The sequence below is a fragment of the Ursus americanus genome, chromosome 12 (genome assembly GCF_024610735.1).
Source record: "Ursus americanus isolate L20-20 chromosome 12, mUrsAme1.1.p, whole genome shotgun sequence".
Taxonomy (NCBI): domain Eukaryota; kingdom Metazoa; phylum Chordata; class Mammalia; order Carnivora; family Ursidae; genus Ursus; species Ursus americanus.
Window position 1 is genome coordinate 66005029 of NC_142138.1, and position 144179 is coordinate 66149207.

The following is a 144179-nucleotide window of genomic DNA, read 5'->3' on the forward strand; positions in this document are numbered from 1 at the left end:
CATAAGCAGATCACAATGATGTAATTCTTGTAACATGAATCCTTGCTGGGGTGCAATGCTGGGGTGTGCTGGAGCCTCACAGAGGGGTCCCTCTCTAGCCTGCCCACACAGTTCAATTTGCTCCCAATAAAAATGCAATAAAAAGCTCACTTGCCTCCAGACTGTTGAATACTTTTGATTCCAAATTATTTGGAGTAGAAATCCTGACTGACAGTATTTTGGGGAAGAAGATGGATGAAATATCCTTAAAGAGAAAAGGAGGGAAAGAAGGAAATAAATTGGTTGTATCTTATCAAACTGGATGGTAGTTTCAAGACACTGCATGATTTTAAAAACATATAAGCCAGGGCTGAAGTGATTTCTAGCAGCAAATGACTTTGTTCCTAACAGTGGGTGAGGAAATTAACCCCTTTCTTCTAAAGATGCACAGGGCTTCGAGTAACACTAACTGCTACCTCTTATCACAGAGTCCAGCATTCCTAAGTTTGGCAGTTTGGGGATGTACTAACACTTACTTAAAAATTTTTTAAAAGATCATATTTATTAATTTGAGATAGAGAGCGAGTGAGGGAGCAAGAGGCAGAGGGAGAGGGAGAAGAGACTCCAAGCTGAGCAGGGAGCCCAATGTGGGATTCATTCCCAGGACTCCGGGATCATGACCTGAGCCGAATGCAGACACTTAACCTATTGAACCATCCAGGCTCCCTAACACTTATTTTATATGTTAGCACTATCTAAAGTGTTTAGCTCCAATGCCAAAAGCATAAGAACAGTTTGCTGTGCTTAGTAATAATATTTTATGTAGCTTTTGGATTATCTACAGATTTCAATGATCTGAATCATCTCTTGTTAAGAAGAACAATGGCAAACTGATTTTAATCTGAAATCACAAATTCTTTTACAAATTGCATCCATTGTCCCCTTTATTTCCTCTACCTTTATCGCCCATTAAAACTGAAGGGTGTACAGGTTTTATACAAAACACACTAAGTTCAAGAGTCTTTATTCTCGGGCATTCTCCTTTCTAGCGCATCACTGATACAACATTGGCTTTAGTCCAGTCTAGCTTAGAATTCTGAACACTGAAGAGTATGATGATAAGGGTGGTGACAGCAAAGATGGCACTTAACTTTAATAATATCGATGTCGGATACTTTCAGAATAATTTGCATGTTCCTAACTTGTGCTTAATGTAATTTTATGACTTTCTCACCTATGACTTTAATCCATGCTCAACTGTTTTTATTTCTAGACCATATAATTCTTTATAGGGTAATAAGTACTGTACTTTTACTACCCACGGCATAAAATAACTCCCTCTTCTTTTCTTTCCTGGCTTCAGGAGATCCTCATCAATCCTAATATTGATGATCAAATCTTTATTTATGCTATTACAAATATAGCTTTAGTTACTTCCCCCTTTAGGATTTGCATAGACCTGCATGACGTAAATTTTTAGGCTGTCTATCAACAATCACATGTGTAAACAAAAAACAATCTAAGCTAAATTATTTTGAGTTAATCTGATGAAAAAAGAGAAGGAGACAGGAAAATAGCAGACAGTCAAGGCAATATTTTGCTTTTATGACTGATTATTTATTTGCACCTTTTTCCCTCAAATATAAATTCTTTGAAAGAGGCCTTTTTTTATTCTTTTTTTTTTTTAAGATTTTATTTATTTATTTGACAGAGAGAGAGACAGCCAGTGAGAGAGGGAACACAAGCAGGGGAAGTGGGAGAAGAAGAAGCAGGCTTCCAACGGAGCATGGAGCCCGATGCGGGGCTCAATCCCAGGGACCCGGGATCACGCCCTGAGCCGAAGACAGACGCCCAATGACTGAGCCACCCAGGCACTCCCCCTTTTTTCCCCCATTTTTTATTCTTTTTTTATCCCCCAGTACAGTGGCTCTTACACATTAATGTGCATCCAGGTCACCTGAAGGGCTTGTTAAAACCAACTGCTGAGCCCCACCCCAGACTTTCTCATTCAGTAAGTCTGGGGTAGAGTTTGTGGGTTTGCATATCTAACAAGTTCCCAGGTGAGATGATGCCCCTGGTCTGGGAACCATACTTTGGAAAACACTGCCTCACCACATAGAAGACTCTCACAAAATGCTGGTTGGATTGAACTGAAATAACCCAACTGGAAGGAAGACATTAGACAAAGAGTCTAATAAGATTAGCGTATTGGTTGGGATAATAGCTAAGATACTGTTACAAAGAGATCTCAAGATAAAGTGGCTTAAATATAATAAAAGTTTATTTTTCACATAACAGTCCAGAGTTAGGTAGGGCAATCCAGGGACTCAGGCTGAGGGGTTGACTCCCCCATCTTTCTCTTGTGGTTTCCATCAATGGGCTCAACAGGCTGTTCCAGTAAGTGTATATGTGTGTGTGTGTGTGTGTGTGTGTGTGTGTGTGTGTGTGTGTGTGAAAGGAACTTCCTTTAAGAGAGATGTGTCTTGGAAATTGCACATAGCATTTTGCCCATATCCCATTGGCTAGAACAAATTCACAGAACCATCGCTTGCTGAAGGGTAGGCTGGCAAATGTGGTCCCTACTCGGCACTACGTTCTCTGCTAAAACTAAGGGAGAGGATTCCATCACTAAAAAGGAAGGAGAGATGAGATACTGGAGCATGGTTAGGAGCCTCTGCCACAACAACGTGATGGCAAGTCCACATCTCAAGTGATGAAAATTGGAACCACAAGTACGGTAAGGGTTCTTTGTGTATCTGTACATATTATTTTCTGGGGGTGGGCGATGGGAGGCGGGGAAGCATTTATGCTTAATGCAGAGGTTGTTACTTTGGGATTTAGATGGATCAAAAGGCAAAACCTCTCCAGTTTACCTTGACATGTCCATATGCCAGGACATCAAAGGGGCATCAGAATGTGCTTTCCTCAAAAGAATATGAAGCTATAGAAGGTGTGAGAACAGCATGGAAGCCGTACAGTGGCCGATGCAGGAAGGACAGTGCAGGAACCAGCAACTGCAGAAAGTCCACTATTTGTTCATTCCCAGGAGGGGACTCCATCATAAAACAACTCTGTGGCTTTGAATTCCCATGAGGCCTCATCTTCCCTTCTAGTATAGGAACTTTCTTCTGGAATCCTGCTAAGGAATAACACCTTGATCACTGGTTGTCTGGCTCTAGGTGGGAACACCTCTCCCCAGGTCTGGTTCCTGTGGTCATGTCTGGATTAGCCACACAATGTTTGGTTTTTAAAAAAATTATTGTAGGAGGGTCGCCTGGGTGGCTCTGTCGGTTAAGCATCTGCCTTCAGCTCAGGTCATGATCCCAGGGTCCTGGGATCGAGCCCCACACTGGGCTCCCTCTCATCTGGGAGTCTGCTTCTCCCCCTGCTTCTCCCCACCCCACCCTGGGTTGTGCTTTCTCTCTCTCACTCTCTCTCAAATGAATACATAAAATCTTTTAAAAAGTTCCTCTTTTGGGGGGCAGAGAAGGCTGCTACGAACTGAGGGAACTCTGGATAATCTATTTATGTGAACTGACAGTTGCTCCCAGTGGGGTTCTCTGTGAACAGGCTAGTGTTGGGTAATCTGGTGGTAAGTGCGAGGCACACATACTTCTTTATCCTGCATTCACAGATAAAAGATGGGATATGGCTAGGAAGCCTGTATTGTAAAATCTTACTTGAAAAAGGGATTAAGGTGGCTATGATAAGACAGTGACTATGTAAAATCAAATCAGGTTATTCTAAATAGAGTCATTTAAAGTCATATCATGTGCTTTTCAGAAACTTTAGGAAATGATGACTGTCAGCCTGGTTTACCATATGTGTATGTGGGTAGAGATGGGGGGGGTAAAAAAAAAAAAGTTTGCATTCTATAGAGCCAAAATGGTTATATCAAATACTAAATATTCTGTTCCTTTCAGAGCCACTAAATGAGTGTGACATTCAGAAGCCATATATCAAATAATTAAGAGTTAATGCCAGAGTCAATGGCATGTACCCAGGAGAGGTACAAGACCCAGAAGACTTCGGTTCTAGTTCCCATTCTACCTCTCACTAGCTCTCCATGTTCATCTCCAAGAGACCTCTCGTGAGACCGTGTCTCATTTCTAATTCTTGGTGCTTTGATGGTACCCGTAAGACAGCTGCTTGACAAAGTGCTTGTTCATTGGATAGATCAGGTTGATCCACCCTGAACCACCAGGTTTTTGGCAAAAAATAAAAAATAAAAATAAAAAAAATCAAATATTGACAATTTCCTATGGCTCAACCTAGTGTTTCCATTCTCCTTTTGCCACGAGCTGTGTAGATTCACTTTTCCCTGAATGCTTTCCTGTCCCTGTGTCCTAGTTTCTGACAGGAAAGCCCTTTCTCCTATCATGTAACTATTTTATTCCTTCCCTAAACATCTTGGCTGATCTTTCGTTCTCATGCTCACTCAGAGCTAGTACCTCTGTGTGTCCTCCACTAACCAATTGGCATATCGTCTTTCCCCTGTGCCTTTCACAAAGGAGGCCCTACATAAACATTTGTCACAATGCTGAATTACATATCTGAGGATAAGTCACCAGCCCTCTGAACCTTTTCCTTCCTGGAAAAAAAATCAGAATCCCTGCCTAGCCGATAGAAGAAAATTATTGGAAGTGAACATCTGAGAACTTAAAATGATTAACAGTAAAGCCTCCAGGTCATTCTGCCTATGGGGGTACTTGGAAAAATGACAAGAGAGTGATGGACGTTCTGTTTTCAGCTCTATTTCAGGGAGGAATGGTCTCTTCCCAGCCAAAGAAATTTCAAAAGCCCCCCCTCTGGTTGACAGACTGAAAGGGGAATGTTGATCACACAGGGAGAACACAGTCAATGAGAACAGACAGAGTTGTCATGTTAAAGAGAAAGAGACCAACAGCCACCACATGGCACAGTCACCCCCTTTCACTAGTAACACAGGCACACAGCACTTGACCGCGTGAACTGGAGGAAAATAAAGGCTGCAGGAGAAAACAAACTAGACTGTGCTGTGTGCACAAACGAAACTTGTGGGAAATAATTAGAGGAGCATTGAAGCAAGAAGCACAGGTAGGATGAAGGGAGACAGGGAGGGAGAAGTGAGGGCTAAGGTCATGGGACACACAGGAGAGGCTCGTAAGTGCTCAGAGAAGAATCTAGACTGGTCAGGAAGGGGCAGACCATTCCTTTGGGCACACTAGGTAAGGGGTATCAATGGGTTCCTAACTAGGAGATACTAGAGAGTAATAATCAATGGGTGACTTTATGTAAGTGGCTGAATCTTTGTTTACTTACTTGAAAGAGCAGCGCTAATCGTTCCTATCTTATAGCCTGATAGAAATATGAAATGAGATATTGCATATAAACACACAAAGTGCCCTGCATCGAGCAAGTGCAGAGAGTAGTACATGTGAGCTCTTATTACTGAAGGATTGTTTGGGGAACTATATGGTCTGTCTTTCTCAAATAATCCTTTCACGATCTTCACGAACTCTCCAGTTGAAGAACTCTCCAGGGAGAGTTCTTACCTGTATGTGTTTGACCTACTACAAGCAAAATCAGTAAGCTGAATGCGTTCACACGGCAGTGTCCAACGGACATTTCTGTGTTGATGGAAATAGTCTCTGGCCGCACTGTCCAACATGCTAGCCATTAGTCACGGAGGCTCGTGAGCACGTACTGAGCACTCCCGTCCCCCGGTCTCATTCTTAGTAATATGAGACTGATACTAGGATTGGGTTTTGAGAATTAAATGAGAGAATATATATAAAGCAGTGGCTCTCGAAGTTTATTATGATCAGAATCACCTAGAAGGTTGTTAAAACACGGATTGCTGGGTTCATCCCCCACATTTCTGATTCAGTAGGTCTGGGGTAGAGCCAGAGAATTTGCCCGGTCGTGCTCATGCTGCAAGGCAATGAACCACAGGTGGGAAAACACGGTTCTAAGACATCTGGAAGGGTGCCTGATACATGTGACAACTCAATAGTGTTATTTAATGTTTGAGGATCAGTATCTTTAAGGTTTCTGGAAAAACAAGCAACCCACACTTTAATAGAAACCTCTAGCCCATTTTCGGACATTATTTTTATAAATGTTTATGAGGTACCTACACAGGACAAGACACCCCCAAATGTTTATGAGGTACCTACACAGGACAAGACACCCCCATGTGTTCCAAGTGACAGTCTGTCAGAGTGGGTTTGAAATGGGGTTTGTCGGCCTGTGGAGCTACGGAACACCGACTTACCTGGCATCATTACTGCCATGTGAAATACCTTTCATCATTTCAACTCTCTACAACACATATGGAAATGACAATTAAAATCACCTTTTGAGGTGGGCCACCAGTTAGATGTCTGATTCTTCATCTCAACAAAAAGATTGTGTGGAGGCCTGTAAACGGTAGGTGGAAAGGAGGGAAAAGACACCTAGGTTCTCATCTTGGCTCATTTATCAACTTCCTGAGATCACTGGCACATCTCTCAATCATGGGTATGGGTTTCGGACTTGATGAGCCCTCAGGTCACTTGCAACGATAACCAGAGCAGGATGGTCACAAGCCCATCCTCACCTGTGAGGGCTTTGTTCCTTGGAAGTTACCACAAGTCCTGTAGTTTTTCTCCTCCGAGATTCTTTCCATGGCACCTTTAGTTCTGTGGATGAAAGGTGTGGCAAGCAGATTTTTTAGAAAATACACAGACACAAAAATTGGTTTGATAGATCCATCTTTAATTTTGTCATTTTCCAGTATCCATACTTTGGTTCGTTTCAAAGGAAAAAAAAAAAAGGAGCCTTGGAGAAAATACACCCAAAGAGGCTCTCGGACTATAGATACTACATTCCAAGAAAAGATTCCAAAAAGGATTTGAACCTGGGGTGGATTCTGGGATGCAGTGTTTTGTGTCCTTATATCTGTTCTGATAGAAGGACTACTTTCTTCCCTTAAGAAACATGAACAGAAATTCTTTTCAGGGCACCTGGGTGGCTCAGTCAGTTAAGCTCAAGACTCTTGATTTCAGCTCAGGTCATGATCTCAGGGTCATGGGATCAAGCCCTTGGTCTGGCTCTGCGCTTAGAAGGGAGCCTGCTTGAGATTCTCTTTCTCCCTCTCCCTCTGCCCCTCCCCCTGCTCTATCTCTCTTTCTTTAAAATCAATCAATCAATCTTTAAAAAAATTATTTGCCCAACATATGTATTATTTGCCCAACATATGTCCCTTATGTATAAAAGGTGATCATGGTACCCACTGACAAAAAACCTTATATTCTCTTACAAAATCAAGCTTACTAACAGGTCCTGGTGCTGTCAGTCAGGACTGTCATTTTCATATACAAAGTGCAGAAAAGCTAGGTTTTAGAGTGACTCGTTATTACTCAGAGAGGCTGAAGTAGAGGAGAGGTGAGAAGCTTTCACTCATCGGGAATGTCTGATTGGTCCGGCCTCCCTCCTATGGTAGTATGGCAGAATAGACTTTGAAGTGTCTCTGCCTTAAGCATAGAAGACAGAACTTAGGACCTGCCTTGGGGATTCTGAGAAGCAAATACAACCAAGTTGGCTGAATCCGGATTTTCTGGTTGAGTTACTGATATAAACAGGGTCCACAGTTCAGGTGTTACATTTTGAGTATTCACCTTCAAAATAATGTTTGGAGTCCTATAGCTACTGCCTCTTATGGTTCTATGCTGATGGAAAAAATACTACTCTTCAAGGAGGGAAGGTTTGAATCTTGGACTTGCTTCTCACTGAGTGATACCACACAAACTAATGCAGTCTCTGAGCCTCACTTTGGGGTAAAATGGCAACACCCCCCCCCCCCCCCCCCGTATATTTCCCAGTGTGCTGGTGATGTTGAACTAGAAGTGAAGGCAAAGAAGTACTGAACTACAAACAGAATCCAGGAACCTGGGTTTTTGTACATCCACCAAGTTGAAATAATGCAACCTTCTCAGAAGATTGTATCACGTATTGCTGAATTAAAAAAACAAAACAGTATTTATTGGGACAGTCAGTGTGATTTCATCGGGAAGAGTTAAGTAGCTTAAATACATTTAGGCAGGTACTATCTTAGTGACAAATGAACTCTAATAATCAGCTTATTATTATAAGATCTCAATACAAATTGGTCCAAATGGCATCCCAAGGATTATTAAGTCTAAGAATCTACATACTACTTTTTAAAAGGGTTGGGACAGAGGGGCACCTGGCTGGCTCAGTCAGTGAAGCATGTGACTCTTGATCTCTGGGTGGTGAGTTTAAGCCCCACGTTGGGCATAGAGATTACTTCAAAACAAAACAGAAACATTTAAAAGGGCTGGGACGCATCAAGTGAGCACCCCTGACAGTATGTACTCCACAGAGAGAGACAAATGATACCCTCATTTGCCAAATTACTGCTCACCTCAATCACATTCATGGACCTAAATTCAGGGTAAGGTGTGTGCCTCAAATAACTGAGGATTCAGAGAGTTATGCCTTCTTTCTTTCTTGGCCACATCATTTTGCTGATGGGATTTAGAACACTGCTCTATTTGAAAGTTACAAATTCTTTTTTTTTTTTAAGATTTTATTTATTTATTTGAGAGGGAGGGAGAGTGAGAGAGGCAGAGGGAGAGGGAGAGGCAAACTCCCCACTGAGCAGAGAGCCCGACGTGTGACTCTGATCCCAGGACCCTGAGATCATGACCTGGGCGGAAGGCAGACGCTCAAGGACTGAGCCACCCAGGCGCCCCTGAAAGTTACAAATTCTTACTGATCAAATGAAGCCAATAATCATGTGTACCAAAATTAAATGTCCCCAAGCCATCATTTTTCATTTCTGAGGAAAGCTGCCTTTATTAATAGGAGTGCACAGGACACAACACATATAAGCCTTCCTGCCAGGCTTGGAAGCTTCCTATAGAAACCCCACCAATTTCTTCACCTCCTGGCACACGGGATGGGCTAATTCTTTGGCTTTGGCTGACCCAACCTGTAAAACCTTCTCTAAGTGACTCCTGTCCATCTTCAGTTTTTCAATTTCCCTCTTAATCGGAGCAAATCTCTGAATCACGGCGTCGGCCACCAGCAGCTTGTAGCGAGCGGTGTCCATGCCCGCGCCAAGCCGGAGCGCCTCCTCCACGGGAAGGCCGGCCACCGCCGCGTGGATGGCCACGAGGTTGGAGACCCCGGGTCGGCGGGCTGGCTCGTAGGTCACCTCCGACGTGAAGTCCGTCACAGCCTTGCGGAATTTCTGCACGATCTCCTCTGGGCTGTCTGTTATCCTCACCGTGGCCAGTTTATCAGGGTCTGATTTGGACATTTTGGCAGAAGGATCACGGAGGGATTTTACCTTCTTCATGGATGCTAGGGAAAAACGCCAACATACACGCACCAAAACCAAAACCGTAAGACAATAACAAGGTAAGAAAACATCACGCCAGGAATCTAAGTGTCTAGATCTTAAAAAGTGCCAAGAGTAGCAAATGACTTTATTATTACTACAAATGAGTACGGCTGACACACCATGTTACACCAGCGTCAGTGCACGACACAGTGATTTGACAAATTTATACATTATGCTGTGTTCACCACAAGTGTAACTACCATCTGTCACCTACAACACTATTACCCTATCTGGCTATATTCCTTATGCTGTGCCTTATTCATTCCCTAACTAGAAGCCTGTACTTTCCTCTCCCTTTACCCGTTCTGTCTATCCCCCCTCTTCCCCTCTGGCAACCAACAGTTTGTTGATTCTTCTTTTTGTTTGTTTATTCTTTTTTTTTTTTAAGATTCCACTTATGATTGAGATATGGTATATGCCTTTCTCAGTCTGACTCACCTCACTTAGCGTGATAGCCTCTAGATCCACCCATGTTGTCTCAAATTGCACAATCTCATCCTTTCTTATGGTTGAGCACCATTCACTGTGTATAAACCACATCTCCCTTATCCATCACCTAATGATGAACACTTAGGTTGCTTCCGTATCTTGGCTGCAATAAACACAGGAGTGCATATATCTTTCTGAATTAGTGTTTTCACTTTCTTTGGGTAAATAACCAATAGTGGAATTACTGGATCACATGGTAGTTCTATTTTTAATTTTTTGAGGACCCTCCACACTGTTTTCCACAGGCGCTGTACCAGTTTGCATTCCCACCAACAGTGCACGAGGGTTCCTTTTGCTCCACATCCTATGACCTTATTATTTTTATCTGATTATAAAAATAGTGAATACCCATTGTGAAAAATTCAAGCCATTTATGTAAGTATGAAAATAAAGATCACCTGAAACATGTAATAAAACTGTTAACATTTGGTTGATCATATTTTCATACAACTTTTAATGCATTTATACACATCAAATGTGTAATTTTACACATATGAAGTTGTATCAATCATACTGTGCATACCTTTTAGAAAAGTCTGGTCTATTTCTTTGCTCTCCCTCTCTTTTCCTCTCTGCTCGTCCCTGTTAGCTAATCACTCTCTGGCCACAACCACTGCCCTTCCTGCCTCCAACAAATTTTAACAATCTGTGGCAATCCTTTCGTTTCTTTATCCACAGTTATAAAAGTATATACCAACACACACACACACCAGAAGTGACTCTGATAGAATCAAGATGTTAAGCTGTGCTTTATCAACCAATATTATTAATAATTGCTTATTTTATGGCTCTTGCAGAAACATATCAAGTTGGAATAGGTAAAATAATAATAGGAAAAAACATTAAAATATTACCTATTGCTAAAAGAAGCTTGATTTCAATGCACGGTATGCCCGTCTTTTCTTGTGTGAACCACTGGAACAGCTTAGAAATGTATACCAGCCTTATTCTTCTGAACTGATACTAGGTCCATGTTATACTCCTATAAAATGCCATCAGCTTAATAAAGATGGACAGAGCTTAGGCTCAGTGACCTCTGCCCCTGCCACAAATCTACATCACTACCAAAATGTTGATAGAGAGGCACAGCTTCTCTCCTCCAGAAGATTCCAAACTAGTACTGCCTCACAGCTGCTGGTGAAGTTTCAGATCCAGGGGGAGATTATCCATTCCATCAATGTTGTGCACTTATTTTTTTTTTATATTTTATTTATTTATTTGGCAGAGAGAGAGAGCACAAGCAGGGGGAGAGGGAGAGGGAGAAGCAGGCTCTCCACTAAGCAAGGAGCCCGATGGGGGGCTCAATCCCAGGACCCTGAGATCATGACCTGAGCTGAAGGCAGACGCTTAACCTACTGAGCCACCCAGGCGCCCCAATGTTGTGCATTTAAGAAAGGAGAGTGTGAGAATGATCAATTCCCTCTTGTTCTATCTAGCTGATGATTCAGCAGTTCTTCTTCTTATGACTTTGTTTTCTTATGAATAGGGAAGGCAAGGTCCAATGGCTTTGGAATCTGAAGAGCTTTGCCGCTAACTTGATATATGACTTGGGTGCAAAATTAGCCTTGCCAAGCCTTAGTTTCCCCATCCATGAAATAGGGAAGGAGATATATATATATATGTTTATGTTATATATAATTCATGATAAAGTATTAAATGTTACTACATTAACTTATAATATTAATACATTGATTTATTAATACATATTCATATAAAGTATAATATAATTTACTAAATAAATATAACTGGTAAATTATATAATGCTTTATAATGAAAATGATTATTTTTCATTTTTAGTCTTTCCCATGTATACTTTTCAATAGAAACATTATATGATTTACCAAATATATATATATTATATAACTTAATGAATTTGAATATTTTTCATTTTTAGTCTTTCCCATACTTTTCAAACTTTTTTGGCTATTTTACTGAATAATCTAATGAAGTCTGCGCGCCCCACATTACAGAGAAAGATGGGGATTCTTGTTCCAAATCCTGAAGCCTGTCCACAAGAAAGCCAAGTTTAGTCCGAAGGAAATTCCAAGCCTCAGTCCGTTATCCAATCCTGTCTTGCAACCCTGGCCTGATTTAACAGTCATATGTTTGTTACTTACTTAGAATGGACCTGGGCACCGGGAAGAACTCCCCATACTTCTTGTTAAACTCTCGTGCTAGATCCTGAACGAGCTCCATGTGCTGGACTTGATCCTCCCCGACAGGAACGTGTGTGGACCTTTAATAAAAGACAGACAGGAAAACTCAGCAAGGCTCCTGCTTATACTGAAACGATATTGCAAGCAGCTGCATTTCCTGTGCCTATTTCACTGTTGGTGTTCAACAAATGTTCACCAACTACAGAGGGAATGTTGAGACCCAAGTCTTTATCTATGTATCAGACAAATGCCAAAGAGACATTTGTCTACTCGAGTTCTGTTTCTTCCATAGCAGAAGAATACAGCCATCAACACCAGTGTGACAGGATCTTGCTGGGAGGGAGGAATGGTATCTTAAATAGCATATGCTCTAAGCATAATTGTATTTTAAAACCACTCCTTGTTCCCTAACCCAGTCAGCACACATTATCCTAGCCTTGACCAGATGCTTTTTACTTCAGAGCTGTGCTCACACTTGAAAGCCACTCCACCCCACCCTTCAAATCAAAGATGGCAGAAAGCTCTTCAGGCAAGAGTTTTTCCTCCCTGTCACACGGGGAGTAACAAGATCTTTCTGGAATATGCGCCTTCATTTTCCAGTAAATTGCAATCACAGCACAATTAATATGCCGTGGGGAACTTGAAATAAATGAACAAATCTATCAGTACAATGTAGACAGATCTCAAAAACAATGTTGAATGAAAAAAAATCAAGTTGTAGGAGACATGTAGAGTACACTGACACATAAATCTTAAAAGTACGTATCAAAATATATTGTTTACAGCTGCATACATAAGTATAATAACATACTGGCAGCCCCTCCACAAATCCATGATTGTAGCCACCTCCAGAGAAGGAGAGAGGAGGATGGGTCTGGGGAAAAAGAACAAAGGAGATCTGAAATTTATCCTGTAATATTTTATTAGAAAATAAGGATGCGAGACAAAATATCAGAATACAGGAGCTTTATTTATAGTTATTTTAACTCCATATATACAATTTTCAGTGTTGGATCACGATGAAGTCCATCAAACAAGGGAAGAATTAACCATTACAGAGAAGTCTTGGTGGGGAAAACTTTCTCCTGAAGTATTACTGGGAAAAGAGACAGGAGAGCTTAAGTCTTTAATGCTTGGCTGGGGAGTTTACATTTGATGATATAGATAATAAACTGCTGTCGTTTCTTGATCAAAAGAGTTTAATGTCCCTCCTGTGAAAGCAGCTGCCTGAAAGTGAACTTGATTATTTATATGATAATTGTACATTTTGAGTGGAAAAATAACAGCTTTTCAAAACAGCTTCAGAAAAGGAAAATTATTCTCCTTTGTTATGGAGAGGAAAACCTCTTACCCCGTGGTTAAGGAGTGGTTCTCAAAAAACTGGCAGAGATCTTCTTATTTCCCTTGTGAATTACTGTCCACAGGCTACTGGTCCACTTAATAAAGTTGTCTAGCATACAGACTAGCTACTTTAATATAGTAAAACATTGGAGAACATTTTGAAAAACTTTGAAAGAGCCCTCATTATTTTGCAATTATTTTTATTTTTGCAAATTACTTCCCAGTGTTTGCTCTTGTCTATGTGGGTGCATATTTTTACATAACTGCAGCATAATATGCATACCATCTTTTATGTTAACATAATAGATATTTCCCATGTTTCTATGTGGTCTTCATTAATAGAATTTTTTTAATAGCTGCATAAGAACATTCCTGTGCTATAGTTACAGAACCATAAGGAATTTATATGATTTTGTAGCAGATTCTTTTGAATATTCACACAGGGGGAAATTTTGATTCAAGTGAAAAAAAAACTGTCTTTTACAATAACCCAAAAGTCCTATGGAGACAAATCTGGTGAATGCATGTTCAGTACTTTCTGGTCAAAAGCAAGTTATGATTGTTAGTTAATGAAACTAGTATTTGTTTGTGTCATAAAATAATTCTGTGTATATTTCCTAAGAAATGCTGATAAATGTTTTGAAGTTTAGAATAAGCAATAGGTTTGAAAGCAACTCTTTGACACTTCTTTTGCATGGAAATAACACATTTTATTTATTAAAAAGACCCCTCTGAACATGAGTAATGTTTTCATATAGCCCCTCAAATACTCATGTAGTTGGGCGGTGTGTGTGTGTGTGAGAGAGAGATTCAGTATAGCACTCATTTAAGAGCACAAGCTTTGGGGATAGGCCAGCTTCAAATCCTGATTCTGCCACTCTCATTTTGTGTGACTTCGGATAAATCATAGAATGCTATCATTGGCAACTTTCTTACCGTAAAATGGGAATAATATTCACCCCATCCTGTTGTTGTGGAGATGAACTGAGAAAATGTATGTATAGTGCTTGGCACAGTGTCTAAAATCCGGTAAGCCTTCAAATCATGGTAGCTATGTAGGGAGTAGAATTCCAAAATGGTATACTGTATTTCTGAAAGGTGTTCAAGGGGCACCTGGGTGGCTCAGTCAGTTAAGCATCCAAACCTTTTTTTTCTTTTTTTTTTTTTTTTAAGATTTGTTTATTTGAGAGAGAGAGAGAGCATGAGCATGGGAAGCGGGCAGAAGGAGAGAATCTTCAAGCAGACTCCCTACTGAGCACAGAGCCCAAGGCAGGGTTCGATCTCAGGACCCGACCACTGAGATCACAACCTGAGCCGAAACCAAGAGTGGAGGTCTAACTGACAGCCACCCAGGCGCCCCAAGTGTCCAACTGTTGATCTCAGCTCAGGTCTCGATCTCAGGGTCGTGAGTTCAGGCCCCTCACTGGACTCCATGCTGGGCATGGAGCTGACTAAAAAGAAAAAAAAAGAAAGAAAGAAAGAAAGAAAGAAAGAAAGAAAGAAAGAAAGAAAGAAAGAAAGAAAGAAAGAAAGAAAAAGAAAGGTGCCCACGATGCACTGTCTATGCAACTAGAGGTTCACTCATAACCTGACACCGATTGCAACTTCTCTGTAGCTTGGCCCCAAAGAGGAACAGTTTATGAGGGGAAAAAAATTCCAGGCTCATCTATTTGGCAAAGTGGAAAATCAAGACCTGATGAATATTTATTTATTTATATGTAAATTGACTCTCACAGGAGAGTAAAAAAGAAACAGAATCAACAGAGAGAATTGTTGGCTTATTTTTTCTCCCTTTGTCCCCTAAATGTTGATATTTCTAAAAACATCAGCTCTCCAGTTCTCACCCATCACTGGAGAGCTCACCAAGTTTCACGTGGGGATCTGCATATCCCTTCGCCTCTGATGATTCAGGGCTCAGTCTCTAGCTCTGCTGTCTCTTGGAAGGGTTAGGACTGTCTCTCTGCTTTCCTGCTAGATATTGGGACTACAGATCCCACATTTACTCCCCAACTCAACATTGAAGAATCAACATTCCAGGTTGGCACTGTAATCCGAAATAGCCTATCTCAATTTCTTACTAAAATACCCACAAAGACAAAGAAAATATAAAAAACTGAAAACTAGCAGCAAGAGTTAAAACTAAAGAGAGAATTTGAGAAGACCTTTCATGAACCGTGAAGATGAGCAGAACTCAACTGAAAAGAGCTGCTGGTTGAGCTTCTTGTGGTGTGGAATGAGAGCAAATGCCACCATTGCTGGAAAGCCACCCCAGCCGGAGCCGAGGGCAGACATCCCTCTCCTGCAGCTGGGGTGACGCTGGCCCTCATCAGCTCCGACTCTATAGACACTGAGTCCTGACAACAGAAAGTAGCCCCAGAAGCAGTGGAGGCCGCAGGGGCTGGTCAGGGTGAACTGCGCCCTCACAAGAACAGGGACGTGAGCTCCGGGAGGGCAGGGACTTGGCTCGCCCACCGCGGTATCCATGACGCAGAACATATTCTGGCTCAGGATGGACAGCAGTCCAGGAATATGTATTGAATGAAAAAGGAAAGTGCAGAAGGTGAGGGACTGAAGCAGGATGCGATGTGGGAGCAACATAACCTGCTGACTGCTCTTTGTCATGTATCACCTCTGTTCACAGAGTGAGAGAGCCAGTGCCTCTGTCCCTCCCCCCTGCTTGTGCGTGCTCGCGTTCTCTCTCTCAAATAAATAAATAAAATCTTAAAAAAAAAAAAAAGAAAATTGCTTGGTTACCTCAATAGGATTCAAAAAGGCATGGCTGTCACAAAATAAAAACAAGAAGCCACAAAACAGAGAAAACCCTAGGTGGCGGGAGAAAACTGATAAAATGAAAAGAAAATGAATTGAGGAGATAAAGAAAACCAAACACAAAATAGAAGAATCAGGAGCAGTAAGGAGTGAAATCCTAAGGACAGGTCCTATCGGTGATCTGGGTGAGAAACTTGAAGCTCTTCAAGAACTGTGGCAAGAGGAAAAAGAGAGAGACACTCAACAGGCAAATGGTTGGTTGGAGAACTGTTTTCCTCTGATGGAAGACAGCAGGCCTGTGTGAACAGAAGCAACAACGGAAACATGAAGGAAACTTGATGGAATTGAAAACAAACAAGTAGGCAAACAAAACAGAGTATGCATACTGAAGGGGCACAACATAGTTCAGGGAAGACCACTAGAGACTCACAACAAAGCACCACCCAGGAAAATCTCTGAATTACAAAGGTAAAGAAAAAATCCTGTATGTCACAGTCAGGAAATAAAATAAAAAATAAGAAAAATCAGGTTAATGAATACAACACTGGAACAATGTTTATAAGGGTTGAGAGAAAAACGTACTGAAAACCTAAGCAAGCTGTCTTTTATGTGTGAAATATAAAAATGAGGAGGAGGACAATTCAGTGGCTAATAGCCATTGAACACTTCCTACATGCCGTACGCTTTGCTAAGCATATTTTATGCATTATTATTGTACTTAATCCCTTTTTACAGATGAGGCAGGTTGAACACAAAGAAATTCTCAGGCATGTAAAGGACTAGAAAAAATTCTGAATCAAATCTAAGGACACAGGAACTCAAAAACAGAGATGCTGAAGTATAAAGACTTGCTATGAACACTAAAAACATAAAGTCTAAATTTAGGTTACAGTTTGCAATAGAAAAAAAAATCTGATCTAAAATCGATCCATTTATAACAACAGTCTTTGTTGAAAATCCCCGATCAGTTAACAAAATCAAAAGGGAGTGTGAGTACAGACCAAGGCTCTAAAAGTGTGATTGATAACCCACCGTACCACATGATAATCATTTTTTACTTGGAATGATTAACAAAAGACTTGAATATTTCTGTTAAGTGAGAGATAAACAGACAGCGGCTAGATAAGAGATGACCGCAAACCTTGATCCAAACCTCTTGAGCCATCAGCCCAAGAAGCCAGTTACAGCCTCTGCAGCAACTGGCCCAGAATGGTCTAGACTCCGTTAATGATGCCGACGCCCCGACTGTGCTCGCTTCCTCCAACGCGGGACGAGCCAGGGAAAGTCAAATATACTCCCCAAACTAATCAGGGAAGAGGCCCCTTCTAGTCGGCCAGCCTCCAGCCTCCCTGTGGCAACAACCTCAAATCACAGCATTCCTGCCTCTTCCTTTTTGCCACTACAAAGCCTCTCGGCCCCCCTGCCTGCCTTCAAGTCTCTGCGAAACATGAAATCCAAGCGATGGTAGGTCTCCCTTACAGTAGCAAGCTCTGAATAAATAGCCTCCACTTGTTCTCAATGGCTGGTCTTTGTTTAAAGATGATCACTACTGGAATTAAACACAGCACGTTTTCTGAATCATTGGAATAGGTCAAAGGAAAGAACACTCAATATATATAGCATGAGGCAGAAAACAAGGAATCAAGAAAAACAGTCAATACTTAATGATGTGGAAAAATAGAAGACAAAAACACCAGGATATAAATTTGGGGGGAAAGACATATAACCTGCACTCATGCCAAGGAGAAGCCACAGTGGCTGGAGGGCGGGGGGGACTTGTGTCAGGCAGTTCTGGGCTCAGATTCCTGCTCTGCCACTGACCAGCTGCATGTGCCTGGACAAGTTAACCTCCTCATGCTTGTTTTTTCTTTCTTTCTTTCTTTTTTTTTTTTTTATTATGTTCAGTCAGACACTGTATAGCACATCATTAGTTTTCAATGTAGTGTTCAGTGATTCATTAGTTACGTATAACACTCAGTGCTCATCACATCACATGCCCTCCTTAATATCCATTACCAGGTTACCCCTTCCCCCCAGCCCCCTCCCCTATGACACCCTCAGTTTGTTTCCCAGGGTCCATAGTCTCATGGTTTGCCTCCCTCTCTGATTTCTCCCCCTTCAGATTTCCCTCCCTTCCCCTGTGGTCCTCCGTGCTATTGCTTATGTTCCACATATGAGTGAACCCATATGATAATTGTCTTTCTCTGCTTGACTTATTTCACTTAGCATAATCCTTTCTGGTTCCATCCATGTCGATGCAAATGGTGGGTATTCATCCTTTCTGATGGCTGAGTAATATTCCATTGTATATATGGACCACATCTTCTTTATCCGTTCATCTGTTGAAGGGCATCTCGGCTCCGTCCACAGTTTAGCTATTGTGGACATTGCTGCTACGAACATTGGGGTGCATATGGCCCTTCTCTTCACTACATCTGTATCTTGGGGGTAAATACAAAGTAGTACAATTGCTGGGTCATAGGGTAGCTCTATTTTTAACATCTTAAGGAACCTCCATAATGTTTTCCAGAGTGGCTGTACCAGCTTGCATTCCCACCAACAGTGTAAGAGGGTTCCCCTTTCTCCACATCTTCACCAACATTTGTTGTCTCCCGTTTTGTTAATTTTTGCCATTCTAAGTGGTGTAAGGTGGTATCTCATTGTGGTTTTGATTTATATTTCCCTGATGGCTAGTGATGTTGAGCATTTTTTCATGTGTCTGTTAGCCATTTTAAAACAACTGCCTACTCCTGGAGTTGTCTGAAGGAGAATATAATAATGCATGCAAAACTTGTAGCCTAACGTATTGCATGGTGCACTGGGTGTTATACGCAACTAATGAATCATCGAACTTTACATCAAAAACCAGGGATGTACTGTATGGTGACTAACATAATATAATAAAAAATATTATTATAATAAAAAAAACTTGTAGCCTAGAGGCTTGTACATAGAATGCAAATAAGGATATTAGCTTTAAAAATTGATTTAAAGGAAATGCACTAAGATGTTAATAAGATCAGAAGTAGCAGCAGCGATTTTTAATTTTTTTCCTGTTGAATATAAGAAAGAACGTTTAAACTACATTAGAACATTGAAATGAACCAGTGAGAGACTGTTGACTCTCCCACTGCTAGACTATAAAGACAGTGAAATCATGTATCCTGGATGGCTTACAGATCAAACATCAAAGGCAGGGAGTTGGATCTGTTGAAGACACCATTCCTCTACTCTACTAGAATGTTCTTCCCATAGCTCTTGTACCCCGGCTCCTTTATTTCCAGTTTAAGCTTAAATATCACCCCCTCAGAGAAGACTTCCCCAAGCATACTCTCCAAAGTTGGTTTCTCCCTCTTATTCTTTCCTTTTTTTTTTTTTCGAACTTTTTCCCCCCTAAGTAATCTCTACCCCCAATGTGGGGCTTGAACTCACAACCCTAAGATCAACAGTTGCACGCTCTTCTGACTGAGCCAGCCAGGCGCCCCTCCCTTTTATTCTTTTCCACATATCCTATTTCTTTTCTTTCTAGTATTAATCCTATCTAATTACTTTATTTCATTTGTTTATTTAATTGTATGTTGTTTTCTCTCCTGCCAAAAAATAAGTGTTTTGAGAGCTTGTCTGTTTTGTTTTTCAATCTATTTCTAATCCCTACGACAGTTGCCTGGCATGTGTGAGGAGCTCAAGAAATATTTATTGAATAAGTAATCGTTTCTTGACCTTTTGGCTAAGATCAAGCATAAATATTTACTGAATAAGTGAATGATCTCATGAAGAGGGCACTATGACCTAGAAAGTTTTATAGCAAGAGAAAAACCATAACGAAATCAGTTCGTCATCACTATAGAGGATCAGAGCACAGACTCAGGAGTCAGACTACCTGAATTTATATCACAGCTCCACCGGCTCCAAGGTGAGTCATCATAGCCCAGCTTCATACTTTTCTGAGCCTCTGTCTGGAATTGGGGTTCACAATGGTGCTTACCTCATAGGATTGTTTCAAGGATTCAATGAGATAACCAAGCATAGTACTTGAGAGTACAGCTCAAAAAACACCAGCTATTGATATACACTCATTAATATCTGACCCGATGAAGGACAAAGTGGTGCCTTGGTGTGAGGTCCATTGTGACTTTTTTTCAAACCAGGATCATTTTATTTTTTTGATAGGTGATTTATATTGCAAACAAAAATACTAACACATAATCTCAGGGATACTCACAGATCTGGGCAGCGATGCTGATATGGATAGAAAACGTCTTTGACGGTTCACCTATCTGACTCGGCAATCCCCAAATATAAATAGCATGTTATAGGGATTCTGAGAACCCCATAATTTAAGGAAAACAGAGACAGAATAATGAATGGAAAGGCAAAGCATAGGGACCATGACAATAGATCAGGAAGTGCTTTCTCTTTTTCTAAGGTCATACATGAATTTAGGAAATTCAACATAATGATCGTTAGGGCTTTGTCCATTGCTGTCTTCCACACAGCCTGGATCAGAAGAAAGTCACTGGCTTCATAAATGGTAAAACCGAAACCAAAACTGTTCCTTTTATGTTTCCCTCAGTGCCCACAAGGCCGCATGCGCTCCTCTCTGAAGTACAGGAGCGCAACCCCACCTTTCGAAGTCTGCCTTCTTTACTGGACTCTGCTACTCCTGCCTTGTGATTCTAGTGAGGCTGACGTGCAGAGGTCACTTTGACTCGCCCAAACCAAATTAGCCAATAGGGCAGGTTAAAAAGCAATTACAGTAGCCCATAGGAAATCACAATGGACTGCAGCTAACACAGAAAAAACAATTACCATAATCAATACACTTTAGGCACATCAAAATGAATCTTTCCACATGTCAAAATGGTTCCAGATCCACAAAGCAACCAAACTAAACAGAAAACACATTTAGTTTTCATAATGACTCTGCATGCGTCTTTGCTTTCTGTGAGATCCTTGCCTCTTTTCTTACAATTCTGTGAGGTTTTGCTTTTTTTTTTTTTAAAAAAAAGGGATTAAAAAATTTTAATTTTTTTCACCTGGTCCTATTGCTCCACTTGGCTTTTTCATCTGATTTTAGTTTGTTTGTTTCTAGTCTTTCCTCCCTCTGCTCCTGCTGCTCTTTTCACCTCCTACAATTTATCTTGGCCCTTATTTCTCATCCGTTGAGTTTACACTTTACATGAATTCAGCCTGTCTTTGATTCTGCTCACTTATGGGGCTTATTCTCTTCACATTTTCAACCTCTCTCCTCATCGTCTTCCTTTCACTTCAAATAATTTAGAGCTGCTCTTTTAAAATTTATACCCTACATAATGATATCCATATTAATGCCTTCTCTTTTTCCCCATTTTTCTTTTCTTTTCCCTTTTTCTTTCTTTCTACCTTTCTTTCTTTCTTCTTTCCTTTTTCTTTCCTCTTTTTTTTTTTAAAGATTTTATTTATTCAACAGAGAGAGAGAGACAGCCAGCGAGAGAGGGAACACAAGCAGGGGGAGTGGGAGAGGAAGAAGCAGGCTCATAGCGGAGGAGCCTGATGTGGGTCTCGATCCCATAACGCCGGGATCACGCCCTGAGCCGAAGGCAGACGCTTAACCGCTGTGCCACCCAGGCGCCCCTTCTTTCCTCTTTCTTTCTTTTTCTTTTTTCCTTTTATCTTTTTTCTTTTCTTTTCTTTCATTTTTTTCTTATCCTGACTGTGCTTCTTCCTTAGATACAACATAAAACAAAAGCCTTTCATAACTTTGATTGTTATAACTTCTGTCACATAATAATGCGTCTGATCTTCTTCTTTGGTGATGAACTCATTTTTTTCTTCTGCTCGGTTCCTTGTTGTATTAGCATTTACTTGGGATTCACCCCACCCTCTGGCAGAATTAGTGTCCAGATGAATAATCATTGCCTACATGTATCTGCTCACGGAGACTGGATCTCTTATTGTTATTTTTTTCCTACTTCGGCTGTGTTTGTGAGTTTTCAGTGCTGCTGGGCGGGGTGGAGTTTGGTGCTGTTTTTCCTTTCGTGAAGGATGAACTCACCATCACCAGCTAGCTTGTTGGATATGCCGTAATGACTCTCTAATTTAGGAATTATTTCCTGAACACCTATGATGTGCATGGCCTGTGCTGGGTCCTGTGAGAGATACAGAGAAGGTTTTTACCCTCTAGGGAGTTACAGCCTCTAGGAGGAGAGGGCACCACACGAAGCTATAAATTCTTCTGGCCAGTCCTCTTTCACTGTTTCCGGTCTTCATCAATGGCAACAGCATCAGTCCAACTAAGAAGTCAGAAATGAGGGGTCACTGAGACCTCCTTCTCATACCCATCCAATCCATTATGAAACTCAATCCACTTTACCTCCTAAAGTCTCCTACATGCAAATGCCTACTGCCTCTATCTTCACTGACACCGTCATGGTCCAAACAGACTAGGGAAAGAGCCTCTGAATAGACTGCCCAAAGGGCTCTTGTCCCCCTGCAAGTCATTCTCTATATTTTAATCAGTTCACTTCTAAACATATAAATGAGATCATCTCACTCTGTCCTGAAAATCACAAAGAGCTTCCCATTGCTTTCAGGACTGACATCTCAACACCACCCTCTCCCTTCTACACTATTTGTCGATTTCCAGGGGCTTCACCCCGGAAAGTACAGTTCTGTGTGCTTCCGATTTACCGTAGGCATTTGCCCCAGAGCTGGAAAGTGAAAGAGAAGACGCTACTGCTTGGCAGTTGTGGGCGAGTATGTGGAAGGCAGCAGACGGCTGGAATGAGGTTTGGCCAGCAGCTTTCAGGATCTCATAAAAATTTGGGACAGACTGGTTTCATAGAGGAAGGATGTAATTCAAGAACCAGAAGTCTCCCAAGCAGTGTTAGGAATGGATTATTTTGATTGTCCTCAATGGCGATGATCTGATCCTCGGACATTACAGTCGACTCACCTCTTCTCTGGAATTACAAAGTGTGAAGCTTCCGACCAGTTGTCATACTCTCTACTGTTTTTGGCTGGCTTTGCTTCTGCTTACTCTAAGTTCCTGAGGCCTCTGTTTGCTCATTTTCCTAGGTCATGTCAGCTTTTGCTTTCACTATCTTCTTATCCCCTTCCCATAGTTCTCCATTTGTGTTCTCAAAAAAGAGAAACTGGTTAGCCCAGGTAATCACTCTCATCTCTGTTTGAGCAGACTTAGTAGTACCTCTCTAAAACTTCATTTCCTTATCTGTAAAATGGGGATAATATCACTTACCTATCTTGCAGAGCTGTTCTGAGAATCTGAATAGATAACGTGTGTGTAGCAGCTAGTGTGGGGCCTGACAACTAATGCCCACCTCACGTCAGTTCCTTCCTTCCCTTTGCTCAAGTCCATGCAGAGCACCTTTCTCTGGATTAGCAGCACTGTAGGTACTTAACATGTGTTTGCTGTATGTTAATAAAAACTGTGTGTGTGGAGAGAGAGAAAGAGAGAGAAACATTTACTTAATATATAGCCAGTTATTTGAAACTGGATACTCAGAAAAAGAATGCAGATGCAAAATAAAAACTTGGAGCAAATGCTATTGTTGAGTATTCTGTCTCTCTTCAAATATCTGCTATTTTATGATACTCTCAAGCTTAAGATGGTCTCAGCTTTCCATTCCTGGGTTTCATACCAAGTTCCACCAAAACAATGAAATAAATCTTTCATATGCTTATCTGGAAGACTCCCCTTTTATCTCCTCCCCTCATGTTTATTCTCTGGCCCACCATGTCCCACTTATTCCAATGCTGATTTTGACAAAAGCAAATGTGAAAACTACACACACTCTGTATCAACTTTTCATGAAGATGCCACATAGAGATTTGCTGGAGGGAGAAAATACAAATGTTTTTTGAATCCATATAACTTGCTTGTTTGTATCTATCTATATTTATGATGTAAATATTCATACACATTCAGGCTATGACCTGTTTCAAAATCCAGAACTGTCTGAAACAAAACCAAACAAAAAATACCCCAAGTGCTTGAGCTGTATTATAGGGAAAACAACAGTACAAGCGAAAAATCAGACCTGGGTTTGAGTCCTGCCTCTGCTACTTATTATGAAGCAGTTAGGCATTTCTAAGCTTGGGGAAAAGCATAATGAAAGAGATGAGAAATGTACGTTAGCAGGATAAATGCTGCAGTAAACCAGAGCTGATTTTATTGTACTTGTCTGCACACTTTGGAGGGGTCCAAATGACACACATGCCCAGGAAATGTGGGAGATGTGTGTGGGCACAATCTGAAGAAGGAGGGCAGAAGAAAAGAGCCCAAAGGACCAGAGCCTAAAAGCTGGAGCTTGTGCGGCCAACGGCAGGAAGTCCGGCCCAAGAGCAGAGAGGAGGCAAATGTAGGGCTGTTTCTCTTAAGAAAAGGAGCACGCAGTTGTCTGTTCCATGCCCAGGATCTAATTATGGCATTGCAGGTAGACCAGTTGCTAGGCTAAGGTGGGAGGGCAGTCGTCTTGAATGTAGAGAATTACCTGGTCTTAATACTTTAAATACTTTTCTCTGTTTAACAAATTATATGTAAAATAAAACCTGATGGGGACACTTAGCAATCTGTCACCATAGTCCTCCTTTCAGAAAATAGGAAAAAGAAAGGTATATCATGGCATTCTTAGTATATATGCTAACCTCCAAATGGATCAGTAAGAGTTAAAGAAGGAATATTTATAGTTTGGGAATTTCTTTGCTTTCTGGGAGTTGGCTGGGGGGCGGGGAGGTAACTGAGGCTGGAAGTTACCTGGGGGTAACTCATCCTTGGAAGCATTAACTAACTGTGAGAACCTGCTGATGTTAGGGCAGAGTGAGGCAGGAAGCTACTGAAAGCTTGAGTTTACCAGCCACATCTGAAATAATTACTGCTTTCTGTAAAAGAGGACATTCACAACCTCAGGCCTGGCTTGAAAACAGGGAGAGTATGTGTCAGATTTGGGGATCTGGAGCTACTTTTGCCAATGTCAGCCTTTTAAAATGTTGCTTGTACTCTTGAAATGTTTGTACTGACCACATGCTAGGTGATACCAATTCATACATCATTTGTTTAATAACCTCTTGAGCTATGCCCCGTTAGCCCCTACTCCATAGACGAAAGCAACTGTAGGATTTTATCATTAGCTAATTGTATTTTGGGCAATGGGTAAAAAATAAATGCATCATCACTTTAGTATATATGATCTTGTATTGTCCGGTTGTTTATGTGATGATTTTGCCCCTGAACATTACCGGCTCCTTAAGGAAGGTCAGCACGGGCCTTAGGAGACCATAACCAAGCTTGGATGCTCCACTGACCACTGACTGGCTGTGCAGCTTTGGGTAAATTGCTCTCCCTCCCTGGGCTGTGTTTGTAAAGCCAGGGAATCGAAGGAGAGCCCTGGCAAAGTTCCTCCCCGCTCTGCTCCATGGTATCACAAAGGGGGCACTCTTCGAGTTTACTTTTTCATAGACCTGAGCTTAGAGGACTCTCGAGACCACTCTTGAATGCTTAAGGAACTCAACTATGCTCACGTGCTTCCGTCTCCTGGTGCTGACAAACCTCACCCTTTGCTTCGGTAAAGAAGTCCCCCTTGAAAGTGAAATCTGACATTGGACAAAATCATCACTGGGCACGACCAAGGGACAGCTCCCAGTCACAGCACTGCCTGGCCCATATTTCATTTTAACCTTTTACTAATCCTGTGCAGGATAATTAGTATTCCCATTTCACAGGTGAGAAAACACGCTACTTTGCTGGGAAATGTATTAGACCTTTATTAGACTTTTCATTTGCTACTCCTGGAGAAAAGTGTTGTAGATCTCCCAGGATAAGTCAAAAGTTACTTACTATAAGTAATAAATGCTGTTAGGAATCCAGCATTCAAATTAATACAACAAATAACACACAATCCTTATGTATATGTTTTCATCAGAGTTAAAGATAGCCTGCATGTATTAAAGGACATTCCTGATTTGTGAAGCCAAGCAGCTGTTTTTCTGGCTGTTTCCATCATAATGGCATGGGGCTCAGGGGTCATACTTCGAGGTACACATACTGTATCTCCATGCTATTATCATATTTACATGCAAAGAATTCTAGTTTTCCCAGGAAAGAATCACTTTCGCAGGGTCAGGGCTTTAGGGGAAAATCAGATTGACAGCGTTTCTCTTTTTCCTCAGAAGCCTTCATAGTAGCAAGGCTTGGCTATGCGTGCCTGCTGATTGGGAAGCTTTATCGCTAGAAGGCCAAATGGGGAGCCAGGGAGGTGATGTGGGGATGGCAGGGAAGGACTGGGAGAGGGATGGGGTCAGAAGTACAGAGAGGGCAGGCCTTGGCATCCTCTGGTTGTAGGGTTTGAGACCTGTAAAGGACAGCATTGGCTGAGTTGAGGGATTATGGGTCCAGGAAAAGTAGGGCACCCTATAGCATGTTGAAAAACTTGCTCTCAACTGCTGATCCAATACAGTAGCCACCAGGCACAGGTGCCTATTTCCATTTAAATTATTAAAATTAAATAAAGTTTAAAATTCAGTTCTTCTGTCAACACGTCCTGTGGCTAGCAGCTAAGGTCTTGGAGAACACGGATTCATTTCCATAATTGTAGGCAAGTTCTATTAAAAAGCATTGCTTTAGAATCCAGATTGTATGCAAAATCAACACTGAAAGCTCTCGAAGCTTAATTATTACCAGGTAAGTATATATCGCATAGTGGTTAAGAGCGCAGCAACTCTGTACCCAAACTTTCTACGCTCAAATCCGAGGTCCAAGCTGTGCTAGCTACATGACTTTGGGCAAGGGACTAACCTCTGTGCCTTAATTTCCTCATCTGTAAATTGGGGATGATAGTCATGCAACTTTCCCAAGGTGGTTGTGAAGATTAACTGGGTGAATGTCTGCCAGGCACTTATAACAGTTTCCAACACGTGGTAAGTGCTGTGTAAGTGTTAGCCCTTCATATTACTAGTGTCACAGTAAAACATACTTCTATAATTTTGTACCTATTACTGGGTAATAGACGCAAACCGATTCACACAATCCTTTCTATAGCCTCGCTTCCCCGTGAGTCAAATCTTTTTGGGGTAGGTTCAAACACTCTCTTGTCAGTATGCATAAGACTGGGGGTATGCTCTGCTCCTTACCTGTACAGCAGGATGTCTGCTGCCTGGAGCACCGGGTATGTGAGCAGGCCCACGGTCCCGCCGTGCTTCTGCGTGGCAATCTTCGCCTGGGCAGTGAAAAGAGAAGAAGGAAAGAAATCCGACATGAATCTAATTACACCCCCAAATTAAGCAATCTTTAAAGCAAGTGAAGGGTAGTCTAAAGCTACTGTATTACCATATATCTTAGTTCATTTTAGCAACACTGGAAGCCATGTGGCTTCCTTGGTTCCCTGTGCAGGCTCAGGCAGGACTAAGAGAAATCCACTTCACCACTAGTGGCCCCGGTAATGGATCCCGCACTGCCACTGTTTCTTGTGCATTTAATTAAAGCCAGGGGAGAAGAGTCTCTAGGTTCCAAATCAGATAAACTCCATTATTAATTAATCTGACAAGTTAACATCGAAAGCCATATTGTTACGTCTGTGGAAACCTCCCAGAAAGTCTCCCACTGTGCTATTGACAAAAATGTAATGGAACCCTAAAATCACACTTAAAAAACCAAAACACCAAAAGTCACAGCATTTAAAAAAATGAAACGAAGGGAAATTTTAATCAAACCAATTATGCATCTGTCTTGACCTGTAGGTGCTGACAACAGAGGGGATAAAATGATTCCAGTGAACAGGACAAGTCATAAAGACTAAAATATTTCCTTAATGGGGAAGCTGATAGTAACACCAGAGATGATACTATGAGGATTTAATTAATGGATGCCAACTGTAAGCTATGAGTATGTACCCACTGACCAGAAGCCCTCGTGATGCCAATTCCCTGCTACAGCAAGTGTTGCTAACAGGTACTTTGGCTCTCTGGGTAGAACTGTGTATTGGGGAAGATTGTGTGACGTTTACTCATCATTGCTTCCAAGGCCCAAGCATATCATCTCTTGTAAAATGATAAATGGTGATTTTGGTGTGCAGATATTATTCATTTAGTTAATATGAATCACTTCCCTGAGGTCTGATTATTTCTGAATGAACTGAATAACTAAATATATAAACTTCCATGATTCTGCGGACCAAGTTCATGGGCTCCCAACTCGGGCTTCCCCAAACAACACACCCTTTGAGTCTGGCTCTGAAAAGCAACAGCTTCTCTCTTTACCCATCTTAATGTCGATGTTTCATCATTTAGGTACAAACTTAACTCTTCTGGTTACTTCAAGTAGTTTCTTGCTTATAGCAATGAATGTTATAGGGTCACTTAAAGGAAGTTTGAACATATAATTCCTTTAATACATCTCTTTATTGCAATGTCCATGATAAAGCCCAGTTAGCAACAATCACTGGTAAAGATAATAAAAGTTTAATTTGGCAATGAGCAAATGGGAAAAGAACCCCATTTTAAAAAACTGCTACTGCATTAGATGTATAGTCTTTTTATATTAGAATACTGGGTCTTGAAATTACAAAGGAAGGGGGAAGATGTGGAGAGCATTAATATTTATTGAGTGCCTATTATGTGCCCCAGATGCCTTCCATCTGTGTTACCTTCTGTGGAATCCTCCAAATAACTGTGACCTCAGCAGCCTGGACCCCACCTTTCTACCCTACTATTCTCCCCTAATCAAAACCAAGCTAGGTGCTCTTAGATCCTCCTACAGTACCAGAATCCCTCCCTCTGATCACTTTTCACACTTCCTGATTGCTTGTGCAATTGTCTCTGCCCAAACAGACTACAAGCCTCATGAAAGTGGCTGCGTCTGTCTGTCCTGTTGACTGCTGTACCTCCAGCCCCTAGCGTGGTATGAGACTTGCAGAAGGCTCCGCCACTATTTGCTAATGAAGGAATGACCAGAGAAGGCAGTAGCATGCTCTAGGATAAGGCTGGCATTTGAAATCCAGGTTTTTTCCCGCAAATAAAATATCACAGTGGGCACCTGGGTGGCTCAGTCGGTTGACTGACCCACTCGTGGTTTCTGCTCAGGTCATGATCTCAGGATGTGAGATGGAGCCCTGCTTCATCTCTGTGCTCAGGGGGGGAGCCTGCTTCTCTCTCTCTCTTCCTCTCCCCTCCCCCTGCTCACACACACACACACACACTCTCTCTCTCTAAAAAATAAATAAATAATTCTTAAAAAAAAAAATCACAGGCTGGTGGGAAGGCTTCCCCAGAATATAGGTTTCCCCTACTACCTAAAACTTATTATGCCACTTTGCTTTTCCGGAAGACCTGTATTAGTGCCTGCTTTCGGTAACTGAAAGAAACCGGAAGATTTTTGCCTTTATGAAATGATACTTGCTTCTTGGCTCTGCTCCATTTTGGCTTATGAAAGGTTTCATAGGGATGCTCTAGTTTTAGATAGTGGGGGAAACCTGAGTTAGTGCATTCTCTAGTCAAGTGTTATCAGGAGGTCCTCAGTCGCGATCTTAAAGTGGGAGCATTTCCCATTAAATTGGTAGTCAGTTCCTCTGAAAAGGATTTCAGTATTCAACATAGAGTATTTCAATAAAAGGAGAAAGTCTTGGCTAAAAGTAAAATACGGTAGAGAACATTTCAAAATTTTGTTTCTAATGCCTGGCAGGTAATGATTCTGCAGCATTACCGCTTAACCTCTTATTTCGGCACAGTCACTTTAAAAGCTCTGTTTCTCTCTGCGACGGGTCTGGAGGTTTCTGAACCAGCTTTTGAAGAAACCAACGGCCCTGAAAATATGCTGGAAAGCAGCTTGAAACTGAAATTCAGTGTTGACGCACTTGGGGGCTACCTACCCTCAGGTTATCCAACTGCAAAAATAAATGGAAATGAAGGACTATGAATTATCCAATTTATCTTTCTCAGTTGAATTTCCTAGAAAAAGTACAGCCTCAATTTTTCTGTGGGTTTGAACTGTTGCCTGGACTCAACTTGTTTAAATGTTAAATAAAATATGTTGTTCCTTCTCCCCACGGTGAAAATATCGGAGCCTTACTGCTGACTAATTACATGGCAATGGCAGGCAACTCTGGGGTCCAGTAATCCAGAAACTTCGAGTGTTTGTTAATCATAACATGGTAGGTCCAAAGTCATTACCAAATCTATCCAAAGGTCACTCTGATTCGACCTACACAGATAAAATCAGACAGTTAATAATGTGGATATTTTTATCCTGTTTTTAAGTTGGAATCCTGGAGAACCCTCTTATTTTCCATCTAATACCCTGAGGCAGAGAAGTTAAGATACTGTTCAGGCCACTAGTGACTAACAGACCACGGAGGCCAGTAAACTCAGGATTCCCAGAGCAGAATGCAAAATAAACAGGAGGAAAAAAAAAAGTCATAATGGGGACTTTGAACTCCTTTTTGTTTATTAATCAGATCACTGGCATTTACCTTCCACTGGTGTAAATGCTGTAACCGGGGTAGTCGGACCATGCAGGTGAGGATCCAACTTAACTGTGTGTGTTCAGGCACCTAAAGAAATAAAACAGGACATTAGCAAAGGCGGTCAATGGTTTCTTGCATATGAGGCAAAACTAAACAGACAACAGGTATTACCTCAAGTGGCTGGAAATACCCGAAATCAAGGTCATTTAAGAAATGACAGGCAAAGGGGACTGATTCATAACGCATGGGATTTTAGATGAAGAAGAAATGTTTAAAACTAACCAATACATGCTGTGGTGAGCCCTGGGTGTTATACGCAACCAATGAATCATTGAACGCTGCATCAAAAACTAATGATGTTCTATATGCTGGCTAACTGAACATTAAAAACAAACAAACAAACAAACAACTAACCAATATAATTACTACTCCAGCACTTAAATCTTCTTCACAACATCCCTAGCAAGTGGCTGACCAGACTCTGCTTCAACATAGGGAAAGGATCTCATCGTGTCCTGAGGCGCCTATTCCAGCTTTAAAAAGCCAAGGTAATTAACACAGACACATATGCATTCAAATCCTCTCTAAATAACTTCTACATATATGGAAGCCACTCTAATACCTTACGTGTAAATAATAGAGAAAGGTACTGGCCTTAAAATTAATGATTGAATCTGTTAGACCTGCAGTAATTTCAAATTTAGGAATCACTTTATCATCCCACAGGGTGGTTTTTTTTTCTTTTTTTAGTTTCTATTTCTTCTCTTCCTTTTTCTTTTTTTCTTTCTTCCTCATCTCCCCCTCCTCTTCCTCCCCCTTCTTCTTCCTCTTCTTTTTAAAAAGAGATCTAATCAACAAGAAAATATAACCTTTTCTCAATTTGTTTTAACCAAATTTAATCAAGTAACCAAACCTGGCAGCAGATGGGATGATTCTTGGGTCCAGGCCAGGTTCGAACCAATGACCTAGAATTTAAGGCCTATGTATCTCGTTTCTGGACTCTGGGGATCCCAAGCCCTTCATACATTGTGGCTTTTTGTGTGTGTGTCCATATGATTTCCTTAAAACGCAGAGACTGTTGCCAGCTCTGAAAAGTGGCCCCAAATGTGTTCTTTGTGGGTTTTGCAAAGGGAACGTAAAGGAATGGAGCTGAGTCAGCCCAGGCCTATTTTACTAGCAAGGAATCACCATCTGGTGTAAGATAGTTTCTCATTTTTTTCCTTGAGTCGTGGAGAGGGAAGAGTTGTTTTTCACATGTTTGACAAGGAACTGCTTTTAAAGTTTTGCAAGTCACTGGGCTGAATCCGTCATCTTTCTTCCAAGAGGCATTTGGGTTTCATTGAGAGCAGCGCTGTCCATACAAATTGCAAATTGCTAACCGCTGCTGTAAACAAACGGCTATCAGACAAAAACAGTTACCCTGGATGCAAGCAAGAGGATTATAGTTGCTTCCAATCATCAAGCAAAACACATCCCCATTAGAACTAATAAGACAAGAGCTGTTTTTTTAGCATGAAGAAGTAGGAGAAAAAAATTTTTTTCTTCTTTACTGAATTAGGGAAAGGAATAAAAATACAGAAAACAACCATGCATATGCGGAAAGAGACAAGATGACTCCTTCCCTTCGACTCAGGCTTAAGTGCTCAGGTTTGGTGATATGCAAGAGGCTATCACGTCTTCATGAAATCAAGTATTTTTCTTGGAGTAGCCTTTTATTGGAACATATAGAATTAAACTTATTTAATATTCTGCCGACATCTTCCTGGTATTTCCAAATAAGGGGGCATAAAATTAATCCAAATTATTCTTATACAGAAAAAGGTAGGTAAAAAGGCAAAGGCAATTTTCATAATTTATCATTAATAATTATATAAGAAGGGGTAGTATCCTTCAGGATTTGGCTCTCTTAATTTATCCATACTCATGACAACTGCTTGGAAAGGTTCAGATTTCTATCTGGGGAAAAGTGAAAATGGTATCTAAATATAGTAATTCCGACTAAATGTTGCAAAACAAACAAAATAACCATATGATCTGTTTTAGCCACGGGGGTTGGGCGGGGGAGCCTGGAACACAGAAGGTGGCTTGTTGACCACCCACAAACAAGTCAGCAGTGGCCGAAGATTCTGTACCAAGTAAAGACATACACGTCCTTCAGTTGCAGACAGCTTTGCCTGGTTGGTTTACCGCCGTAAAACAGAGTCTGGCACATGGTGCTCAATAAATATTTGCTGAATGTATGAACAATATCAAAGGGTGCAGGAAGAAAGGTTAAGGACCAAAAAAGACTCCATTTGATTTAGCAACATTTTTTTTTTAAGTTTTCATTTATTTATTTGAGAGAGAGCTCAAGCTCGAATGGGAGTGTAGGGGTGGGGAGGGCAGAGGGAGAGGGAAAAGCAGACTCCCCACTGAGCAAGGAGCCCAATCCCAGGACTCTGGGATCACAACCTGAGCTGAAGGCAGACACTTAACTGACTGAGCCACCCAGGCACCCTCTCAACAGACTGGTTGGTGATCCAGGCAAAGCAGTTTCATGGGAGTGGCTGGGATAGAAGCTAAATGATAGAGGGTGGGCTGAAGTGTGACAAGGAGGCAGGATACGAAGACAGACACACAAAAAGTACAGCAGAGTGCTTCAGAGTTCTGCATTGGGAATGAGGCTGCCTGGTTCTGAACACTAACTCTGCCATCTACGAGCTGGGTGACTCCGTGTGAGTGACTTCATCACGCTGTGCCCCAGTTTCCTCATTTATAAAACGAGGAACACTAGTATCCACCTGTCCGTGCTTAGAACAGTACCCAGAACACAGCGAGCACTCAATAAATGGTGGTTATTACTATACATAACTTTTAGAAAGACTTGTTTTAACTTTCTATTTTGAGATAATTGTAGATTCATGTATTGCTGTAAGAAATAATACAGTGCAACACAATATACCTTTTTCCCCCAATGGCAACATCTTGCATAACTATACTACAATATCACAACCAGGAAATTGAATTGGATACAATCCATCTGCCCTAGTTAGATTTCACCAGTATTACATGCGCTCATTGTGTGGGTATATTTAGTTCCATGAAATTTTATCACATATGTAAGATATTTCTTTTTTTTCGGGAAGGAGAGAGATGGGAATAACTAGTAGGGGTTAGAGGAGAAAAAAATTTATTTTGTTTTTTAAGGTGGGATAGACCTACTTTCTAAGAAATGTCTTCCACTGAAGCAGGAGGAAGGGAAATAAATACGGATGAGGATCTATCTTATGAGATAGGAGTGGAGAGCAGAAAGTTAGAGAACTTCACATCTAATAGGCTCTGTTATCTCTGAAAATAGAGCAGATGGGTCAGTAGGAACAAATGGAAAATATACTCAATGGAATTGCTGGGTTTGATAAGACAGAATAAAAAATCTTCTGGAATAGAGTTATATAAGGCTTGATGTTTGGTGGATGCTTTTGTGAATGAAAGAGGATAGTTGTTCAAAAAATACTACTCTTGTGAAAACACTGCTGTTCGTCAAGGTAGACTAAAATGTTCTGCATAAATCATAGGCTTTAAAAAAAAAATTCCAGAAAAAATCAGTTGATTGCATTTGATTTCCTTTAGCCAGTAAAAAATCTTAACGGGATCCCAAAAGTACTAAACATAAAGCAAAAAAATACTGATAAATTACGTAAAATTTAATAACTTCTCTTTATCAAACACCACCATTTAAAGAGGAAAAAGGGAAGTCACAGAGTGGAAGGAGATATTTGTAAACCTATACAGAATATATTGGTATATGGAATATGTAAAGAATTCCTACAAATTGGGGCACCTGGGTGGCTCAGTTGGTTAAGGGTCATGATCTCGGGGTCCTGGGATGGAGCCCCACATTGAGCCCCTCATCAGGCTCTGTGCTCAGTGGGGAGTCTGCTTGTCCCTCTCCCTCCCCCACTCCCTGAGCTCATACTCTCTCTCTCTCATAAATAAAATCTTTAAGAAAAAAAGAATTCCTACAAATTGATTAGAAAAAAACAGATAACACTATGAAAATGGGCCAAATGCATTAAGTTCAAATTAAAGTCATAATATGATACCATACATACTCAGCAGAATGATTAAAATGAAAAAGTCAAATAATACCAAGTATGGCACGGATATTGAGTAAATATAATACTTATACACTCCTGTGGGAAGGTAAATTGGTATACAAATGTTGAAAACTGACACAAACATTTAACATTCATACGACAAATGACCCAGGTGTTCCATTTCTAGGTATATACCTAACAAAAATGTGCACATATGCACAAAGATATATGTCCAAGAACGCATTGTAACAACCTCAAATTGCAGACCATCCAAACGTCCACCCACGCAGAATAGATCAATTGTGGCATCTTCAGACAATGGGATACTAGAGCAGCAAGGATGAATGAACAACTGCATCCAACAACATGAATGAATTTCATAGACATAACGTTGAGTGAAAGAAGCCAGACACAAAAAAGTATATACTCAATAATTCAAATTATACCAAGTTTAAAAACAGGTTATCTTGGGGGAGAGCTAGTTAGTGACTGGAAAGGAGCATGAAGAAGTACATGGGTATGAGTTCACGGATGTGTTCAGTTTGTGAAAGTAGATAAAAGGCTAGAAAATCTAACTACATTTGGTCTTGAAGAAGATAAAATTAAAATGTCTTGGTGTTTGAAACAAGGTGGAGGGCCTTCTAGAATGGCAGAGTAACAAACTCTGAAAATCTGCTCCCCCATCAGGGTAACGGGAACACTAGGAAAAATTGTCAAAGTCAATTTTTACAGAGCTCTGGAAAATTAACCAAAAGCCTGCAATAATGTAAAGAGTACTTATTTAAGAAAAATATCTGAATCTCAGTAGCAACAGCATTTTGTGGCATTTTAACTCACCCGATTCCCATCATCCTTGCCCCATGTCTGTGGTAGCTATGAAAACTGGCAGCCTCACAGCCACTAGAAGGGGAAGACTGGGTTTGGAGCTTCTCAAAAAGACCATTCTCATCTGCAGAGAAGTGTCACTACTTGAGCTGACAGCTCCGTGGAAAAACCCCATTTGCAGGGCGTGTTGTTATCTGACCTCACTTAGAACTCACTCATTGGGAAAACCCCTATCCAGAGCACAATTTCCAGAGATAATCAGCAGCAATGATTTAATATTGCAGCTGCCTGAGGTGCTGATACCAGGAGGGGAAGATCAGGGGCTAGCCAAAAACTTAAAGGAAAAAGCTGGGAAGTGATATGGCCATGAGGTGCTTTGGAAAAACCTGACATATTTGTGGGCATCTAAGGGGACACATACGTGTCCAGCACAGACCCGAGAAGACCCTAACCTTTCACCTCTGGCTCACCTTGAGGCCCTGTGTAAACCCCTCAGCAAAGGGTCAAAAACGTAGGATCAAGGCATTTGGAAATGTCTGTTCAAGTGTCACCTGAACACTAGGCTAACCCAACAGACTGCAGTGGCCGGACATGACAGTGAAGACAGACTTTTACAGAATTGCCTCAGAAAAGCCACTAAACGATCAGCAATGACGAAAATGAACCCTAAGTGTGTGTGGGGTTTCACTAGTGAAATCTAACAAACATTTAAAAAATAAATACCAATTCTTCATAAGCTCTTCCAGAAAATTAAAAAAAAAAAAAAAAGAGAGAGAGCATGCTTCCCTACTCATTCTAAAAGGCTAATATTACCTTGATACCAAAGCTAGGCAAAGGCATCACAATAAAAGACAACTACAGACCAATAGCCTTTATGAATAGAGATGCAAAACATCCTTCACAAAATACTAATAAACTAAATGCAGCAACATATAAAAAGAATTACACAACATGATCAAATGGGATTTATTCCAGAAATGCAAGCATGGCTTAACAGCCAAAAATCAGTTAGTGTAATACTACAGTAAACTAACAATGCACTATTGGTATAAGGATAGGATATGTAGATCAATAGAATAGAATTGAGTGTCCAGAAATAAATCCATACACCTACAGTCAATCCATTTCACCAAGGGTGCCAACAGAGTTCAACGCGGGAAGGGTCAATCTTTCAACGAATGGTGGTGAGATAAGTGAATATCCACACGCACATATTTACAGGCAGAAGAATGATGCTGGACCGGACCCCAACCTCTCACCATTGATAAAAAATAACTCAAATGGATCACAGACATAAATGTAACAGCCAAAACTATAAAATGCTTAGAAAAAAACATAGGAGTAAATCTCCATGACCTTGGGTTAAGTAACGGTTTGTTAAATGTGACACCAAAACCACAAGCAACAAAAGAAAAAAACAAATTGGACTTCATCAAAATGAAAAACTTGTGTGTTTCAAAGGACACCATCAAGAAAATGAAAGTCAATTCACGAAATTGGAGAAGATATTTGCAAATCATACCTCTCATAAGGGAACTGTATCCTGAATATTAAAAAAAACTTTTATAACTCAATAATTAAAGAGAAATAAAGCCAGTTAAAAATGAACAAAGGATTTGAAAAGACATTTCTCCAAAGAAGATATACAAATAGCCAATAAGGCTACGAAAAGAACCTCAACATCATTACTCATTAGGACAATATAAATCAAAACCACATTGAAATCCCATTTCACACTCACCAGAATAGCTAAAATTCAAAAAGACAGACAATAACAAGTTTTAGGAAGGGAATGGAGAACTTGGAATCCCTATACATTGGTGGTGGAACCCTCATACAAAGTGACACAGCCACTTTCAAAACAGTTTAACAGTCCCTTAAAATGTTAAATACAGAGTTACTATACTTGGTATACTGGTGTAAATCAAGATAACTGAAAACATACAAAACATTACGCAAACGTTCATGGTGGCATTATTCATAATAGCTAAAATCAGAAACAACCCAAATGTCTGTGACTGGCGAATGAATGGACAAAATGTGGTATATCCATACAATGGAATATTATTCAACAATAAAAACAAATGAAGTACTGATAATGCTAAACACTGAACACATTTTGCTAAATAAAAGAAGCCAGTCACAAAAGAACACACGCTACATGATTCCAAATCTGTATGAAATGCTCAGAAGAGGCAAATCCACAGGGGACGAAGTAGATTAGTGCTTGCCAGGGAGGGGGTAGAAGAGGCAATGGACACAGGGTGTCTTTTTGGAGTGACGAACGTGTTCTAAAATTGACTGGTGATGGACGCACCACTCTGAATACATGAAATGCCAGTAAATTTACATTTTAAAGGAGCGAATTTTTGATATATTTTCAATAACTATGCAGGTGTAGTTCATCACAACTATCCCTTGAGGCATCAGCAATTCTGTGGCAATAGAGGTAACATTATTACAGGAATCCAGATTTTGTTTTTTCTTTTTTTTTTTTAATGATATTTTATTATATTATGTTAGTCACCATACAGTACATCCCCGGTTTCCGACGTAAAGTTCGATGATTCATTAGTTGCGTGTAACACCCAGTGCACCATGCAATACGTGCCCTCCTTACAGAGGGCAGGGGGGTGGGGGAATGGGATAGACCGGTGATGGGTAGGAATCCAGATTTTCTGATCTGTAGCATGATTTCTATTTTCTTTCACACGGGAATATGTGGTCCTCAAGTCAAAGCCAACTCCAGATCCTTTCAAAATGGTTAGTGGGGAGAATGGGCTCACATCAATGAAGATAGATACCAGGGCTGTCTCGGTGTTTGATGAGACTCACTTCTCACTCCAGCCCTTTCTGGTCAAGTTTTCACCTCTCCCACTCCACTGCAACCACGCACCACTGCCAGCAAGGCTAGGGGCTAGGATAAACCATTACTGTTCTATTGATATTAATTAATATATTAATATTATCTTAATACTGCAAACGCCCAGGTTTTTGTCCTCGTTTTATTTCTTCTATTCTTTTCTCCACTCACTCTTTTTGCAATGTCATCGCATATTGTGGCTTTAGATACAATCATGGTTTTAAATACAATCTATATAACTAATGACTTTTAAATTTATAACTCCAGCCAAGACTCTTTGCTCAACTCCAGACTCACATATCCAGCTATCTATTGGACATCTTATGTGGATACCTAGCGGACACCTCAAACTCAACACATCCAAAATTGAATTTCCGCTCCTCCATCCTGAACTTGCTCTGTCCACAGTCGTCACCTCTGTTGGTGGCAACTCCATCCTTGCAGTTACTTAGGCAAAAACCTTGGCGACACTCTCATGCCTCTTTGTCTCTCACACTCCACATCTAATCCATCTGCAAATCTTGTTAATTCTACCTTCAAAAGATATTCAGAATCTTACCGCTTTTTACCACTTCCCCCACTGCGCTGGCCCAGGCACCATCAACCCTCATCTGGGGGGGGGGGTTACTGTAATAACTTGCTAACTGGGCTCCCTGCTTCCACCGACTTCTCATACAATCTAGTCTCAACATAGCAGCCTAAGTGATCCTTTAAAAACGTAGATCATATGACTTCTCTGTTCAAAACCCTGCACTTCTCATTTCCTCTGAGTAAAAGCCAAAGTCCTCACAATGGCATATCAGACCAGGCACGATCATCTCCCATTCAACCCTGTAATGTCTGTGGCTCCAATCCCCCACCCCTCGCCCTTTGCTTCCTCTCCTCCAGCCATGCTGGCCTCCTTGTGCTCCCTGAACACACCAGGCATGTTCCCACCTTAGGGGCTTTGCACTGGCTCTTTTCTGTGATCGGGATTCTCCTCCCCCAGATATCCATGTGGCTAATTCCTTTTCCTTATCTTTGCTCAAATACATCTTATCAAGGGGCCTTTCCCAGACCTCACTGTTTAAAATAACAATCTGTTTCCCTCAATGCCACTCTTAATATCCCTTAATTTTTTTCTGTATAATTTATCACCTTCTAATATACCTTATGTTTGGCTGATTTATTATAGTTATTATTTATATTGTGTCACCCCAACAGAAGGTAAGTACCATGGTGGCAAAGATTTTTGTCTATTTTCTTCACTGATACAACATGAGTACCTAGCAGAGTATCCAAGACATGGTAAATGCTCAATAAATATTTGTTAAGTGAATGCATGAATGAAATAAAAGATTTATTAATAGGGAAATGTCTAAATAAAGTGCAGCATATTTATATAATAGCACACTATACAACACATAAAAGAAATGAACTATATTTACGTGTATAAACATGAGATCCAAAAAACATACTGTTGTATGAAAAAAGAAAATTGCTAAAAGGTACTCCAATATGGCATCACTTATATAATTCTTAGAAACCACACAAATAAAAATATTATATATTGTTCATGAAATTACAGGTGAAAACAGGTATCACAAATTGGTTAGATCGATACACACCAAATCCACGATTTTGGTTGCCTGGGGAGAGCGAAAAGGGATGCAGCAAGGAGGGGTATAGGGAGTAGGCAAGGGGAAGGATTAAAGGGGCCTTCACCTTCATAATTATTTTTTATTATAATTATTTTAATATAAGAAAGTCAAGCAAATATGACAAAATGTTAACAATATTCACCCTTGCTTTTGGAAACATGAATGTTTATTACATTATTCTCTGTATTTTGCTGCATTTAAATTTTTTTTTCAAAAATATTTAATTAACAAAAAGAGTATGGAATACCATGATTCCCAAAGCTATAGCTGCTAGGTATCAATCAAACCCACTCAAACAATTAGCTGGTTCAGTAAGTACTGGATCAAATGTCTAAGATACCCTCGGTGTCCCTTACAATTTTACTATTTCCCATATAAACATGATCTTCCCAGGAATCAGGTCCTATAAATTTTGGTTAGAACACCTGGAAGACTATTCAGACTCACAAATTCCCATTTATCGTATCCTCTTGAAACGAGCAATTTCATGCTGAGTTATTTTTATTGGACTCCTATCGTCCCCATGACAAATCCCTTTAACAGAACCTTGTTTGGGGATCTGATCTTAATTAAAAGAATTATGTTATCAATAATAAACTCTCACCCACTCTCTTCTACTGTCAGTATTTATGCTTGCAATGACCATCTCTGTGTATACATTTGGATTTTTCTATACTTTTTTTTAGTCTAATACTTCCAAAGCTAAATAAATAGCTTCTATCAGCCTGCTGTTAAGTCACCCCCATTTAAATTCTATTGCTTATTGTGTATATGTGTGTATGTGTACATATGTTTTTTAAAAAATCTATTGCATTATATCAGTAAGCTATTTCTAAGCTATGCTGAGTAACAAATAACCCCAAATATAAATGGCTTACAGTAATGGTTTCTTTCTCATACACATTACATATTGGTAGCTGTAGGCTGGCTATAACTCTGCTTTATACACCTTCTCATTCCAAGACCCAAACCGAAGGAGTACTCTTTACCTGGAACATGCCATTCTTAAGCTAGAGGAAAAGAGCAGCAGAGTTAGAACAAACATGGAATTGCTTCTAAACATTCTGCTTAGGCATCGTGTACAAAATGCCCAATCACTTTCCACTGGCTAAATCAAGTCATATGGATGAGCCCAACATCAGTGGAGTAGGAAGAGACACCCTCTTACAGGATGCACTCACAGTCACATGGCAATGGATGAGGACATATAATCCTCATACATGGGGGTTAGCAAACTACTGCTCACAGGCCAATTCTGGCATGTGGATTATTTTCATTCGGCCCATGGTTTTTACATTTTTAAAAGGTAGTCAAATAAAAGAGGGAGAGGCGGGGGAGAAGTCAAAAGAGAAGGAGTTAAAGGAGAAGAGGCAGTGGTGACAGAGACTGCATGTGGCTTGCAAAGCCTAAAATATTTACGATCTATGCCTTTACACAAAAATTTGGCTGATCCCTGTTCTTACAGTAAATGAACACGAATAATTAAAACAATCACAATCTACCACAAGCAACTCCCAAAATTAGCTACCTTGAGGAAGGAGAAGAGACTTGATGGCAGACAGTTTATTTTTTTGGTAAATGTATTTTTTTAGAAAGCTTCTATTTTAAATTTCTATGTGGGTATATCTGATAGCCCTGGGAATTTAGGTCCAACAAAATAATGGAGGGTTTTTGGACTACATCAAAATTAAAACCAAGAACACAATCAAAGTATAAAGGCAACCTACAAAATGGGAGAAAATAACTCCTACACCTCAACAAACAAACAATCGGATTTAAAAAATGGGCAAAGGACTGGAATAGACATTTCTCCAATGAAGATACTCAAATGGCCAACAGACATATCAAAAGATGCTCAACCACACTAATCATCACAGAAATGCAAATTAAAACCACAATGTGATATCACCTCATATCCATTAGCTTGGCTGCTATAAAAACAAACCAAAAAAACACAGAAAATAACAAGTGTTGGTGAGATAGAGAAATTGGAACCCTTGTACACTGTTGGTGGGAGTGCAACATGGTCCAACTGCTATGGAAAACAGTAAGGTGGTCCTCAAAAAATTACAAATAGAATGACTATATGATCCAGCAATACCACTTCTGGGTATATATACAAAAGAATTCAAAACAGGGTCTCAAAGAGATGTTTGTACACCCATATTCACAGCAGCATTGTTCACATTAGCCAAAAGGTGGAAGTGACCCAAATGTTCTTTGACAGATAAATGGATAAACAAAATGTGGCATTATATACATATAATGAGATATTATTCAGCCTTAAAAACAAAAGAAATTCTGGCACATGCTACAACATAGATGAACCTTGAGGACATTATGCTAAGTAAAATAAGCCAGTCACAAAAGACAAATACTACATGATTTTACTTATATGAATTACCTGGAGTAGCCAAACTCATAGAAACAGACAGTAGAAAGGTGGTGGCCAGGGGCTGGGGGAGGAGGGGAATGGGAAGTTGTTTAATGGGTAGAGAGCGTTAGTTTTCTTAGATGAAAAGTTCTGGAGATTGGTTACACAACAATGGGAATATATTTAACACTTTTGAATGGTACACTTGAAAATGGCCAAGATGTTAAATTTGATGTGATGTGTATTTTACCAGAATTTTTTTAAAGGCTATGTAAAGAAAAAAATATAGATCAAACCTTTTTCTCAAGGTAGGGAAAAAAATGGCTAATTTTATGTTATATGAATCTCACCTCAAATTATTTTTAAAAATCAGGTGGAGGAGCAGGTCAGAAGTAAAAAGGAAATCTCTGGCTTCAGATATGTTAAAGTTGAGATTTGGAAAAGATATCCAGATAGAGATATCTAGAAGGTAGCTAGAAGTGCAAGTCTAGAATTAAGGAGATAGGTCAGGGCTAGCGAAAAAGGCTGGGAGAGAAAATGGCTGAAAGTTATGGAAGAAGGTAAGACTTCAGGAAGGTGGAATACATATATAGAGAGAAATTTGTATCTCAGGACAGAAATTCTGGGGAATTAAAGAAGAGGAGTCAATAAAGGAGACAAATGAACTATCAGAGGAGTAGAAGAAAAATATGTTACTGCCATATCATTGGAGTCAAGAGAAAATCCTAAAAGGAAGAAGGGGTCAATATGTCAATGCATCAGAGAAGTAAAGACATTTAAGAATTAAGAAAAGACTAAACCCAGGTAAGAGGTCACACGGTGTTTCCTTAAAAACACAAACACTTGGTTGTGTTCTTAATCCTGTGATATAACACAAAGAAGTAGAAAATGTGTTTGTAGGGGCGCCTGGCTGGCTCAGTCCATGGAGCCTGTCTCTCTTGATCTCGAGGTTGTAAGTTCAAGTCCCACACTGGGTGTACAGATTACTTAGAAATAAAATCTTAAAAGAAAAAATGAAAATGCATTTGTAAAAGATGGCTGTCCTAGGTATTTTTTGTTTGTTTTGATTTGGATAAATAATGCTTAGACAAGGAAAGACATCAATTTCAAAACAAAAATAATGAAAATCTTACATTATAAGATGGTTTTCATATCCTTATTTTAAGCTCTTTTTAGTTCTTGACTAAAATTTCCTGATATTCTTGGCAGTTAAAATCCCTTCAATCAAATTCAAAGCACTGCCCTAAGCAAACTTTCTCTTTCATACTTTCCTTGCAGTGGGGTCAACAGTTGCAACACTTGGTTTCCCAGTGCTTCTGGCTAGTTTAGAATCTATAACATTTGAAAAGCACAGGGAACATGCTACAACAACAAATCAAACAATTAGTTTACTTACTAAATTTGTGAGCAGTTGGCTTCTTGGTTTCACTATGAATGGATGACTCAAAGATCATATGAAATTTTCATGCCATATCTATTTTGCCTGTGTCATTTAAAGTGTCTGAATGACAGCTACATGGAAATATCTGTAGTGTTCCTACACAATTCCGAGGGCTTCTCTCTTTTTTTCTACTTGAAATAACAATATCCTAAGTGCCTACTTATTTAAAAATTTTTAAAAATATTAAATCGACTTTGATGAGGCATAATTTACGCACAGTAAGATGAACCTATTTTAGCTGTTCAGTCCAATGAGTTTTGACACATCTACACACATGTGTAACCACCATACCAATCAAGACACAGAACATTTCTATGTCCCCCAAAAGTTCCCTCATGCCCCTTTGCAGTCAATCCCTCAGCCCTGCTCCTGGAGACCATTGATCTGTTTTCCGTTATTATGGATTAGTTCTGACTGTTCTAGAATATTATATAAATGGAATTATGTAATATGAACTCTTCTGTGCTTGGCTCCTATCAACATAATACTTCTGAGACTCTGTATAGTTACAAACTCCTTTTTCATTGTTGAATAGTATTCCAGTGACCGAATAGTCTATAATCGTTTACCTACTCACCAGTTGATGGATGCATGGAGTTTGGGGGCTATTATAACTAAAATACTATGACCATTTCTGTACAAGTCATTTTGTAGACAATGTCTTAATTTCCCATGGGTAAATACCTAGGACTGGAATTAGTGGGTCATGTGGTAAGTATATGTTTAATTTTGTAAGAAATCGCTATTTTATACTCTTTTCAGCAATGTTTGAGAGTTTGAGCTGCTTCATATCCTTACCAAAATTTAGTATTGCCAGTATTTTTAATTTTAGTCATTCAAGTGGGCGAAATGGTTTATCCCCATGGTTTTATTTTGCATTTCTCTGATGACCATGATGTTGAATTTTTCACGTGCTTACTTCTTCATTTGTGAAATGTCTGTTCAAATATAGTGGCCAATTACAAAATTAGGCCGTCTTATTATATTATTGAGATAAGAGTTCTATATACATTTGGACACAAAGTTTTGTCAGGTGTTTGTGTTACACATATTTTCTCTTTATGGCTCACCTTTTCATTTTCTTAGTTGTGCCTTTTAAAAACTAGAAGCTTTATCTTTTCATGAAGTCAAACGTATCAACATTTTCTTTTAAGTTAAATGTTTTTTGTGTACTTTCTAAGAAATCTTTGCCTACCCTCAAGGTCTAAAAGATTTTCCCCCATGAACTACTCTAGAGGTTTTATAGTTTCCACTTTCACATTTAGATCTATGGTAGTTTTCAGCTGATTTGTTGTGAATGGTGTGAGGTAAGAGGCAAGGTTCATTCCCTCCCCCCATGTAGCTATCCAGTTGGATAACTAACACCATTTGCTGAAAAGACTACCTTTCCCCCACTGAAATGGTTTGACACTTTTGTTGAAAACATTTGGCTTCTGGATGTGGGTATACTTCTGGATTCCCTATTCCTTTCCATTGATCTATTAGTCTATTCTTCTATCAAGACCACACTCTCTTGACTACCATAGTTTGACAGTAAGTCTTGAAGAAAGGTGGCATAAGTCCTTAGAAAGAAAACTGTGTTTTCTTTTCTAAATTGTTTTAGCTATTCTAAGTACTCTCTGTATTGCTATATGCATGTCAGATTCAATTTGTCAGTGTCTACAACATTTTAATTGGTATTGTAATGAATCTATGGTTCAAGTTGGAGAGAACTGATATATTAACAATATTGAATTTCCTATCCAAGAACAAGCCTTCCACCGACGGTACTGGCTGAGTGTTCTGCATTAATCTGCTAGGGCTGCCATCACGAGATACCACAGACAGGGTGGCTTAAGAAACAGAAATTTATTGTCTCACAATTTTGGAGGCTGGAAGTTTGAACTCAGGGTGCCTGCGGGGTCAGGTTCTGGTGAAAGCTCTTTCCCTGGTATTCAGACAGCTGCCTTTCCACTGTGAGCGCACATGGTAGACAGAGAGTAATCTCTCCCTTCCTCTTCTGTTGGTGGGAATGTAAATGGGAATCCCAATTTGAAGAGCAATCTGACGATATCCAGTAAGGCTGATGATGTATATGTCACATAATATCCTTATGACTCCACTTCAGGTATGTATAACTAGAAAAGTCTTTCATGTGTCCATAAAAAGCATATACAAGTTTGCTCACTACAGTATTGTTTACAGTAACAAAAAAATCAGAGAAAAAACCTAAATATTCTTTGCTGGGAAAATGGATACATTGTGATAGAGCCAGACAATGGAATGCTGTAGAGTGGTCAAAATGAACAAATCTCAGCCAAGAAATGCTGCACGCAAAAATATAGATGCAGGAAGCTATGTGCATTAAGTTTAAAGCATGCAAAATTAATAATATGGACCGTTACAGCCAAATCCTCTGCAATATAAATATAAATACATACATTGGAGGGGCGCCTGGGTGGCTCAGTCGGTTAAGCATCAGACTTCACTCAGTGGTGATCTCAGGGTCCTGGGATCAAGCCCTGTGTTGGACTCCTCACTCAGTGGGGAGTCTGCTTCTCCCTCTGGCCCTCCAACCCCCAGCTTGTGCTCTCTCTCTCTCTCAAATAAATAAATAAAATCTCTAAAAAAAATACATACATTGGAATGATGAGTATCAAATTCAATACAGTGGTTACCAAGTGGAATGGGATTAGAGAGAACAGAAAGTTTCCACTATACTTGTAATATTTTATTTCTTTTTTTTTAGGTTAACATATAATGTATTATTTGTTTCAGGGGGACAGGTTTGTGAAGCAAAACTAAGCAACTATGAAGCAAGTATGCCCAAAGGTTAGTATTTCAAAAAGCAACCATTCATCCTCCTGCTTTTCTGAATATCTGAACTATTTAAGAAGGTCCCAAAAAACCTTCAACAATTACCTTTTCAGAAAATATTTTATTATTGAGTGTGACAGCAGGAACTGTCATTAATTTGACCTCCACTTTCCAATTCTACTCCACCTTTAAATCTTTACAGTATCAAGAAGCCTGGGGTGAGGGCTGCCTGGGGGGCTCAGTTGGTTAAGCGTCTGCCTTCGGCTCAGGTCATGATCTTGGGGTTCTGGGATCGAGCCCCACATTGGCTCCCAGCTCAGCGGGGAGCCTGCCTCTCCCTCTGCCTGCCGCTCCCCGTACTTGTGCACTCTCTCCCCCACTCTCTGTGTCAAATAAATAAATAAAACCTTAAAATAAGAAAAAAGAAGACGGGTGGGAGTAGTATTGTATGCAGCGGGGTAGGTAGGGGTAGGGCAAGAGAAAAGGGTATTATTTACCAGTACTATATGTCATATTATTCAAATATCCCTGTTATAGACACTAAAACAGGGGTTCAGAGAACTTGCCCAGTGTGTGACAACAAGAAGAGGTCACAGTGAGATTCAGGCCAACTCGATGCGGCTGCAAAACTTGTGCTTTTTCCACTCTTGCTCTGATAATAAACCAGAACTCTTCTTGAAAGTATTAAGATATGACATCATCCTGTGGCCCGGGACGGAGGCAGCGAAACTACTCTCACTTGCTCATCGAGTCACACAGGACTATAGATGTAGGCAAGGAAAGTGGTACTAGTGGAAACTTCTTAGAGAAAGAAATACATGAGGAGTTTGGTTGTATAATGATTTTCCTAACTTCTCTTTATTATTTCTGCCATGGGCCATTTGGATCCTTTGTCTCTCCCGAGAAACTTCGGAGGAAATGCCAATTTTACAGATTGATTCTTCAAGTCCATTAATCCATGTGGACGTTTGTTTGCTTCCTTTCTTCAAAATTTTTTAAATTTATTTTTTAAGTAATCTCTACACCCAACATGGGGCTCGAACTCACAAACCCGAGATCAAGGGTCTCGTGCTCTACCGACTGAACCAGCCAGGTGCCCCTTCTTCCTTTCTATTATGAGTTGTATGTTGCACCTGTTGTTGGTCGCCTAACAACTATGAGAGCCCAACAAATAAAAATCTGTACTCAAAGAGGCTTCTAAAATTCCTGGGATGAGGGAAAACGTGATACTGTCCATCCAAGTTTAGGTGTTGCTGGTCTCACACCTCTGAGATAAGGGACATGGGTCAGGTACAGCTTGTGTTTGTATACAGTGAGCCAGGATTCATGTGAGAGCTTGCTTATTATTTATTATTATCCATTATTATTATTCTTGATTTGAGTTTCCTGGAAAACAAAACATAACTCTAATTAGAGAATGAAGCCACCTTCCAAGGCTGCAGATTCCATTCTCCTCCCTCAACTCTTCCGCGGAGAGTTCTGGGTGCTCTGTAACACGGTGTCCGCTGGTCAAAACTGTCCTTTTCTCCTAGCCTTGGCACAGAGCCAGCGCCCAAAGCTATGAACTCCGGCTTTTATCTTCCATCTGCACGGTGATTAGTTCACAAGGAAAGTAACAACTAAAGATGTGGAGACGTGCACCTCAGAGACAGCTGTGGGAATCAGACTGGATGTGCACGCAGGTCTGCTGGAAATAAAAGACCATTGACTTTGGCATTGGGATGGAAACCCCTGCCAAACACACACAGGCAGGCGTGCACTCGCGCTCTCTCTCTCTCTCTCTCTCTCTCTCTCACACACACACACACACATACACACACACACACACCTTTCAGAGGAGAGGCTCTGTAAAATTCCCCACATATGGCAAACATATTTTAGGGGAAGCGCCATGACTAGAGGCCAGTGGGAGAGAAAGAAAAAGAAAATAATGAGAAAAATCTTCAATAAGTCTAAATTGTTTCAGTCAGACTGCTGAGAAAGAATGCAAAGGATTGGAGATGAAAATTATTGGTAAAATAAGCATTATAACACAGCTAAATTCTTTCCCTACTTCAAATGATTGCTAGAACTTACTCCCCTGGACAACAATAGCACCTGGGGGAACTAGTCTTTATATTTAGCTCCAAGTACTTTGCTTAACACAATGGATAGACAGGGAAAGAGCACATTATATAATATAAAAAAATATTTTTCTCTAACACGCAATTTCAAAAATTCTTAATTTTACTTGTAAATAACTGTGTGTGGGCAGGGAATGTAGGTATATCTAATTTAGCTGGCATTGGCTCACAACACTTTAAGTATAATTGTTTTCTGACTTCTTATCCTCTTGGTTACATATTTAATGATCAATTAAATGCTACCATGCATCACAAAACTCCCAGTAGAGAGGAGCTAACAAAAAACTGTTAAAATGTAGAAATGATCTCTTAAGTTACCCACTTTGTAAGTTAAGAACTGATTTACCATACTTTCTCAAAATAAAACCAGAACCACCCCCAACTCTTGCTTTAAAGAGTTGTTAGTAAAAGTTAATCAGATCATCTGAGTAAAAATAACCTGATGATTAAAAAGTGGTGAGGAGGAAACAACACTGGCCTGATGTTCTCAGGGGCGTCATTCTTTTAACTTTTTAATTTTAATTCTAGTATACTTATATTAGTTCAGGTATACAATATAGTAACTAAACTCTTCCATGTAACACCCAGTGATCATCACGACAAGTGCCCTCCATAACCCCCATCACCTGTTTCACCCATCCCCCGCCGCCCTCCCCTCTGGGAACCATCAGTGTGTTCTCTGCAGTTAAGAGTCTGTTTCTTGGTTTGTCTCTCTCTCTCTTTTTTTTTTACTTTGCTCGTTTGTTTTGTTTCTTAAATTCCACACGAGTGAAATCATATGCTATTTGTCTTTCAGTGACTTATTTCACTTGGTGTTATACTCTCTAGATCCATCCATGTTGTCTCAAGCAGCAAGATTTCATTCTTTTTTATGGTTGAGTAATATTCCATTGCATGTACGTATGTATGTATGTATCTGTCTGTCTATATCAGGGGCCTCTTTCTTGAAGGGCTTTCTAGAAACTGAGCTTGGATTTTTACCCTGAGGGTAAGGAGAGAGGTGCTGAGGTATCTGAGGAAGAAAGATGAGCATGGCTACAGTGCTGGGGGGAGGCCTGCTGCCAGGAAAGCCTGAGGTAGGAGTGAAGGGGTGAGAGGACTGTCCAGGCAAGAAATAATGAGGATCTTGGGGTCAGTTCTGGCTCTCCACTGCCCCTCTGCCGTCAGCTACTGAGGCAAAAGCATGGTGGGGAGGTAGCATAAGGCTCCCTCCCATGAGAACACCTTCTAAAAGCAGTGTTTTAGGAAGAAAAAAAAAAAAGAGTCCTGGATTTGTCACCTGGATGACTTCAGGTTAGGTTAAGAAGATATATTTGTTAAGCATTTACTAAGTACCAGGCACCATTCAGAGATGGTTTTAAGGACGTTTTATAATTTACTCAATCTTTTCATACCTTAATTTATTCACATGTGAAAGAACAGTAAAGCCTAACTCATGTGCTCGTTTGAGGATTAAAAGTGAGGTCATATACATGAAAAGGATTTTGAGATCTTACACATTTAAAAATATTAGTTTTCTAATAAACATGACTTCTCATTTTTTTTCTAAATATGACAATGCTACGAGTGTTTTCTTTTCAGTCTGCATCTATTAGAGACTCCACAGACTGATAAAGACAGTTGTTGACTACTGTATGATAAGACACACAACACAAACACCGTGAGGATTCTTCCACCTACTAGAACACTGCAAATATGGGGCCAGCTGTCTAGAATAATCACTGTTTCAGGGACACTAGCTTTTCCACTTATACTCCTACTTGAGAATGGTTCTAAGAAGCAAATCCAGCCTGTCCTTCATACTTTCAAGATACAGCATGAGGAAGACCTTCCCACCATCCTCCTTGAACAACTAGAAGCTTCACGGCCGCTCTGAAGGAACTGATGCCCGGGCACTCTATGGGCACTAGGCAAGCAGAGTTTCTTACAAACTATTAAAATTGGTGATGAGCAACTATGTGAATGGTAGTTTATAGCCACTAACCATCAGCCAATACACACTAGCACTAAGAGAAAGCAAAAAAAATTATAAGGTTTATTTTTATGTTCAAAAGAGCTAATTTTATAATGAATAAAAGGAAACTCAATTAACATATCAAAGGCATGAAAAAGGTGGGAGCATGAAAATCTTAATTTTTTAAAAAGATTTTATTTATTTATTTGAGAGAGAGAAAGAGAGCAAGAGAGCGGCAAAGGGAGAGGGAGAAACAGGCTCCCCGCTGAACAGGGAGCCTGATGTGGGGCTCCATCCCAGTACCCTGGGATCATGACCTGAGCTGAAGGCAGACACTTAACTGGCTAAGCCACCCAGGTGCCCCTAAAAATCTAAGTTTTTAATTCTTTTCAAATGCAGGATTAACTTTATGGGAAATAAAAATAAAACTTGAGCAATAAACAAAAATATATGAAAAAAATGCAATGTGTAGACCTTCATTGGATCATTATTTAAACAAGCCAAATATAAAAGACATTTTGGAGTTGGTACAGCTACTTTGGAAAACAGTGTGGAGAGCCCTTAAAAAGTTAAAAATAGAGCTACCCTATGATCCAGCAATTGCACTACTGGGTATTTACCCCAAAGATACATACGTAGTGAAGAGAAGGGCCATATGCACCCCAATGTTCATAGCAGCATTGTCCACAATAGCTAAATTGTGAAAGGAGCCAAGATGCCCTTCAACAGACGAATGGATAAAGAAGATGTGGTCCATATATACAATGGAATATTACTCAGCCATCAAAAAGAACGATTACCCAACATTTGCAGCAACATGGATGGGACTGGAGGAGATTATGCTAAGGGAAATAAGTCAAGCAGAGAAAGACAATTATATGGTTTCACTCATTTATGGAACATAAGGAACAGCAGGGACATCGGTAGGAGAAGGAAGGGAAGAATGAAGGGGGAGTAAACAGAAGGGGGAATGAGCCATGAGAGACTATGGACTCTGGGAAACAAACTGAGGGCTTCAGAGGGGAGGGGGTTGGGGAATGGGATAGGCCAGTGATGGGTAGTAAGGAGGGCACGTATTGCACGGTGCACTGGGTGTTATACGCAAGTAATGAATCATGTAACTTTACATCAAAAACTTGGGACGTACTGTATGGTGACTAACATAACATAATAAAAAATTATTATTAAAAAAAAGAACAGACATTTTGGGAAAATCAGCATAATTTGAATATGGACTGGATATTAGATGATCATATGGAATTATCATTAGCTTTGTTAGGTGTGATGACGATATTGTGGTTATGTAAGAAAATTTCCTCGGTTTATACAGAAGTACATTGAAATATTTAGGGACTGAAATGCAATGATGTGTGTTATCTGCTTTAAAATACTTAAACCACCACCGGGACACCTGGGTGGTGCAGTTAAGCGTCTGACTCTTGGTTTTGACTCAGAGTTGTGATCTCAGGATTGTGAGATTGAGCCCCACGATGAGCACTGCCCCCCCCCCACGCCCTGCACTGGACTCCACGCTCAGCACAGAGTCTGCTTAAGACTTTCTCTCCCTCTGCCCCTCCCCCCTCTCTCTTTCTCTCTCAAATAAATAAATAAATAAATCTAAATAAATACTTCAACAACAACGAAAAAACAACATTGATGAGACAAAAAAAAATGCTAGTAAGTGATGGGGATACAGTACACTAGTTTCCCTACTCTTCTATGCATATTTCAATTTTTCTTTATTAAATAATTAAACAAAGGAAAGAAAACCTGGTAAGATATCCAGTCCATCCGCTGAGTTGTATTCAGGTTGGTTGCCTGAGTTAAAAAAGGAAATGGCCCAGACCAAATACGTCTTGAGGTCAGAAAGACACCTGAGGAAGTCTTGCATACTGTCTTTGTGGGACAAAGTGTAGACTGTAGGCAGATGAGTACTACGCTCACATTTTCCTGGCAAGCTACCCAAACTCCCTGGAGGGAGCTGCAGTCTGGGATGGGAGCAGGGGACCTATGAGGCAGTGTGGAGCTGCATGAGGCCACTGAGGAAACAGGCAACACCAGTGACCTGCCCTCTCTGACCTAAACCCACAACTCCTGGGACCAAGGAGCTCACTACATAACATAAAAAAAATCAAAAGGAAGGTGACTTTCATGATCCCTCATTTATGAGGGAATTCTTACAAAGTCCCACACTGTGGGTGACCCTTTCAATTGCTGTTTTGAATACCAAAGTACCCCGTTGAAGAAGAGACCTCAATTATTGCAAATTTTAGATGCTTGTGGAGGTCACTGCCCAAAATCCTTCAAAAAGGAGATAAAAATTATAATGTGGTGATCATTCCTGGGGGTATGAGCTCAAAGTGCAAGCACTGGATGTGGTTGAAAATGAGCCTTTAATTTTAAACGTCACTTAACAAAGCAGTCTGGCAAGTGGTTACTTTGTGGAGATGCAGACATTTTTGCCTTCCAGAAGTATGGAAATAAGTACTGGGAATACGATTTTTAGAAATGGTATCACATAAGAATCAAAAGGGAGCTTGTATCAAAAACAGCTTAGATGAAGTGAAGATGTATCAGGTAACTTACGAAGTGGTTCTAATGATCGGCATTATAATGCTGGAGACAGGCTTGAAGAGTGTGAATAAAGATTGTTTCATGAAATGGGACAGGCACATTTCTTTCAAGTAGACAGCAAGAGTGCTCCCAAGGTGGGACAACTAGCTTGAAGGAGGTAAGACCTATGGGGTAAGGACCTGTAGGGTAAGGCTAGTGTGTAACAGATGTCTCTGAGTATTTGAAGAGTAGTCATGTGGAAGACAGTTGATTTACCATGTATTTTTAGAGAGCGTAAGTCAAGTGAGTGGATGGAAATTATAGGGACACAGGTATCTGCCCAACATAAGCAAGTATATTTATATATTTAAAACAACTAGATCAGTCCAAGATTGAATTTGAAAAGTTATGTGTAAATAAAGGCTTTCTGACCAACTTTGAGGAAGGAAATAGAGGTAAATTGCCTTTATGGACATTTTCATGGTCAGAGTCTATTACTCTATCACATTATTTCTAAGCTGGAAACGAGTTTTAAGTTGATAAATGTATTTACTTTTGAAGATATTCATTTCTTACATATTTTTTTAAAGGGTCACTCTCTGTGAATCACTATACTAAGTTCTGTGGGTGATACACATAAAAATGATGATTGTCAGAAGTTTATGATCAAGGCAGGAGATACACACATGTATAACCCATATCACACATGCATACATGTTAACATGTAGCAAACATGTATAACATACTGTTCCTGGGCTGTGGCTTTGTCACAAGGTTCAAGCAGATATGTAATGAGGGCATGATCCAGTTAAATTTTTCATCTTCTTTGCTATGGAGTCTCTTAAGTGCCCTGTCTCTGGTCCAGGCTATCTGCCCGTCCAAGAGTAAACTGATTCATCCATAGTGACGATATCAGTCAAATATTTTGGCTTTGTTCTGAAGCCTTTCTTGGCTTGGACTCAAGAGACTGGACATTGTCTTCCAATTTCCTAGCTAGTTCTCTCAAGTCTTCTCAAAAGCTATTACACAAAGAAGGAACAATGGGAATTATCCACTAGGCCTTCCAAATGCATTACCCAGTAAAGCAACATTGAAATTATGCAAAACCACTGGTTGCTAAATTCTATCCTTGATCACCAGGAGATTAGTCAACAGTATGAATTCAGCAGTTTGAATACAACCCAGTAGAGAAAAACAATTCCAGACTTACAAGTACTAACGAGATGTAACGTTTTGGTATATGAAGCAAGAATAGTGGAGGAAAAGGTGAAAAATACTATTGCTTATGATGACATTTAAAGATATGAATATAGGGTAAACATTAAAATGAAATCATCACATCTGATGAAGTCACTCTTGAACAATTTTAAAAGAATCACAGACAGGAGCTATATAAACTTTCATTCAAAGTTTTCCTCAAATAACTAGAAAATGCAAGTGTTCTTGGTTCAATCTGAGAAGCTGACCTGAGATTGTTGGAAAAGGATGCTCTTCTCTGGGTTTATGCCACAGGCAAGAAGAACAGCAGTCATGTCCAAGATGCTCTGCTGAAGGAGGGCTGGGTCCTGGGCGACAGTGATGGAGTGTAGGTCAACGATGCTGTAGAGCACCAAGCCATGCTCTTCCTGCAACCTCACCCAGGCCTCAATGGCTCCCAGGTAATTGCCGAGGTGGGGGATTCCTGTAGGCTGAATGCCAGAGAATACTCGCTTCACAGCATCTTTCTGGAACACAGGAAAACAAGCATTTGCTTTCGAGGCAGAATCCATGAATCCTATGCCCATGTTACTGTAGCAATGACAACTAGGTCTATTTTTTACAACTGCAATCTGACAGTCATTATCCTTATATATCCAGCATTTATTTTGTGCCTGGGCAAAGCACTCTATTAGGTGCTATTAGGACAGAAAATTATATTTAAAACGTGGTTGGATTTTTTTTTTCACTCAAAAACATACAAATACGAAGGTACATAAGAAAAAGTCTGCAACCCCAGGAGATGCAATCTAATTGGAGAGAGAGGATAGGTTTACAAAGAGATATGTAACAGTACAGTGTGGCAACATGATCACAATCGGTTTGCAAACATAAATAGTGGGGTAAGGCAGAGTTCCCAAGAGGAAAAGATGACTGTGGATCTGGGGGTCAGTGAGAAAGACTTCGGACATAGAATCAAATTTCACTGGAGATTAAAGGGGCCTTGACAGTTTTTCATGTGATTTCATTCATTTTGTAGTTAAGGCCAGGAGTCACAGCATTAGGGCTAAAGGCTACTGCTATTTTCTTAATTCAGCTTTTTTTAAAAATAATTGCTGATATTACAACTTAGTGTTCAGGATCTTGGGTTAGAAATTAGAAAACCTACACACCATTTCTAATATTGCTTCTTGATCAAGTTATTTAACTTTTTTGTGGTTTAGTTTCCTTTTACTTTTGATAAAACCACTCTTTTATTTCTTCAAAAGGAGTTTTTAATTTTGTATAATTTTTTTACATTATAAAAACATTTTTGTTAAGGGCTTGTTTTTCTGGTTTGTACTTTCTAACATTGAAGTTGCAATAGGAAAGTGAGAAGGAAAAAAGTAATACAGGATAAAAAAATGCTATTTTTCTCTTGAATCATTTTGCATTCTGTAATGAAACATGAAAAATGAATATGTATCAGTAAATGTGCTGTCATTCAGAGGTTCTGAAGAAATAAAACGAGTCATTATCATTTTTAACAACAGCAGCAAAATATTAATAATGGCAGCCATAATTTGCTGGACAACTATGTTACGGGCATTTATGCTCAGGACTTGATATACATTAATGCTTTTAATCCTTACAATACCCAATACAGTAGGCATTTTATTACCTCCAATTTGCAATTTACAGATGAGGTAACTGAGGCTCACCGATCTTTAGAGATTGCCCATGGTCACACAGCTAGTAAGTGGTGAAGTTGGGATGTCAAGCCAGGCATCACTTACTTTAAGGCCCATGTATGTTCTTTCCACTACCTGCTATCCAGTAAGGCTTTATCACATTCGTTGCATTAATTTTGCAACTTTTCTGTAGGCTTGCCAATTTCCAAAAAAAAAAACTTATGGAGAGAAAAAAAAAAAAGAACATTCTTATACATGTATCTTTGTGTTCTATGAGCCAACTCTCTCTAGTGTATATACCTAATTACTGGGTCATAAAGTATGTGTACTACAGCGTGCTAACCCCCTCCTAAGTATGTAACATACTGCAATTTCTACCATCAATGTCTATTGCTCCCCATCCTCATCAACACTGCCAGTATTTTCATTTTGAGTTAATAGGGTAGATATGATGTGGAATCTCACTATGGTTTAATTGCATTTCTTTGATTATTAAAGAAATCGAGATCTCTTATGGTTATTGGCCATTTTTATTTCCTCTTCTATGGAGAGCCTACTGAAGTTATATTGCCTATTTTTCTCAGATTGGATTGTCTTTTTATTGATTTAGGTATTTTTATATATCCTGGATACTAATATTTTGTCAATTACATGTATGGCCAATATATGCGCTCATTGTATAGCTATTTGTCTTCTTTATGTTATCTTTTGATGAAGAGACACTCTTAATTTTACCAAATATATAATTTTTGACTACAGACTTTCATGGCATACAAGAAATCTTTCAATACCTTGAGGTCACGAAGATAAGAGTGTTTATACATATACTCACATATAAAGCATATGTATATGCATGTGTGAGTATGCTTTAAAGTTTTATCTTTCGCATTTAAGTCTGTATCCATTTGGAGTTTTTTGCATATGGTGTAAGGTAGGCATCCAATTCCTTTTTTTCCTTTCCCCCCATATGGAGATGTCAGATAATTCCAGCACCATTTATGGAAAAGGTTGGCTTTGACCATTACTCTGGAATGCCACTTCTGTCATAAATCAAGCATCTCTTTATGCTTGTGTCTGTATCTGGTCTTTCTATTCTGTCCCATCAGTCTGTGTGTCTATCTCTGATCAGTACCACAGTGCCTTTTTAGTAAGTCTTGGGACGTAGTGGAGCAAGTCCTTTTTACCTTCATCTTCAAGAATTAGCCTACCCATCCTTGGCTTTTTATACTTCCTCATACATTTTATTTTTTAATTTTTAAAAATATTTTATTTATTTATTTGTCAGAGAGAGAGAGAGAGAACACAAGCAGAGGGGGAGCAGCAGGCAGAGGGAGAGGGAGAAGCAGGGTCCCTGCCGAGCAGAGAGCCCAATGTGGGGCTCGATCCCAAGGCCTTGGGATCATGACCTGAGCTGAAGGCCGACACTTAACTGACTGAGCCACCCAGGCATCCCTTCCCTGTACATTTTAGAATCACCTTGTCAAGTTTCAACAAAAAACTATTGGGGTTTTATTGAGATTGCATTGAATCTATGGATTGCTTTGGGGAGAACTGGTGTTTTTATATTAGGTCCTCCAATCCAGGAAACCATATAGCATATGAGGATCTAAGGTAAAACATGGTGATTACAGTTGATAACACTGTGTTGTATAAGTGGAATTTGCTGAGAGTAGAACTTAAATATTCTCACCAAAAACAAATAAATGAAAATAAACATGTAAGATGGTGGTGTGTTAATTAACAAGGTGGAGGGAGCCTTTTACAAGGCATATGTATATCAAATCACCGTGATATACACTTTAAATATCTTACAATTTTTTTCCTTTATTTATTTTATTTTTAAAATTTTTAAAATTTAAACTCAATTGGTTAACATAGAATGTATTATTGGTCTCAGAGGTAGAGGTCAGTGATTCATCAGTCTTATGAAACGCCCAGTGCTCATGACATCATGTGCCCTCCCAATGTCCATCCCCCAGTTACCCCATCCCCACCCCCTCCCCTCCAGCAACCCTTAGTTTGTTTCCTAAGATTAAGAGTCTCTTATGGTTTGTCTCCCTCTCTGATTACATCTTGTTTTATTGTCTCCTCTCTTCCCCTATGATCTTCTGTTTTGTTTCTTAAATTCCACATATGAGTGAGATCATATGATAAAAACCACCAAAAAAATGAAATCTTGCCATTTGCAACAATATAGATGGAACTAGAGGGTATTACGCTAAGCAAAATAAGTCTATCTTACAATTTCATTTGTCAATTATACCTCAATATAATTGAGATATATATTCAAAAAAACCAAAGTGACATAATAAAAAGTCTATATACCTAGTCTATATACTAGCTTTTAAGAGCGAATCTTCTTTAGATATGTGTGGGTCAAGGCTATTTAAATTTTGCCCTTCCCTTTCCCCAAGAATTCTAAATCCTACAAATACAGTCTGTCTCCCCCGTATCTGCTTCTTTTCCTCTCTACTTCTGAGATGACAGCTCTAAAATAGAATGCTACATTCTATTGATGCATCATAGCTCCATGGTCCAGAATTATACTTGATCCAAGCACTCAGGAGACCTGAAAGATCTGTGGCTCCAAGGATATGAAAAATATCTTCTAAGTAACTGAGAACAAATAGAATCTTACCACCTAAAACCACATGCACGGGCAACGCGCACACACGCGCACACACATGGCCTTGAGATGACTAATATGACTAATTCCCCAAATCATAATTTAGAAACATTTTTTGTAGAAAACAGTTTGTGGTCGTGAACTGAGGCTGGGGGCCAGGGATGAGAGAGAGAGAGAGAGAGAGAGAGGATAGAATAAGCACATATCAATGAGGCTTCTTTAGTACCGTGGGAGCTCAACCAGCTCTGGGCTCCTGATATGGGAATAAGCAAAGGAGCTTTCAGTGAGGTAAAAATATGATTAATGGCCTTTAGGGACTGATTGATGAAGAGAGAAAGCAAAGCAGAAAAACAAGCTCTGAACTTAATAAATGGAAGAGAAAAAAAAGTACCATCCAGAAATACTTGACTTAGGACGAAGAGGGGCTGTTTATGCTAAAAGAAAGGGTTATGAAGAGTCGGGCTATCAGGCTGAAAAAAAAAAAAGACTATGGATATCTATCTGCACATACATTCCTCCGTGGTCAAACTCAGGAATTATTCCCCAGGAGAAATGGAAAAACTAATTCTTGAGAAAACTAAAAGAGAAAAGCACTATAGAGGGCAGAGTGTGGGAAAAAAAGAACTGTAACCACTGGGAATGGCCGAGACATGATCTAATATATCTTTTCCATTCTCTAGTTTCTGTGATTCTATACATCCACGCAGAGGGAATGATGTTATCAAGAAATAAGAGCAACAAGAAATGTTTTGTTCAATTTTCAAGGAGCTATTAAAAAAATACAGCCTCTAAATGAGAACTGGATTCCTGGTCTTAAAAATATACAGAGAGTATCCTGCTCCTTTGCGGCGAGTTTATGTTCCCATCTGTTCCCCCTGCAAGAGTCAGCAGGCAGCCTGCCGGCCTGGCAGGGGAGCTCGCCCGGTACTGTGAAATCACGGGGCTGGAATGTGGAGTTTGGGTGGTGGGAGGATGGGGGGTTCTGTGTTCAAAAGCACGAGAGAGAGCTGGAAAAGAACGAAAATGAGAGGAAAACGGGCTTCCCAGTGGACAGGAGGCAAGCCACAAAGAAAACCGCTTCGGGACTAGCCCACAGGCACTCGCTCATGGGGACGTCTGCAGCATCAACCTACAGTCCCATCGCAGTGCAGGGGATAAAAAAGCAGCATTTTACAAAACAGGGCTCCGTTTTTATTTCAGGCGCTATCTCCTTCGCAAATGCCGCTTTAGTCAATATACTCATTGGCTCATTTTGTAACAGAAACAGCTTTACCAGGGGGCAACAGCAGCCCCGGGGATCTGATCTATTCCAGAAGAGAGGGTGGGTGCGCAAACCAAAGGGAGAACGTACTTAGCTATCTGACAGGCGTAGCTAACACTCTTCCGGTCTTAAGGTACGTAGTGGATCCAAAATTCATGATTACCTTCATTTTAATTACTGCACCTGAAAGCAAGTGACGAATCAGAATGTGCTTATTCTAGCAAAAAAATATTTTTTGTGATTAGCTAGAAAGAGCTTCTGTCTTTAATTCCAAGTGAATAAAATACATCAAAAGGAGGCTGCCTACTAGCTTCGAAACACTTTCAGCTTGGGTATGGTGTTGGGAACCAAAGGTTTCAAGTGCAAATATTAAGCCTCTTATTATTAGGGCCACCTTGGTAATGCTGTAACGTCAACTGTGCATTCACTGTGCCTGTTTTAACTGCAGGTTGCACACCAAAGCCTTGGCTGAATAACCACTGTATCTAATCGGTTCCATAAAGGGCATGTTAGCATAGAGTATGATTAAAAAAAAAAAAAAAAGCAACCAACATTATTCACTAATTGGGCTGAAAATCCCTTTCTATAAGTCTGTTTATCCTTCTAATTGTATATAAATAAAAACACATCTTCAGATTCTACTCCTTAGCTCTCTGTCAGCGTTTCCCAACTCTATCATATATGTCACCCTACTATTTCAATCCTAGGCTCCTTGAACATCTCAATGGTTTGTTGTTGTTGCTGTTTTGAAAATGCTTCTCCTACCAATTCGTGATTTAAGGGCTGAAACAGAGGAGACTCAACATAAAAACCAGCACCTCAGCTCCAGCTGGGAGGAGTGAGGTGCTCTTCTGAAGCTTTCTTTGGCCACCGCTCAGCATTGTTCTGCCACGGTCAGCTCTTTCTTCCAGAAAGTACGGGGAGCCCTGGGTCTGGGGAGAAAATGCTGACTCAGCACCAAGAAAAATGGGTTCATTTCTGCTTAGAAATGAAACCAGATGCTCAGACCTGGGAATCGGTATAGTAAATATTAGTTCAATATAAGAGAAAGTAGGTCTTACATCACCCCCAAACACCGCTTATATGCCCCCAAATATGTAAGCCGATAATTAAAACCAAAGGGAAAAAAATATTTTATAAAGAAAAAATTAGAAAGAAGTGACGAGCTCAGTCATCTGTGAGTCCGTTAAGGGCACAGATGATACACACTTAATATGTATTGTTAGGCTGTGCAAGAGTTGAATAAACTCAACTTTTAAAAGGTTCCTGCAGACTTATTTAAGCCTCGTCCACATTTCAAGAGCTGCACGTCTATTTGTCCTGTGTGCTCAGTGTGGTGCTCCCACCATGGGATGGAAGGAAGGCTCAGGCACATATATTTTCCTTCTTGTCACAGGCTGTGGCAATCGGAAACACTCCCAGGCACTTGCACGTACCTTACCTCGATCAGACCCAGAGCTGAGCTCTTGTTGCTGACTCCAGCTCGGTCCCTTCCTCCACACTGGGCTGCAGCCCGTGTGGCACTTCTTCACCTCAAGGTTGGCCTGGCCATTAAGCACCCTCAGCCCACCAACACCTCCCCTCCCCACATAGCCTTCTCAGAGGGACAAAGTGTGTCCCAGAGGTTGTTTACCAAAAGGCCAAGGACACACAGCTGGTGGTACAGCTGGGACCAGAATTCAGAACCCCAGAGCTCTGCCACCGACCACAGAATGCTCTTCCCCAGCTTTGGACATTGACCATGCTCTTTTCTTCTGTAGCTATTTCCTTTGTACCTCAACTGGGCTTATATTCTTCGGGTCTTCTTTGTTTTTTTCCCTACACGTTAAACGGCAATTCAGGGGATGTCTCCCCATTGGACAGAGATGATTAAATACAAAGTCTGGGGACTTTGGCTCCCAGGAAACATTGCATTGTCACCTCAGGGCAGCTAAGTTATATTTAAACGGAAAGGTTATATGTAGGTGTACAGAATAAATTGGCTAGTCCCTTGAGTTTTCATTGGAAAGGTGATTAAAAATAAACTAACATATTATCTGAAGATGACAAATATTTATAACATACTGTGATATGGGGTAAGAAATATTTTTAATTCCTAATGATAACACCACTTGCTAAACCAAATCAGCAAGGAAAAAAAAAAAAGTAAAAATAAATAAACCCAATCAGCGAGGGTGAAATTTTTGACATAAACATCTTCACCACCACCGCACATTATATTTTTATGTTGAATAGAGCAGGAAACACAGGCAAGAGATCAAGAAGTACTAAACTTTTAAAAGTGTAAAGAATAATCTGAAATGCTTAAGAAAAGATCAGTTTTTTGTCATTAGAAAATTCAAATGTTGATCTTAAAGTATAAGATCATCCCGGGGAGAAATGAGTTTCTCATTACCTCTGCAGCCAACTGAAGGCTCCCCTCCTAACCACTGTCCCTGGTCACACAGCCACATCAGTGCTGGCCTCATGTCCCATCTGCAGCTGATGGTCCGAGAACAGTCATCCTCTTGCCCGCGGTTGAGAGGTTTGGCTATGCACACCAGAGCCCTCAGACTTAGGAAATGTGTGAGTAGATTACAGTGTTCTTCAAGCCTTTCTTTTTTAGTTACGTACCCTTTTTCAAATGTAATATTCTCCCTAGATGTGCCCAACATGTAAAGCTGCCCAAAGAAAAGCTGGTAAGGTGGGTGGCTGATGGGAGGGGTGGAGGGAGCCCTGCCTGCTCTTCGGCCCTACCCCAGCCAGCCTCTGAGGGGGCTTCCCAGAGCACAGGTTTGAACACCGCCAGATTCAAGACATTTTCTAAGTATGAATATTTTGTTGAAAATAAGAAGTTGTCTTCCTCAGGGTAGTGCGAAACATATAGGAGAAGAAAATTCTTTAAAAAAGAAGGTCTGAGATAACAATGTAGTCTTCTCTTTTCTTCTTCTGGGTTAAGGCTCAAACTTTGTGTGGCCAGGAATGCCCTTCCCAGTTGTCCTCCATCATCCTATGAGAAGAGCTAACTTGGTTACTGGCCAGTCCTGTACAGCTCATTCCCAATGTGCATTCAGACTGTTCCATCACCCTGGATGCCCTTCACCCCCTTCTCTACTGGGCAAATCCCCTGGGTCTTCAAGGTCTAACAATCTCTTCCTGATTCTAAACCTCTTAAACCTCCCTCCCTGTCTCTCTCCCACACACACAGAGTCAGCCCCCCCATTCCCCATTTTCTTTCTGCTTCCCTCTCCCCCTACTCTTTCTTTCTCTCTCTCCTCCCGCCCCCTCCCATTCTCTGTCTCCCCCCATCCCCAAGGCAGAACAGATCCCTCCTTCATTCATTTGTTCTGCATTATTGCACATATCACACTGGCAACTTGGTAAATATTTTCTTATTTGCTTAGAAAATATTTTCCCACCTAGAATATGAGCTCCTCTAGGGCAGGGGCTGTCTTTTTCATCTGTAAATCCCCAAATATAGCAGTGCCAGGTACACTGTGAGCACCTAATAAATGTGAGTGGAATGAATGACAAGTCTTCCCCCCGCCCCACTTTGGCTCCAAAATGTAAAGGGCAAAATGACTATAAACAAAATGAGTCAAATGTTCCAGTTATTGTTAGTTCCTAAACAAGTTATGTTCTAAGAGTTCGTTTGAAAATTGGTTTTCTGAAACTCAGAAACTCAATTCTTTAAATGCCAGTTGAGTTCCTGGAAGGCAGTCCATTGAAGCCTTATTGAGCCCACAGTATTCCTGACAAATGGTTTTAACATCACCATTTCAGCTCTACCTGAACACCATTCATAAAATTGTTTCTGTGGGAAAGTGAAATCCAAGTCCCACTTTGTGACGCCAAAACCCTACCCAGTGGTGCGTCTGAGTTTGATGTACAACGGGCTTAAGATGGGTGATCTGGAATAAGGAGGAGGTCGCATTTGCATACGGAGTAGACTTTTCAAATCAGACTGCATGACCACCTGGAGGTGGGGCAGTATGCTAAAGCTTGCTCAAGCATCCATTTCCTAAGGTGGATATTGACCACGTGGGCTGTCCTGGAGGCAGGTGCCTGGCTGCCACTGTTGGGAAAGAGAAGAGCAGAGGGAAGGTGGAAGGCAGGCACTGGAGCAGATGCTGTCACCATGTGTCCCCTGGTACCAGCAACACCACCATAACAGGGAACTTGTCATAAAGGCAAACTCCTGTGTCCCCCCCCTCAGACTTACTAACTCAGAAATGCGAGGAGTGGGATTATCCCAGAAGGAATAAGAATGGCGCGATCTGGGCTTCCATCAGCTTTCCAAGTGATTCTGGTGATTGTTCGAGTTTGAGAGGGCTTCGGGGGCACCAATATCAAGTCTTAAAATTCACTCCAACTGCGTAAAATGAAGTACAGATGAAAACACTATGGATGAAAAAAAAAACAAAGAAGATACCTTCTAAGCCAACAGTTCCCAATCTTGGCCTTGGAGTCATCACTGGGAGCTTTAGAAAATACGGATGCCTGGTCACATCCTCAGAGATTCGGATTTAATCAGCTTGGGATTTGGCCTGAGCGTGGGGAGGTTTAAAAGCTCCCCAGGTGATTCTATGGCGTGGCCAAGATTGAAAAACCACTGTTCAGAGCCAACTACTACATAATTATCCTCCAAAGCTGCCAGCCTGCTAGGAAACACACACGCAGAGACTGTAAAAATGTGAAAAGTAAGTTCATTTGCTTATAATTTACATTTCAAGATAGTAAAACCCCTGAGATGGTTATTTATTAATTCATGGTCAGAGGCCATTTGGGCATCAGGCAGTCCTGGTCTCACATTTGGCAGCCAGGAAGGCTAGCCGAGCATGAAGGTGTGCTTGGAGCCTCTATGTTGGTGAGAAAGGACACCTGTAACAAGTAAGCACACCTTCTTTGATGCCTAGGTAGACTTACTTGGCAATGTCTGGGTCCATAAATCCTTATGGCTCAGGGATTCAGGAAGCATATGCAGCCTTGCCTTCACCAAGAAAATAATCCCACTAAGAAGGTGTTGACATCAGAATTGTAATGGAGAGAAGACAAAATGATTTCTGCCCAGAATGCTCTTTTCTACCCATTTTCCTGCCTGGAAAACTCTTAACTCCTTCTGATCCTTATGAAAGAGTCTTAATTCAACACTCAAGCAGTTGTTCGTAGGTCTTGTGGTTACTCAGTTGAACAAAACCTGGACAAACAACAGATGGTGTTGGCTACATGACATGGAAATACCAGAAATTCTTATACCCAGTGTAGGAAATAACTCCATGACTAACGCAAGTGTTCTGAACCTTTGATAGAGAGAGTGTGTGAATTTCTTACAAGGTATTACAGTACCAATGGAGAATAAAAAATTTCTAGTTATTTCCCTGGCATAAAGATAGTCCCTTTCATAAAACGATCTCTTTGGCTGTCCTGACCGCTATCAAGAGAAAGAAGTCTCACTTTCCACGCACCCAGGGCTCCCTTTCTCTTCATCCAACCTGTCCACTGACACAATTCCCAGGGTTGTTTCAAACACATTTGCTTCAGTTCAAACCCTTCTGTCAGACCCTAGACCTATCTCGACTTTAGAATAAATTAGAAAAATGACAATGTCAAGCAGTAAAATAGGACTATGATGACTTGTTTGGTTATTAACCATGGTAACAAGCAGGCCTGCACCAGGCTGCCTGGGTTAAAGTCCTAGCCCTACTACTTATATGACCTTGAGTGTCTATAAAATGGGTGATTGGGGGAGGGGACTGTGCTATGTTTATTAGTGTAAAGTGCTTAGTGCCTGGCATGTAGTAAGCTCTCCATAAGTTATCTGGCCATTTATGGAGGTGAAAATTTTAAGAGTTTATATATTTGGACCCAACCATTCAATAGAAATCTGTCCTAAAGAAATAATTCTACAAGACCGTAAGGATACCTGGCATTCCGTCCATTATTTAATAACGAGAGAGCCACAAGCAACTAAATGTCCATGAGTAGGAGGAATATTAAATAAGTTACAGTTGTATTTTTATGGATGGAATCCTGGGGAAGAAATAAGAATATAAGTAGCAGGAGTCGCACAGAGTGGGTGCCAGATGCCCAGCTCTGCGATACACTAGGGGTATTTCCCTGTGCAGGTCACAGAACCTCCCCAAGGGTAAAACGGGGACTAATAATAGCAGCTTGGCCCACCAGGGTTCTATATAAACGTTAAGTAGATGAATTCTGACAAAGAAGGAGAATACGCATTTAAAAAAAATGGCTGTGCCCCCAGGCGATGGGCGTGGGGGCCTCCTTTTTGATACTTTTGCATTGTTTAACGTTTTTTGTTTAACGTTTTTTTAGGGCAAGAACATTCTCTGTAGCCGAATTTTTAAAAGAGTTTTTGTGCATACAGCTTGATGATATTAATCAACACGTAATTGTAAGAGGCTCGTCCTAACAGGAATGTCCGTTAATACCATTCTCGTTTCACCTGATGGGAAATAAAGACATAAATAAAGTCAAGTGATTTATTAAGCTCAAACATGAGTTATTTTAAAGGTGGAACTGGATGGAAACAATGTAGTCAAACAGAAAGGGCACGAGTTTGGGGGGTGGGGCAGTGCCAGGTTCAAATCCCTTCTGCGCCTCCTATGACTTGTACTAATTAATCTCTCTGAACCTCAGTTTTATTATTTGAACGATGAGGTCAACAATGATAATTAATGGCTAACATGTATTGAGTGCTTACAATGTGCAATGTACTATATATAGCAAGAGCTGTGAATGTATTATCTCATTTAATCCTCACAAAAAAGCCCTACGAGGTAGGTAGTATTATCATCTCTGTTACAGATGAAGAAACTGAGGCACAGAGGGGTTCAGTGAATAGGGCATAGCCAGCGAATAGTGGACTTGAACCTCGCTAGCTCAATCTCCACTGTATACACTTAGAGGGAAACTCTGAAAATACAGCAAGGCACCAAGAAACAATTGGCTTTTACCCCTCTGATTCAATAAATGATACTGCAACCTTTCGAATGCATGACCCAAAATCTGCCTGAATTTTAGGCTTTCATGAACTTCTAAGGGGATGTGGGATTCTATCTCCGGCACTGTTCAGAACATAAAGAGAACCGCCCTATGCACTCCTTATTTTCATTCAGAAGTGGTGGCCCGTACTGGGGCAGGTGACGGGGACAGTGGTTCTTAGTCATCTGGGCAGCAGCTTCAATGCTGATTCTAAACACAGGTGGTGAGAGAGACAGCCAACAGGAAGGGGGAAGGAATCACTGCTGACATGTGCAACTGGGAAGATGGATGGTTTCCCTCCCTCTTTTTCCCCAATGCGTCGGCCTGGGGGCAGAGACGCAGAGCTGCCGAGCGGGGGACAGTAAAATACACAGCACAGTGTCTACCTTGCTGCAGTGCTGATTAATGAGACTGAAATGACACAGAAAACAGGCGGTGCTTCGCCACGAGAATTCACAGGCCTTTCTTTCTTTAATGATTTCAACAAAAGCAGTTCCCATAAACCGCCGGGTTTGAACTGGAATACCCCGTGGTTAGAGCAAGGCAAGGGGCGTATTTGGCGGGATGCTGGAGCGAAGGGTGGGAGCGTGAGGGGAGTTGGTAAATGAAGGAAATCTGCTCCCGATCCGGTGGGTACAAATCATTCACGAATGCCTCTCCTCTTTCTGCTTGGCTGAAAACTGTCACAAAGTTCCAGGCAGGGCAGTCATTTACCTTTCCTAACTTAATGGAAAGAGGGCGACACGAGGACATGCTATCACAGAGAATGTCACCCTGTTAAAAGCACTCTTCCTTTGTAGGAGCTGGGAGACAGGATCACTGATTTTTTCCCCATCTTTTAATACAGCTGTGTACTTTTTACACTAACACAGTATTTTCAAAAAGAAAATAGATTGATTTTAACACATTTAAAAGACTGATTTTAACAAATATTTTTCAAGCACTTACTACAGCTAACTGTTGGACATATCCATTTGGATTTCCCACCCGCAGCTCTTCCAACTTAATATTATATCCAAGACCAAACATACTGACTCACAACCTTCCAGTCAAATTCCCCACCCAACCCCCCACCCCACCTCCAGCCCCAGACCTGCTGCATTTCTGTATCTCAGTGCTGGCTAATGACACAACCTTCTACTCAGCCTCCCAATCTCAAGAGTCACCCCCGATTCCTTCCTTGTGCTCACCAGATTCTGTGGGTTAAAATCCTGACCCCTCCCACAAGTAGGTAGGTGATCTTTGGCAAGAATTTTTGCCTCAGTATCTTCATGTGAAATCAAAATTTTAATAGTACTACTTCATAGGATTATTGCAAGAATTAAATAAACTGGTACACAAAAGTGCTTAGAATGGTACCTAACACATAGAAATTGCTCAATAAATATTACCTATGGTTGATCTTAAATGTTCTCAGTACACACAAAACATTATAATTATGTGAGGTGATGGTTGTCTTAACTAACCTTCTTGTGGTTATCTTTTCCCAGTGTATACATGTATCAAATCATTATGTTGTACACCTTTAACTTACACAATGTATATGTCAATTAAATCTTAATAAAGCTGGAAAAAATTAGCTATTATTATTAACATCATCAAATCAATTACTAAGTCATCAGGATGTTACCGAATACAATTTTACTTCCCTAACCCCATCATTGTGGTCTAAACCCCACTCATCTCATCTGTTCAGTAGCTTTGATATGACCACCTGAAATATCTTTTTGAAATAGTGAATCTCCACTGGTGTTTCCTTTCCTACAGGGTCAAATCCGAACACCTGAATTTAGCACAAAAAATCCTTCATAATTGAACTTCACACACATGTAAATTACTTAGACATGGTAGAGGCACATATCTCCATGAATGTGCCTTAATTAAGCATGTGAGAAATCCTATGAGAAATTTTGGATTAATATTTCACATTTTATGACATGTTATTTTTCCACTAATTATCCTAGCACTAAAAGCCAATATCACATTCAACTGAAACCACAAGAGGAATCTTTAGTATTTATAATTTAAAGCTCAAAAAGCAAACAAAAATTATGTGACAATTTATATTACTCTAGATAAGATTAAGTGTATCGTGTTTCTATTGCTTGGTATCATGGGTTGAATATATCTCCCTACAAGTCATGTCCACCTGAACCTCAGAATGTGACCTTATTTGGAAATGGACCTCTGCAGATGTAGTCAGTTAAGATGAAGCCTAACTGGATTAGAGTAGGCCCTAAATCCAACGACTGGTGTCCTTATAAGAAGAGAAGAGACACAAGGGTGCCCGGGTGGCTCAGTTGGTTAAGCATCTGTCTTCGGCTCAGGTCATGATCTCAGGGCCCTGGGATCGAGCCCTGAATCGGGCTCCCTGCTCAGCGGGGAGTCTGCTTGTCCCTCTCCCTCTGCTCCTCCCCTGCTTGTGCTCTTTCTCTTTCTGTCTCTCTCAAATAAATAAATAAATAAATAAATAAATAAATAAATAAATAAATAAAATATTAAAAAAAAAAAAAAAAGAAGAGAAGAGACACAGAGGGGACAAGGCTACGTGACATTGGAGGCAGAGACTGGAGGGACGTACACAGCTACAAGTCCAGGAAGGCCAAGGATGCAGGGAGCCACCAGAAGCTGGAGGAGTCAAGGAAGGACCCTTCCCTAGAGACTGCAGAGGGAGCGTGGCCCTGCTGACACTTCGGTTTCACACTACCAGCTACCAGAGCTGTGAGAGAATGAATTTCTGTTGTTTTAACCTATCCAGTCTGTGGCACTTTGGTATGGCGGCTTTAGGAAACTAAACCACTTGGTTAATGCGGTGACCGGATCCGGTGGGTCTTTCCGGATCTGTGATCTGCTGGGGTAAGGCAGAGCAGACTACAAGCATTCGCCATTGGCTATGGAGGCTGATCGGACCCCAGCGACACGTGCATAGGGAGTGGTGCTGAGATACACGAAGCGTTTTTTGTATAGATCACGACAAATAAACAAATAGATGAAGTTGCTGTTACTCTGTTCTGGGAAAACTGAAGTTCTAGGATCATACTTGCGTTGATTTTGTACAATTATTGCACGTGGTTGGCTCTGCTCCATTTATTTCTTACAGTTAAACAGTAGCTCTGAAATTTTCACTATGCTGTAATCACTCTGAAAAATGCAGATTTTAAACTTAGCACATACTATTTCCTTTGGTAAAAATATTGTGTACCATTTATCTGATTAAGTAGTATGGCATACGTTATTGGCGGCTATGATCTGCTGCTCTCCTCTGAGAGACTTTTTGTTTCCCCTTTGGAACCTTAAGAGATTGTTTTTTGGGGTAACTACCCCAGCCCAAATCGTTCTGAGATATAGGTTTTCTTAGATCATAAGCAATAAACTATTTCTTTAACTTTTAAGGACAAAGTGAACATGTCCATAATTTCTCTTTGAAGCAGTTTGGAAAAAATTCTTAAAATGCTTTGAATGTAATAAATAAGCATGGGGGAAAAGAGGGAAAAATATTCACATTTGGAAGTCAGTGTCAGCCAATCATTAATTCACTATCCCTCTTACTGTTTGAAAGATTGTATGGATAATCTCTGGAAGCCCTTGATGACAGCCCATAACGTGAGAGAACAAATAGTCCAACATATTTTTGACATCCCACATAGCTTCCTGAATGTCACAGCTTTCAGCCTCTTAAAGAAGTTTCACTTTTGAAAGATTTCATTAAGTAATCTCTGTACCCAACGTGGGGCTCAAACTCACAACCCCAACAGCAAGAGTCACATGCTCCACTGACTGAACCAGCCAGGTGCCCCTTCTTTTAGACAAGTTTTGAAAAAATTGGCAATCTATATGTAGATGCAAGAGACTGTGGGGTCAAAGAGGTGTCAGTACTGGGGGCATTTCAGAATTTTAAATTCCTCACACTCACCAGTAAACCTTAGAACTTTATACAATCAAGTACTCAGCTCTTCCTTCACAACTTTGCCACCATATTTAATTTCCTACTCATGTTTAGTGGCCCAGTCATGGTTCTGATTTGCATTTACTCTCTGCTTGTGTGTGTATAAAATAACTCTCCACTCCTTGGTCAGCTGCCTCCTTATGCCTATTAAATTCAAGAATATTTCTTTAATCAAGATCGCCTTTCCTTCCTGATTGTTTATATAAATTGATGACATTGTTTTCATTCTGTTATTAAATTGTCTCATCATGTGTTATTGCATAAGTTGAAGAAACATGTATCTCATTTATACGATAATGCAGCTAACTGCAACAAAATGCAGTTTTGTTTCTAAGTCCAATGATCTCATCTGGAATTTGTGCATTCTTACAGTAATCAAGTTGTAAATGTATAAACCAAAACAATTATTCTCTTTTATATTTTAACTTCATTTCCAACAACTCCAAAAACCTGCCTTTGTTCTCCAAGTATTGATCATGTCTCTTTTGGAGTGAACATTGTTTTCCAATAAACTTTTAACTCTTCTTTTTATATATTTTTATGTATTTTTACATATTTTACATTTTTATATGGGTATATTTTACTTTTGTAAATATGCTTTGAGTCACAATGATAGTTTTCAACAGCTTCACCACAAAATCAGTACTCATGCTGAAACTGTAATGATTTTAAATGCAATTTACTTCTGAGTTTTTGAGACTCCTCTCCCCTCTCCAATTGGGAATTTTTTCTCTTATACATAGTTCTCTATGACTAAATTCTCGTAGGTAAAATAATCAGTGTAAATAATAGAATATTACTCTAATTTTCAATAATTTCAATCACATGGTTTGAAAGTGTACTTTGAAGTGTACTTTTTTCCATCTATTTCCATAGCCAATTACTGTATACTGAGCAAGTATTAATGATAAAATACTTGGTACCAACAAATGACATCACTGCTTGCCAAAACTGGTTAACTCTTTTACATTTTTGTGAAAAATAACACTAACTTTTGTTTTGATATTACCATAAAAAAATCATAGTTACTGAGAAAGTAATTGCAAATATTCATGCCTGAACCATCAATTAGGGAAGAGGAGTGAGAAATGTATGTACCAAGAGGAACGGGGAGCTGTTTTGTGTAGACAGGAAGAACCCCCCACTGGTAAAGATGATGCTGTTGAAATGTCATCGGTTGAGTTACACGAAAGGGATTTTGTTTATTTTCCATCTGGATGAGAATTTAAAAAGAGAAAAAACGGTGTTGCAGAAAAAAATTAACCAGTTACCTATCAGACGATTTATGTAACACACTCAAAGTATTTTTGCAAGTTCTCTCGTGTTTCCACCAATTTTACCTCTTTTGCTGGCCCCCACCCCACCAGCACTTGTTGTTGGAAAGACCCAGGTCTACTTCGATAGCTTTTTCCTTCCACCGTCCCATTCCATGAGTTGCAGACACCTCTCACCACCCTGAAGAAGCCATAGTCTTTCTAAACGCTAAGTCTTTGCACATTCAGGTGTCTCTGCCTGCTGTGCTTTCATCCACCTCACACATTTCAATCTCTCTTTTAAGACCCAGTTCAGATACCACCACATTTGTAAAGTGTTCTCCACTTTCCCAAGGCAAGGCGAGTTACTTGCCCCCTATAAGAGCTTATAATTCTGGTCTCCCTCTGTTATAGCACATGGTTGTATGTAATTTACTTTTCCTACAAGTCTACTCCCCTCAGCAGCCAGCGAAATCCTCAAGGGCAAGAACCATGTTTTTATTCCCAGCAGCAACAGGGTGGCAGTTCAATGCATGCATTTGAATGAAGCAGAAGCGAACACTGACTATATGAAGCTTATAGAATGCAGGAGCTGGAAGTCTGATGTTAAGCTCCACAGCACTCAGTAGCACCAGGGGAGAGGACGATGAGGGAAGGGCACTTACCAAGACCAGTAGGATGTTATTATCCCTTCCCAGGTTACCTAAGCAAGTGCTGGTTATCTTTTAGTCAACAGTACCCACAACCATCACAACAGTTTTCCGAATTCTTAACATACTGCAATTTTAGTTGAATCTACAATTAAATACTCTTTGGATAAAATGTGCTGAAAAAATTATTTTTGTGAACTCCTTATAAAGTGGTTCAACTCTCCTTAGAATGCAAGCGGTCTTATCTTAAGGTTTAGAGTAGATTTTATGCAATAATGTACTGGTATTTTATTTTAAGTATATAGGGAGCTCAGAGCATAAATGCAGTTGGGATTCTGACTAGGTATGCCTTAGGTCCTTAGGTGGAGTGTGTGTACCCTACAACACAGTGCGATTTTCCCTTTTCTGGAAGACAAGCAGTGCGTGCCCCCCCCCCCCCCCCACCAGGCAGCCAGGAGCACACCTATCTGGCAGGGGCAGAAACACAGCAGAACACTGCAGGATTGGGATGTTTTGAGTTGAGTTAAGGGGTGATTTATGAGAAAACCAAGTGGAAATGTGTTTATGCTTTTTTTTTTTAATGAATCTTTAAAAAGTATAAATTAAGAATCTTAAAATCAACATCAGATGTTGTGTGATGACTTCACCACGACAGACAACCTCTTAAAACGAATATTTTGAAACTGAGTTCAACGGCCGCTCAGCTGCTACTGCGGTGGTTCAAGGGGCGAGGGCTTCCACTGTGACAGTTCCCAACCACCGAGAGCCAACAGGGAGAAAAATGCTTCGGTCTGACTAGTGTTCCCGGTAATAATGAAAAAAACGGCCAACGCCTGAGGTGAACTGGTTAAGGTGAGGAGAAATACATGTTTTAGAATCAGGATCATGTCAACATCCCTTTGTTAGACAATAATCAATTTGCAGAATTAGTTCACGGATTTAAAATCAAAACAAGACTATGCTATTTTTTTTAATGAAGGATAACCAAAAACTTTTCCCAGTGAACAAGCTGCATTTTACTGGCCTCATCTTAAGGAGATGGCCTCTGCATACCATAGGGGCTCAATACAGAATTATTGGGTGAGTGAGAGTTTCATCTCCAGTTTCCTTATAATCCCATAGAATAATAAAAGATTGGAAGTCTTTTTCTTTTTCAAGCAGGCTGGGTCTTCCTTTCTCTTCGAAGTCTTTTACCAAAGAAAAGGCATATGCTTTTAAGTCTGGAATCTTGATGTTCACTTAACAGTCTGATACAGGTTTCCTAACATGGGTTCCCAAGTTTCTCCAACACACACGCTAGTTATTCAGTTTTAAATAGGGATATCTGAACTATCTCAAAGTTACTGGAACATTCAAATGAGAACGCAAAAGCAGGAAGGTGCAGGTTCCTCAGGGGGCTGCAAATATGAGTCCAAATATGGCATTTTTGAACTTGAGCCAGATTCCAGAGCCAAAAGCAGCAGAATAATGTGTGTTAGGTGTAACAACTCTCCCTTTCATCCCTATTGCCAAAGCAAAATACCGCTGCTAACCCTCATACTGCAGAAAGCCAACACACAAAATTTGGGGTGCATAAAAGGGGTACCATCAACTTAATTCAGTCCTGTTTCCAAACTGTAGACTGTTATAGGTTTGTTTAATGATTATATTTAATTTCACCTAGGGATTAGGGATCAAGTGTAGTTTAATTCAATAAAATAAACTTTCAATAAACTCATACTACATACCAGACCATCCACCCATCCAACCATTCAAATATTTATTGAGCACTAGTCATGCACTAAACATTGTGCTGGGCAGTGGGGATAAAAGAGTAATAGAACACAGTCTCTGCCCTTGAAAACTCTACAGTCCAATGAGGACTGTGGCAAACCCAGCTAATTCACTGATCCTTTTTCCTTAGGGCAAATTTTAAATCTCCAGTCCACGTAAGCCCCCGGAGTTTCCCTCCCTTTATCAGATGACCTCGGTTCTTGCTTTACTGAGTTTGGTGTGTAATATATCTTCTGTACTCTGTATTCCCAAATATTTCCATGTAGATAGCCATCTTCTCTCCTCTTGTTTTGAAGAGAAAAATCCCTCTAAGACTAACCCTTTCCCACAGTGCTGACTATGTCCTTTCTTGTGTTCTTCAGACTATTTCTCCATCAAGTTTTCTTTTCATTTTCCTCTTTTAATCCTTACACGGTCTTTCCTACTGTGTAGAAATATAAATAGGTCTACCCCTACCTGGAGTTATTTCTCTCTTTATTCTACTCTTTCCAAATATTGCTGAGAACCCTATACTCCACCACCACCTTAATTCCCCATAATCTATCCCTTCTTTAACTTCCCCCATAATCTGTGTTCTCACCCACCAAGTCAGTAAAACTTCTCTAAAACCAATAATGGTCCCCTAATCCTTTAATCCAATGGCCCTTTCTTTCTTTCTTTCTTTCTTTCTTTCTTTCTTTTTTTTTTTTTTAAGATTTTTTATTTATTTATGTGACAGAGAGACAGCCAGCGAGAGAGGGAACACAGCAGGGGAGTGGGAGAGGAAGAAGCAGACGCCCAGCGGAGGAGCCCGATGTGGGACTCCATCCCGGAACAAAAGGATCACGCCCTGAGCCAAAGGCAGACGCTTAACGACTGTGCTACCCAGGCGCCCCACCAATGGCTTTTTCTGTCTTGTTGCTCTTCAATGGTCTTTTTGAATCTATCAATTGACACTCTTTATAATCATCCTTTCAAACACTCTCCTTTGACTTTCATGAAGCTGCATTGCCTTGTTTGTTATTTTAGCCTCTGGTTTCTCCAATTTTGTCTGTTATTCCTGATTTTCTATTCTCACTCACCCCATAGCAGCAGTTTCAACTTTTTTGCTGCTATGACAAGTAATGTTCACTGAAAAGGGAAACTCCTTTCATCCCCTGTTCTCATTTTCCACCTGGATCAAAGAACTGCTTGTTGAATCGATTTACTTCAAGGACCATGACTGGGCCATGTTTGTTTCCAGATGAGTCTTGCCCTCTCTCTCTTCTCTACAAGCCTATCTCAGAGCCAGGCCTGGCTCCCTAGACTCTCTTGCCTTCATTCAGGAGATGATGTCCATCTCTGGCACCCTACCTCAGGCAGCTGGTAATTCACATCCCAATGTTCGGGTCTGGGTTTAGGACAAGAGTCTTGGTCTAACCAAGTTTACCAGAACTATACATCGAGGTGTCGGGCCCATGCTGAGTTCTTAATAAAATAGTATTTTAATTCTCATATGTCACTGTCTTTTGATATCTATCTATCTATCTATCTATCTATCTATCTATCTATCTATATCTCCTTTGGAATCTCCTAGGGAAGGAAACCTGAGGTTTGAAGAAGAACTGATGCACTCCTGGACCTCAGGCCATAATGTCATCTTTTATTCCTCCTTATCACTTTATTAGATTTTTAAAAAGTCAAATCATGAAGAGATATACTAAGAAGGAAGTTAAAAAAATTATTTCTTTCTTCATGTTACACCCAACTAAAGGAATCAACATTAAGACCCTGGACTATATACACACATACCTTTATCAAAAAAAAAAAAGAAAAGAAAAAAAGAAAAAAAAATTTTACAGATGTAGGGTACATTTTTAAGCAAAATTGGGATCATATAACACATTACTATGACCTTGCTTTTATTCTCACTTCATAATATGCCATCATCAATGTAAGTATATACAACATTTCTTTTAATATCTTAATACCCATTATATTAGTATCCTTTCCCCTTCACACCTATATTTTTATAAACTTTCTGCTGGTGTCCTTGTCTCCATTCTCTTCCTCTTGAAAATCACGGGACTTAGGAATATTAAAAATCATTAAGTCAAACAGCAATATTTCTTTTTTTTTCTTTTTTAAGATTTTATTCATCCATTTGACAGAAAGAGAAAGAGAGCACAAGCAGGGGGAGCAGCAGGCAGAGGGAGAGGGAGAAGCAGGCTCCCCGCTGAGGAAGGAGTCCAGATGAGGGGCTTGATCCCAGGACCCCGGGATCATGACCCAAGCTGAAGGCAGAAGTTCAACCATCTGAGCCACCCAGTGCCCCAAACAGCAACATTTCTGAAGAAAAAAAGTGATGCTTCAAGAAATTAACTGATTTGCCGGAGAACACTAAATTAGCAGGAGAAATAGCCTTTCATTCATTCATTCAACAAATATTCACAAGCATCTACTAAATGGTCCTGCTCTTGTGGAGTTTAATTTCAGGAAGAGACATGCAAAAAAAACAGGTAAATAGCCATAACAAACACAGACTGCGATTAGTGTCAGGAAGGAAAAACAGGGTGAAATAACGGAGTAATGGAGTCGTGCCTACTGGCCATAGAATGGACACAGAAAATATCTGGAAGTAGATGGCATCTGAGCTTTTATCTGAAGAATAAGAGAGAAAGCAGATTATAAAAAGAGGCAAGGCAAAAATATCCCAGACCAAAAAACAAACCAGCAGGAACAGAGAGACCAGTACAGTGTTCCTGGTGTGCACTGAGCAAGGGGAGAAGAGTGGCCAGAAGTAAAGATGGAAAAGCAGACAGGGAGCAGGTCTCATAAGGCCTAGTAGGCTATGGCCAGGTGTTTGGTTTGGGAACTGAGTCAAGGAATTTAAGAAAGGAATGACATGTATCCTGCAACTTTACTAAATTATTTATCAGCTCCAGTATTTTTTTGGTGGAGTCTTTAGGGTTTTCTGTATATAGTATCATGTCATCTGCAAATAGTGACAGTTTGACCTTTTCTTTAGCAATTTGGAAGATTTGGATGCCTTTTATTTCTTGTTGTTGTCTGACTGCTGTGGCTAAGAATTCCAGTACTACGTTGAGTAAAAGTGGTGAGAGAGGACATCCTTGTCTTATTCCTGACCTTATGGGAAAAGTTTTGTTTTTTACCATTGAGTATGTTAGCTGTGGATTTTTCATATATGGCCTTTATTACATTGAGACATATTCTCTCTAAACCTGCGTTGTTGAGAGTTTTTATCATGAACGCATGTTATACTTTTTCAAATGCTTTTTCTGCATCCATTGAAATGATCTTACAGTTTTTATCCTCTCTCTTGTGGTGTGATGTATCACATTGATTGATCTGTGAATATTGAACTATCCTTGCAAACCAGGAATAAATCCCACTTGATGGTGGTGAATCATTTTTCTTTCTTTCTTTCTTTCTTTCTTTCTTTCTTTCTTTCTTTCTTTCTTTCTTTCTTTCTTTCTTTCTTTTAAGATTTTATTTATTTGAGAGAGAGAGAGTGAGTGAGAGAGAACAAGCAGTGGAAGAGGCAGATGGAGAAGCAGGCTCCCTACTGAGCAGGGAGCCCAGGATCATGACCTGAGCTGAAGGCAGATGCTTAACTGACTGAGCCACCCAGGTGCGCTGGTGAATCATTTTTTTAAAAATGTATTGTCAGATTCTGTTTGCTAGTATTTTGTTGAGGATTTTTGCATCTATGTTCATCAGAGATATTGACCTGTAGTTCTCTTTTTTGTAGTGTTTCTATCTGGTTTTGGTATTAGGGTAATGCTAGCTTCACTGAATGAATTTGGAAGCTTTCCTTCCTCTTCTATTTTTTGGAATAGTTTGAGAAGAACGGTATTAACTCTTCTTTAAATATTTCGTAGAATTCACGTGAAGCCACCTGGTTCTGGACTTTTGTTTGTTGGGAGTTTTTTTTATTACTGATTCAATTTCATTACTGATCATAGGTCTCTTCAAATTTTCTATTTCTTCCAGATTCAATTTTGTGAGGTTATTGGTTTCTAGGAATTTATCCATTTCTTCTAGGTTGTCCAATTTGTTGGCATATAGATTTGTATTTCTGTGGTATTAGTTGTTACTCCTCTTTCATTTCTTGATTTTGCTTATTTGCGTCCTCTCTCTCCTTTTTTTTTTTTTTTTTTTGATAAATCTCGCTAAAGGTTTATCAATTTTGTTGATTTTTCAAAGAATCAGCTCCTGGTTTCATTGTTATGTTCTGTATTTTAGTTTCTATTTCATTCATTTCTGCTCTAAGCTTTATTATTTCCTTCCTTCTCTGGTTTTGGGTTTTGTTTGTTCTTGTTTTTCTAGCTCCTTTAGGTATAAGGTTAGGTAGTGTGAGATTTTTCTTGCTTCTTTAGGTAGGCCTGTAATATCCATAAAAATCATATACAGAAATCTGTTGCATTTCTGTACACTAATAATGAAACTGCAGAAAGAGAAGTTAAGAAAACAATCCCATTTACAACTGCACCAAAAATAATAAAATACCTAGGAATAAACTGAACCAAGGTGAAAGACCTGTACTCTGAAAACTATTAAATACTGATGAAAGAAATTGAAGATGACCCAAACAAATGGAAAGATATTTCATATTAATGGATTGGGAGAACAAATATTGTCTATACTACCCAAAGCAATCTATACATTTAATGCAATCCCTATCAAAATACCAACAGCATTTTTCACAGAACTAGAACAAACAACCTTAAAATTTGTATGGAATCACAAAAGACACCGAATAGCCAAAGCTATCTTGAGAAAGAAAAAACAAAACTAGCAGTATCACAATCCCAGATTTCAAGATATACTACAAACGTATAGTAATCAAAACAGGATGTTACTGGCACAAAAATAGAAAGATCAATGGAACAGAATAGAGAGCCCAGAAATAAACCCACAATTATATGGTTAATTAATCTTTGACAAAGGCAAGAATATATAATGGGAAAAAGTGTTTTCAGCAGATGGTATTGGGAAAACTGGACAGCAACATGCAAAAGAATGAAACTGGACCACTTGCTTACACCAATCACAAAAATAAACACAAAACAGATTAAAGACCTAAATGTGAGACCTGAAACCATAAAAATCCTAGAAAAGAGCATAGATGGTAATTTCTGACATCGGCTATAGCGATATTTTTCTAGATACGTCTCCTGAGGCAAGGGAAACAAAAGCAAAAATAAACTGCTGAGACTACATGAAAATTAAAAGCGTCTGAACAATAAAGGAAACAGTCAACAAAACAAAAGGACAGCCTAAAAAGGACAGCCTACTGAATAGGAGAAGATAATTGCAAATGACATATCTGATAAAGGGTTAGTTACCAAAATATATATAGAACTTATACAAGTCAACACCAAAACCCCCAAAAAATCCAATTAAAAATGAGCAGAAGACATGAACAGACATTTCTCCAAAGAAGAAATACAGATTATCAATGGATACATTGAAAGATGCTCAACATCATTAATTATCAGGGAAATGCAAATCAAAACCATAACAACATATCCTCTCACACCTGTCAGAACGGCTAAAACCAAAAACACAAGAAACAGTAAGTGTTGATGAGGATGTGAAGAAAAAGGAATCCTCTTGCACTGTTGGTGGGAATGCAAACTGGTGCAACCACTTGAAAACATGGACGTTCTTCAAGAAGTTAAAAACAGAGTTACCATATGATCCAGTAATCCCACTACTGGGTATTTACCCAAAGAATATAAAAACACTAATTCAAAAAGATGTGCACGCCTATGTTTATTGGAGCAATATTTACAATAGCCAAACTATGGAAGCAGCCCAAGTGTCTGTCAAGAGATGAATGGATAAAAAAGACATGGTGTATATAAATATATACAATGCAATATTATTCAGCCATCAAAAAGAATGAAATCTTGGCATTTGCAACAAGATGGATGGAGCTAGAGAGTATAATGCTAAGCAAAATAAGTCAGTCAGAGAAAGACAAATACCATATAATTTCAGTCCTACGTGGAATTTAAGAAATAACACAGATGAACAAAGGAAAAAAGACAAAAAAACCAGACTCTTAACTATAGAGAACAAACTGATGGTTACCAGAAGAGAGGTGAGTGGGGGGGTGGGTAAAACAGGTGAAGGGGATTAAGAGTACACTTACCATGTGATGAGCACTCAGTAACGGTGTAGAATTGCTGAATCACTATATTGTACACCTGAAGCTAATATAACTGTATATTATCTATACTGGAATATAAAAAAATTAATTTAAAAAAAGGAAGGAGGGGCACCTGGGTGGCTCAGTCGGTTAAGCGTCTGCCTTTAGCTCAGGTCATGATCCCAGGGTCCTGGGATTGAGCCCCCTGTTGGGCTCCCTGCTCAGTGGGAGTCTACTTGTCCCTCTGCCTCTGCCCTTCATCCCCGCTTGTGCTCTCTCTCTTGCTCTGCACTCTCCCTCTCAAATAAGTAAATAAATAAAATCTTTAAATAAAAAAAAATTTTTAAATAAAATTAAAAAATAAATAAAAGGAAGGAGTCACATGATCAGATTTACATTTATAAAGGATTACTCTGGCCTCTAGATCAAGAAGGGATAGAAGGCAATCAAGAAGGGAAGCAGGGATATCTTAGCAGGAGCAGAGGTAAGCAATGAGGGTAAGTAATTAGGGTACTGGCAGGCAAATGGGAGAGATGTGGACAGATTGGACAAATACTTGGAAAGGAATTTCAATAAGACTTGCTGATGGAATGGGTGTATGGCTGAAGAAAAGGGTGGTACCTGGTTGGAATCCTAAGTATTAGTTGGTGAAACTGGTAGCTGGGGCCATTTTTTTGTTCTGTTTTGGGCAAGTCAAGTTTAAGATCCTTCCTAGTCTTCTACACGGAAATGCTAATTGGGTGGATGGATACAAGGGTGATGCCTAGGGGACAGCTGGAGCTGTAACTTTGGAAATCATGAGCATATTCATGGTATTTGAAGGCATGACACTGGACAAGCTCACTCACAGAAAGAGTGTGGTGAACTCAGGACATAGCTCAGGGGCCTTAAACATGTAGAGGTCAGCGACAAGAGTTAAGAGGAGCCAGGAAATGTGACTAAGAAGGTACAGCCAGGGAGGCAGCAGTAAAATCAGGAGTGTGTGTCCTGGAAGCCAACACATAAAGTCAGTGTTCCATAACGAAGGGTGAAATTCAACTGCGTCAAATGCTACTGACTGATCGAGCAATATGACTACTAACTACTGACCACTGGATTTGGCAACGTGATGGTTACTGAAGACTTTGATCAAAACAATGAGAGCAGGGAGCTAGACTAGAACCCACCTTGTAGTGGCCTGTTTGGGGGAGGTCAAGAGAGCAAGTACGGACAATTTTTAGGGAAGCTCTACCACAAAAGGGAGCAGAGAAGTGGGGCAGCACTTAAAGGGAGTTATCAGGTCAAGACATGTGTTTTTAAGATGGGAAATAGCAGAGCATTTTGTAAGGTAACAGGAATTATTCAGAGAGGGCAACATTTATGATAAAGGAGACGAGAGAGAGAATATAGAAACAGGTGAGTAGAGGGAACCCAGTACACAGATGGATTGAGAGACCCGCATGAGGAGCGGGAACACGATTTCCACTGTGACTTGAGACACCAGAGAACATGGACCCAGATGGTAAAACAAAAAAAAGTCTCGTTCTGTTTTCTTCATGACGTAGGAAGTGAGAACCTTACCTGTTTGCCAGGAGGCAGGGCAAGACTCAGGAGTAGAAATAACACAGACTCTCAGACAGCCCTTCAGAAAGGCCAACCAATTTACTAGAGAAACATAGCTGCCAGGCAATAGTAAGTGCGTGTTTGAAGACTTCAGCCAGGAATCCAAGGTTGAAGCAGTTAGCCTGCTATGTAATACTCTGCAGCCATGTTTGGCTGCTTGGGGGCAAGGGAGAAGAAAGTGAAGAGCAGGCTGGGTTTCACTGAGTGCACGCAGCAGAGGGACAGACTGCAAAGAGAATGAGAATATTTGCAAAGGAGCGATTTATGACGACAGTGGAGTGGAGTGGCGGATCTCGAGAAAGGAGTCAGGTCAACAGGTTGGGGGACATGTTAGGGTTGAACACAGTTGGCGTGTGGGTGCTTGACGAAGCAAGCCAGGGGTTCGCAGGTGGGTTTTAGAGAGTGGGGTGCTGAGAGGTGATATTTGTGAAGCTATGAACTGCCAGTGAGGACAGGATCTTAGAGTTGAAGCCATATGCCGCTACTCAGAATTTCTGACTGTGAGCAGCACACCGATTGGGCTGGCTGAAGTAGAAGAGACTAACTAGCAGGAACAACCCAGCTAGGACGCTGCCACTGGCCCTCGATACTGTGGGGCCTATCCCACTGCCACCATGAAGCTCACCCTCCACCCCTTCCTCTTTTAGCCTCGCCTCTGAAGATTCAAAGGCCCAGGCACGTGAGTCCTACCTAGTGCTGGAGCTTGGGTCCTGTGCCTTTCCTTACTCGTTCTAGAAATGGAGGAACCCCTCCTTGGGCTTCCTTAGCGGTGGAAGTGGTCCTGCCTCCCACCGAGCTCACAGAGAGGATTCTTTAAAACTAAGAAGGGGTCTGGGCAGATAATGGCAGTCAAAGAAAAAAAATTTTTTTAAAGAACAAAAGATAGAAGATAAAGACAGAGGTGAAGGAACAGGTCAAACCCCTGTTCTCTGGGAGCTCCTCTTCTAGCAGGAGATCTGGTCTCTTCATTCTTCCAACAAAGGAGGCTTCCACTGCAGTGTCAACGCCAGTAAGGCAACGCTGTGACCTCGAGGATCTCCCCAGCTGCAGTCTTTCCTGCTGGCTAACCCCTAAATTCTTCCCGTAGAACTCACAAGCTTTTCATCTACAATAAATAATAAAGGGCTTAAAATGCTAAACAACTGGTTGAGGTAAAAGGAACCAAACCTGTTTATACTAAAACAGATCAAATAATACCAACAACTGTGTTAAATATAAATTAAGCACCCTGTCATGCCGGGCTCTTCCCGATGCTTGCTTGACTGTCGCAACACACCTAGAACACAGACGCTGTTACTAGTTCCACTTTACGGAGAAAGTGAACAAGGCATTGAGATGTTAAGTAATTTGGGTAGGAGGGGGCAGGGCCCGGAAGTCTGGCTCTAATAATGACTTGCTATCACACCTTTTCCTCTGTTGTTGTCCTTTTTGTGTTTAAGTCGGGGAGAGGATCTGAAAGCAGGTAAACCCTACAGGAAAAACAGGCCACTCAGTACAGAAACGGAGAGGCTAGCCTGAAAGTTGCCAGACAGATGGAAGCCATGAGGATGTGCCCAAAGCTCAGAGGAATAATGCTGCTAAGAATCTGCAACCTTGCTCTGCCCGACTTACGGTTTGGAGGGGATTTTGTTTTTCTTTTTCTTTTTTTAAGAGAGTGAGAATGGGGGAGCAGAGAGAGAGAGAATCTTTTTTTTTTTTTAAGATTTTATTTATTTATTTGACAGAGACAGCCAGCAAGAGAGGGAACACGAGCAGGGGGAGTGGGAGAGGAAGAAGCAGGCTCATAGCAGAGGAGCCTGATGTGGGGCTCGATCCCATAACGCCGGGATCACGCCCTGAGCTGAAGGCAGACGCTTAACCACTGTGCCACCCAGGCGCCCCGAGAGAGAGAATCTTAAGCAGGCTCCACACCCAGCTGCATGAGCTCGACACAGGGCTCAATCTCACAAACCTGAGATCATGACTTGAGCCAAAATCAAGAGTTGGATGCTTAACTGACTGAGCCACCCAGGCGACCCAAACAAGTTTCTTAATCTAGGAGACCTACTTGCTGTTCTCAATACTGGGAGAGCTGAAGGGAGAACAGAACAGGCAGATTCTGAGAGTGGAGTCCCTGAATGATAAGATGGGAGTGCGGACAGTTTGTACTGTACAGTTTGGCGCAGAATAAATATTAACTCTGAATCCACTGGATAACCTGAACAAGGTACAAAACCGGACCACTGTGGTCCATGACGCCCCTTTAGCAAGCTGGCTGGACCCCAGCAAGGGCTTCTCCAGCTGTCAGCGTGGGAGATTTGGGAGCTGCCCTAGCATTTAGGGTGCAGCGTGGGGGACCATTTCCGTCCACAAGGAAAAGTCATGTCTGTGCTTAGGGTTTGGCAACTCTTCCTGCCATCTCTTCCCTGGGTAAGAGACAAAATGGCAGTTGTCCTACAATTTTTACCTATTGCACAAGTTATAAATTCATCCCTAAGTACACCCTTCAACGATTCAAACCAAAGCTTGCTTTATCAGCGCTTAGAGTTAGATGGCCTCCAGCTACCTTAAAACATAGCCATATGCTCCCTGATATTACAGGTCCTATTATGCAAGGCTCCTCCCCAGTCCCAGAGGAGACCGAATGACATGCCATTGCTTGCTGTTGCTTCCTATTCACATTTTTAAATAACAGAATAAAAAGAAAAAAATCCGGCCACAATTGGCTCCAGTTGGTGTGAATAATGTGATGTGGTTGTCAGATTCCTGGAAAGCCGCCAATATGGTCATTAGCTGGCCAATACTGGGCCCACTTATAAAGAGAATAAGGAATACAACTTTAAATGAGGTCGATTTTAAGGAGACATTAAGTTTGGCATTTGGGTGTGGGATGAAACAATCTATGAATTAAAACCCTCGTTGCATGAAGTGCCCTCCCTAAGAAAAGGGAGATAGACTGGGATGAGATGGAGCTTCCTCAATTTTGGAAATCGAGCTTTGCCCAATTAAAATCTGGTCCTTTTTTGAAGTCTATGATGGAAGAATCCTAGCTCTGACAGGTTGGCAGTAATCCTTGTGATCTATTTTACTGGGATATATATTGTCACTGCAAAAATAAAACATTCTACAAAACTGGAGAGCAGACCCTGCCTGTGATCATTAGACAGACTGGACCAAGTGCCTCAAGCCTTTGATGCCCCTGACATATTATTTTCTGGATGGTGTCCAGCAACCCAATGCAGAATAGCTTTTTCTCTACTGTATCCAGATGGCAAATGGAAGAGATCAAATTCAACAGTTTCAGAGCTAACCTTAATGGATGTGAAAGGCTGGATTCTCTACTAGCTGTTCAGAGATCTATGATACCAAAAAAAAAAAAAAAAAAGCCTTTGAACAAAGAGACAAATAATTGGCTTTTTTTTCCTCTCTCTCTCTCTTCAAAACTAAACCATGGTTGTGGTAATCTGGTTCAAATCCATCTTCTGGCTGAAAAGGACAGCCAAATATCTGATCAGTTCTAATCATTGACACCCTCATGACACTTTCTGTGAAGTTCAGATGAGTGTTGTTCTTAATATTCCGGGCATCTTTTTTTTTTTTTCCCCTGCCCTTCGAGTAAATATTTTCAATCTTGCTCTATTTCCTCCAAAACTTTAATAAAATATATATATATATATGTAATCAGCAGCTTCTTATAGTAAGATTCTCACACCCCTACTAAAGAAAGAATTGCAGAATTGGCTAGCGTGACCCTTAAATATTTGTTACCGCATACACTAGAAGTTCATTTATGAAGCCATTTATGCAGAAAGGAATAGGTATGAAAGTCTATTTCACTCTCCAGACAAGAGGTTTTACGTATTGAAGTACCACAAATACTTCATTATAAACCAACTGCACATAAAAATCCAATCTTGATCATAAGATCAGCTTTGTAACTGGTTAGCAGCAGAGAAGGCAATGAGGAAGAAGGCTCAATATTTGAAAGAAATAGATTACCTTTTGTGGGTTAAAGGAGTTCTTAACCATGGTTTATGGACTTCTGAAATTGCACATAAAGTTCTGAGAATTTATATACATATTTTTCTTGGTAGAAGGTCCACATTTTAATCAAAGGAAATAGTAACCTCCCCCCACCAACCCAAAAAGTATAAGAACTCTGAGGACAAGACTTAATAGAAACAAGATGAGGTACATTAACATATCTAAAGAAAGAATATGTCTCCTGGAGGGTAGCAGCTTAGAAAAGCACTCTGTTGGGAAAACCTTGGCCATGTGTTTTAAAGAGTTGTCCAAGGGAAATGGTGCTGTGAAACAGACCAAAAATATGTTGCCCAAGGAGCAGGTATGTCCCATAATGCAGATGAAGCTTTGGGTTCTTCAACTGGATTACACTAGCCAATAAGGTGATCTAATGAAATCTCCTGGTTTTGATTCCCCACCTATCAAACTACCTTATTTAATAATCTGGTTTTCTAATTAAATTTGCCTGCAAGTAGAGACTATGGTAATCAGTAAAGAAAAGTGACTGGTACTCCGTCACTCCAAATACATAGATGATATGTGGTGTGTGCGTGGGTGTGTGCATGGACTTGAGTGTGCGTGCGTGCACACATGCACGTGCATTGGTCTATGAAACGTTTTCCTCATTTGGCTCCTGGATGTCACCTTTTTCTACTTTTCCTTCTCCTAATCTGGCTACTATTGTCTTGGCTGGTTCTTCTCATCATCCTAATCTCTTAATGTTGAAATGCCCACAGGCTTAGTACTTGGACTCTTCTCTTTCTACAAACACCACCTAAGTGATCACACCCAGTCTCACAGCTTTAAGCACCCAGTCTCTATACCAAAACTTCACAGATTTATAGCTCCATCTAGACCTGACCCTTCAGCTTTGGTCTCATGAATCTAAGTGTTTGCCTGACATCTCCACTTAGATGTTCCCTATGCATCTAAATTCCACATCTCAAAAACTCAACTCCTCATCTGCCCCCCCAAAGACTTGTTCTTCTCACAGTCTTTACCATCTCAGTAAGTGGCAAATTCATTCTTCCACTTGCTCTAGCCAAAAGCCATCGGTCTTGACTCTTTTCTTCCTTTCATCCTACATCTAATCAGAAAATCTTATTGGCTTTATCTCCTTCAAAATAAATATCCAGAATCTGACCACTTCTCATGAAACCATTTTTACTACTCATCCAAGTCCGACCACCACTGTCTCTTGCTTGGATCTTGTACTAGCTTCCTAACTGGTCTCCTTGCTTCTATCCTTGCTCCTCCGCATTCTATTTTTAACATAAAAGTGAGAGTAAGCTCTAGAACCTTCATCAGATCATATCACTCCCCTAAACCAAGTCCTCCGAAGGCTTTCCAACAACTCATGTAAAAGACAGTCTTCACAGTTGCTTCTGAGGTTCTATACAATTGAACCCCCACTTCCACCTTTCTATTAGCTATCTGACTTCATGTCCTACTACTATTTGGGGCATATTCAACCCAAAGTTAGAACCCTCACTACCTCCCCTTTTTAGCTATGTGCATTTTGTTGCTCCTGTGACAAGTTACTTAACATCTATTTTATAGATCCTCATCTGTCAGCACTAGCACTGGGTTTATATAGGGTTGTTATAAGAATTACATGACTTAATATTTGCAAAGTATTTAGAGAAGTATCCAACACATACTAAGTACTACATAATATTTGCTAAACAAAGAAAATGCTCATTCTTCTTCAGCCACATTAGTCTCCTTGTTGGTCTTCAAACATGCCAGATTAGCCCATTTCCATTCTTGTTTGCTCCACCTGGCATGCTCTTCCCCCAGATATCCACTTTGTACATGTTCTTACCACCTTCAAGTCTTTCCTCAAATGTCACCCTTTTGGAAGCCTTCACCGACCACCTAATCTCCAACTGTACTTACCATTTCCTGTCTCTGCTTTTTTTCCATCGCTTATTATCATCTAACATATTATATATTTTAATTACTTTTTTATTATTTGTTTCTGTCTCTGAAATGTAAGATTTTTGTCTATGTTCTTCAATGGTTTATCTCTACCACCTTGCACATTTTAAGTGTTCAATATTTGTTGACCACATCAATAGAAATAAAATATTCATGACTTTTTACTTCCATGAATTAGAGATGTGGATACAGTTTACCAGGTGACAAATCCAAATATTCCACTGAACAGTCTTTTAATGGTTCAGGAGACATTGGGCATAAATAGTCCAAAATGTCTTACATGGCTACAAAAATTGGAGAAGAATAATTATTTACATGTATCCAGCCCTTCATTGTTATGTTCCCACCTCTTAAAAACTCTCCTACATCAATTAAAGGCTTGGGAAGCTGGCACTCTTTCTTCCCTAACTTCCATTATACAAGAGAGTTCAAGGATCAGGTACACTACACCTGCAATACACCAGCATTCAATATACTTGTTTGGTCTCTCCAAAGTCAACCACCTATTCCCATGGTCAGCTACTGGACCTTATCATCACCATGATTCCTCCATTTTTGTAATCATAAATGTCAATATTCCACTCAGTCTGAAACCTTCCAGTTTTCAACTCTTCCTGCTTTTATTTCCACTATACCTACTCCCAAAGTTCATTTAGGAATCAGAGCCTCTGATTTTCCCATTTTTCCTCCCTGGTGCAGCGGTCCCTACTTGTCCCCTCCTCTTCCCTACCTAGCCTGGCTCCAAGGTCAATCATCTGGACTCTGCTCTCATTTGCAACCCTAACTGCTCTTGCTACTAAGTCTCAACAGCCACATAAAAGGCCAATCCTGGATCAAGGCTAGAGAGTTTGTTCTTCATTTACACACCCTGGTGGCTAAGCACTTTTGGTGAAAAATCTCAAAGCAATGCAGAATTTACCTATAAATCTAATTTATGGTTTCTTATCTCATTTAGGCTCTCAACTCTCAACACTGCTTATTGAATCCTTTTTTTTAAACTTACATAGCCCTCACCATATGCCTGGTACTGTTCTAGACACTTATAAATATTAACTCATTTAATCCTCACAGCAGTCCTCTGAGGTAGATACTATTATTGTCTCTGTTTTACAGATGAAGAGGTTAAGACACAGAAAGATTAAGTGACTTGCCAAGCACATAATGCTAGTTAGGGACTAAAGTGGTGGAGCCTACCAGCTCTGAACCCTGACAAGTCTGACCACAGAACTGAAGCTTTTAACTTTTTATTTTTTTTTATTTTTAACAGCTTTTATTTTATTTTTTTTAATGTTTTTTTATTATGTTAGTCACCATACAGTACATCCCCGGTTTCCGATGTAAAGTTTGATGATTCATTAGTTGCGTATAACACCCAGTGCACCATGCAATACGTGCCCTCCTTACTACCCATCACCGGTCTATCCCATTCCCCCGCCCCCCTCCCCTCTGAGGCCCTCAGTTTGTTTCTCGTAGTCCATATGAAGCTTTTAACTTTTAATTCACCTTGATGAAGATGAAGATGAAGAAAATGAGATAGAGAGGTTCAGTAACTTGCCCAAGGACATCTAGTTATCAAGTGGAAGAACTTGGATTTGAACCCAGTTAGACTTTAGAGTCCATACACTAAACCACTAACCTATCTCATATCCTCAGGTAAGCCCCTGAGAGAATTATACCCAACAGATTTCGGAGTCCCTGATTTCCCATCCCATTCCCAGCAAACTGATCTAGACACACAGTCATCTTTCCTCCAGTCTCAGGGCTGATCTCTCTCTCCTAATGTTTAATCATTTGCTCTGGATTGCATTTCTTCTGTTTCTTTCCATCTCTCTCCTGTATCTTCAACCTCTCCCTCTTCACTGGCTCCTTTAATCACACTCAAGTCGCTTCCATCTTCAAAGACCCCACCACCAAAAACTTTGCTTGGTCAGACCATTCTTTATAGCTCTCTTCCTCTTCTCTGACACTTCCTTCTCACTCAGGCTCCTCAAAACAACAATCCTCACTTCCTCGCCTCTGTCTCACTGTAATTAATCTTCTGCACCAATAACTCTTCTAAAGCTGTAGCTGCTTACATCTTTAGTGACATTCCAATTGTACATGCCAGCAGATAATTTTTAGTCCTTATACCACACCACTATCTTGCTCTTCACTGAGTCTGAAATCCTCTAACCCCTCGAAATCCCTAGATCCACACACACTCCAGTAACTCTTCTCCCATCTTTGTCTCTTTTTCAGATTCATCAACTCTGGGCTCTCTCCTAGAATTCAGCCTACAGAGGGTTAAAAACCCTTGATTTTTAAAAATTATTTTTCCCACTTTGCACGCTTTTCTTGATGATCTCGCTAAAGAAGACACAAATTTAAGTGCTATTCAGCTGGCAGTAATCTTATCAGTAGTCACAGCTTTGTTACTCCTTTTTGAAGATTCACTACTTTCTCTCCCAAGCCCTCCTAACATGTGGTCCAAATGGAAGCTGGATGACCCTATCTCCAAATCTAAAGGTGGGGATTTTGCTTTCAAGAAGACAGGTATCATGGAAGTCTGACTCCAAAGTCTGCTATTTAGACAGAAAAATAAGACTAGAGCATAAGCTGTATCTCTAGTTGAGTCATAGATATGTTAATATATTCCCAATCAAAATTAAGGACACATGGTCTGCTACAGAATCTCTCTTCCATTTTAGAATGTGAAAAACAATGTGGGAGATGTCATATGGAGGCTGAAACATTGGAATTTGCAAGACATTTTAAAGATTTATGGGTATAACTGGTCCCTGATTTAATAAGATGTCTGGCCACTGTAGTCACAGACTTATCTGGAAGATGCTGCAATCCTTTTAACAGACATGACATTCTGTGACAGTTCTATGATTATGCTGGGTTGATTTAAGGTTTTATTAAATATGTAAAGGAAAAATTGGTAACAAATATAACAATAAAACTTTCCTTATCGACTACTAAAATACCACTGGCCACTTTAAAAAGAAGAAAATATTAGCTCTTTGTAATAGAGATTAAAATCTGCTTGAATCACACTGCTCTCCTCTTACCACAGTGCACAGAAAAATGGAACAGCATTAAATTGTATGCTTACAAATGGCCTCACTGTCTACACACTGTAACAGTGCAGTGGGACCTAAGGCTATTAATCTATGTAGGGCATACCAAGATCAATAGAGCAAAGGTACTAGGCACAGTCTGACAGGTTGTTTTCAAGGGACTTAAGATGGACAATTAAGAGAAAAGGCAATGTTAATACAATAAAAGAGCTTTTTATTTCCTTCACGAGCTGCATGAATCCTTGATTTATAATATTAGAAAACACAACATCAGTTGTTGTATAAATAATATAGCACATTTACTGAACCAGACAGTATTCTGAGGCAAAACTATGCTCAAAATAAAATCTTCTCATCTTAATCCTGAGTATGTCTATACTTTCCTATACACAGAGGTAACAAACTTTAATGATATGTAGAAGTAGCAAACTGAAGTATAAGAGGTTATGCCTTTGAAAAATAAAGTTAGAGCTAGAGTAGCAATAAAAGTCCATTATAGCAACAACTTGGAAATTACAGCCTTCTTGGAAAATCACTGAAATAAAATTGGCATTATCTTCCAATCACTTATAAATATCTGGATACTTAGGACAATTACCAGGTCATTTATGAACTGCAGCAAACACTGAACATCTTCTAAAATTAGATACATAAAAACGTACAGTTTAAATTCAACAATATGCTAAATGCCAATGGTACGCATTTTCTCTTATCTTACCTCCTTGGCTTTACTTTTCACTGAATTCATTCACTCAAATACTTATTGAGCTCTTTCTGTTACAGGAATTATTATGCCAAAAATTTAAGTAATAACTCATTTTCTCACACATATAGTTATCATAGCCGAGGCACAACAGGAAGAATCCTTCCCTCCCCAGCTTTTATGACTGCTGGAGGTCTCCATGAACATACTTCTGGTAAGATCTGCCTGCTGAGTGGCCGCCTAAGGCTGCACCTGTGGAACCCTGGTATTAATTATAAGCCATTTCCTGCTGGAGTGTTCATAAAAGGTCTAAAAAAAAAAAAAAGCACACTCTCCATCTGTCCTAAAGCAAGTACCTATAAACAGAGACCGAATATAAGGATGTGTTAATTTCTGTAGGGAAGGTACAAAATCCTATAAAACTTCAAAATGGGAACAATCATTGCCAACTTCAGAACAAAGTTTTCTGGAACCAATAGAGAAGTTCTGTTGTTGTTGTTGTTGTTGCAAATTCCAGTTAGCTAACATACAGGGTAATATTAGTTTCAGATGTAAAATATAGTGATTCAACACTTCCATACATCACCTGGTGCTCATCATGACAAGTGCATTCCTTAATCCCCATCGTCTATTTCACCCATCTCCCCCACCAACCCCCCTAACTCGCCACCCCCTGCCAGTAAACATCAGTTTTCTCTATAGTTAAGAGTCTGTTTCTTGGTTTGCCTTTCTCTCTCTCTCTCTTTTCCCCCCTTTTCTCGTTTGTTTTGTTTCTTAAATTCCACATATGAGTGAAATCATATCTTTGTCTTTCTCTGACTGACTTATTTTGCTTAGCATAATACACTCTAGCTCCATCCATGTCATTGCATTCTTTTTGAAGATTGAGTAATATATATATATATATATATATATATATATATTCCATATATATCACTTCTTCTTTATCCATTCATCAGTTGATGGACACTTGGGCTGTTTCCATAATTTGGCTATTGAAGATAATGCTGCTATAAACATCGGGGTGCATGAATCCCTTTGAATTAATGTTTTTGTATTCTTTGGGTAAATACCTAGTAGTGCAATTGCTGGTCATAGTATAGTTTTATTTTTAACTTTTTGAGGCACCTCCATACTGGTTTCCACAGTGGCTGCACCAGTTTGGATTCCCACCAACAGTCAATAGGGTTCTCCTTTCTCTATATCCTTACCAAAACCTGTTTTTTGTGTTGCTGATTTCAGCCATTCTGACAGGTATGAAGTGATATCTCATCGTAGTTTTGATTTGTATTTCCCTGATGATCAATGATGTTGAATATCTTTTCATGTGTTTGTTGGCCATCTGTATGCATTCTTTGGAAAAACGTCTATTCATGTCTTCTGCCCATTTTTTAATTGGATTATTTTTTGGGTATTGAATTTGATAAATTCTTTATATATTTTGGATACTAACTCTTTATCAGAAATGCCATTTGGAAATATCTTCTCCCATTCCATAGGCTGCCTTTCAGTTTTGTTGATTGTTGCCTTTGCTGCGCAGAACTTTTTTATTTTGATGAAGTCCCAATAGTTTATTTTTGCTTTTGTTTCCCTTGCCTCAGGAGACATATCTAGAAAAAAGTTGCTACATCCAGTCTCAAAGAGGTTACAGCCTGTGTCCTCCTCTAGGATTTTTATGGTTTCAGGTCTCACATTTAGCTCTTTAATCCATTTTTAATTTATTTTTGTGTATGGTGTAAGAAAGTGGTCCAGTTTCTTTCTTTCTTTCTTTCTTTCTTTCTCTCTTTCTCTCTTTCTCTCTTTCTCTCTTTCTCTCTCCCTTTCTTTCTTTCTTTCTTTCTTTCTTTCTTTCTTTCTTTCTTTCTTTCTTTCTTAAAACATGTTGCTGTCCAGTTCTCTGAGCACCATTTGTTGAAGAGATGGTCTTTTTTCCATTGGATATTCTTTCCTGCTTTGTCAAAGATTAAGTGACTATACTTTGTGGATTCATTTCTATTCTGTTCCGTTGATCTACGTGTCCATTTTTGTGCCAGTACCATACTATTTTGATCACTATAGCTTTGTAATAGAACTTGAAGTCCGGAATTGTGTGTTTTTGTTTCATTTTTTTAAAATGGTGGAATACAGACAAATAAGAATGGGAAGAAATGCCTTTCCAAGAAGAGACAGTGGCATTAACAAAGAAGTAAAAGGGAAGAGCTCTGAGCGAACTTGGAAATTCTATGAACACCAAGGCAAAAGATCCATGTAAGACAGCAATGGCCTAGAAAAGTGTTTTGGATCTAGACTGTGGAAAGTCTTGATGTGAAGCTCTAAGGGGACTAAATTTCATTAGAGGCCCCCAAAGGTTGCTGATCAAGGGGAAAACCATAATTAGACTGCTGCTTTAAGAGGATTATTCTGATAAGACTGATTTTGGGGAGGAGGAGATGGAAGGGTAGAAAAGTGTGGTGATGGGGGAATCAAAGAATTATTAAGACAGATAAGGGTAGAGGAGAGAAAGTTCACTGAGTAGAATTATATGTAATTTAAGAAATAATCATCATCCAGCATGAAGGACCCACTAGGTTTTATGCACTGGCAAAAGGACTTTTGGGAAGTGCTATATATATATATATATGTGTGTGTGTGTGTGTGTGTGTGTGTGTGTGTGTGTGTGTGTGTGTATGGCAGGATCTCGAATCCACATATTTCTACAAGGCATTATTATGAATACCTGACAGATGAGAAAACTAAAGTTAGGGAGGTCAGATAACCTGCCTGGCATCACACAGCTGGTACAACCAGGCCTAACTGATCCCAAGAGTCACGTACCTTCTGCTTTATCACACTTCCTCTTAGGAAGGGACCAGTAAACCTTAAAATGACAAGTATAATGTTCCTGTGACTGCTTATTCTCTAGACACTTGCTTCTCTAGGTTACTGAGTTTCACAGCTTGGTGGCATGGGGGTGGCTGGAAAGTTGCCAGCCATTGGGAAAGCCAAAGTTGCCTGCCTGCAGAGAAGGATCTTCCTTCACAACCAAGACAGCCAGGTAACTAGTATCCACGGAGGGCCAACCTGGCTCTCTCCCCAGAACTGGCAAGGGCTCCACATAGTCTGGTCCTTAACATCTCCCTTGGGACTCCACCCTCATCCTGCACACTTAGCCCCTGCTCAAGAGACCTCTCCTGTCTTCCAGCAAATTTATGAACTGGCTGCTTAGCCCATTCTCCCCATGGGAGGGCAGGAATCCAAATCAGGGATTTGAGTAAACAGCTCCATATCCCTTCTCCATTCTCCCACTTCCCAAAAGGGGCCCAAGGTAACATAGTGAGTAAAGTTTGGGCCTGAATAACTATAAAATAGAATGGACCATGCAGTCTTTGTTCATGGGGAATATTAGGAAAAGGTCATGAGGAGCCCTTGGGTGTATAAAACAAATTCTGTTCAACGTTGCTCATTTTAAAACCTCAACAGCATCCTAATTGATGTACTAACAGGAAACAATTCACTTTAATTCAATTACTGAATTAGAGACCCCTTTAAAAGCTCCTTGGAATGAGGATCCTTTAGCATAAAATTCTCACTTATCACTTGCAGAAATGGCCCACAACACTAATTACTTTCATCTCTCCCATTTTCCCACTTTGCACCTCTGCTACTTTTGAAGAAAGTACTCTTGACATAAATCCCAACTAGACCCTAGATAGTGGTCCCTTGGTCATCCATCAGCTCCAGCACTCACCACCTCCCCTCTGCCTGCAGGGCTGTGCACAGGTTGACCTTTTAGCTATCGACTGTGTGTAAACAGAACTTCCTACATGTACCTTGGGACTCATGTGTTTAAAGCCCTTATTTTACACATGGTAATCCTAGTGGCAGTAGCCAAATAGAGACATGGAGATAAATTTACAAGACAGCTTTGCTCCTTCTTCATAATTCATCGAGCCAAACAAGAGTATAGGAACAGTGACAACAAAGGATGATTTATAATTTCTACTCTGCGTGTCACCATGGCAAGATATATAAGTGGCTTTCATAGAACGAATTTAAAAGTTACAAGGCAGTTATCTGCATATTATCATGGGTTGAGTTGTTTAATGGCATTTTATTACAGTTAGGGTACAGACTTTGGAATTAAGCTACCAGGGTTTATATCTGGGCTCTAACATTTGCTAGCTATGTGATCTTGGGTGAGTCATTTAACCTCTTACTATTCTCATCGACAAAATGGGGTTCATATTAGCACAAACCTCATTGGGTTGTGAGGATTAAATAAGCTAATGCATGTCAAGTGCTTAAAACCTTGCTTGGTACATGGTAAGCATAAATATGTGCTAGTATCACCTCCTCCATCATAATTGTGCTTATAATAACTATTGTGTCTATAATAACACTAAATGATTTCAATACAAATATGAAAATAACATCCACTGAACTAAAACTTTAAGGAATACCGATATTTACTTAGATTCATCATCATTACAACTGGTTAAAAAAAATTGGAAGACACAATGAGAATTTAATCAGTGAGTCAAAATTTTAGATGACTAAATAGTGAAACTTGGTATGCTGCAATCAAGATTAAAAGAATATGTGAAGCATTTTGCAGACTAAAAAGTGGTGTATTAGAACAGGATATTATAGGAAATAATAGATTCCACTTGAAAATGTTTTGCAAGGTGAGATTTATCATTTTATTTTATGCTCTCAAATACCTTAATGAAAAATCTACAACTATCATCCTAAAAACCTGGGATAAGAAGCAATGGAACCAGGGTCATTCATTCAGGGCTCTACCCACAGTGGACTTGCCCCGCCCTATAGTGAGTCACAGCCAGATCAGCAGACCAGGAATGAAAAGGAGAAACTGACAGCCCTGCATGCTGGCTGGTGTCCTGGCCGAGAGGGCAAGGGATTGAGAAGCAGAAATTGTGAGAATCTCCAATGATTAGAAATCAGGGTGACTTAACTTTGCCTTTTAGGAGACAAAGGGGGCAGTCAAAAGGCAGTTCCTTAGCCAACCAGAAGTAGGTTCAATAGATGCCAGGATGACTGCGTGCCATGGAAAAAGAAGGCTGTAGATGATTTTTGATAAATGGCTAGAGGCCCAATAGAACTTAGATGTCAGGGTGCTGTGAAGACCTTGATATGACCTTGACTCATTCAGTAAGCTGGGAAGTTAAGAAAAAGTGTTATGCCTCCTCCTGGGAATAAAAGATACGGTATTGCTAAGAGATGATATATAGAGAAAACTGTAAATGCTCGAGCAGAGTTAAATTAAGTCAAGCTGGAGTCAATGTTGCACCTCTGTGCCTATAAATTCTCTCTCCGCATCTAGCGTCTCGCACGGGCAGAACAGCTTCCACCCTCTATGAGTAAACTGCTCCTGTGGAAATTCAAGAAGAAGCCCCAGGCCTCATGTTGCAGTCTCTAAAAGAGAAATTCCTGAACCCTGAGAGGTAGTGGTAGAATGGAATCAAGAGCAGAACTGGATAAGTGTGCTTTATGAGGAGGCTAGAGGCTGGGTTAGTTATAATAATGACTAAGGGAATCCAGAGAAACTTCTTTGCGCACAAAGATCAGCATATTATGCAGAAGTAAGCTGTGTTTAGAAAGAAAGAAGGAAAGAAGGAAAACTGACTACCAATATCTTCAGTGCTTGTGCAGCTTATTTAAGATTGTGTGGCACCATCTCTGGGGCCGCTGTTTCGTGTGTGGAGGGAGGGTGGTAGGGCGGTGGGGGCGATGAGGTCAAGCAACAGGGCTCTAGCTACCCCTCTACTCCTGAAATCAGAAAAGTTCTGCTTTTATGTTTTATCTAACAGGGACTGATACAAGATTTTATTTGGTAAGAGAATACTACTGGTCAGGTGGAAAAAGCACAGACGAGGCTGAATTTGAATCTCGGTACTGCCATTTACTAGCTCTGACTCGGGAAAGTTACCTAATCCTTCAGAGCCTTAGCTTCCTCTTTTATAAAATGGGTAGAATAATATTTACAGGATTGTTGTGAGAAGAAAATAAGATAAAAGTGTGTATAGCACATTGCACAGGGCCTTAGCATATAGAAGATGCTAGCTAAATGTGCATTCCTTTTCTGAAAGACAGGATTATGTACGGATATAGGCTTAAATATATATATTTGTGTAAGCCTCTGCAGACACTTCTGTAACCTGCAGCCATGCAACAGACAGACTGAGAAAGGATCTCAGGGAGCAGCCTTACTGCTGCTAGCATTTCCTGGCCGTGGATGCCAGAACAGTTACTAGCAAAAATCCTCAGCATCCACTTACTGTTCCTCCTCTATATTTTCATCAGTTACCATCAGTAATTTCCATTATCTATTCAAATAAAGTTTTAAAAATTATTATTTCTAATAAGCTAAGTCAGTTTGCAAGGAAAACCAATCTAAAGAAGATTTTAAGTGAATGGACTCCTAGGCTGATTGAACTTAAAAGGGGTGTTCAAGTGGGTCCATGCAACACCCTCTAAGAAAAGCACAGAGATGAAGTAGTCCCATCAAACCAGCCCAGTTATTATCTTGCAAAATGATGGCTACAGATGCTCCTGATAGCCCTCCATGCTGATTAGCTCTTGTTGCGAGTTGGAGGCACAATACAGAGCAGAGAGAGACAAGCTAAGGGAAAAGTCACTGGGAACACTACCCCACTTTAATGTCATTAAGATCACAGAAACCTACAACAACAAATACTTATTGCAAAATAGGGAATGAAATCCCAATAGTAAATTTTACCATCCTAATTCCACAATTAATTAGCGCTGTGATTTTAGGCAAGTTACTTAACTAAAATCAGTTTCCTCATGATTTAAAATAAGGTGCTAATACCTGCCTTAAAGCCTTGTTATGAATAGTCTCTCTTTGATGGTATTCTTGCCAAAATCCATAACGTAATCGTGAGAAAACACCAGACAAACCCAAATTGAGAGACATTCTAGTAAATAATTAACCAATCCTCTTCAAAAGTGCCAAGGTCATTAAAGACTGAGGAAGTGCCATAAATTGGAGGAGACATGACAGCTAAATGCAACAGGGGATCCTGGATTTGACCCCGGACCAGTAAGAGACTAGTGGAAAAACTGGTGAAATTTGAAATGGGTTTTTAGCTAGTATTGTACCAAATTTATTTCTTGGCTTTGATCATTGTATTATGATTATGTAAAAGGAAGCGTGGTGAAGGATGTACAGGAAGACTATGTACTAATTTTGCAACTTGGTAAATCTGAAATTATTTTAAAAGAAAAAAAGTTAAAAAAAAAAAAAAGCAATTGTTTGAAAAGCCTAGTCATGAGAACCGAATACAAGAACAATAATTTAACACATTGCCTTTTTTTTTTTTTTTTTTTTTTTTTTTTTGCAGGCTTGAGTCCTTCATCTAATGGCTAAACTTGGTAGCCATTAACATTGGGAACAGTCCGTTAATACTGGCCACACCCGGCTTGGGACAGCTAACAGCAAAGTGTGCTGTTCAACTGCAACAAAATGTGGACATTTTACACTGAATGATTACAAATAATTCTTGCAAAAGTCTACTAACCATCAATATTTCACTCTTGGTACAACACCATAAGTTAGGGCTTCAAGAAGTGTGGATTCTGTGTTTGGCCAACGATGACAGACTTAAATTTACCTAATGCCATCAATATTTAAACGTAGCATGTCAAATCTTCATTCCTCTGACTCTGTGACTACTCTCATCTTGTCAAACGTCAACAGTTTTTTGTGAGGTAACACCTGGCAAAATAAACCGCTTTCACATAAATTGGAGACAGCTCACAATGAGTATGGCTTAGAAACACTGTTATTCCTGGTTTCTCTCTAATTTTTATTTTAAACTTGAATCTATCTCTAGCCTCGAGGGGCAAAAGCCTACCTTTGAGATAACTCAAGGTCCTCAATGCCAACCTTATTACTCAAGATTTTGTTTTTTAAAGAAAACATTAAAACAACCTAGGAATCATAATACTTTATCAGTCATAGTTTCCAACACAGCACTGCTTTGGCTCACCCACTTTTGCCTCTCACCTCAGGGAGTAACTGAGTAACCAAACTAGTAACAAGCAACTTGGTTATTTCTTAGTTTTTGATAGAATCATCCATAGGATAAAAATATTTTTTCTATTAGACTATACTCTTGCAAAATAATTTTTGTTTTCTACAAAGGTTATGAGATATCATAAAAATGTCGAATGCATCTGGTTTAAGAATCCAATTCTTCCTTCACATATTTCTGCATCTGTTCACAAAAATCGCTTTGACTTCAAAGGAAGCTTTTCAAGAGAAAAAGAAGATACATACAGGAAAAGTACCCATAAATTTCTAGTCCTTTTCTAAGGCCATTTTAATAACAGCACTGTGGGACAAGTATCTTTTTAGGTCTTTAGAGATCTAAAGTATCACAGATGATATTACTGACTAAGCATTTATAAGGAGATTTATGCTTTAACACTTTATTCTGGGTCTAAAAGTGATATATCTTCAATTTTGAACATGTGGAAAATACAGAAAGCTTAAAGAAGAAAACTTAAGTGACTTTTAATCCACTATTTAGGAAGACCAAAGCAAAACAAAAAAAAGTTAAAACTGGTTGTTTCCTTCCAGTCTTTTTTTTCATGTGTATATATTTATATAAATTTATATTTACAAACAATATTATAATTACACTATGAAAACAATTTTGTATCTTTTCTCAGTTGGTCTTTCAAAAGACTACATTAGTCTTTCAAACCATCATATTTAATGACTGGAAATTACATGTAGATTTATACTTTAATAGAAATGCTCTAGCTTACATTTAATTCTTATCATACTCAATGATAAATTAAGGGTTTGTAAACATTAATCTGTTCTGGAAGGTCTACATTTTGAAACTATCTAGATTAGCAGTTGATTAATTTTAAGATAACCATATTCATTAATTCCACTGAAACAATAACAGAGGTTTAAGAAATTTTTCTTAGCATTTATAATAATTTAGTGCCCTAAAATTCCCTGAGCAGTCATTAGTGGGTTCTAGCTTATTTTCCTTTTCTTTTTGATTTTCTATTTCTCATGACATCCTCCCCTGTTGGGTTTGGAAAGAGAGGAAGTTTGGATCTAAGGTTTAGTTACTTTGGTACCACAGGTTTTAATATGCTATTAACTAGCTATAAAATAGTAAACAAACATTTCTGATTCTGCAGAATCAAACCCTCAAACTTCATTGAATGGATTTATCTAATTTTAAATCAATTCTTACCTAACATTGCTGCCTGAAATTTAAAATAACGCTTAAGTAGCTGTTTTGTTGAAAAAGAGCTCTCTAGTATTTCCTTTATCTTTAAATCAGTCTTGGGAGGTCCACATCAATGAGGAAAACTTAAGAACAGAACATTAATTTATGAGATGATGGGGAAAAACAGGTTAAACTCAAATCTTGGTTTTCATAATTAATCTCATTGCTTTACTTTGGCTTCATAATCATGGAGCCACAGATTTTCCAAAGCTTGAAGGAACATTAATGGGTTAATCAGTCCCACCCTTCCTCTACTCATTTTACTAATGAAAACAAATCCTGTGAGATTGACTTGCCATGTCCCACAAGCTAGCAAGTGGCAAACAAATCTCTTGATCTTCGATTTCCTAATTTCAAGTCTAGTGCTCTTTCCAATATACCAGTTACCACACAAAATCCTCACACCTATGCATTTTGACCACGAATAAGCAAGGATGCCAATAAATCACCTAATAATCACAGAATCCCAAGTTTCTTCCTAGTTCCCTGAAGATACGTCCCAAGAGATGTACAGCAATGTGCCTACCACCAAGATCGCACTTAGAAGACATTTAGTAAATGTCTGAATGAGTGAAGTAAATATCTGAGTGAAAGGGGATATATATACACACATACACACACATATATAAAAATTATAAATATGGAAGCCAGTGTCCACGCTCCCAGCACGACACGGTAAAGGTGACAGCAGTGCTGCCAGGTGGACAGAACGATGCACTTTGGCAACTTGCTGTAACTCCCTCACAGAGCCTGCTCCATGCAGGTCTACCTTGGGGAATGAGGAGCCGGAGTGGAAGACGCACTGACACTTGACACTGAAATGCCGCCCTGCCAGGAGGAGGATGTCAAGGGGCTGCTCCGACTTAAATCGTCCGATTCCTCACAAGACTCCTCTCTAATTTCTCCGCTGGCCCCTCAGAAAGGAGGGTGAAATAGTAATAGGACCACGAGAAGGCAGGCAGCTCAGGAAAGATCGGCGCTCTAGCCGGGTTACTTCACACAGGACTTGGCTTCCCGCGTTGCCCGGCAACAGCCGCGGTGCCAAGCTCTCAGGGAAAGAGACGGAGGCCAAGTGGGCAAGCGGAGGGGCGCTCCTCCCACCCCGGCGCGTGACATCATCGCGCATCCTTGCAACGTCGCCACGCTCCAAGTAGGAAGGGAATCTTAGGAGAGTGGACCTTAAGAGAGAAACCGCTCGGTATTCTCCAGAGGAAACGGGAGGAAAGAAACCAGTGGAGAGAGAGGAGACGAGAAGGACCTAGCGGGATGGCAAGCTGGCGGGAGAAAGGCCAGCTATGGTTACCTGAGGAGTCTGAGCAGCTTCGGGTCCTTTATGAAGTGCCCGGATGAAGCTCCAGCACCCACGCGCCTTCAGCATTGAGCGCATCGCCATTTTGAGAGGGGCGGAGCCGTATTGACTTGAGTGACGTCTGCCCGGAGAGCCAGTCCCTGAGTCTCAGCTGTTTTGCTTGCTGCGTAAGCGCCCTGGTCTTCCGGGCGTTCCTCTGTGCGGCTGCGTGCGGGAGTCCGGTCTTTGCAGAGCAGGTGGGGACAGGAACGGGGTGGGGCTAGGCGCTAGTGTTTCCCCTGGAGACCAACTCTTTGTGCGGGCCTCCTGGTGGGAGATTCCCTTTCCGGGGTATTAGTAGCAGCGTTGTAGACTGGAAGAAAGTAAAGTAAATTGCCTTTCGGATTCCGGCCATCCAAAGGCAGCTTTTAAGAAGTGTCTCTAGGAATGGGGCCTACCCAATCCTGTTAGAGCGCAGTAAGTGGTCCTTTGAGACTTATGTGGCCTCATTAATTCATTCGATCTACAAACCTTTGTTAAACCCTACCGTCTGCTAGGTACCCCTATCTTATACGGCCTAATGCGTAGCAGGTAGATAAACGATGCACTCTTCTAGATGTTAAAGAAGCAAACCCCAAGATAGGGGAAGAAGGGTGGTTAAAATTGTGGCGCTAAAGCCTGGTCCAGGGAGGGCTTCAGAAGGTAGATACCTGATAGAAGAAATTGTTTGCATTTTGGGTTAAATTATGAGAAGAATTAACACTGTACTCCTGCTTCTGCTAATGCGCCCAAAAAGCTCCCAGACAGAAAAGAACCTATCAGTAAACATATAACAGGAAAAGATTAGTCAGAATTCCTTTATGTGTTTTCTTGTGTTTATCTATTGAACAGATACTGAAAATTAACACATTTCCCCAGGGAGAGGTACGAGATAAATGGAATAAGGATGCCCGTACTCTTAAACTAACTGAAATCTTAACCGGTTAAGACAAAGTTTATGAATTAAAACCATACATTAAAATCTCTTGAGTGGTGCTTTGTACTGGTGAAATTCAAGCGCAGTTGGTGTAATGTAGAAATAAGCAGGGAAGAAATTGGAAGGATGAAAGCCAAAAACAAAAACCTAAGAAAATCAAGTGTTATTCTTAAACAAATCAGTTGAGTTTGGTTTTGTCTCATAAATTTGAGGTATGTGGAATAGTTGCAAATGTGATGACCGTTAAGTAGGTCTGGAACCCAGGAGAGAGAGCCAAACTACAGAACGGATGGTAATTGAAAGTAAGGAACTCTCTGAGACCACAAGGTAGAGTCTGTGGAATAGAAGTGGGCAGATGATGGAAATTTTTAAAAATAGTCAAAAAAATATTTAAAACCCCAAAAATGTGGTCTTCCTGAAACCCAGCTAAGAGGCCTTGCTAGTGGAAGTGATGATTGATCATTATAAAGATGCACAGTATCCCTTGTACACATGGCCTAAATATTTTGTACTCATATATACAGCAAAGCATTAAAATACAGTTTTTTACAGCTATTAATTAGATTAAATGACCCTAGGAATTAGTAAGGTTAGACTTCTGACATGCTCAGCCATCTGGATTATAACATAAAACCTAGCAATAAAACAAGGTTTACAGCAGAAAGCTGTCAAAGTCCTGCCCACTTTATTTCCTCAAGCAGTAATTTTAGTCTTTTATCTACAAAGACTCACGTGACTGATAATGTTTCCATAGGAGATATTTCCAAGGCATACTCCCATTGAAGAAGGTATGTCCGAGCACAAGTGGAACCACTTCGGTGTCTGTATTTTTTAAAGTACATTATTTTCAAACTTAGAAGTAAGAAATTATTTCCCATCGCAGTGGTGACTTGATGACTCCTGAGTGTCACTCAGCCAGCCAGGTTGCTCCTTGGACAAGGACTGTGTTTTGTATTTCTTATATTTCCCCCAGCACCTAGCACAGAGCAGGCACATCTTTTAAATCTAAATTTTATTTTGACAAAATATGTAACTAATCGTCAGAGATTTGTATGTTTTTAACATCCAGGAGGGAAAGCTGACAGCAGAAAAGACGCTAGACTTACTTAAAGCAAGCTAGTTTCGTCTGCTTTTGTACTTTTTTACAATGGCATTCTGAAACCATTTGCCATTGAGAAAGTATCCTGATAAAGCTCACCGTTGTGTAAGCTCACCATCTTCGCTTCTAAGAAGTACACTACAATGAGCATAATTTAACAAGCATTTTAAATGTTAATCCTGAATCTTCAGGAGAAAATATGTCATTCAGGGTATCTTTCAATGAAAACTTGTCAAATGTACTTTTGAAATGTTTGCATACAAAGTGATTAACATTTTAGAAGTTTGCATAATGCAGGAATAGTTTGGTTACATGAGAAGTTCACTTGTGGAATATTGCATTGTCCAACAGTGTTTTTAAGTGAAGCATCACTGTATTGGCAGTATTTCACATTGCGATCATTTGATAAGCCAATGAGCTTAAGTAAAATGGGATAGAAATGTTTTACTTAAAGCAGGCTTTAGATACACTTACAATTAAACACTTATATAGTGTGTATGGTATACACTGTATGTCTACAGATGTTAGTGCTTACAATTTTGAAAACTTGTTTAAAATTTGATTTCTCATCAACACTTTTATAGTGAGTTTTGGTAATTTTGCTCTTTTCTTAACATTCCCTGCAAATCCCATCTTGCTTGAAACAATAGATTAAAACCAGACTGGCAGTTGGGGAACGCTTTCTATTGCAACCATGTGTGTCAGAAGAAAGGATTAGGTTTCCTTGTCCAAGAACATCAAGGGGAACCTCCACCTCTGCAGACACACCTTTATTCCTCGGTAATGGAGAGTTTATATCTAGTTAGATTTAAATGGGATAAGGAAAGAGTTTAAATCCACTCTTAGCTCTAGTAGTATAATCAGCCCTCAAGTCTCAAAGTATCTAATTTTGTTTCTCTAATTTAATTCTAAGTGTCAGGTTGGTATTAGATGCTGATCAAGGTGATGGAGAGTTGCCCTACACATTTATTCACTTAAGGAAGAATTTTGCAGACTGCAAAGACTAGATGGCATGTACGTTCAAAACTTACTTAAAGCACAACCCATTCACCTCTGACCTTTCCTTTATATTGAATATGTTTTTCAAATATAGAGGAAGAGATTCCATAGTTGGAAGTAAACCTTTCTCTTCATAATTTGGGATAGGGCCATACTATCTTATGCTGGACTCAATTCTAAGGACCTAAATCAAAGTGAGACAGAGTCTACCTTTGAGTGAGGTCACTTCCAAGTGTCATTAAAGTATGTGTGAAACCATAGTAATGACTGGGAGATTGTTTCTTTCTCCCCCCCTCCTTTGGCTTAATTCTAGTTCTGCCCCTTGTTTCAGAGCAATGAAAGTCATCCAAAGATACTGAGTACCTTGACAAAAAGCACACAAAGAATAAGAGTGGGATAGAAAGAACTATAATCTCCAGACAAGGGCTCTACATTAAGTGACACCACTATAAAATGAAGTAGATAAGGCTAGGGCTGATCCAAGAGGAAGGTTTCACCCAAAGGCATATATTTGTGTCATGCTTCCAAGTCAAGGCAACTAAATGGCTGATTTTTAAAGCGTTGATGTACTCATCTCTCCACCTCTAACATTAAAAGATGCCGTCTTTCCCTCGCTGTTTTGGGGGAAGTGCATATTATACCATATTCTTTGTGGGAGGGTAATAAACTGGAGGCCTATCTGGTCTTTGGGGGAGGGGCTTAGGGTGTTTAAGGGAGGCATTACTATCACTTTTTTTCCTGGAAGATGATACCTGTGATATGGGTAGCAAAACAGAATTTTTCTCAGAGCACACTTTCCTTAGAATTAAGGGCCAAGGCCATAGTTTCTTCCAGATTCAACTTTTAACCTTAAGGACTATCTTTCCCACTTGACAGTTGCGGGTGGGAGAAGGTGAGGAGAGAGCAGACATAAGTGGATAATTTGCATGTGTTGATCTTCAGAGAAATGACTCCATTACTTGTAGAGTCCTTAGCATGGGTACCAGGAAGAGGACTGATTATATGGGGATGGTGCAGGCCCTGGAACTCCTGTTCATACTTAATATTTTCTCTCTATACCTTTTTTTCCATACTGTTGTTTCAACATCAGAGTACAGGTCTTCAAAGAAGATAGAGAATTGCTCCCATAAGTATGGATCCAGAATAGGGAAAATAATTTTCTAGAAATGCAGAAGACTACTTTCAGTATTCTCTATCCCCATTGTTCACCCTCAGTCTTAGGACACATGTTGCATGAAGAAATGGAGCTTAAAGATTAGCAAGTTGAAGTTTCAGAAGAGCATTTTACTTTGTTGTCTCCGTTTGCATGCTGTATCTGTTCCAGAAGGTAATGGTCCTGAAGACAAAATCTGTATGTTACGTGCACACTCATTCTATTTTTAAATATCACCCTTTGCTCCCAGCTACTTCATAGTGGGTGAACAGGCTTTCCAGTTCTGAGTTTATGTTTTACAAAAAGAACTAGGTCTCAACAAAGTTTCTTGGTGTTGTTTTAGATAGGCTCCTTTCTATTTCGTCTATGTAATCAGACTCCATTCGATCCCTTCCCACACTCTATCTCTGTGGTGTGATGCTAGGAATGACTGAAATGAGACACAATGCTTAGATCTTGATCCTTCTAAAAAAACAACACATAAAGATACCTTGAACTCTCTGAAACAAGGGAGAGTGTTAACCTCACTGTCTCAGTCAAATCCCATCTTAACCAGTTAGATTCTGTTGGACTTTCCAAAACCCACTGACAGTTGCCATCAGCTGTGATTTTCTTCACTTTTTGTCCTTAATAAGTAGAAGTGAACATGAACTCAGAGAAAATTTGTATGCTGGCCCCATTACTGATCTCAGTGAATCATTTAACCTTCAGGTGCCTTTTTTTCGTATCTGTAAAGTGAGTAAAAATAGGAGGGCTCCAAAGAAAATGAAAACACTAATTTGAAAAGATCATCTGCACCCCTATGTTTATTGTAGCATTATTTATAGTAGCCAAGATAGGCAAGCAACCTAAGTGTCACCTGATAGACAAGTGGATAAGGAAGATGTCACACACACACACACACACACGTGCACACGTACACACACACACACACACACACACACACACACAGGAATATTATGCAACCATAAAAAGGAGATCATGCCATTTGAGACAGCATGGATGGACCTGAGAAGGTATTATGCTAAGTGAAATAAGTCAGACTGAGACAAATACCACATGATTTCACTCACGTAGAATCTAAAAAAGCAAATGAATAAACAAAAAGCAGAATCAGACCTATAAATACAGATAACAAACTGATGGTTACCAGAGGGGGAAAGGGTGGGGGATGGGCAAAATGGGTAAATGGGAGTGGGAAATCTAGGCTTCCAGTTACAGCATGAATGAGTCAAGGAAATAAAAGCAGAGCATAGGGCAAATAATCAATGATATCGTAATAATGTGTGGTTACAGATGGTAGCTACACTTGTGGTGAGCATAACATGGTATAGAGAAGTTCAATCACTCTGTTGTACACCTGAAACCCACATTGTGTGTCAGCTACACTCAAAAAAATTAAAATAGGGCCAGACGACATACATTGTAACTCTTGTGGTTCTAGGAACTAGTTTCTGTTTTCTCTCAAATTAGATTCATTTAGAGATGCAGACATAGGTACTACAGTCAGGATCCACATTTCAGAGCACAGGCCCTGACCCCATGTCCACGGCAGATACTGACATGCAAATATTGAGAATGGGCCTCAAAATTTTCCCAAGACTGCTCCGGGCAGCTGCTCTCCACCAAATAAAATGGGCCCTACTTGTCATCCTGTCACAGCAGGGTTAAGTTTATGAAAACAGGTTAAGTTTATGAAAACAGTTTATGAAAACATGTTTATGAAAAACAGGGAATCTGAAACTTTTCTCACCCAACTGTGACCATGAAATGGCTTTCTACATACTTTTTTTTTTTTTGAGAGAGAGAGAGAGCGCACATGTACAAGTGTGGGGAGGGACAGAGGGCGAGGAAGAGAAAGAGTCATAAGCAGGCTCCACGCTCAGTGTGGAGCCTGACATGGGGCTCAATTTCACAACTCTGAGATCATGACCTGAGCCAGAATCGAGAGTTGGATATTTAATGGACTGAGCCACCCACGTGCCCCTCCACCTAGCTTTTCAAAGGGTAAGCAAGAAGAGTATCCTGACCCATTTTCATTCTTTCTAGCTGCTTTAGGTCCCAATCGTATTGCTTTTGTTATTTCTCAAAAATATACACATTATTTTGCAATTGGCAATCACAATGCTTTATATAACAGCTGCTAACCCAAGAGTTCTAGGAGAGGGTTATCCAGCAGGTGCTGTGATCTTGGGAGAGGAAGGTAGCCAATAGCCACCCACAGCCTGGCAGGTGTGGGGAATGAGGTGAGGAGGGTAATGGCATAGGGGCAATAGCCATGTCTCCCTCTCCTCCCATTCTCTGATCTGATCTTTTGGTTCCTCCCATTCACTGACCCTCAGGACAAAGGAACATGATTTATCTGGTCCATAAACATCAGTCCTTCTCCCCCACCCCCCATCTCACAGAAGCCCAGAACGGGCTGCAAAATGGTAACAGTGGATCTGGAAGGCCAAATGGAAATATTCAGTACAGAGGTCCTATCCATCTACAGAACTAGAAATAATGATAAAAATCTAAATCTTATTAGAATAACTTTCTAACCAGGCATTGCATTTGAAGGCAAGACTGCATTTTCATCTCTGACCTAGCAGACTACTTGGGACATCAGAGGAGACCTCAATAAATATGGCAGATTGATTAAATGGACAAATGAACACATGTGAGGAGGAAGAGGGAGGTGTGCAGTGGGATATTTTAAAGATAGTGCAGGGAATTGGGGGAAAAATTTTTAAAGCCTAAAATAAGCCCTGGAAGCATTTTTAAAAATCTCTGATATATGCCGGCTTTCTTGTGGTTTGCTCTTTCCACTAAAAAGCAGAATGCATAAAATATTCTGATTAGTTGAGGGTTATTACTTAGGTTCCAACTAATGTTTTATATATAAATCTAAATTACTGCTTTTCCTCCACTCTGCTTCTCTTTCTGTTCGTTCAAATCCCTGTGGGAGGGAGAAACATTCCTGTGGTGGGTAAAATAATTTCTATGGAAATTATTCAAAACGCAATTTCTGTAAACCACTATGTGAAGATATGATTTATTTCTGGATTCAGCCCCCATGCTTGCATCATCTCCCTATTTATCATCAAGCTCTCTGTTTGCCAGCATCTCAAGGATCTGTCCATATCGGTTTTACATCTAAGAAGATGAACTTCCATCAGGAGGTTTAAAGCACTGGCAAACGAGAGAAGAAATTGTGTTCCAGTAGGCAATGAATGGGTGTACTGAAAAGAACACTGCATTTATACCCGGTTCTGACTCTGCTATAACTAGCAAAGGACGCTGGAACGTCCTTAACCTCTCAGCCTGCTTTTCCCCTGAAAAAAAATGGGAGTGGTTGATTCTCAAGGTTCCTTCCAGCCCTTAAGTCAACAAGCTTATGCTCGTGCAGGGGTCTCATTTTTAACCAAGGATCTCCTGGTACTTTGGCTGATAGGATGAAATATGCTCCCATTTTGATAGATGATCCAGCTGGGACCTCAATGATTCCATAGCTATTAATTATTATGTTATTAATAATTAATAATCACTGTGCTAATAGTAATTATTATAACTATTAACTATTATTCCACACTGTTCATGTGTGGAAGACCCAGAGACTGTCTTGGATAATCTGGTGTTGGAGGAATTGAACTGAAGTGTGACTGACTTGAAGAGCAGATTGTTAGTGAGGAAATCATTAGATAGTAAATTCAAAGGAAAGGTGGAATAACGAGTCTTCTAATATCGCATGCGTCTCTGGGGTGGGGCGCAGTTTGGTAGTGCTCAGGAAGAGAGCCTGGAGGTAGAGCAAGAACTGGGGGAGAGGGGGAACCCGTTACTATGAAGTTTGCTGGTCAAAGGTGCCATTACTCTGTTCACACGATTTACTCATTCAAGAAAACTTTACCGCATGCTTACTGCATGCCCATAAAACTAAAGGACTAAAAAGGCAATCTTGTGTCACCATAGGCACCACATATGATACTACTTACAGTTACCACATGTATCACCCTCTTTTCTTGGCTATAGTTTCCTAGTTCCCATCCTGAAAACTTAGAGACAGAAGAACCTGGAAAGCTGGCATTCTTTCCTTACTCCCTGCCCCCCACCTCCCACCCTTCCTTCCTTCTTCTTTCCCATACTTCTTGACCACCTCCTAATAACCTGGGACTGTCTAAAGTACTGGGATCCATGGAGGACAAAGACGTGGATCCCACCTTGGGGAAGCTGAGTACTGCAGGGAAGATTTCTCGTCAACTTGTTAAAACACAACAGGGTAGGTGCTGTTCGAGAGCATGCACGTGGTAGTGTGAACTCAAGTGCCCCATTTAAAAAAAATATTAGCAACTAGATAACTCAATGTGAGTCCATGGGGTCACTGACAGCACAAGGATGCACTTCTTAGGGTCTGTCTCCCAGTCAACACGCACAGCTCCTACACCAGCCCTGGCGACACTTAGCAATTACCTGGTCACTGTCAGTTACCACCTCAGTAAGCGCAAGACCTCCATGCCAAGGGCCCCGAAGTTCACACGGAACAGGACTGCTTTTTCCTTGAAGAAGAACAACCCTTCCGAGCTTATGTTATTCTTCTTATCCTAGAATTGCTTCTTATCCTAGAATCCTTATCCTAGAAAAAGAAGGGGTTTCTAGCTCTGACCTTCACTGTGTTAGGAAGATCCCATTTCAATCCTGATGCCACGCCTTTTGTTAAAATAATAAGGCGTCATTTCCTAGAACCCAGGGCTTAGCTCTCATAGATTCTTAGACCTTTCCAGTTGTCTGACATCTAACACCGTGAGGCAGTGGCTGCAGTGGGGTGGGGAGATATGATGCTAATAACATATAAACATAGACTCTTGAAGGCTTGACATCCTGTTATTTACACTTAAGCAAATACTTACTGGGGTCTGTTATGTACCAGGCACCACGCCAGGTGCCAAGTATATACAACGCTGAATAAGATGCTCTCTGCACTCTTCAAGTTAATGAGGAAAACTGCAAGCAGCAAAAGCATTTCAGGGAAAACGTCTTTGTATCCAGAAGACCTTTTCATTTCCTTTGAATCGGACTTTAGGGGCAGTTCTGGCTCTACTCCTTGCTCTTTAAATGACCTTGGACAGGCTTCCTAAGGGTCTGGGCCCCCCGTTCCCTCATCTGGAGATGAGGGCAAAGGCAAACAAATTCCCCGAGTGCCCTTCCAGCTCCGAGGTACGGACTGAGCGGCTCTTGAAGGAGGCACTGAATGGAATTTTGAATTGGAAAGAGGACCAAGGTGTCCTTAGGAGAGATAGCTGCGTGAAGGAAGCATGGCTATGTGCATGAGTAAGGCATCCCGAAAGGTGAAGTTAAAGAGAATAAGGTATGAACCCCTCTCCGCCTGCTTCTGCCCTTAAACCTTTTGACCTATTCTTAATCAGCAGCCAGAGCAACCCATTAAATGTATGTCAGCTTACGGTCACCCCTCTGCTCAAAGCCGTCCAGTGACTTTACATGTCCTTTGGAAAAAATCCCAAGTCCTTACCAAGACCTATAAGGCCCAAATGATCTGCATTCTCCAACCCAGCCTCCCCTTCTGGCGTCTTCCCCCACTGCCTCCCCCTTACCTTGCTATGCCTGGGGCATACTGGTCTCCTCACCAGCCCTCAACCCTTATCACCATCTAACATATTCTACTTAATTTATTTGTTCCTCCTCTAGAATGTAAGCGTCACGAGAGCAGAGAATTTTGTCTGTTTTATTCTGTATCTCTAAATCTTAGAATGTGGATGGTTAGTAATATTTGTGGAATGAGTTTCCCCAGTTTACAGATAAGGGAGTTAAGATCCAAAGAAGGAAAGTGACTGAGGTCAAACTGCTCCTTAGAAGGAGAGTCTGAACTAGTAAGTACTTATATCTTCTATTTTTCTGCTCTGTGAGCTCCGTGCTAGACGAAATGATGGGCTCCAGAGATGCCTACGTCCCACTGCCCAGAACCATGGCAGAAGGCACTGTGAAAATGTGATGAATTTAAGGATCTTGAGATGGGGAAAATGATCCTTCTGACTGTTGACTTAACTTCTGACATCCCTTCCCTTGGCTTCTTCAACTTGATTAGAGTTATTTGTTTACTGATTTATTAATTCACTTGACCAGCATTTACTGTATATATTGATATATCCCTTTTAGCAAAGGAAAAAGGAAGGATCTGAAAGGGGAACATTTACATCTTCATGTAATTTTTTTAAAAAGCAGTGGGACTAAGTGTGTGCATATGTTTTACTTTAATTTGAGGATTTCCAGTGTTTTTTAACTTTAAAAATAGAAACAAATATTTTCTGAGAGTTACTCTGAACCAGGCATTAATGGCAGACACTGGACATAAAAGAAAATTCCTGAACTACACACACTTAGAGATCAATAGGGGTGACAAGTGAACAGAGGACTGCCTCACGGAAAGGGAGTGCCACCAGGGAGCCAGGGCTTTGATGGCGGCCCAGAGGGGGCATCTAACCCTGTCTGGAGGACAGCATCAGTGGGGGGGGGGGGGGTAAGTGGGGGACGGTGAGTAGAGAATCCCAAAACTAACATCTCAGTCGAGTGGTCTGATCGTTACCAAGTTTTGGGCCCTGTGGCCTTGTTTGTCCCTGGCCATGGCTATTTTGCTAACCAGAGCCAGCTGTTCTGGGGATGCCCTTTCCCCCAGTCCTGGTGTCCGCCCTTGGTCCCTTCACTCACTGTGTCCCACGCCCTGGCATGACACAGCATTTTCAGACCTTTCCCAGGAATCTATTTAGAGCCAATATCCTGTGCAGCTCAGAGGAGGCAAGGGCATGATGAGATAAGGGAGGGGCTTATGATGAACGCAGACAAAGCCAAGGGGTAAATATTCATGCTTTCATCTGCCTTCCCCAGACAGGATGCTTTCACACCACTCTCCATAATTCAAACAGTATGTTTCTCCTTAACATACTGTGAAGATGTGATGGCTATTATCAAGCCGCACGAGACATGTTCTTCTCCCAAGATGGGGTTAGCACCCCTTCTGGTGCTCCCATATTTTAAAGGGTCTCTCATATCCCATCTCCTGACTGTGTGCTCCATGGACCCCTCCTGCTAGTCTTGCTTGAGGGTGCCTGGGACACCCCCTGCACACAGAGAATGCTTAATAAATAATCGCTTCGTTGAATTGAATAGTGTACGATGTCAGCACTAGTTTGGGCAAATTTTGAAACATCTGAAGCCACACTCTCATTTGGGAAGGCTGGAAAATGGTTTTCCATTTTAATTAATTATTGTGAAGCAAAAAAATTGTTCTGGCAATTCTCAAATAAATATTCACCAATGACATTTCAGGCTGATTTGACAGGCTGAGCAGGGATGCAGGTTGAGTACATAACAAAAACCATATTTGAGTTGCCCTCTTCCTTGCGGTTGTGTAGGAGAAAGAGCACAGGAGAGATGAGGGAAAAATGCTTTGAAAACTCTGAAGTGGGTTGCAGATGTTAGTTTTGCTTTCCCACAACTGCTGCAGAAACTGCCCCTGCGCTCAGTCACTTGCAGACCGAAGAGGGACATCAGTATTTGGATGGGACTCAGGAATGGTAAGGAGGAGTGGTGACTTGTCGCACAGAGCATTCAGCTGTCCTGGGCTTAGCCAGGGAGCAGATGGCTTTCCACTGCTGGAATTGGTAAGGGATGGTGAGGGAAGGACCTGGGCCTTGCTTTCACTTAACTGGTGATGCAGAGTTTCCAGAAATCTTGGCACAATAACACTGTTCGGGTACCTCTTTAAGGAAGTCAAATCAAACAAGTGACAGTGACACATCCTGGTGCCATTTCATACCATTCCTGACTTCTCAGAAGTGGTTGACGCCGGTTGCCTGGTCTGGCAAGGGATTGCTAGCCCTGGCTTTGCAACAGTCCAAGGAGTTCTCCAGGGGAATTGCAAAATACTCCTAAATATTCTAAAAATGAAATTAAATATTCATTTTATTTTAATTTACATATGCCATAGTTTTACAAGATGTCAGGACCGTGGAATGACATGGCCAACCATCATAGGCTGCAACCCTGAGATACAGCTGTGAATTAGAGTACGGTACTGATGGCCTGCCTTCCAATGCGTCCAATGTCTGATTTTCATCTTGGCCAGCTATGAGGGTTAGCCAATACTTTTCTCTCTGTGTGCCTGTGAAAATTTTATAGGTCCAGGATGGTCAGATATTATTTCATAAAGCCTTAGTCTAGTGAGCTCTAGTAATTCCTGATCTTTCTCAAATAAGTACTGGTCAAGTGTTCCCCAATAACAAAGTAACTAAGCATCCACATTTTCCAATTGTAATGCAATTTTGGTAGGAGAAAACTATTTGCTGGTCTCCGGGATTTAGAAAGTAAACACGATGTTCTGCACTTCTCCATCCCAAGTGCCTCACTTCAAATTTCTTGCTCTTTTCTTTTTTGCTTTAGCGTTTCTTGATGTATTGCCTGGGAAGTCAGACGTGTTGTTACAACACAATGAAGAATTGCATAAGACAAAGCCCAACTTGCTTTTCTTTTCCCTTCCAGTTCTACTATACCCGAGACAAAACTCAACCATTCTCTTCCATGATGTAGAATGGTTATGGAAAAGGCAGGATGTAGGAAAAAAAGAAAACTTTCAGGGGACAGTGGGAAATAAAGGCATTATGATTTACTTAACAGACAACTGTAAGTAGGAGTTATGTCCAAGAACATGGAAATTGCTTATTTAAAATACTTTTTAATTTTTTTCTTTTTTTGTTTTTCTTCTTTTCTCCCCCAGAAGAGCTGTAGAGGTGAGTTACATATTTTTTCTTTTGTTACTTTTTTAATTGAAATATAATTGATGTACAGTGCTACATTAGTTTCAGGTGTATGAGATAATGATTCAGCAGTTCTCCACATTTCTCAGTCTCAAGATAAACATACTCTTTATCCCTTTTACCTACTTCACCCATTCCCCCCACCAACCTCCCCTACAGAAGCCACCAGTTTGTTCTTTGTATTTAAGAGTTTATTTTTTTAAAAAGATTTTAATTATTTGAAAGAGAGAGAGCACAAGCAGGGGAGGGGTAGAGGGAGAGGAAGAAGCAGACTCCCCACTGAGCAAGGACCCAATGCAGGGTTCAGTTCCAGGCCCCCGAAATCATGACCTGAGCCGAAGGCAGACGCTTAACCCACTGAGCCACCCAGGCGCCCCTAAGAGTCTGTTTTTTGTCTCTTTTCTCTTTGTTCATTTGTTTTGTTTATAAAATCCCACATTTGTGCGAAATCAAATGGCATTTGCCTTTCTCTGACCGACTTATTTCACTTAGCATAATACTCTCTAGATCCATCCATGTTGTAGCAAATGGCAAGATTTGATTCTTTTTTATAGTTGAGTAATATTGTAATATATATAATATATCCCCATTCCCACCAACAGTGCGCTAGGGTTCCTTTTTCTCCACATCCTCACCAACACTCGTATTTCTTGTGTTTTGGGTTTTTAGCCATTCTAACAGGCATGAAGTGACAGTTTATTGTGGTTTTAGTCTGCTTTTCCCTGATGGTGATGTTGAACATCTTTTCATGTGTCTGTTGGCCATCTGGATGTCTTCTTTGGGAAAATGTCTATTCAGGTCCTCTGCCCATTTTAATCAGATTATTTGGGTTTTTTGTTTGTTTAGTGATGAGTTGTATGAGTTCTCTATATATTTTGGATATTAATTCCTTATTTGATATATCATTTGCAAATATCTTTTCCTATTCAATAGGTTGCCTTTTTGTTTTGTGGATCATTTCCTTTGCTTTGCAAAAGCTCTTTGTTTTGGGGTAGTCCCAATAGCTTAATTTTGCTTTCGTTTCCCTTGCCTTAGGAGACTTATCTAGAAAAATGTTTCTATGTCTGATGTCAGAGAAATTACTGCCTATGTTTTCTTCTATGAGTTTTGTGGTTTCAGGTCTCACATTTAGATCTTTAATCCATTCTGAGTTTATTTTTTGTGTATAGTGTGAGAAAGTGGTCCAGTTTCATTCTTTTGCATGTAGCTGTCCAGTTTCCCCAGCACAATTTGTTGAAGAGACTGTCTTTTCAACATTGTATATTCCTGCTTCCTTTGTTGTGGATTAATTGACCATGTAAGTGTGTGTTTATTCCTGGCTCGCTATTCTGTTCTATTGATCTATCTATTTTTGATCCAGTACCATTTAAAAAAGGAGACGTGCACATGCTAACAGGAAAAAAAAAATCAAAATGTGAAGAAAAATACAAAACAAAAATAAATGTTCTGTTCTCCAGTATCCCACCCCAAGTCTCCACGGCCGAAAAGAACACTGTTAGCCATTGGTTTTGCATCCTTCCTGAAGAAGTCTATGCATATTACAAAAATGTGATAAACAACCACGTGCTGTCTTTCCATACAGGTCCTACAGCTTAACATTTTTCCCATTTTGTGTCTTGAACATCTTTACATATCAGTAAACATCTATATCTCAGTTTAAAAGAAAATTACAAGCTTCATAGTATTCCATTGAGTGAAAGTATCATTGTTTGTTTATACAATCTCTTTTTGGATTGTTTTTTCATCATTACTATGGCAAACGATAGGTCAGTGAGCACCTTTGTAAATATATACTTGTGCACATAGGAAAATAAATCTAATATCTGCAGGGTAAGCTTCTAAAAGTGGAATGGCTAATTCTGAGACCACATGTATTTACGTCTTGATAATTATCTCCTAATTTAGCCTCCAACTTGTTAACCAATATATACACTCAGCAACAATGCATGAGAGTGTGTTTCTCAACTCTTCCTATCCCTGGAAATTTGTTATCTCTGGGTTCAGGGAAATACTTTTACTTTTTACTTTCATAGACATCTGTACTATATAAACAGGATATACGATGATGTTTCCTTTTGTAATTAAAAAAGATTAAAGAGATTTAGAACATTTGTAACTGTTTGGGGAATAAGAGTCTACTTGCAAATTACAGCCCAGAATGTAAGACCATTCATCAAAAGAAGACCACAGGAGGGGGCAGTTAGAGAGAGAGCTCTGATAAGGGGAGGCTCACAGAGGGGAAAGGAATATGGCTTACTGGCTACCTACACTGGGGGAGGTAACCCTGTTATAACAAGATGCCGGAGGCTAAAGATAGCTATAAATCTCTAACAATGTTACTATCTCCCCTGTGATATCATAGCCCTAGAATGAGAATTGATTTTTACAGGATACTCCTACAATGCAAGGCACAATGGTCAAGTACTACACTTATTTCTCCTCTCTTATACCCTAAGGACAATACAATCTGCACTTCTCGTCTTAAATTCTTCTAGAGTAGAGTGCGCTCAAGTCCTCTTTTTCTCACACAGACTGGAAAACTTGGATCTCTGCCCACTTGTAGACATTTTCTTAAGTATCCCACCCTCAGAATCATTACTGTAGAATAGTTTTCTGGGCACGAATTCTTTGCAAAACAATATCCAGATTCAAGGGGGAAAAAAACTGAGTCACAGGAATTCAAAGTCCTGTCTGGTCTGCTACAAAAGATATTTCTATAACATCCAGTATCTCATATGCAATCGGTAAATAGGAAAATAATGTCAGTATAAAATGGAATTTGTGGAACTCAAACATGATTATCCTGGGCAGGGGCAGTGGGAATAGCAGGAATAAAACTATACCCTTCAGTATGAAAGGAAAAACTTTTAGTGTGCCCACTGCAAAGCAGTAGTTCTTTCCGCTGTATTTTAAGAAATTTAAAAATAAGTGCTTAATTGCTAATGGTAGTACCGAATTGTGTAAACCCAATGAAGCAGAATTTGACAATTCTAGCATTTACTCTTGGTTACAGGTTGAATTGTGTCCCCTCCCAAATTCATATGTTGAAGTCTTTATGCTCAGTACTTCAGAATATGTTTGTATTTGCAGATAAGACTTTTAAAGAGATAATAAAGGCAAAATGAGGTTGTAGGTGTGCACCCTATTCTAATATGACTGGTGTTCTTATAAGAAGGGAGATCTGGACATGGATAATACGCAATAAAAGGAAAGACCGTGTGAGCACACAGCAAGCCGGTGGCCATCTGTAAGCCAAGGAGAGAGGCCTCAGAAGAAACTAAACTTGCTGGTACCTTGATTTTGGATAGTCTCTAGAACTATAAAAAACTAAATTTCTGTTGTTTCAGCTACCCAGTCTATAGTATTTTGTTTTGGTAGCCCTAGCAAACTAATACACCCTTGGACACATAAAAAAGAAGCAACATAATTAAAATCATTCATTGTGATTATATTTATGAGAGCAATAAAAATGGAAACAACCTAATTTCCTCCCCCTGGAGACTAGTCAAGCATGGTCTATCCACACGATGGGGTATGATGCAGCCATAAAAGACAGTGAGGAAGATCTCTGTGACCTGATATGAAGTGATTTCCAGGATATGCTCTTAGGTGAAAAAAAGCAAGATGCAACAGAGTTTATGTAATATGTTAACTTTTGTGTTAGAAAAAAGGAGAGGGGCGCCTGGGTGGCTCAGTCATTGAGCGTCTGCCTTCGGCTCAGGGTGTGATCCCGGCGTTCTGGGATCGAGCCCCACGTCAGGCTCCTCCGCTGGGAGCCTGCTTCTTCCTCTCCCGCTCCCTCTGCTTGTGTTCCCTCTCTCGCTGGCTGTCTCTCTCTGTTGAATGAATAAATAAAATCTTTAAAAAAAAAAAAAGGAGAAATAAAAATATTTTTGCAAAAAATAACCATGGGAAGGACAAATCTAAAATGATAGGCTACCCACCAGTAACTTTATATGAGGTCAGGTGCAGATAATGAGCTGGATAAGATGGCGATGGGGGCATAGTATCCCTGAGTATATCTTTTTGTGTAGTTTGAATTTTTGAATTATGTAAATGTTTTACAAATTCAAAAACAAATTAAATTGAAAAGACTGAAAGAAGCAAACCCTGAAAGTGAATACAACCAGAAGAAAAAAAAAAAAACAAACCTAACCACTTATCAAATTAATACTATAACCATGCAGGTTAACGGAATTAAAGTAACTTTTGGACACAGTAATCTGAATGAGATATAGTCTAAGAATCAAAAGACCTATAACAAAGTCTGGAATTTAGGTTTGTTGTCAGGATTGGTATTGGAGTACTGAAATTATTTGTATTGTAGGATAGAGCAATAGAGAAAATATGTTGAGATAGTTAGGAACTCAGGTTCTTCCTGTTTAGGATAAATATACAGTAGGGAAGGGTGAGGAAGGACACTGAAATTGGAGGACACCGTTATGAACTCTGTGTCAGTAGCAGTGGGTACACCTGAAAATTAGGTCTTGGTTTCTAAATACTGTTCTTTACTAACAACAACAAGGTTCCCGGGGCAAATGGCCAGCTCTAAGTTTGGAGCAGGGGAAGCATGAGATGAACCCAAAATATATAGTACCAGAAATCAAATCAAGGGAATGCTCAAAGATTAAAAAAGACATGTCTAGAGGACACAGGAGCAGTCCTGAAGGGGCTGCCCGTGGCCACATTTGAGACAATTTGAGCATCCCAAAGAATAACATACATTAACAGATATATCATATAATAACATATAACACATTAATAATATATTACATTATGTATTATAATAATATAATAACATATAACACATTGAATTTTTAAAAGTCCCATAGTGATACTAAAAAAAAAAAAAAAGCAAAGCAGGAGGAGGGAGGAAAGCTCTTCTTTACAGAAGGATGCCAACAAATAGACATAGAAGGGATGATAAAATTACAAATTTACCATTTTTCAACCACCAGTGCAAGAATTGATTCAGGTAAAGATCATCAATAGTGGCTGTTAACTAGACTTATTGTGGGGCTCATTTCACAGTATATACGTGTGTCGAACCATTATGTTGTACACCTGAAACTAATATAATTGTTATATGTCAATTATATCTCAATTTAAAAATAGAAGACTAAAAAAAGATTGTCAGTGGTGAACTGTTATTGGAGAGTACAGTATTCATATATCTCAAAATTTCACATCATAGATTGCTTATTAATTACAAAGAGAAAAGATATCTTTACAATGAATAAATTCAGCAGATGCCACCCAACCAAGGGATTAAGCTTAGCATCACCAATGCAGCAAATGACATCCGGTGTAGCTACTGTGATACAACAGGAAGTGTACGTCACTTATGTAGGATACTTGTCAAAAATATTTAACCTGCATCAAAACTTGAGGAACCAATATGAGAATCCAGATTGTTAAGCATCCTTCAACACTGCTGGCATGGGCTTTTGAAAAATTTCAATGTCATAAAACTGTTTAAAGACTTGGGAGGAGGGGACTGTTTGAGAATATAGGAGATAAAGAGACACGGAAGCTAAATGCAATCATAATCCTTGGTTTGGTCCTGGACTGAAAAAGATGACAAGAAAAGGATATTATTGGATCAGTAGAGAAAATATGAATAAGGATTCTGTATTAGATAATAGTACATCAGTCTTTACTGGTGTGATAACAGTAACATAGAAAGTATGATCATTGAATTTTTCAGATACATGCTGAAGTACTCAGGGTTGAAATGTCATGATACCTGTAACTTACATCAAACGGTTCAGCAAATAAACAATTTCTTGTAGTTTTGTAATTTTAGGCTTCACATTTTGATGGATAGTCTATATTGAGTTAATTTTCAGGATCCGTGTGAGTTATGGATCAAAGTTAACTTCTTTGCATATGAATAGAAAATTGTGCCAACACTACTTATGGAAAGACTATCTTTTCTGTTCTTTTTTTTTTTTTTTACAGATTTTTTAAATTTATTTATTTGACAGAGATAGAGACAGCCAGCCAGAGAGGGAACACAAGCAGAGGGAGTGGGAGAGGAAGAAGCAGGCTCACAGCGGGGAGCCTGATGTGGGGCTAGATCCCAGAACGCCGGGATCACGCCCTGAGCCGAAGGCAGATACTTAACCACTGTGCCACCCAGGCGCCCCAATCTTGTCTGTTCTTAATTGTCTTTGCACCTTGGCCAAAAATCAAGGGACCATGCATGGGGCACCTGGGTGACTCAGTTGGTTAAGTGGCTGACTCTTGACTTCAGTTCAGGTCATGAGCTCAGAGTCCTGGGATCGAGCCCCACACTGGGCTCCATGCTCAGCGGGGAGTCTGCTTGAGGATTCTCTCTCCTTCTGCCCCTCCCCCTCCCTCCCTCCCTCTCAAAATAAATAAATAAATACATAAATACATAAATCTTTAAAATAAAATCAGTGGACCATATGTGTGTGGGTCTATCTCTGGCCTCTCTCTTCTGTTCCATAGATCTATTTGTTTTCCTTGACTCTGGTACCACAGTGTCTTGATCACTATGGCTTTACAATATGTCTTGAAGTCAGATAGTGTAAGTACTCCAACTTTGTCCTGCCTTTTCAAAGTGTTTTAAGTATTCTAGAGTCTTGCCATTTTCATATTAATTTTCAAAACATCTTGTCAAATTCTAGAAAAAACCTGTGGGTATTCTGATTGGGAAAGCATTGACTCTATCAATTTGGAGAGAACTGACATGTGGACAATAGTGCAACTTCTGATCCATGAATGCAGGGTATTGCTCCATTTACTTAGGTCTTTTCAAGTTTCCCCCAGCAATATTTCATAGTTTGCAGGATACAAATATTAAACATCTTTGGTCAGGTTTATCCCTATTTCATATTTTTGACACTATTATAAATAGTATTTTAAAATTTCTAATTGTTGCTGGTATATAAAATGCAATTGTACTTTGTATATTGATCTTGTATCTTCCAAGTTTGCTAAACTCACGAATTAGTTCTAGTAGCTTTTTCGTAGCTTCTCTAGGATTTTCTACATAGACAATGTCATCCATCAATAAAGACAGTTTTACTTCTTTCTTCCCAATTGGACACCATTTATTTCTTTTTCTTCCTTCTGTACTGGCTAGAACCCCCAGTATAAAGTTCAGTTAGAAGTAGTGGAGCAGACATCTTTGACTTATTCCTGATTTTGAAGGCAAAGCATTTAGTCTTTCACCATTAAGTATGATATCAGCTATAGGTTTCTTTGTAGATGCTATGTATCAAGTTGAGAAAGTTTTCTTCTATTCTTAGTTTGCTGAGACTTTTTTTCAAAAATCAGGACTGGATATGGGAATTCGTCAAATGCTTTTTCCTCTGTCTATTGAGATAATCACAAGTAGATCATCTTTTAGTTTAAATTTGTTTTCTGTGAGTACTTTAAAATGTTCTATACTAGCTTCTCACTTGCATAATATCTGACAAAACTCTGTCCTCCTTACTTCTATAACTGTGTGTAAAACGTCATGTCTCGGATTTCTAAGATTTTCCCTTTATCACTAGTTTTAAGCAATTTGATTATGATGTGCCTTGGGGTCATTTTCTTGATATTTCTTGTGCTTAAAATCCATTGAGTTTCTCAGAACTATGGGTTTATATTTTTTACCAAGTCTGAAAATACTCCAGGCGTTCATTTTTCAAATATTTGGTATCTCCCCCACCCCACCTTTCCTTTCATGGCTCCAATTTCACACATATTTGGCTGCTTGAAGTTGTCCCATGCTGCAATAACTCTTTCTCTCTTGCTCCTCTTCTTCTTTTTAATCTTCTGTGCTTCCATTTGGATAGTTTCTATTTCTGTGTCTCTACATTCACTCATCTTTGCTTCCATGATGGCTCATCTGCTGTTAATCTCATCCACTGTATCTTTCATTTCAGACATGTTTGTTGTCACCTGTAGAAGTTCAATTTAAAAAATTAAACTTCAACTAAAAAAGCTTTCATATCTTTTTAAATATGTTTGAGATTTCTTCTAATTTTTTGAATATATGGAATACACATATCGTAACAATTTTACTGTCCTTATTTAGTAATGCTAGGTCATTTGAGGGTATGTTTTAATTGTTTAATTGATTTTTTTTCTCTCATTGTGGTTTTAGTTTTCCAATTCTTGGCATGTCTGGTCATTTTTTATTAGATGCCCAACATTATAATTTTATCTTATGAGATGGTGGATACTTTTATATTCTTAAAAATATTATAAAACTTTGTTCTGGAATGTGGCTAAATTATCTGAAAGCAGTTTGATACCTTTGGGTCTTGCTTTTAGGCTGTGTTTGGTGGGACCAGAACAATATTTAGCCCAGGGTTAGTTTTTCCCCACTGCTGACGTAGGAACCTTCTTATTACTAACCTCAGCCTCATGAGTCATGAGGTTTTCCACTCTGGAGGATGGGAATGGCCACTGTCCTGGCTCTGTATGAACCCTGGGACAGCTTATTCTTATCCTGTAACGTGATTCATTCTGTAGTCTCAGGTTGTTTCCCTACTCACATACTTGATCAGTTATGGACTGAAACCAAGAAGGGAGCCCACTGTAGATCTCAGGTCCCTCTCTGCAATTTTCTCATCTCTACTTCTCTATGATGAGAACTCTAGCCACATTGGCTTACCTGGACACCCAGCTCCATCTCCTCAAGTCAGGGAGACCACCGAGTCCTCTCTGTCTCAAGGGCTGGAAATTCTCTTCAGACATAAGCTGGCAATCCTAGGGATAACCCTGTTTGTTTTCCATCACTCAGAGACCACTGGCCTTCATTGCTTATTTCCAATCATCTTGAGTGCTCTTACTTCATGTATTTGTCCCGGTTTTTATTTTTGGTAAATCTAGTCGCTGATACTCCATCTTGGCCAGTAGCAGAAGTCACACATTATTGCTTTTATGCATTTTTAAATTTCCCCTGAGGCAGCCTCTAGCTGATCTGCTTTCCTGGGCTTATCTCCCACTTCATAATTACCGGTTTTGTTAGTGCTCTGGTTACAAAGTTGAATATGTTTTTCTCCATTTCCCTTTCATTTGAACGTGCAATTTTATGGTATGCAGTGTTTCTGAGGAGTAAGTATATTGTGGTAGAGTGGTTATAATGTGCACAATTTAAGAACCTATGCTATGATTGGCATATATTTTAAGCAAAAGCAGAGAATACATAAAACTATATTTTTACTAACATTTTCAAAAAGAAACTGAATTGTTAGATCTTTGAGGGTAAGTTTCATTTTGTGTAAATCACTGTATCTTTGCCTTTCCCATAGTGCACAGCACGTTGATCCTCAAGACCACTTGTTGATATATGAGTAGTCCAGGAATATATTATTCTCCTTCCTATGATTATGACTAGCCTATATGAACTGTCTACTGTAAATTAGGTATTCCGCCAGGCACTTTATACAATATCTAATTCAGTCTTCACTGCTGCCCTATGATACAGAGATTTTGTCCCTCTTTATAGACAGGGAAATAGATTCAAGGAAGATTTATCTTGCTCAAGATCCCACATCTAGAAACTGATGTTATTGAGATTCTAAACCCAGGTCTTTCTGATTCCAGAGCCCAAGCTCCTTGTACTGCTTTGTCCTCTGTTTCATGAAACATGACAAAGCTTAATGGTTCTTTTCTCTAACAGGCATTCTCTTATTTCCTTTCATTCTCTTAAAGAAGCGAATTTTTAAAAAACCACTCTAGGACAAGACAGTCCAATGTGCAGCAGAATTGGTCAAAGAAGCATGCACTTTGAGTTTTCTGAATTTACTCATGGATCAGATTTGAGTCCAGGGTGATTTCACATGACTTTATTATACCTGAAAACCAGGAAGAGATTATGTTCAATAAACACAATAAACCAAAAATATGCCAGAATCCCTAAGTCCTTTTTAAAACAACCTTACGGTTTCTGCCGATAGAGATATACTTACCCCTCAGGCACCACCCCAGTTCTTTCAGTCATGACAGGAAAGTTCACTCAGAGACTCTTGCCAGAGCTATGCAAGGGTTTCTCTTAGGAAGGGCCTAAACTCAATGAAAAATGGAGTTTTGATCTCAAATAGTTTTCTTAATAATGTTGTGGTATGGGCTAAGCAGGCCTGTTCCCTGAAAGGGAGAGGATAAAATTATATTGACCTCACAATGGTGCATTTTACGGTCTCCCACATGTTGCTCCTCTGCAACCAGGAAGCTAGAATTCATATAACTTGGGGGTTGGGCCTGAGCCTGCGGGGGCCATAAGCAGGAGCTGGTCGGTGTAGGAAGTCAAGGAACATGAGCCCAGATTATCCTCACCAGGGAAAAAGAAGCCCGTATTCATGGACAGGGCCCAGAGTTTATCTGAATTGCCTCCCATTTCTGCCAAGGTTTAGCATCAGGTCACTGGTGCTTATCACTGTGGCAATGAGGGATTATTTTTATTAAGCGTTTCCGTGTTTGCCTAAGAGCTTTAAGTCATTAATCATTTAACTCATGCTCCCCATGAGACTTTTGCGAAGTAAATGGGAAAGAAATAACACAATTCTTATTTCACAGATAGAGAAACTGAAGCATTTTTGTTTGCCACTATTGCCCACTGAAAGAGTTAAAGCCATGCATTAGAATTTGGGAGAACCAGGCCAGGCGTCTGATGAGCTTTTGTTTTACCACAGAAGTGAGGTTTTCTGTTTTTATACAAAACGAACTTGCATTTTTTTCATTTTGAAACCAACATGATCGATACTGAGGTGTACTGAAGAAAAAGACAGACTTCACTTCCTTTCATATAGTATGAACATTTTACTGAGTTCCCACAAAAATTTTGGAATTCAAATATGCATTTAAGTTTAAGCAGTAAAGATTGTAAGGCATTGCTAATCTTGAGTTTTCTAATAAGAAAGAGAATATAAGCAAATACATCCAGTGTGGTTGTGAATAGCCAATAGCAAGCTATAAAGGGACTTATAATGAGAAGATGGCATGAGGATTTTGCTGCCTGGAATGAATGCGGTGGGCTTCCTGGAGGAGGTGTGTTTTGAATTTTAATTAAAAAAGAAAGATTTCAGAGATGGTATGTTCTTCCATGGAGATGAATTGAAATATCTTTCCTGTTCCTTTAATGGAGTGTAAACACCATCAAAAAATTGTCAAATATCACAAGAAGGAGTTGACCAAGAGGTCTACAGGGCACATTTCATACTAATGGAGAGGAAATTAAGAAAGTTTTCTGGCAGTGAGATCTTTCAGATCTATTAACAGCGAGGTGGTTCAGGGGGCAGATGGGTTAGGGTGGGAAAGAGAAGGGTGTCAGTGGAAGGCTTTTAAAACAGACTAGATAAAGCACAGAAAGATCACTTTAGGACTCAGCGTGCCCTCTGGTGGGGGTAGGGAATACAGTTAGGGCCAGGACTAATCTACTTCCTTTGGCATAAGACGGACCCTGGATTCAAATCCATATGGAAACTGTGACTAAACATCTCCGGTTCCTCTTTTCTAAAATGGTATCAACAAGGCCTACCTTATAAGTTGATGAGTGAAATTAAAAAAAAAAAAATGGTTAAGTGTTTACATGGCGCATATCACCAGAAGCAAATTTGGATTATACTGGGGCCTAAAGCTTATACAATATTGGAGGCCTTCTTTAAGAAAGAGAATACACAAGTCTGATTACAAAATTAGATAATAAAGCGAATATTTACTTAGACTAAGAAAAGAAATCACAACAAATCACTTAAAAAAACACAACAAACCAACAAATATCACAAATGTCACGAAATTCAGGAAAACAATATGGTATTTTATTAGCTACCTGGAATACTTGTTTTGTGTGTGTACAAAAGACACATGACAGATATATATATGTGCTGTATATTCTGATGGCCTCTTCATTTGACAAAAATTCTGTAATATAGAGAGAGAATGAGAACATATTTTAACTTTCTCATATGATTGATCAAAATTTGCTTTTTATTATTGATAGTTTAGAAAATTTTTTTCAGCATCGCAACTTGCTTGTAATGTCACACAAAATTTTATGATTGTTGTCAACTTTGGGAAAAGTTCTATCAAGATTTTTCATGAAAGAGTTGTAAGATTTAGGTAAGTCTTTCATGGGTTAGCTTCTGACTCTGTACATTTCAATTCTTGTTTCTCCTTCTCTGTCCTCTGAATCTCAGGGCTGGGCATTGTAGAATACACTCATACCCCAGCATGATACACTCTGGGTCTCCGGCTCACTAAGTGAACAGATGATGATAAGAGTGTTGAAATCCATTCCGACAATCCGGGGGCTAGCATCAACTATACACAAAAGTGATGTGAACTGCATAGTACATCCCACACCACTCAAGCTAAATGTATCGTCAACTCAACTCCAAAGCCAACCTACACGAAAGGAGATGTGGCAGAGAGGAAGTCAGTCACCAGTTAACAAACTAGTGTTAAACACTTTAATTCTGTAAACTTTACAAAAACATATAACCATGCCCACACATTGATAGAGCACCTACCAGGGCCTTGGAAAGGTCTCATGCTGTTAGCTTCATGGCTCACCACCTCTACATGCCCTATGAGTGTGCTGAACAGTTCTGTCCCCCACGCTGGCAAGTATTACTCAAAGTGAGCAAGATGGCGGTAGGGATTTGGGGTTTCAAATTCAGGAGACTCTGGAAGGCAACAACTTGTCCAAACACAGAGATGAGATATGTCTTATTCTGCAGTGTTGAATCTAAATTAAACTGAGTTTTGAAGATATGATGGTGGCATATCAGAAGGAAACTCTTTGTTCTTCCTGTATTTTGCTGGGTTACCCCCTCCAACCCCCACCAACATCAGCTGGTTACATTTGAGTTCACAACTCCTCTTTGAAATCACTGTGATTTACCTGACTCTGAACTCTTTCATCTTTCAGAAAATCCCTTCTTGAAGCACCATGATCCCCTTAGAGCACTATGATACCTGGAGGTGGTAGAGATAAGCTGGTAAGTTTGTCAAACCTGCCTCAGGACCACTCCATGTGGTCCTGGGCTGAGATACTTTTGAGGCTGGTGCAAGCAGCAGTGGAGAAACGGGGGCCTAGTGGTGTGGTGGTCATTCCAGAAATGTAACCTCTCAGAAACGTGCTACCCAGCCTCTTATAAGAAGGGTAAAACAAATAAAGCTGCTGCCTATTTGGAACATACGCTGGCTCCTTCCACATCTGCAGGACATTTAGCTCCTTGCATCTGGTAATGTTTGTGCAAATATAATTCCATATTCACTAATAATTCCTGGGGCTAAAGGCCCCCCCTCGGGTAACCTTGTTAATATTCTCTCAAGGCCTGGTGTGAACGCCTCATAGCATTTTGATTAGAATTCAATCTTGTGTTTTTTTCGCTCTCTGTCTCTTTCTCCCTCTCTCCTCTCATGCTTTTCTGGCCCCCGGTTTCCTGGCCACCCACATCAGGAGACGTTCTCCCTCCCTTCCACTCTCCATTCTCAGTTTCAAGGAATTTCCTTGTGTCAAAGGCAAAGTGTGATTGACATATTTTTCCCCTCTTAAGAGCAGTCATCTCAGTGTTTGATTTAACCATCTCCTTATGGGGCTCGTACAATCATTACCTGGGTGAAAAAGAGACCTCCTGCTCACCCTCACGCTCAGACCCACGTAGCTCAGTATTTTTGTAGACTTTTAAATTGCTGCTCTCTTTCCTCTTTTTTCTACCCTTTTCTTTCTTTTCTGGTTGGCACTAGCAAATGATTCCCTGGTGTGTTGTACCCTGAACCTTAAAGGATTTTAGTTATCCGCAAACAGGTAGACCAGCTGCCTCCTGCCAGTGCCCTCTGCCTGCCAAGAAAAGCATTTGCTGTTCTTTAGATCCAGGGGAAAGAATGGATACAGAATGGGCTGTCTAGTTTTGAATTCACCAACTTTAGGCTGTTGTGTTCCTTTGGTTCCTTAGCCTTCCAGCGTATTTGTCTCTCAGGAGAAGAAAATAGAAAACAAAAACAAAAGCAAATTAGCCATAGCATGAAGAATTGTATTTAAACCCAAGAGGGATTTCTTGGCAGCGAAGTTCTTAATGTTGGAGTGATTCTGGAATGCATGCACCCTCTTTCAGGCTGCCTTATCATTGAATTACTATGGGTTCTAAGGGTTTCTGCCTGAAGGGGATGAACTAGATGACCTTGGAAGGTCACTTGCAGCTTTTCAATTCAACAGCAATCCCTGTCTTTTCTGTGAAGGGCCACACTTCTCATAGTATTGGAGCAGATTCTGTCCTAAGGGGATTGCTCATGCCTCTCTAGAGAAGCCTGAATCACATCTCCTACTGCTGATTATGATAAGCTGCCTACTCAGAGCTCCCAATTGCAGGCAGCTCTGTTGTCATGCAATAATTGCATTCTTAAGTAACCTCCTTGCTCCAATCCCATTGTTTCAGAAGGAAACGAAGTGCTAGAAAATAGAGCCTTGGATTAGCAGTAACAAAGTTGGTATTTTTTCCTGCAGGAATTTCAGTGGTAAAGATAGTTTCAATAAAAAGCTACCTGTATATAGCTATACTATTTTAACTCCTTGTGCAAAGCATTCAGGGCGACATTTCACTTTTAATCAGGAGTAATGGCCTGTGCATAGTGATTACCAAAAGCACTCTTATTAACATAGCGTGACATAAGTACTTGCTTGTCGTAATTATGATCTGTGTTATGATAAACAAAGCATAACGCCAACCAAGCAAAGCAGGCATATGTTCTTACGTTGAGAGTTACAGCAGTATGTGTACTATACATTGTGCTTTGATTGACATTATATCTCATTGCTTTAGGAAAACTTGGCTATAGAGGAAATGCCAGTACTCCCCATTATGTAAACACTCATAAGAATCCGTGTCAGTCCATGGTTCTCCCAGACCACTATCCGAGCCTGAAAGTAGAATGGTGGGATTGTTTGTGGAAAGTCATGAATACCCTAAAAAACACTGGCTTGAAAAGGTTAAGATGGACTCTAAGACATTTGTAGGTTATAATATCCTATTAGATTCCCAAGAGCCACTCATTTGAAGTCGGGACCCATAAGAACTCATGTGGTCCATAATGTCTCTCAATCTTTTCTCTACCCAATTTATATTTTTGTCCTGTACAGGAAGAGTGGTTATGTGATGTGTATCAGCTTCTTTCAAACTCAAGTTTCACCAGGTCTGGTATTCCAGAATTTGGTTAAATAGCCTATAGTTCTCCATTTCTTTATCCTCCATGACTTAGAAAACTTAAATCAGATTTTTACTGCACTCTCCACCAATCCACTCATTCCCTCCACCACTACTTTCATCTTTCCAGATGGATAAATAGAAGTTTTCAAAGCCTGTCCTCATGTAGAATCCCTTCCTCTTTTCCTAAATGTTGTAGTTGTTGATGACCAGAAAATTCTTTCATACCTAAATCATGGTGACTGGCATTGCATATATCAATGTATGTTGTTTAGGCTGGGATTTTTTTCCTTAAGATTTATTTATTTTAGAGAAAGAAAGAGAGAGAGATAGTGAGCAGGAAGAGGGGCGGAGGGAGATGAGAGAGAGAATCCTCAAGCAGGATCCCCGCTGAGCACAGAGACTGACTTGATCCCAGGACCCTGAGATCATGCTGTAAGCCAAAATCAAGAGTCAAACACTGAACTGACTGAGCCAACCAGGCACCCTGGGGATTTTTTTTTTTTCAGAAGAGTAGGTATGACATCCACATCCTCTTACTCAGTTTTTCTGTAATTTTTCTGTGTTTAAGGTAATGAAACCAACTTTATTTGATAATTACCATTGATAAATTTAAACCAATGTCAGAAATTTCCAATTTTTTGAGCAGGGGGAATAATTTTTCAAATGAACATTTATATGGAATGCAAAAATATGAATATGTTTTAAGCTATGTGATATTTGGTGACCAAAGCCTAGCCCTTTTGGCCTCCCTCTGGTCTCTGAGGTACTCCACAAAACTCGAGAGTGCCTCAAAACATGCTTTGAAAATCACCAAGCTTACCAAAGCGAGCACCAACCACTGTTCACTGGAATTTAGTCTAAAATGCATGCATCCGCATCTTCTTAACCAATTCTTTCTTTACGGAACATATGGTTTTGAAATGCATCCTTTATTTCGGGTCTTACCTGTCCATGGCTGTAAATGAGGCCACGTACATAGTTCAGCACGAAGTTCACCCTCACTGGAACAACAGCAGTCCCAGCCCGCTTCTGTTCCTACCCTCTCATGTTTCTCAGGGAGTCTCTAAAAAGGGTCTTGCTTGTGTCCCCCTCGTCAGTAAGGGCCACTTCGATCCAGGGTCTCTGCTACTCCAGAAAACTCTGTGTGGTTCTGTGCAGCCAGTGCTGAAGTCCCTGCAGCAATCAACCACCATAGCCTCCGGGTGCTGCTCTCCCTTCTGCCCAAGAGTGGATGCCGATCCTCTCGTGAAGACCTCGCAGAGCAGCCAAGAACAGACTGTAATGCTTAATGTCACTTTTTTGGTACAGCCCCAGGTAAAACGAAAGGGAACATACACCAAAATCATCCTTTAGCTAACAGCTAGCCATCCTTATGCAGTCTGCTACAGGCTACACTTCTGCCCTGATACTGCAGAAAAACTTTCCACCTAATATCCATGCTCTTCTTGTTTTGTTAGAGAAAAACAATTTTATTTGAGATGGTGATGAACCATGCTTAAAAGGATATCTTTCCCAGCCTTTCTTGCAGCTAGGTATGGTCACAAGACTAACCCAAGTGGCTAACCCAATAGAAGTGGACTTCTGGGAAGATTCCGTGCAGGGGCTGGTAAAACTGGGAGTTGCTTCCTTTTCCCTTCCTGCTGCCTGAAATGAGTGTCTGATGACATGGGTTATGGCAACCATATTGGAACATGAGGTGGTCTTGAGACTGGAAGCCAAATGCTGAGGACGGTAGAGCAGAAGGAAGGTGGAGCCACTGATTACTTGGGGAAGTCACCATAGTATCCTTGGAAGAATCACTTCTGGACTTCTTCATGTGCGTTTGGGTGTTCTGTAATCTGTAGGCAAACCTAATCATGGCACAACAGTGATGAGCCTGCTTTCCTCCCTTGCTATTGGGTGTGCTCGACTCCTGACTGGTTGCATATGGCAGAGTCCAGCTCTTATCCATTATGTGGGAAAGCCCTTTAGCATGGCTAGCCTCACCAGAGCTGCTTCTCGAGAGAACCAGAGCCCAGAAAGAAGTCATTCTCTCCTTACCCACAGTCTAGGACCCAACTGCCAATTTTTCATCTCCTCACACGGAAGCCTTTTCAGCATAATTGAGAATTATAATTATTATTCCTTCAGACCCTCTTACTCTGCCCACGGCAGTGTGGCCTCACGTGCTACTGCCAATAGTAAGCACATCGGGCCCAGTTTCAGCCACAGCTCAGTTCCTTCGTCTGATAAATGGGGAAAACTTTAAATAAACATAAACCACAAATGGTTTTAAAATATACTCTTAGGTATTAGTTTTGGAATCCCTACCAGAGTGCTTCTTAAATTTTATTTTTGGCTCATCTTGGTTTTGGCTCATCTTGCCCATATGTGCATCTTCTTAGATATAGAGCAAAACATAGATATTAACCCAGAAATGCACACACAGACTGTTGCATTTACACATGCATGCACACAGAGATTTTTATATAGACTACCATATCGCTGTGTATATCCGTTAGCATATATCCTGGCACACTGATACGCACGTTCAAAGGAATCTGGATTGAGGTTTAATTAATAGGAAATATAAGGGATGGGATAGATACAGCAGCTAAAAAGACAACGCAGGTAGACTCGAAATGAGCAAAGTAACCTTCATGTTTCTCATTTTTGATGGCATTGCAGTAATGTAGATTTTCTATGCACTCCAGGTATAAGCCTAATGAGATACCGATTAGAGAAATGGGCCTGATGGATAGCCCAGTACTGTTGCTGAGCGGGTCTGTGTCGACCTGCCATCTCAACAGTCACTTCTTGATAGTAGAACCATCATGAGCTATCATGAACTCCTTGATAATAGCAGGGAAGGGCAGTCTTGTTTTCCAGTGTTATCATAGTCACCCAGCAAGATTTTGAAATATGAACGAATGATTCATATACTCTGCAAGGACCCCTCCCCTTGCAAGACCTTCTGACCTTCATTGAGTATGTTTATGGAAGGGAGAGAAAGCAAGCTAAGTGGGCACTTGGATCCAGGAGATGACAGAGGGAAAGGGAGCTAAAGTCAAGCCTCTGTGCTGACATCTAACCCCTGGCTTGGGAGCTGATGTGGGCTTTACAAAGGTGAAAATTTTCTAGGATGTCGTGCAAGGAACAAGACATCCATTGCTTTCCTGGAGAGGCTCCTCTGGAGATATAGACAGACAGAAAGACCGAGACACTTTGTTTTTCTTTTCATAATTTTGTTTTTTCCCTGTTTATGTCCATGAATGTTCTTCTCCTGTCCGGGTGTTTGAATACTTATACGTGCTAACCACAAACTGGCCCTGCTGTCACTTAGCCAAATTACACACATTTCGGTCTTTTCATCTTTCTTTATGAACCAGCCTCTCCAGTCTATTTAATCATGTTGGCAGTTCTTTTCTGAATTCCACCCAATTTAAAAATAAGCTAAATTCTCCACCCCTGTGGATTGAAAAGCAGGCGGTTGCGAACCCATGCAGAGCTCCAGCCTTGGTTTGAGGCGTGTAGAGGAAAGATATCCCCCTGTCTCAAACTCTCTATTCCGCAGCTTGGAAAGGGCCAGGGGAGGCGGGGAAGGGAACAGGAAACTTGGCTGGTCAGAGCTGGAGATCAGGGTGACCGTGCTGGGGTTTGTTTTCAAATTAGGTGATGGTCCAATTTGGTTCAGAATCCAAAACGTAAAAAAAATATATGTATAAGGAACAGAAAGTATTGCATCTGTGCTTGCCACCTACTCACCCAACTCTCAAGAAGCACCCAAAGTTTCCTATCTCTGTATCATTCCAGAGATATTTTACACACATGCAACCAAATAGGTATCTGTGTGTGTGTGTGTGTGTATCTCCCCACCTCCATTTTTTTTTAAAGATTTTATATATTTATTTGACAGAGATAGAGACAGCCAGCGAGAGAGGGAATACAAGCAGGGGGAGTGGGAGAGGAAGAAGCAGGCTCATAGCGGAGGAGCCTGATGTGGGGCTTGATCCTATAACACCGGAATCACGCCCTGAGCCGAAGGCAGAGACTTGACCGCTGTGCCACCCAGGCGCCCCCCTACCTCCATTTTTATACCAATGGTGATATAGTATATGCATTGCTCTCCTCTTCGCTCTTTCTCTTAGCAACATATCTTGCAGGTCTGGAGGTTGGTCCATATTCACACATAAAAAACTCCTTCAGTACTTTCTACAGCTAAAGAGTATCTATACCATAAATGTGCGGTAATTTTGTGGCTCACAGTTAATGAGCATTTATATTCTTTCTGACTTTTTTTTTTAAGATTTTATTTATTTATTCGACAGAGATAGAGACAGCCAGCAAGAGAGGGAACACAAGCAGGGAGAGGAAGAAGCAGGCTCATAGCGGAGGAGCCTGATGTGGGGCTCAATCCCATAACGCCGGGATCACGCCCTGAGCCGAAGGCAGACGCTTAACCGCTGCGCCACCCAGGCGCCCCCCTTTCTCACATTTTATAGTCACTATCAACAAACATCTAGAGATCTTAGCAATTTTTTATTCCCAGCAATGTCTCTCTGAATAACTTACACATTTTGTACATGTGTGAGTAGGCATGTAGGATAAAATTCCTGGGTTGAAAGGTATGTGCATCAGGTTGTCTAGGGCAAATCTGACTGATTCGTCAAATTACACACCCATCCCTAGTGTGTGGGAATATCTGCATCCCCATTCCCACACACATACATAATTTTTTAGAGCTTCGACAATCTGATAGGGGTGAAGAGTAAGTCATCTTTGTGTATTTCTGTTATTTTGAGTGAGATTGCTTGCTTTTCACAAACTTAAGAGCCATTAGAATTCTCTTTTCAGTGGACAGTCCATTTCCTTTCTTTACATTTCTATTGAGTTTTTGGTCTTCTATTGATTTAGAGGGGCTCTTTCTATATTAGAGAGATTCACTTCTTGTGACTTAAGTTGGAAATATATTTTCCTGTCTGTCATTCTTTTCTGTTTGCCTAGATGAATATATTCACCTTTTATTTCATAATTCCTGGGTTTGGGTTTTGTGGCATACTTAGAAAAGTTTTTTCCACTTTGAGATTGCTTTTTAAAAATTCCATGGTTTCTTCTATTATTCATATAAATGATGGGTAAATCAAATTTTATGTTTTTCCAGGCGGCTACCCAGTGGTCCCAATATCATTTATTGAATAATCTATCTTTTATCCATAGATTTGAAATGTTACCTTTAACGTATATAAAATCTCCATTGCTTTTGTGCCTCTTTTTGATTCCTAGTTTGTTCCAGTTATATTTCGTGCCAATATCACATTATTTTAATTATCTGTACCTTCAAAAATCATTTTATTGTTTAAAAAAAAAGATTGGAAGTCCACCCAACAAAACATTTAGTTATTGACTTCTGAGTGGTGGAATTAGAAAAAAAACGTGTCTTCCTTCTTCTTTATTCTGTTATGGATTGTACAATAAACTGGCTTTAGTTTATAAAATAATGCACCAAAAAATAAAATAAAAAGAATTGTTTGATTGTTTAATAAAAATAATTCCCCTTTATTACTCTTGTCTTTCAGAATTTTCCTGTCTTCCTTGTTGTTGTTTTCTTCCATATGAGTTTTAGAATCAGGTTGTCTAGTGCAAAAAAATCATTTTGGCATTTAAAAAATCAGGGCATGTTAAATGTATAGATTTGGGTAAGTAGGCATCTTTATGATATTGCTTGCTTCTCCCCAAGAATATGATATGCTTTTGTATTTGTCATGTGGGTTTGTGTGTGTGTGTGCTCATTTTAAAGTTTTATTTAAACACTTATTTAAAAATTATATTTAAACTTTCATAAATTATGCCCATTTCTTGGTAATTTTTTTTTGGTTGTTATTATAAACTGAGATCTTCCATCATCTCTTCTAACCAATTGTGTGTGTGTGTGTGTGTGTGTGTGTGTGCGCGCGCGCGCGCGCATACGCGCGCACTTTGGCTTTCTGCCGATTGAAAAATTTTGTAATCATGAGGCACATTCCCAAATTCTCTTCTGTTCTGTTCTTCTGTTCTGTTTCTCTTAAAGGTTCTTTTAAACCAGACTTTCTCAACCCTGTTCTATTGGCATTTTGGTCCAGATAATTCTTTATTGCTGGGGTGCTGGGAGTGGGGAGGGAGGTATTATCCTGAGCATTGAAGGGTGTTTAGCAGCATCCCTCATCTTTACTGGTGGTGATTGGTGGATTGCCTCTGATTAAGCACCATTGTACTAGTCCTGAATCAAGGGAAGGTCTTCATTATTCCCACCCACTCCCAGCTCACCGCTCTATTAGGCACTGTTGAGTCTAATCACGAGAGTGGAAATAGTTAAGGCCCAATGTTCTGTTATGAGGTCGAACTGTCTAGAAGTAGCCATGGAAGTGATGGTTATTCATAGTTTATGGCCAAACTACACATGGAAGTCAGTCACAGATACAAATCTCAAGAATATAAAAGATAAAAATAACACAAAGAAGGAGGCAGAATCTATGCTTCTGTATCACACAGCTTTGATCTCAAGTGCATGGTGCTGGCATGTTCTCTAGTTGTTTAATGTGTGGTTACTGTCTTCTCAACCAGCTTGAACCATAACATCTCAGGCTTCAAGAGATATCATCATGTTCCTTAAGGCATGGCTTTATGTCTTGCACCCCTTCAACACTCTCAACTATGCCTTACCCCTTGTGTATTTTCTACAGTGCTGGGTACATGGCAGGTGCTCAGTGAAGTTGATATTTTGCTAATCTGATACTTTCAGCCTGACATACTTTGGGTTTTTCAGGGAAAACAATGTGGTTAAATGTGCTGCAAATATATCCTCAAATTCTGTGATTTGTTCTTTCCCTTTCTTTGTGGTTTTTATTGATAAATATAATCAATTTACTAATCTTTTCCTTCTGTGATTAGTGTTTTTATGTCATGTTTAATAAATAATTCTCATTATGAAGATCAGGAAGATATTCTCCTATATTATTTTCTAAAAGCTTAAATATTTTGCCTTTTATATTCAGGTTTGTAAATTGACTTTTGATATTGTTTGAGGGAGTGATCTGGTTTCATTTTCTTCTCCCTTCCCCACCTTATGCATATTGAATTGCCCCAGCACCATTTATGAAAAAACTATACTCTCCCCATTGACCTGCAGTTTTGCTTCTGTCACATGTCAAATTCCTCTATATAAATGATATTTTGGGGGCTCTCTAAAAGAATTTTTATATATTGATTTTGTATCCAGCAACTTTTTAAAATTCTTATTAAATATCATTACCTGCAGATAATTTTGGTTTTTCTACATATATAATCGTGTCATCTTCCAATAATGAATTTTTTTTTACCAATCCTTTTACCTATTATTTCTGTTTCCTGCCTTATTGTATTGGTTAAAACCTCTAACACAATGTTAAAAGAAAGTAGAAGTTAGAAATTGTTGGACATCTTGCCTGTTACTTACCTCAAAGGAGAAGCTTTTAATTTATACATAATTAAAATAATTTCACCATTATATGTGATGTTGATGTATATTTCTTTGTCACATTAAATATTTCCTTTTTATCATGAGTGGATGTTGAATGTTGTCAAATACCCTTTCTTCATCTATTGGGATGATAACTCATGGAACAAAATGTATGTGCCTGGTACTAAGAACATAAGACAAAATAAGATAGGGGAAGAAAGGGATAAAGAAAGGGGGGGTAATCAGAAGGGGGAATGAAGCATGAGAGACTATGGACTCTGAGAAACAAACTGAGGGCTTCAGAGGGGAGGGGGGTGGGGGAATGGGATAGACTGGTGATGGGTGTAGTAAGGAGGGCACATATTGCATGGTGCACTGGGTGTTATACGCAACTAATGAATCATGGAACTTTACATCAGAAACCAGGGATGTGCTGTATGGTGACTAACATAATATAATAAAAAACATTAAAAAATATTATTTGCCTAATAAAAATATAGTTAAGACTAAAAAAAAAAAAAGATATGGGACCTAGTATCAATGAGCCCAGAGTTTACTGGGGAGATGGGCATGTTAAGAAGTAATTTAAATGAACTGTGACAAACATTACAACAGAAGGTGTACAATGTCAGGTTGATACAAAAGTAGGAAATGATTAAAAATGAATCAGAAGAAGGCATCATAGAGAAGATGCCATTTGATCTGGTTTTAAAATAATATCAGGAATTTTCCAGCCATAAAAAGAATGGAAGCAATTCATGGCAGAGGAAATAACACGTGCAAAAGCCTAGTGGTATGGAAACATGAGGATATGTGCTTGGTGACAGGGATGTAGTTCTAAGAACCTGTAGCTTACTTTACAAGGACTGATAGAGGTGAAGCTGGAAAGGTATATAGGAGCAGATCATTAAATTCCTTAAATGATAAGCTACAGAGGTTGGATTTTTGTCATTGTTGGCAATAAAGAGCCATCAAGGGGCTTTAAATATGGAAGTAAAAGGACAGATTTTTGCTTTAGAATACTTTAGTGTGAAGTGTATCTTGGAAGTGAGACAGACTGAAAGCAGGAAGATAATTATGATGTTACTATCATGTTATAGTATAGACAGAAAATCTGAACTTAGGCAAGTGGATGAGAAGAAGGAGGATGGTATTTTAAAAAATGACTGTGGTTTCTATTTGCATGACCTAGTAGATAATACATACAAGGATAAGGAAGACTAAGCATTCTCACTGGGGAAAGCCAGCTTCTGTGTCATGAGGATACCCAGTCAGCCTACAGAGAAGAAACTGATGTCTCCCATCAGTAGACAGCAAGCAACAAGACCTGGCAACAACTCTGATGAACTTGAAGCAGATCTCCCTAAACAGAGGCCTACAGAGACTGTGGCCCCTGCTGACAGCTTGCCTGCAACCTCATGAGATCTGGAACCTCTCCTCTAAGCCGTTCTGCGTCCTTGACCCAGAGAAGCCCTGAGATAGTAGGTGTTTGTCATTCATTTTAAACTGCTAAATTTTGGGTTAATCTGCCGTATAGCAATATGTAACTATACAACATATTTTTTCCATTTTTCCAAATGAAAATATTGTTCATTTTTTTCCTACTGATTTTAAGAATCTTTGTAATTTTAGAGGCATCTGAGTGGCTCAGTCAGTTAAGCTTCTGCTTTTGGCTCAGGTCATGATCTCAGAGTCCTGGGATCAAGCCCTGAGTGGGGCTCCCTGATCAGCAGGGAGTCTGCTTCTCCCTCTCCCTCTACCGCTCCCACCTGCTTCTCCCTCTCCTACCTGCTTGTGTTCTCTCTTGCTCTCTCTCTCTCAAATAAATAAATAAAATCTTTTAAAAAAAAGAATCTTTGTAATTTTAAAAGCTAACGCTTTAACTCTCAAATACACTGTGCATATTTTCAACCCACTTTGTTATGTGTCTTTTAAAATTTTTATTCAGGTTTTATTTCAAGCAACTTTTAATTTTCATGTCACATGGGGCAGTCTTTTTTTCCTCTTTGGTTCTTCTGTTTTATTTCATGTATTAAAATACATGCATAATTTCAAAATTATTTTTTAAGAAATCAATCGTGCTTACTTCTATTGCTTTGTTTTCAGTTCACTAAGACTTTCTTCTGCAGTGTCTAATCTGCTGTCATTTCCATCCAATGTATTTTTCACTTCAGACATTATAGTTTTCACCCCTAGAAATTTGAGCTGGGGGGCACCTGGGTGGCACAGCGATTAAGTGTCTGCCTTCGGCTCAGGGCGTGATCCCGGCGTTATGGGATCGAGCCCCACATCAGGCTCCTCTGTTGTGAGCCTGCTTCTTCCTCTCCCACTCCCCCTGCTTGTGTTCCCTCTCTCGCTGGCTGTCTCTATCTCTGTTGAATAAATAAATAAAATCTTTAAAAAAAAAGAAATTTGAGCTGGGTCTTTTTTATAATTTGCAAGTCTATACTTGGAATGCTTAATCTTTTCTTTAGCTTCTTGTATTAGTCATTTCTGGATCTGTTTCTATGGACTGCCTTTTCTTCTCATTATGGGTCATGTTTTCCTGCTTCATTTCATGCCTGGTAAATTCTTCTATTGGATGCCAGACATTGTGAATTTCACCTTGTTGGATGGATGATGATTATTTCAAAATATTCCAGTAAATATTCTTGAGTTTTGTTCTAGTACACATTTAAGATACTTGGAAAATACCGATCCATTTAGAGCCTGTGGTTAAACTTTGTTAGGTGGGTCAGAGCAGCATTCAGCCTAGAGCTAATTTTTCTCCATTAATAAGACAAACTCTTCTGAGTACTTTACCTGATGCCCTGTGAGTTTTGAGGTTTTTCACTGTGGTTGTTGGCAACAGGAATGGTTTCCAGCCCTTTGTGAGGCATTGTTCTCTCTAGACCTTTCACATGGTTGCTTCCCCAGTCCCTGGAGCTTCTACTAGTTTACTCACACATATTTACTGAGCAGTACTGACCTGTACACTGCAAGGGGTTCCTCTGAAAACTTCCAAGCTCCTTCCCTGTGTGCAGGTTTTTTCTCTCTTGTGGCTTCAGTGACCTTGATCTTTCTAGGCTCGCAGCTCCATCTCTTCAATTTAGAAAGATCACTGGACTATCCCTGGTTTCCTCTTCCCTCTAGCACAGCCTTGAAACCCTCTTCAGGCATGGAGTCAGGCAATCCTGGGATTCATGACATCTGTGTCCATCTTCCAGGGACTACTGTCCTTTGTTGCCTGATGTCCAATGTTTTAAAATCATGTTGCTTCTATGTGTCTTATTTTTCAATTATTTCAGGATGTAAAGTAAGATTGCTGTTATTCCTCATGTTCTTCTAAATCTTTTCTTTTATACATTTACATCTTTAATACATCTGGAATTTATTTTTGATGAGAGAAATATAGTTTTAATATTTTTTCCAATGGTTAGCCAGTTGCCCAAAATCATATTTTGAATTCTTCCCTTCTCTCCTCAACCAGTTTGAAATGTTACCTTTATCATTAGCCAAAATTTCATAAATATTTGAGTCTGTTTCTGAATTCTTTATTCCATCCCTTTGGCTTTACCTTTTTTATTAAGTAGCAAACTTTTTTATTTACTGAAGTTTCAAGATATATTGCATTATCTAGTAGAGTTAATTAGCTCTCATTTTTTTTATCTTCAAGATTTCTTTGAATATCCACACATCTTTTCCTGCATTTTAACATTTCTAAAATATTATTTTAATATCATTTTCTATTTCCTTCTCATATATCATGGATATTATTTATTGAGATTGCATTAAATTTATAGGACCTAGACAAATTTGAAGGTGACAAAGAGAAGAGTTGGGAAAGTTCTAGCTCAATGACTTCCAAGAGGCAAAGACAAGCTGGGAGTGAGTAGGTTAGGGTGAGATACAGACTAATGGAAAACGACAAAAGTTTGAGTGAATCATATGTGCTATAATGAGTAGGGCCATTGGATCCCATCTAAGGAAAGCTCTAGTAGGTATACAAAACATTGATTGAATACCACAGCACTAAAAATAAAAAGTAGAAATGGGTACTTGTATTTCTATGTTTCCTTTCTCTGAAAATGCAAAATATGCGATTAAGGAGTCCTGGAATCAGTATTTGTTATTACCAAACCATGGCACTCCTGAATAAATCTCTAGTCATCTGATTTTTTTTTTTTTGAAAATGCATATCTTTCTAGTTCACTGTTGTATCACCAGTGCCTAACATACTGTCTGTCCAGTGTTGGCACTGAATAAATACTAGTGGGATGAGTTAGTTAACTTCTGAATTGCTTCCCTGACTTCTGCTTAAGATGCTATGTTATCTTTGCCTGCGTGACTTCAGATTCAAGGTAGTCTTAATCCAGCCAAAAATTGGAATGGCCAGTTCTCCAACTCCCTGGAAACGGGGAACTTATGGTGGATTTCTTCTGCTATACAAACTAGCACACTGTCATAAACTGTTGTTTGAGAAAAGTCTTCTTCACTCTTAAATTTCTTAAATCTTCTTTCCAAATTACTCAAGTTGTTCATGCAAGTAGATTCATGAGAAAACTAAGATAAAGAAGAGTTCAGGGCAAAAATACCTGATTTCCTTCAACCATTCCAAGGCATTTATCTCAAAAATAGTGCTAAAGAAGAGGAGTCCACTTTGTATTAATGTGCGGTTCTACTTAATTTCACCCTTAATGAACTGCACTCTCCACTATTTGAACCACTCAATGATTTTTTAAAAAGTAGATTCTCTTAGTTAAGGATAGTTTTCCAATAATTGTCTCTTGGATTACACGCAAAGAAGCATATGGTTTAGATTGGTGTAATACATTCACTCTAAAACATCTCAAGGTAATTTCTGATGGAGAAAAACAGGGTGCTCTGGTTTCAGGGACAAAGGTTTTCCTTTTCTGATAAAAGATAGATTTTGAGCACTCAAGCAGTCTCCATGGGGACTCTTCACAGGAAAAGGAAAATTTAGAAAATTCAGAACCCAGTTAAATGTTTCAAGTGTTAGACTGATGCAAATTTTTGTAGAGCAAGTAGATTCACTTGGAACCTACTTCCTCCAAGTTAACTTTTATTTTATTATTTTATTTTAAGGGAAGCAAGGCTTGAAGTGCTTTAATAGCCCCTTAGAGACTGTTTGGCTATTACATAACCCATAAAAAGCAATATTTGGATGATTTAAAGGGAAATGAATCAGAAATTTAAAGGTTCAATTTTCTTCATATGACACAAGATTTTTCTCCCCAGAGTCAATAAAAATGGTCCTGAGGGTAAAACACATCTTGGATTTTATTGACATAAAAATTATTACATATGCATGTGCAGATAGTTATGTCTACTCTAAAATATTTTTATTTAAAAATATTTAGACAATCAATCCTATATTTTTCTATGGATTAACAAGGGATCAAACAACTTTCCCAATTTCTGCAGAAAAGATAATTTTCTTGCATCAAACCTAGTCGATTAAATTCTGTAGATTCTATAAAGTCAGAGCCAGAGGGAAATGTGATCTCAGTTCCCCAAGCGATGTTCTCGTGGAGTTTCCCTCAAAAGCTATTTTAGGCTTCTCAGTTACACCCAAAGTGGGTGATGGTGGCATGGTCCAGACTATCCACGTAACTGGTTGGCAATATTTTAAATTTGGTTATTCCTCATACATTTAATATTTATGTCTTCTTACAATTTTACAAAATTTTCATTTAGTCACTGGACTTGAGAGACAGAAGCATTGCTATGTGGGTTAAGAAACGGCTTCATCCTCCACTGATGTAAAGGAAATAGGAGTCAGCAAACCTAATTTTTTCTCCCTGTTCTGCCATTACTTCCCTAAGGGATACTGGGCAAATTCCATCATGTTTGAAGCCCCAGTCTCCTCATCTGTAAATGAGGGTGGCTAGATGATCTCTAGGATCCTTTTCACAGCTGATGCACAATTTTGG

The 144179-nt window shown here is 39.9% G+C and overlaps 1 protein-coding gene across 3 annotated transcripts; it reads right to left on the reverse strand.

Moving 5' to 3' along the window:
* Window positions 1–6696: 6696 nt before the first annotated feature.
* On the reverse strand, window positions 6697–102779 carry WARS2 (tryptophanyl tRNA synthetase 2, mitochondrial). Of its 3 annotated transcripts, none has more exons than XM_045801393.2 (7): window positions 102608–102693; window positions 60068–60160; window positions 54690–54947; window positions 30585–30665; window positions 27253–27338; window positions 11977–12095; window positions 6697–9330 (listed from the first exon to the last, which is right to left on the reverse strand). In XM_045801393.2, the coding sequence occupies exons 3-7, from the start codon at window positions 54753–54755 to the stop codon at window positions 8882–8884; spliced, it is 801 nt and encodes a 266-aa protein (XP_045657349.2). In that variant the 5' UTR covers window positions 54756–54947; window positions 60068–60160; window positions 102608–102693; the 3' UTR covers window positions 6697–8881. The 3 variants fall into 3 exon arrangements, with proteins under 3 accessions (XP_045657349.2, XP_087722329.1, XP_045657348.2); XM_087866203.1 differs by lacking the exon at window positions 60068–60160 and adding an exon at window positions 64179–64357 and having other exon boundaries at window positions 102608–102669; XM_045801392.2 differs by lacking the exon at window positions 60068–60160 and having other exon boundaries at window positions 102608–102779.
* Window positions 102780–144179: the final 41400 nt, after the last annotated feature.

Excerpts from the sequence above, each read along its gene's own strand:
- WARS2 (XM_045801392.2), bottom strand. The coding sequence starts at position 102,697 with ATGGCGATGCGCTCAATGCTGAAGGCGCGTGGGTGCTGGAGCTTCATC. Across the intron at positions 54,948-102,607 it reads AAGCTGCTCAGACTCCTCAG|AAAGATGCTGTGAAGCGAGT; the intron begins GTAACCATAGCT and ends CCTGTGTTCCAG. Across the intron at positions 30,666-54,689 it reads TCCTTTTCCAACAATCTCAG|GTGCCTGAACACACACAGTT; the intron begins GTCAGCTTCTCA and ends TTATTTCTTTAG.